Source organism: Prionailurus bengalensis, chromosome B3 (assembly GCF_016509475.1).
Source record: "Prionailurus bengalensis isolate Pbe53 chromosome B3, Fcat_Pben_1.1_paternal_pri, whole genome shotgun sequence".
NCBI lineage: Eukaryota > Metazoa > Chordata > Mammalia > Carnivora > Felidae > Prionailurus > Prionailurus bengalensis.
In genome coordinates, this window is record NC_057355.1 from 57216665 (window position 1) to 57360843 (window position 144179).

Sequence of the window (144179 nt, forward strand, 5' to 3'; positions counted from 1 at the left end):
AGTGTGCCATTCAAAACCATTCTTTACTTGATTTTCTGTTTAGATGATCTGTCCATTGATGTAAGGGGGTGGAAAAGCCCCTTACTATTATTGTATCATTATCAATTAGTTACTTCATGTTTGTTATTAACTGTTTTATATATTTGGATGCTCCAATATTGAGTGCATAAATACTTACAATTGCCATGTCTTCTTGTTGGATTGTTCCCTTTATTATGAGTGCCCTTCTTTGTTTCCTGTTACAATCTGTTTTAAAATCTTTTTTTTTTCCAATATAAGTATTTGTGCTTGGACTTTTCTTTATTTTTTTACTTTTTGACATCCACTTGCATGATAGATGTTTCTCCATCCCTTTACTTTGAATCTACAAGTGCCTTTAGGGCTGAAATGAGTCTCTTGTAGTACCTTATAGATGGGTCTTGTTTTTTGTTTTTTGTTTTTTTTTTAATCTATTATGATTGATACCTTATGTCATTTTATTGGAGCATTGAATCCATTTACATTTGAGGTAATTGTTTATAGATATGTATTTATTATAATTTTATTATTGTTTATGAGGATTTTGTCTGATCCTTTCTTTTCTCTTTCAAGATTTGTTGATTTTATTTAGTGATATATTTAGATTACTTTCTCTTTATTCTTTGGATGTTCATTAGTGGATTTTGATGTATGGTTACCATTAGTTTTTTATATAACCTCTTCTGAGTATAGCAGTCTGTATTAAGTTGATGGTTAAGTTTGAACCTATTCTTTATTCCTCTCCTTTCCACATTTTAAGTGTTTGTTATATTTTATGTCCTTTTATTTTTTGAGTTCCTTGATAGGTTTTATAGAAATATTGATTTTTACTACTTTTGTGTTTCATACCATTATGCTGTCACTTTTGGTCTCTTGTTTCCACTCAGAGAATCTCTAATATTTCTTGTAGGGCTGGTTTAGTAAACACAAAGCACTTTAGTTTTTTATTTTTGTTTAATTGGAAATTCTTTCTCCTTCTATTCTGAAAGATAGCCTTGCTGGATAGAGTATTCTTGGCTGCAATTTTATCCCATTTATCACTTTGAATATATCATGCCACTTCCTTCTGGATTGGAAAGTTTCTATTGAAAAATCCACTGCTAGTTTTATGGGTTTTCCCTTATAAGTTACTGTCCTTTTTTTTTTTTTTTTAATCTTTCTGCTTAATTTTTTTTTTCTTTTTCACTGTATTTTGCGAGTTTCATTACAATATGTGTTGGTGTGGATATGCTTTGGTTCATTTTGATGGGAGTTCTCTGTGCCTCCTAGATATGGGTATCTGTTCCCTTCCCTAGGTTAGGGAAGTTTTCAGCTATAATTTTCTCAAATAAACCTTCTGTCCCCTTTTCACTTTTCTTCTTTTACTGGGACTCCTATAATATGTTATTTTGTTTGATGGAGTCACTGAATTTGCTATGTCTATTCTTGTTTTGAATAATTTTTTTTTCTCTCTTTTATTTGGCTTGATCAGTTTCCATTACTCTGTCTTCTGTGTCGTTAATTCGTTTCTCTGCTTCTTTCTGTCTGTTGTACATTCCATCAAATGTGTTTCTCATTTTGTTTATTGAGCCCTTTATCTCTATTATGTTATTTCTTATCTCTGTGTCAAGGGTCTCATTCATGACTTCCACTCTTTTTTCAAATCTAGTGAGTATCCTTATGATCATTACTTTAAATTTTCTGTCACACATATTATTTATACCTCTTTTGCTTAGATCTCTGGCCATAGCCTTGTCCTGTTCCTTCATTTGGGATAAATTTCTTCATCTTCTCATTTTGTCTGAGTCTCTGTCCCTGTTTCTGTGAGTCAGGAAAGTCAGCTATGTCTCCTCTTTTTGAAGGTAATGGCATTAGGAAGAAGAGGTCCTGTAGTGCCCTGCCATGTAGTGCCCCTGATCCTCAGAGCCTGGCACTTCTGGGAGTGCCTCCAATGTGTGCTGTGTATGCTATGCTGTTTTGTCTGGCCCCTTTATCCTTCAGGTTGCTTGTCTGCAAGACTCTCTTTGCCTGCTGTAGATAGTGTTTGATACCTGGCCTGAATGTAGTACATTTCAATTAAATGTTCTCTGGTCTGCTTGTTAAATGAGACCTGCCACCACTGCCAATGGAGCTGTGTTTCTGCAAAACTCTGGTGTCTGTAGACTCATTGTGAGCAGAGATTTGGGCTGGTCTTCTAGAGGAGGAGGCCAACTGCCCTGGACTAAAGCAAGCATAACTAGAAGGGGCAGTTTCAGTGAAGCATTGGGTGTTGGGGCTTGGTGTTAGCAAGTTAGGTAGAAGTGTTGGTGAACTCATTCTCACTGGTGTTCTAATGCTTATGCTAAGGGATGGGGTGGGGAACTGGCACTGGCTTGTTCCTTTGTTGCTGGAGGTGTCTATCCATGAACTCCATCTCTTTGGGACCTGCTGCAAGATAAGTGAATAACCTCCCCCACTGTGTATCACAGGCATTCTTTAGATCACTGTTTCCCTGTTGTATGTCCATGGGCTGTTTGCCTGCCTTCTCTCCAAGAGCAACCCCAATGTCCTCTGAGGTCTCCTAGAGCCAAGCCCACTGACCTTTAAAAGTCTAGGTTTTAAGCCCAGCTGGTTGCAAGAACTCATGAAATTCAGTCCCTCTTGCTTTCCAAGTCAATTGCTATGGAGATTTGTTTTCTCATTGTGTTCCCCTGTGTGTTAGTCCATCACTCACCCTTTTCTGTGACTGTGGCTCCCTCCCCACTCTAGGGGCCATGATCCATTTCTCTACCAAATCACATATTTGCACTTCCTACCTTCTTTGATGTGACCTGTTCTCTACCTTTAGTTGTAGAGTTTGTTCTGCCAGTGTTCAGGTAAATTTCTGGGATATTTAGGATGATTCGATAGTTATCTAGTTGTATACATAGGATGAGGCAAGCCTAAGGTCCCTCTACTCTACCGCCATCTTCTGACCAGGATATCTTTGTATATTTAAAGGTGCAGGCATGAAGTTGCTTAAGTTTCTCTTTAGGAAATCATTATATGCTCAAAGTAATAGGTAAAGCCAGCTTTCCATCTCATTGAGTACCTTTGGAAATCTGGAGGGACCCTAATCTAGTGAAGTAAGGGGTATCTGTTAAAACCATGATTTAATCTAGTTTCTTTTTCTTTCTCTCATGATAGGCTGATTGTATATGTGATCTCATGCAAAGGAGTGTTCATACAGTGGTGAACTCTCTGCTATGTGCTCAATTATTTATTCATTTGCTTCTTGAGCAAACATTTATTGAGTGTCTGCTGGGCCCTTAGCAATATTAGGCTCCAAGGATCTAATATTGCAGTAGCCAAATATCCAAACTTTATAATGCAAAGAGATGCATTTTATATGAATATAACAGACATCCTACCTTCATTTTTGGTATCATCTACCTTCTGTAAATGTTTGTCAATAAAGAAGCAACGTGTACATTTCAAGCAAATAGTTTCTTCCTCAAGGCTGATGTGAGAGGCAGAATACATCCAAGTAGCAGAAGTTCTCTTATTTATTAGAGGAATAAAGTCATTGGCCAGGATCTGAGTAGTAATTCCCAGCTATCTCTGTTAGCTCTGCAGGAGGATCTTTGCCTTTAGCACTGACAGATCAAAGAAAAGTGCAGCTTTAGCAAATCACCTAACCATTGTCTTGCAGCATCCTGATTTCATATTATAAGGGAAAAATCATCACTATATAGATAGCTTTGAATGATGAATATCAGTGCTTTTATTGTCCTATTAAAGTATCTAAGACTCAGACATGAAAACAAGAGTTAATACAGAAAAATAATACAAAATAGCAGTACTTGTTTAGCATTTTATACATTTTCATTCACCTAATTGTTTATGCATTCAGTGAGTATGGATGGGTTGAACATACTTATTTTATTAGACACACTGTATAGCAATAGAAACTGAGGCTCAGGGCTTAAAATTTAATTATCCTAAGTCACACAACTAATAGGTGGTGCAGCTTACATTTAAATTAGGTTTGACGAATCCAAGGCCTGTGATCAAAATCTACCCATTCTACTACTTTGAAGTGGAACTGAAAATAGTATAGCTACAGGTATAATTTTGAGATTTGCTATTATTTTATAGGTCGTGGTTTGAAAACTTAGATCTAGATTCAAAAATTCACATGTATAGGGCCAGTGGTGACACAGTGTATAAAGGAGGGCTGACAGAATCCCAGGCCCTCTTGAAATATCTTGTGGGTTAGAGACATGTATAAGAGAAACCTTTCACCTTCCCTTCAACTCTCTTGTAGGAAGAGCAACAAGGTAAATATAATGTTAAAGTGTCCCTGTCAAGGAGACAACAGAGAGGAAGGGACTGTGCTAAAATGGTTATGTGCAAGTGCTGTTGCAGAGGAGCAGATATTATGACAACATGAGGTGCTTTTGTCACCAGATCATCTCATTTTCCACAAGAGCCAAAAATAGATGTTGTAATGTGAAATTATGATTTCAGAGGCAGTATAGCACAGGGCATGTTCTAGAGCCTGAGACCCTGCATTTGAATAGTAGTCTGTGACTCTTTGGGGTTACTCTACTGCTCCATGTTTCAGTTTTCTCAATTGAAAATGGAGCTCAGAATAATGCTGTCTCAAAGTCTATGAAGACTGCATCATGGTTGTTATGATGACCGGCATAGTTGTGGCACTGTCTACCTTGTAGGACTGTGTGAGGACTAAATGAGTAACATTCATGTAAGGCCCTATATAGTAAGCCCTTAATTAATGTGCTTACTTAAATGTGTTACATTAATGTGTTACTTAAAGCTATCATTATTTGTACATTATTTGTAGGCCGAACAAAAAAATTTACCAGTTTGCAATCTTGATTAAATCTTATAGAAATTCTTTTATTTCCACTACTTTCCCCATAATTTATATAAATATCTACCAGGAAGTTTGTAGTTTCTGGATTAAGCTCTTATTCCTAAAAAAACCCCCTAGCTTTTTATAGGTATGATGCTTATACTTTCTATGATACATCACTTTTCCCACTTGAGCGTGTTTTCACTGTAAAAGTAGAATTCTTAATTTAAACAACATAACTCTTACTCAAGTAGCAGTATCCTTTGTTGGATTGTAAAGGAAATTGGACATAGATGGTAATGGAGAATCAAGAGAAGCTCACTCACATAAGAAGTAAGTTTTTGGAACAACATACACTAGGTTGTATTTGGGAAGCCAATGGGTATGTATGTAATTTGTAATAGCTTCTTGGCCCATCCATCTTTAGGTTCATATCTAAGTTTTATGAAAATTAGAGCGTTTGTAAGCAAAAAGGACTGAAAAATTATAAATTGTCAATCTTAAGCTACAGAATCAGAGTGTACTATAATGCAGCATAGACCAAAGGAGAGGGAAGCAGCCTTCTCCATTTTGCTAAAGAACACCATGGAGGTTTAGCATCTTAGTGGTGCCAATGACTCGACTGTAGAAGGAAATTACAGTGTCTGGTGGACTAGGAGGTACTCAGTGATAACTGACAAGAGATGATAGTTACTTGGCAAACATAGCAGAATCTGAATGATGCCAAGCAATTCAGCATCTGTGCATAATAAAAGAAGATCTTTTTCTGAGCATACATGATACCTCCTGAAATCTCCCAGAAGCAGTTGTGAAGGCTTTGCCATGGAACTGGAAGTCCTTTGAAAGAAGAGGAATAAGAACAATATGAAATCTATTGCTATTAATGTGATTTTACTCCTATTAAGAAGCTCTTTAAGCTTGAGGAAGCTTAGACTATGCTTGTAACATATTTTATAAGTTTTATTTCAAAGTAAATATATATTTAAATTACAGAAAATCAGGGCATGAAAAGACAAACAACTCTGTACAATTAGATACATCTTTTGCAAGCAGTTAATGTTTATACATTTTGATCACTTCCTACATTTTAAACTCTTTCTATAATTTGTGGTACATTATCTTAAGCTCTAGATTGATATTACATGACTTAATGTTTGTATTTACTATTTCAAAGTAAGTTTTTTTTTACATAGTACCTATGTGATACTTAAGTTTTCCATTCTTTTTTTTAAAGTAATTTTTTTTTCAACGTTTATTTATTTTTGGGACAGAGAGAGACAGAGCATGAACGGGGGAGGGGCAGAGAGAGAGGGAGACACAGAATCGGAAACAGGCTCCAGGCTCCGAGCCATCAGCCCAGAGCCCGACGCGGGGCTCGAACTCACGGACCGCGAGATCGTGACCTAGCTGAAGTCGGACGCTTAACCGACTGCGCCACCCAGGCGCCCCAAGTCTTCCATTCTTAAAGCCAGTAGAGTCAGTTCAATAAAGTTTATTTCATTTTTTTTTTCCTAAAAGAGTTCTACATGTTCATTTCTCAATTTGTGTAGAACAATTGTCCGGTGTAATTTCCCTTCACTGCACTTGTTTTTTAAAATTGTTTTAATGTTTATTAATTTTTGAGAGAGAGAGAGAGAGAGAGAGTGAACAGGGGAGGAGCAGAGAGACAGGGAGACAGAATCAGAAGCAGGCTCCAGGCTCTGAGCTGTCAGCAACAGATCCCGATGCAGGGCTTAAACTCACAAGCTGTGAGATGAGCTGAAGTCGGACGCTTAACTGACTGAGCCACCCTTGTGCCCCCACTACACTTGTTAAATGATGAGATTTTTATTGTTTACAGCTAACCACTTCTATACTTTGGAGCAGCTTTCTGTACTGTAAAGCCAGAACTAGTTAAGTTTTAAATTATGGATAACTGTTGGTTATACACATTGGCTACCACCTGTCTTTGCTTCCTTTGGCAATTGTATGCTCTTTCTGGCAGTGTTTCTCCAAGTGTGGCACTCAGACCACCTGCATCAGAATCACTTAAGTTGCTTGTTAAAAACACAACTTTCTGAACTTATCACAGACTTCATAAAACAAGTTCCCTTTGGCTTTTCCCACTAAAGTTTTTGAACCACTGCTACTGGCTTTATTGAAGCTTCTCCTTCTATGTTTTAAAGGGATTTCTTGGAGCACTTGGGTGGCTCAATCTGTTAAGTGTCCAACTTTGGCTCAGGTCATGATCCCATGGTTCGTGAGTTCAAACCTCACAGTGGGCTCTGTGCTGACACCTCCGAGCCTGGAGCCTGCTTCAGATTCTATGTCACCCTCTCTCTCTGCTCCTCCCCTGCTAATGCTCTGTCTCTCTCTGTCTCTTCAAAAATAAGTAAACATTAAAAAATGTTTTTAAATCATGAAATAAAAAGGGATTTCTCCCCTTTTGAAAATATGCAATTTAAATTAGCCCATACATTTTTATCCCTAAGTACCAATGCTGAATTTAAGTCTTATAATTCAGTGGAAATTAGCAAGAGGCTCAAGATGGTAATATAAAAGCAAAAGACAAATTTGGAAAATGAAAAAAAATTAATAAAGTGTCCTAAGCGTTCATCAGAGAAAGAGGCATAAATATACATTGGGGAAGAATAACCAAGGATTCGTGAAGGTAGCATCTTATATGGGACTTGAGGTACTTGGAAATTTAGATGTGGACATAAGGATGGTCCACCAGGAGAGCAGTGGAGCAAAGGCACAAATGTGGACAGATGAGGAGGATAATCAATAGCAATTCATAACTCCACTCAGCTGAAGCAGAAAATACAACCATGAAAGTCGTGGGTGACAAGGCTAAAGATACAGGTTTAAATGTTATTGTGGAGAGTCTTGAAGGCCATGCTGAATAGTTGGCTTTTTTTTTTTTTGGCCCTTCTGAATTTCCACAACATTTTGTGAGGGCTGTAGATTTAAGGTTTGAAGCCACACATTTGTACATTGGAAGATAGGTTTTCTGATTTAATTAGCCATATTTACCAACTCAAATCAGAAGGGAGCCACACAGAGGAGAACATTTCAGCAAATTTCAGTGTAACTTCTTGGTCTCCAGGGAACCTAAGGAGGGCACACAGCATGCAGGTGACACTCTCTTTATAAGATAGGGCCTTGCAAGTCCTGACAAGTTGAGTTCTTACTATATTACAGTCATTTTAAACTTTGGTGTTGCAGCATCATTCATTAAGAGCTTACACAGTCTATGTGTTTTCATTGAATAGTGTGCTTGAGAAACAGCTTGGTCTTCTTTTGGGCTAAAGTCAGTGTCATTGTACTACATTTTCATCCTGGGCATGAGAAGATTGCTTTATAAGGAGAAAGCATCTAGGGCACAGAATGTCTTCTTCCAACATGCTAGAAAATCACTGTCTTTACAGCCTACTGCCTAGCACATTTAATATCTTCTTGAATTTCTGATCCTTTCATCAAAAATTTGTAATAAGCCAATTTCCCTGTAATATATTATCTTAGGAGGTATCTGGAACCTGTGGGACCTACATGGAGCAGTTAAGTAGGAAGAACAGAGAAGCCAGCCAGGTCAGCCTTCCCTGGATGACATTGCTGGCCTCCAGAGAGGCTGGTGTGAGGACTTCAGGATGTATGTTAAGGTTCTGAAAAGATAAACATTGGCCAGCAAAGAGAGAAGCATCCAAGGAAACCAAAAGCTGGCCATCACTCAGAGGTGTGGCCAGTCTTTGGGGGATACTACAGAATCCTACAGGAGTTGCTGGGACATGAAAATCATAAAGATAGCTCAAGTACAGGTGTCAGCATAAGAGCTAGAGGTTGAGTTCAGAGCAGAGAATCGTTTTTAAGCTTACCTGGAATTTGCACATACTGAAGTACTACTGTGCATTCCTGACCATGCTCATATATGTCAGAGATAACATGGGCCTGAGTTAGTTAAAAAATCATTTATAAAATGAGTCCACTTGGATGGATGGATGGATGGATGGATGGATGGATGGATGGATGGATGGATGATAAAAGTGATGGGCATTAAGGAGTACACTTGTGCTGAGCACCAGGTGTTGTATTAAGTGTTGAATCACTAAATTCTTTACCTGAAACAAATACTACATTGTATGTTAACTAACTTGAATTTAAATAAAAATTTTCAAGAAAAATGAGTCCATAAACTCATCTTCTAATTGAGTGTTTACGTATGTATATATGTATGTGTACATATATACATTGTATGTTAGCTAACTTGAGTTTAAATAAAAAACTTGCAAGAAAAATGAGTCCATAAACTCATCTTCTAATTGAGTGTGTGTGTATATATGTATGTGTACAAATACACACATATATATGTGTGTGTGTGTATATGCATGTGTATATATATGTATGTATATACATACACATATGTATATATATGTATGTATATATACATATGTATGTATATACACGTATGTGTATATATATTTATGTATATATACATATGTGCATATATGTGTGTGTGTATATATACACACACACACATATATATATATGGAAATGAGGGGAGAAGTGGAACTCAAAGTACATATTGATTTTGGATATTTTTAGGGAAATGGAGACTTGGAGGGAGATTTGGACTAGAGATATATACTTGTAATGAAAATCTTTAAATTAAGAAATACATTGAAACCTGCCATTTTCTGTTTTGGTAGTGTTTTTGGTAGCACTACAAGTAGAAACACCGTATCACCTCCTCCTAAATATAACCGCATCTGCAGCATGATTGTTCTATGGATAGTCTGGGCCATAGGACATTTGTCCTTTTTTCTAAAATTAAAGTCAATCCCCCTTGCTGGAATACTATACTATTGGAATGCACATCATTAATGCGAGAGATGTCGCCTTGGCCTGCACTCCTACATACAGTAAATTAATTTGGTATCTGTCTCTCAGCTACATCTCTTTGCATGATTCCCTCATAGGGTGAGAGAATGATGTGTAAACTTCCCTTGGCAGCCGACCTCTCATAGAATTCCTCACACACTGATGTATTTGACAGAATTAGCCACCTTAGTGAAGTTCACATACACAATCCACCCTTTTCCACAATCTGCCCATCACTACTCCTACTGCTGTCTACAGGGACTACTACACTGTAGGCTGTTCCCTGGCTGGCATGTAAATGCTCCTGCCTTGGTCTAAATGGGGAATTGACATAGATGACAATATTTTGCTGCAAGCTGTGTGTGAATTTGTCAGGTGATATTGGTTTTATGGAGAAAGTCCTTTTCAATCTACCTAGTCAACTCCTTAGGACACTCACAGCTGGGGTAGGCAAGAGGTTTCCTTCTAGAAACTGCTGAACATGAACTCTCCTCTTTCAGCAACATTTATCTGGCCATCAGGGCAAGAAGTGATTGAGTTGCCATAAACATGAGAACCAGGTAAGAAGAATGCATAGGCTATAAAGAAAGGGAGCATTCAAAGAAAGGCTGATCAACAGCTTGAAATGTCAAGCATTCCCAGGTCATAAAATATCCTTTAGGTTTAGCAATTATAAAGTCATTAAGTAATGTATGAGGAGTAAAAGGGAGGTAGGAGTTACCTTGAGGAATGACTGAGGAAAAGGTCATGAACGCAGTGACTACTTTCTAAAGGAAAAGAATAAGAGATAAGAGACAGAGTGAAACGGTAAAGGATGTGATTTTTTTTTGAAGCAGCAACTTGGGGGAAAGAGTAGTTCAAGAGTAATCTAGTGAATATTGAGTCTTTCATTGTTTTCATTCAGTTTCTATCTCATTACCTCCATCAACAAATATCTTTGAGCAAAGATCTGTCATATACTCTTAAATAGCAGAAAACTCTCTGTTCTTTATAGCCACAGAGTGTTATATTCAAACTTCTAAAAGCATTAAGTATTTTTTTTCTCCTATGACTCACAGGTTGGCCATGCCCTTAAGTTGCACCACTTACTAGAAATAATATCAAGCTCCTGAGTGTTCACAGCTCCTGAAGTTTCTGTACTTCTCTAAATTGAGGGCAGTGGTTCTCCCTCCCTTGCCAGTCCCTGCTCTTGGTTTTGACATATTCCTTCATTGGATGGTATGAGACACACAGTTTTAAAACAAACAACCAGAGACAGAACATTATTATGTTTTTTCTTATTCTGATGTTAAAAGGGTAAGGTCTTGATGCCTTGTTTAAAATGATTATATTTTTAAATTTTATTTATTTATTTTGAGAGAGAGAGAACCAGCGGGGAAGGGGCAGAGAGAGAGAAAACCAAGCAGACTCTGTGCTGACAGTACTTTATGCCATTGCGGGGCTAAAACTCACGAACTGTGAGATCGTGACCTGAGCTTAAATCAAGAGTTAGACACTTACCCAGCTGAGGCACCCAGGTACCTCTAAAATGATCATTTATCATTAACCTATTCCACTCCAGGCATTATGCTTTTGCATTTTTTTAAATCTCATTTAGTTCTCAAAATAACCCCATATGAGAGTAATTAGTATACCATTTTGATAGAAGGTGGTTGAGTCCCAAGGAATGTAAAAAAGTTGTTCAATTATACAAAACTAATAAATAGAAGAGCAAGAATTAAAATTCACTAAATATAACCACTTAAGCATAGTACCTGACATATAGTGAGCACTGAAGATCATGCTTTATTAATTCTATTTCTAATAGCTTTTATAATCCATATCCAGTGTTCTTCCATTATGACAATTTTATTCCATTCCTACACAACTGTTCAAAAAGATAAAGAATCACTTACATGATATCAAGACTTAATAAATGTTAGCCAATAATCTGAAGTTAACAGTTGAGCATCAGGAAGAATGTCTGAAATAGAATAAAACAATGAAATTGGGACATAGTGATAGATGCCCTTTCCACCAGTATCAGTACCAAAATTGAGGTAGAGGTTAGTTTCCAGGAGTAGATTTAATATAAAATCAATAACTTCTCACTTTTGTTTGATAGATGGTGTTGGATTTTGTGATAAGGTGTTTACAAAAACACTGAGGAAGACATGGACGTTTGAAATTTCTCTACTAGTCATTTCCTGAATGTGAGGGTTCTGAATTCAGTTGCTTTGAAAGTCCTTTGTTCACATGATTACTTCTAGGTGTTTTCTTTTTTGTTGTTGGTTTTTGTTTTTGTTTTTTTTTGTTTTGTTTTTGCATTGAAAGAATAGCTATGAGAACAAATGAAAGGAGGTGAAAGGAAAAAAGGTATAAAAATATGTTATAATATTGTACATTACAAATGGATGAAAAATGAGCTAGAAAGAGACTCTAGATTTTAAGGAATTTTGATTGTTACCTGGAGGAAATAATGTTGATCAATTTTGATAATGCTTTTAAAGACCATTACTAGAAAAAAAATAGAGAAGATAATAGTTTTAAGATTTCCCAGTTAATGAAAAGCACAAAGCTCTGTAATTGGAATCAAGGTTGTTTGAGTCTGAAGGTGGCTCTGAACCAATACACTGCCCTGAATTTTTAGTCCTTCAATAATCAATTCTCAGAGACTACAATCACCTTTTGGCTCCTATTAATTATCGTCTTAGCGGCCACAGACAGGAACAGTATGCCATTATGGTTTTCACAGCATGCATGATTGCCTTGATGCTTTCTAACCCAAGCAGTTCTTTACCCTTCAGCATATTCCTTTCTTCCATCTGTAGCTGAGTGGTTTCAGGAATCCCCATGAGAATTGTTGGCCCCTGAATTTGTAGGTGTCAGTAATTAAGCTATCTATTCCAGCTGCAAACAATTGGACAGTGTGGGTAGTAGAAGGGCATCATCCTTCTGCAAAGCATGGTCACAGTGAGAAGAGAAACGTCAATGCCTCCTGGGTTATTGGCCATGCACTGGGGAGCTTGCCTTATCCTAGGTTCACCCCATGATTTTCTCATCCATCTTGTATTGTTTTTTTATAAGAAGGTGGTATTTGCTGCAAGCCACCTGGCATATAAGTTGCTTTTGGATTTTTATAGTGTCTATACATAAAGAACAAGTGTTCTCTGTGTCTGTCATCAGTACTTTATGCTATAGAATTATACTGGGCACATGCTGATTCTGTTATAGCCTGCACTTTATTGTATAGGTTGTTGCTGACCTGGATTGGGGTGCTTTCATGTCACTCATAATTAATTATACATTTCCATGGTTTCTGTCAAAATTATTTCTGTCTGTAACCTTTGGAATAGAGAACATTTCTTACACATTTTTAAATTTTTACTCTGTTTAATCATTGAAGTGTAGCTGCAGAAGTGATAGTTTCTGCAAAGTATAATATGGGATTATTTCACAATGTTTGAGCCTTTGTGCATCCTGTTTGTTAGTTTTAGGCATTTTTGATAATGCACTCTTTTGTACTGATTGTGTCCCATTATCATTGTATCTCCAACATCTAGTATGTGTCTGCATATTTGCATATAGTAGGTACTAAACACTGTACACTGAATGAATGAATGAATGAATGAATGAGTTCATTGATCAAATGTCCTTGTTTTCATAATGCCTTTCCAAGTAGTGCCTGATTTCTGGTCTTTTCATTTTGATTTTGAGCTCCTTACTTTATTTAGTCAACACAAGATGTATTTTGTATTTACTGTGTGTCAGTCACTTCCCTCAAAGGAATCATATCTCTGGTAGATTGTGTGTGTGTGTGTGTGTGTGTGTGTGTGTGTGTGTGTGTGTGTGTGTAAGAGAAAGAGAAAGAAAGAGGGAGGAAAGGAGAGATTCAGAGATTGAGAATAAGTAGGACCATTGGGCAGTGCGTAAACAGACATGTAAAACAGTCACAACCAGTATGTAAATTAAGTACAGGTGCCATGCAGCACAGACAGGATATTAAACCCAAAACCAGAACTATGAATGACTTGAAAGAGGTGATTCCTTTTAAAAAGGTGAAGTGTCTAGGACAAGGCAATGTGGAGAGAAAAAAGGAATTACTGGCAGAGTCAACAACACATAGAGATGTGAGCAAAGCATACAAGTAGTGAAGTATGGATGCTCGAGGGAGGTGTTGGGTGAGGCCTGGGCATTGCTAATTCTTAAACACCTCTGAAACCACCGTGTGCCAATCCAGTATCATTTTCTTGCCTACAATAAATACCCCCCTACATGGTTTCCCTGATTGTATTCTTCTAATAGTCTCTTTGCACAACAGCTGCCTGATGGACCTTTTTAAAACGCAAATCATGTTACCACTTTGCACAAAACTGCGTGGCTGACCATCTCATTGGAATGAAATCAAAAGCCCTTAAAATGGCTTATTAATCTCTTGATGCTCTGGCTCCTGGCTTGCCTTCTCTTCTTGCCTCCTGTCAATCTTCTCATGCTCACTCCTTTCCTGTCACATGTGAGATTCCTACTATCTTGAGGGTATCAAACAGTCTCCCAACTCAGGATTTTTGTACTTGTTCTCTCTTCTTAGAACATTCTTTTTCCCAAATATTCCCAAGACTGTGTTTCTACTTAGATGTCACTCAGGGACATCACTCAGGAAGACTCCCTGGCCACACTATCTAAAATTATACCCACCTTCTATTTTCTTATTTGCCTTTGTTTTCTTTGAAAGCCTAACAGCATATCACTACCTCACATTGCACTGGATACATATTTGTTCATTGTCTGCTCCCACCCCATTGGGATGTGTTCAAAATGAGGATAGGTGTATTACCTGCTTTGCTCACCATTTTAACCCCAGTTCCTAGTGTAGTCTCTGACATATAGGATCCTCAAATCCTATTTGTTGAATTAATAAGCATCAGTAAATGAATGAATGAGAATTTGTCTTTTTAAAGAACCTCTTCTACTACATGATTATTATACACACTAAAGAAATTGGATTTTATCCTGAAGGTATTGAGGAATTATTGAAGAATTCTAAGCAGGAAGTTACATGACCAGACTTTTATGTTGGAAAGATCATTCTGTCATCAAAGAGGAGAATGGATAGAAGGTTTTTGGAGTAATCCAGGCAAGAAATTATAGAAATTTCTAGAAACTTCTATAGAAATTCTATAGAAATTATAGAAATTATGAAAAGAAAATGTGAAAGTGATGAAAGAGAGGAGGAGACACTTTAAGGAAAAATTCAATTGATGAAATTAGCTGGCCATTCTTAAATCATTTGGGTGCCCTGGTGAAAGAGTAGGAAATGTAGGGTGACTGGTTTGCCTGGGACTCTCAATTTTAATACTGAAAGTCTGGCATCCTGAGGAAACCCTCATTCCTGGGTAAGACATACTGGTTGATCACCCTAAAAAAGTCAAACATGCTTATAATACATAATCCTTTCCCTAGTCTGCATCTAAATAGTGGCCAAGATTCCCACATGAAATATTGTATTCTCTTAAGAATCACTTCAAATCCTGTGTTCGCCTAAATATTCTTCACCTTGACCTCCTCTTCCACTCCTCCCCCACTTCACCATGCCAAAGCCTTATCTCACCTTACTCTTATGAAGGACCACACTGTCTCTTCTTAATCTCCTAGAACAAGTGACCTAATTTGCTTTATATAATGTTGACCATTTTGCACATTTACCTTTTAGACTCAAAGCTCATGCAGGGTAATGGCCATGCTTTATTCATCCTGTTATCCTTACCCAGCCATGTAGTACAGCTCTGAGTTCATGTCTGTTCAAAGAATTGATACAGGCATGCTTGCACACCATGAGTTTGGGGAAATAGAAGGGAAGGCTGACAGTGTTGGTCTCCGCTTGGAAAAGGGAACTGATATGATCGCATTCAAGTGGCTACTTGGAAACATCAATCAAAGACATGTTGGCCACCATTTCTAAAGGAGGGAATAGAAAATAGAAGAGTTATCATTATTCACAGACATGATTCTTAGTATAGCCAGGGCCTGCACATCTGGTACACATGAATACTTACTTTGTGTGATATCTGTGGCACATCTACTCTTTTCTAAAGGGGTGGGAGGACAAATATTGTAAAATAGGTGTCAGAGTCTTCAGATAAACAAAGATACATATTTTAAGCCTATCCTCATATGGAGCAAAACATACCACATGGAATATAGGGGTTGACCATTGCCATGTTGGCCAACAACTTCTATTGGAATTTTGTAAAAATAAAGTCCCTAGAGAATTACTTTTCAGATAATGCTGCATCGTTGGCAAATGTCACATTAACACTAAATACTTCCTCATTCTAATGAATACATATAAACTTTTCAATTTCATATTTCTTCAAACCCTAGTTATTATGTTTAAGACCTGATATTATTCCCTTGTAATTAGATACATGCCTTTATACTTACATTTATTTATAAAGCATGGAAACTAATTGAGAATGTCAAAGTAAATGCAAGAGTGGCAGTAGCCATTTGTTATGACTTGAACAGTCTTGCCAAAATACCTCACACAGAGTAGGAATAACACAGGAACTTTAGATCCAACACCTGAAAATTCACAGGTAAAGAGTATAAATAGTATATTATTTTTGACTATTTTTCATCATGAGGACTACTTATTTTTTTTATTAGTTATTAAGATGTTTTGACACCAGGTGACCAGATACAGCTTCCTTAAGCACAGCCAAATGAGCTGCCTGCTTCAAGCAAAGCCAATATTCTCTTCTTTGATCCCAAATTCTCCCATAACTTCTCCTCTTATCTTTTCATGCTTTCCTCTTTTGTAATGAAAAAGAGTTATTTATTATACACAGTATTCATCTTGCATTGTGGTAACTCTCTGAACTGAGTGAAATCCCAGTGTCCCTACGGCTCCTGTTGACAGGCTATGAACATTAGATCTGCAGGAAAAAAAATTCCCAAGAATATCCTTCAGAGTTAGGATGAATATTGCCCTGACGTAGCAGTAGATTGGACTTGTTCAACAGGGGACTAAGTCCCAGGTGTTATAATGTTACATGATTTAGGATGCTCATATATATGGGATGATCCGTTGGGGCTATGCAAGTCCCAATTTATATCCTAAAAATAATTTAGTATTCAAGGAAACATCTTTAAGATTAAACCATGAAGACCAATGGTACCTCCTGATCCAGAAGGGTTTCATTCTGGAACATAGAAAATATTACTTTTCTCATTATGTTTCTTCAAAGTTTTTTATACGTTAGGATATTCTATTCACTATAGACATAATGGCATATGGATGTCATATGGATCTGTATGTGACAATGTGTTTTAATGCTATGTAGATAAAAATAGTAAATAGAAGAATGAGAATCCAGCACTGGACCACAGTCCTAGTGATTCTGTGCACTCACTCTTCATACTCATGCCAAAGCTAGAATATATAATTGTGATTTATAATCATATTTACTTAACACCTTTCTAAGCAGCCCTGCTTAGAAAGAGATGAATGCACTTAATGACCTTTGAGCCTAAGCATTCAATGATAAAATCAAAAAAATTCTTTAATTAAATCCTTTTGAAAAGATGATGTAGTGGCTTCAGCAAGAGGCTCTGCATGGCCAGGCAGACTGGCCTAGAGTTTGTACCACACTAGGGAAGGTACTGAAAGTCTGTTACTTTTGACTTAAGCATCCCCCTTTCCACAGGTGGGGCGTTGTTTTAGCTGTTTTGAGGGGCTCAAATATAAAGTAGTGGCACATGTTTTTCTGTTGTACTCACTGAAGATCTTTTTTTTTAATGCTTATTCATTTTCGGGGAGAGAGAGAGAAGGGGAAGGGCAGAGAGGGAGAGAGAGAATCTCAAGCAGGCCTGTGCTGCCAGTGCAGACCAATGTGAGGTTCTAACCCACGAACCATGACCTGAGCCAAAAGCAAGTCAGCAGCTTAAATGGCTGAGCCACCCTGGCACCCCTGAAGATCTTTCACAATGATGACAATTGCTTGCCTGCGTTGAGAGATTAAAATCTACAAAATTCTTTTGAAGTCCTTATATCCTTTGTACTCTTTTGTAGGGCTAGGTAGATACCTGCATTGCAGTTTTATAAATGAGAAACTGAATACCTGAATGGTGATCATAACCCAATACGGTAAATATCCAGTTATTTAGCATGAGTATGGAATATGTTGTACTATGTTCTGTATATATAGTAGGTCAGGCATTGCTTGCCCAATTTCAAAATATATTAATATATGTAGGAAAAGTGTAATGACCATAATTTAAATCTCATTGGTAAAAATGGGAGGCTAAATGTACAAATTTCAAAACAATAAAAAAAGAGTGTGTTGAGTAAGTGGACTCTGTAGGACCCTGCTAGACACAGTGTTCCATAAAGGCTTCTAAAGAGGTCTAGGCTGTGATAAAACAATGGCAAACTCTTCATTTTTTAGTTGTAATTTTATAAAATCGATTTCCCTCCAAATGTCAACAAGAGATTTTTCAAAATAATTGAAGGAATGCTTAAGGAAACTGGTGATTTCTTAAAAGCATCTGAGTAGAGAATGGTTTGAAAGGTTCAACTGCAAATGTTCCCTTCCCATGGAGAGCATCAGCTCTTCACACAGGACAGTCAGGTTGGGCAGTAGTTTAACAGAGAGCATGTACTCTCCAATGCTGTGTAGAAAAAGAGCTTGATAAAATGGATTATCTTCCAAATAAAATGTACTTGGCTGTGTACAGAATTCTCCGGTAGTGTTTTGCCTTCCTTGTCCCCAATCTAATTTCTTACAACTATAGACACATTTCTACCAAGATAGTGTCTCAAATTTCTAAATCGGCCAACACACACTTATTAAATACCACTGTGTGCAGAACACAGTACACAGATGTTGTCATGGTGTCTCAAAGGAAACTGTCACTTTTCTTTGCCATGTGTTCAATTTTTTTACATGAAAAATCTACTTACATAGCTCTAAGATATATAATACGTTCAATTACTAATTTTCAGTTTCCTCAGTGAAATGATCATATATTAAAGGCAAATATTAATTACATAGTAGCGGAATTTTTTATTTTGGCCTACAGGATCTGAAAAAAAATCAGAGAAATCCATCTACCATATACTGAAAATGTCAGTCCAATGTTTTAAAATATTTACAATCTTTCTCTAAGAAAACGATTAGGATGGAAATACCTGAGGCACTTTAAGAAGTTTTAGGATTGGAGGAAATATAGGAGACTACAAACAATGCTCTCTTGAAGGCAATGTGAGAATGTAGAATAATTTTTCTCTGGTTACCTAGATACATTTTACAACTTCTTCCCCCTTCCCCAATTGATCAAGTCTCTCTTGTTCTCAGACTGAAGGTCAATTAAAGGATTTGCCAAGAGAAGTTATTACATAAGATCCTTCCAGAAACACAAAGGGGTTGCTTGAGGAACCTGGGTGTGGTACAGAGAATCAACCCACTTAAAAATGAGCTTTCTTGGTGGTCCTCATGTCAGATTTCCTCCCCATTTGTAACTATCAAGATCAACTGCTTCTGCTTACTTGAAGCTGGCATGTTATTTTCAGGAGATACAAAAAAAAGATTATAATTTTCTTTCTATGTGTGTTTTTGCTGTGTGTGTGTTTTACTAACGGCCTTTATGAAAACTAAATGTTCTCAAAGACTCCCTTTCTCCTCTGAACACTTGGCAATATTTCCATCAATCCAAAATAGACATCAAATATTATCTCATCTGTGAAAATTTTCTGGAGTCTTCTCCAGTGTTCCATCAAGTCACTGGTTCCTCTAGGCTCCTGTAGCATTCCATATCCACCTCTACCATTGCTAACTCATTATAATGTGCATATAAGACTATCTCCTCTCACGGACTAGGAGATCCTAGAGGGCAAGGACCACTAGAGCATTTACCCGATCTATGTTGGCCGGACAAACAAAAGTGAACACATTTTCCAATTCATTACATATATGTTTTTATCTCTCCCTTAATTTGGACTTTCTCTCCAAAGGCCCTGCTTCTTGTGTTGCACATGGTTTATCACATGCATCAAGAGATTAGGAACATTAAGCAGGTGACAAATATCAACAATGAGCTGGGGATTTATTGTAATCAACCAATATGCTCAGCCTTGTAATTGCTCAGAGCTTTTTGCTCCATAATTATATGGTTGCCTCAGTGTAGCCATTCAATGATGTTATAATTAGTGGGTAATTAACGAAAGCATTTGCCAAGATGCTGCAGAGCATGAAACTTGTGTGCAGGTTGAAAACATGAGGATTGATAAACTACTTAGTCAACAGTTTTCTAAAAACACTTTAGCAGATCCTTTTCAAACCTCCGCAATTCTAAACCCCTTTCTAGCTTGCATATTCTGTACCCTGTTTCACAAGTTGTTTTGTTTGCTCTCCCAACCTGGAATGGGGCCGTCTAAGTCCTGGCTTACTACATCTTCTACCCCTCCTATATTACCCTACATGCCTTCTTCCACTTCACAACACAATATTTACAGCAATTTCCAGTTTACAAAGGGTTTCCCTATTTGTGACTTCAGTTGATATGTGAGATGGATTCTGCAAAGCATTGGCTCCAACTTAGAGATAGAAAAAAATGCTTAGAGGGCTGAAGCCACTTGCCTTAGTTTAAAAGGCTTTTGGTAAAAGCAGACCTATCTCAACACTGAGGCTCTTTAGACTCTATACTAAATGCTGTTCACAACTTACTTTGCATAAAATGGGGCATATTAGGAGTAGAAGAGGAGATTGAATTTGGGAGAGAAAGAAAAAAGGTAGAATGAAAAGTAAAAGTGAGAGTTAATGCTGAAGGAAGATGATAGAGAGTGCTGTTGATACCTAACAAAATACCCCAGAGCATTAATCAGTACATAACCACATGCTGGATGCTGGACATCCTCTTAGGCATCAGTTTCCTCATCTGTTAGAGAACAGTACTAGTAGTATCCGAGTCATAACACTGTTTGGAAAAATAGCTAATTGAGATGATCCATGTTAAGCACTTAGAGTGCCAGATGCATAGTAAACTCCAATTATTGGGGATTCTAAGAATGTGACAGAGAGAGGGGCAGAAGGGAGAGAGAAGAGAAAAAAAGGAATTTACGGGGTTTGTGAGGCAAAATGGGACCTGCCCACTCAGTGCTTCCTAAGGGAAATATGACTGGGCTCCTTGGTTCAGTGAATCAGGGTTTTGGGGCCAGAGCACATATTCTCCAGTATGGAGATGGTTGTTCCTGCTTACTAGGCCTGGACCCCTTGGGTGTTGGAATCCAGTGGTTTAGACTTCTTGTTCTGATTCCATTACTGAGCAATCTTCTCTTTATGATTTAGTTTCCCTCAGAGCCAGGGAGATAATGCTCTCCAAATGCCAACACATGCATCTCAGTCCAGGAGGCATCTATTTCTCCACTGTAAATTAAAAACAAAGTTTATTTTGTGGGTGCATCATCCACAGTGACAGCTGGTTGTGTAGCTCTCTTTTTATTGGCTTTTTTTCTTCCTTCTCACCTTTCCACTTTATTCTACTGGTATTTCTTTTACTTTCTTATTAAACTACTTTCCCTGCCATCCTTGTCTCAGGGTCTGCCCCTGGAGAACCCAAATTATAACATTCACAATACTACTCCCTATCTTTCTGCCTTTCATCTTGGCCTCCACCTCTTAGGTTGCTTCACAGAGTAGAGCATGGAGGCATGACCAACAGGAGGAATGATGTTATGTGCACAAGGGTCATGATGACATGGGAAGAAGAAAGCCATCCATTCAATTTTAATTCTGAAAAGTCCTGGGAAGAATTCTTGTCTGCCATGAAGTAGGTATCAAGGGAGGTGTAGTACTTTGCTTTTCTTGGCCTGAGTGACAAGCTCAGACAGGAGGGGCAAGTTACTATGACTAGCAGCCCTGTCAGAAATGTAGAGAGTGAATGAGGAGCAATCCCCAAAAGAAAGGGAAAGAGAATCACTGTTACCAAGAGAAGAGAGGAAGTGTACTAAGCAGGCAAAAACAATAGATGTCTGGTATAGATATATAAAAACAGAGTACCACTCACCAACTGTAAATCAGCAATAATGATACCTTGTCACCAACCAGAAACCAAGGGGAAGAACTGTCAAGACAGGATGTCTAGTTCCACTGTACCCCTTGATACATGCATCCCAAAGCCCTGCCTCCCGGTGACAGGGCATCAGAGTAAAACACAGCCAAGTAGTCTATCCTCATTATTGCCTAATTGTCAGGTGTTGCTGGTGAAAGAGCCGCTTGGACTTGGAGTCAATAAAACTGTTTTAAGCTCCTGTCCATTCTGAAGCCATGATGTCCTCTCTTTAAGCCTCAACTTCCCATGCATACAGGTGTTTGAACTGAATCTGTAAAATCCCAGCCCTAAAATGCTGAATTCCTGGGAACTCTGTAATGCCTGTGTTCCAGAATCAAAATTACACCAGTGGGTACCAGATAAGAAACAATTTTCTTTCTGTTGTGATTCTTATTAATATTGGATAATGTATATTGATACTGATTAAAAAGGTTTTTGATTTCTCATACTTAAATACAGAGTAAATCCTCAATTATAGCTTTATTTTATAATTGGTTTTACTATTGCCTATCTCTGTCTGCCTAACTCTGTCTTCCCTACTGTAGTCAGATCATTGGAAAACAAGAAGTGAAAGGCAATAAATCAGTTTTCTTACTGAAACGGACTTCCCCTATTTAGTTCCAATAGAAGATAATCATTTTATTTATTACTTAAAAATAATAATAATGATATAACTATAATAAAGTACATAATCTATCATAACTGCCTTGAATGTAAATAGACTGAACATTCCAATCAAAAGACCTAGGGTGGCAAAAAGGATAAAATGCAAGACCCATCTGTATGCTGCCCAAAAGAGACTCACATCAGATCTAAACACACCTGCAGATTGAAAGTGAAGGATAGAAAGCATTTATCATGCAAATGGAAGTGAAAACAAACCTGGGGTAACAATACTTATAGCAGACAAAGTAGACTTTAAAACAAAGACTGTAACAAGAGACAGAGACACTATGTAATCACAAAGGGAACAATCCAACAAGAAGCTACAATAATTATAAATATTTATGCACTCAACATAGGAACGCCCAAATACATAAAACCACTAATAACAAAGGAAATAATTGATAGGAATACAATAATACTACTTTGCTTTAACACCACACTTACATCAATTGATAGATCATTCAAACTGAAAATCAACAAGGAAACAGTGGCTTTGAATGATATAATGGACCGGATGGATTTAATAGATATATTCAGAACATTCCGTCCTAAAACAGCAGAATACCTATTCTTTTCAAGTGTACATGGATCATTCTCCAGAATAGGTTACATGTTAGCCCAGAAAATGAGTCCCAAACAAATTTTAAAAAATTGAAGTCATGCTATGCATTTTTTCTGACCACAACACTGTGAAACTGGATATCAATCACAAGAAAAAAACTGGAAAGAACAAAAATGCATGGAGGTTAAAGAGCATGCTGCTAAACGGTAAATGGGTCAACCAATAAATCAAAGTAGAAATTAAAAAATATGTAGAGACAAATGAAAATGAAAACAGTCTAAAATTTGGGGGTACAGCAAATGCTGCCCTAAGAGGGAAGCTTATAGCAATACAGGCTTACCTCAAGAAGAAATATATGAAACAGCCTAACCTTATACCTAAAGGAATTATTAAAAAAAACAAACAAACACACAAACAAACAAAAACCCAGAGCCAGTAGAATAAAGGAAATAATAAAGACTGGAGCACAAATAAATGAAATAGAAACTAAAAAAAAAAAAAAATACAAAAGAACAGATCAATGAAACCAGGAGTTTGATCCTTAAACAGATCAACAAGATTGATAAACCATTAGCCAAACTCATTAAAAAAAAATAGAGAAAGAAAAAATAAAGAGAAAGATAAACCGTTATCCAAATTCATTAAAAAAAATAGAAAATCAAAAGTGAAAGATGAGAAATAAAAAACTGACACTGCAGAAATATAAAGGATATAAGAAAATATTATGAAAAGTTATAAAAACAGAAGATACAGTAAGTCTTGGCAAGGATGTGGAGAAAAAGAAACCCTCATGAATTGTTGGTGGGAATTCAAATTGATGCAATCAAGGTGGAAAACAGTATGGAGATACCTCAAAAATAAAATATAGAATTACCGTATGATCCATTAATTCTACTAGTGACTATTTAGTCAAAGAATATGAAAACATTAATTTGAGAAGATAGATGCGCCCTCATGTTTATTGCAGCATTATTTACAATAGCCAAATTATGGAAGCAGCCCATGTCCACCAATAGATGAGTGGATGAAGAAAATCTGATATGTATATAATGGAATATTGGTCACAAAAATTAATGAAATCTTGCTATTTGCAGCAACATAGATATGTCCAGAGGGTATAATGCTAAGTGAAATAAGTCAGTCAGAGAAAGACAAATACCCTGTGATTTCACTCATATGTGGAATTTAGGAAACAAAACAAATGAAGAAAGAAAAAGACAAACCAAAAACAGACTCTTAACTATAGAAAACTATAGAGAACTATAGAGAACACACCAGAGGGGTGGTTGCTGGGGGTATGGGTGAAATAGGTGAAGGGAAATAAGAGTACATTTATCATGATGAGCACTCAGTAATGTATAGAATTGTTGAGTCATTATATTGTATACCTGAAAGTAATTTAATACTGTAGGTTAACTAAATTGGAATTTTATTTTATTTTTTTTATTTTTATTTATTTTATTTTATTTTTATTTATTTTATTTTTTTTTCTGAAATTTATTGACAAATTGGTTTCCATACAACACCCAGTGCTCATCCCAAAAGGTGCCCTCCTCAATACCCATCACCCACCCTCTCCTCCCTCCCACCCCCCATCAACCCTCAGTATGTTCTCAGTTTTTAACAGTCTCTTATGCTTTGGCTCTCTCCCATTCTAACCTCTTTTTTTTTTTCCTTCCCCTCCCCCATGGGTTCCTGTTAAGTTTCTCAGGATCCACATAAGAGTGAAACCATATGGTATCTGTCTTTCTCTGTATGGCTTATTTCACTCAGCATCACACTCTCCAGTTCCATCCACGTTGCTACAAAAGGCCATATTTCATTTTTTCTCATTGCCACGTAATATTCCATTGTGTATATAAACCAAAATTTCTTTATCCATTCATCAGTTGATGGACATTTAGGCTCTTTCCATAATTTGGCTATTGTTGAGAGTGCTGCTATGAACATTGGGGTACAAGTGGCCCTATGCATCAGTGCTCCTGTATCCCTTGGATAAATTCCTAGCAGTGCTATTGCTGGGTCATAGGGTAGGTCTATTTTTAATTTTCTGAGGAACCTCCACACTGCTTTCCAGAGCGGCTGCACCAATTTGCATTCCCACCAACAGTGCAAGAGGGTTCCCGTTTCTCCACATCCTCTCCAGCATCTATAGTCTCCTGATTTGTTCATTTTGGCCACTCTGACTGGCGTGAGGTGATATCTGAGTGTGGTTTTGATTTGTATTTCCCTGATAAGGAGTGACGCTGAACATCTTTTCATGTGCCTGTTGGCCATCCGGATGTCTTCTTTAGAGAAGTGTCTATTCATGTTTTCTGCCCATTTCTTCACTGGGTTATTTGTTTTTTGGGTGTGGAGTTTGGTGAGCTCTTTATAGATTTTGGATACTAGCCCTTTGTCCGATATGTCATTTGCGAATATCTTTTCCCATTCCGTTGGTTGCCTTTTAGTTTTGTTGGTTGTTTCCTTTGCTGTGCAGAAGCTTTTTATCTTCATAAGGTCCCAGTAATTCACTTTTGCTTTTAATTCCCTTGCCTTTGGGGATGTGTCGAGTAAGAGATTGCTACGGCTGAGGTCAGAGAGGTCTTTTCCTGCTTTCTCCTCTAAGGTTTTGATGGTTTCCTGTCTCACATTGAGGTCCTTTATCCATTTTGAGTTTATTTTTGTGAATGGTGTGAGAAAGTGGTCTAGTTTCAACCTTCTGCATGTTGCTGTCCAGTTCTCCCAGCACCATTTGTTAAAGAGGCTGTCTTTTTTCCATTGGATGTTCTTTCCTGCTTTGTCAAAGATGAGTTGGCCATACGTTTGTGGGTCTAGTTCTGGGGTTTCTATTCTATTCCATTGGTCTATGTGTCTGTTTTGGTGCCAATACCATGCTGTCTTGATGATGACAGCTTTGTAGTAGAGGCTAAAGTCTGGGATTGTGATGCCTCCTGCTTTGGTCTTCTTCTTCAAAATTCCTTTGGCTATTCGGGGCCTTTTGTGGTTCCATATGAATTTTAGGATTGCTTGTTCTAGTTTCGAGAAGAATGCTGGTGCAATTTTGATTGGGATTGCATTGAATGTGTAGATAGCTTTGGGTAGTATTGACATTTTGACAATATTTATTTTTCCAATCCATGAGCAGGGAATGTCTTTCCATTTCTTTAAATCTTCTTCAATTTCCTTCATAAGCTTTCTATAGTTTTCAGCATACAGATCCTTTACATCTTTGGTTAGATTTATTCCTAGGTATTTTATGCTTCTTGGTGCAATTGTGAATGGGATCAGTTTCTTTATTTGTCTTTCTGTTGCTTCATTGTTAGTGTATAAGAATGCAACTGATTTCTGTACATTGATTTTGTATCCTGCAACTTTGCTGAATTCCTGTATCAGTTCTAGCAGACTTTTGGTGGAGTCTATCGGATTTTCCATGTATAATATCATGTCATCTGCAAAAAGCGAAAGCTTGACTTCATCTTTGCCAATTTTGATGCCTTTGATTTCCTTTTGTTGTCTGATTGCTGATGCTAGAACTTCCAGCACTATGTTAAACAGCAGCGGTGAGAGTGGGCATCCTTGTCGTGTTCCTGATCTCAGGGAAAAAGCTTTCAGTTTTTCCCCGTTGAGGATGATGTTAGCTGTGGGCTTTTCATAAATGGCTTTTATGATCTTTAAGTATGTTCCTTCTATCCCGACTTTCTCAAGGGTTTTTATTAAGAAAGGGTGCTGGATTTTGTCGAAGGCCTTTTCTGCATCGATTGACAGGATCATATGGTTCTTCTCTCTTTTTTTGTTAATGTGATGTATCACGTTGATTGATTTGCGAATGTTGAACCAGCCCTGCATCCCAGGAATGAATCCCACTTGATCATGGTGAATAATTCTTTTTATATGCCGTTGAATTCGATTTGCTAGTATCTTATTGAGAATTTTTGCATCCATATTCATCAGGGATATTGGCCTGTAGTTCTCTTTTTTTACTGGGTCTCTGTCTGGTTTAGGAATCAAAGTAATACTGGCTTCATAGAATGAGTCTGGAAGTTTTCCTTCCCTTTCTATTTCTTGGAATAGCTTGAGAAGGATAGGTATTATCTCTGCTTTAAACGTCTGGTAGAACTCCCCTGGGAAGCCATCTGGTCCTGGACTCTTATTTGTTGGGAGATTTTTGATAACCGATTCAATTTCTTCGCTGGTTATGGGTCTGTTCAAGCTTTCTATTTCCTCCTGATTGAGTTTTGGAAGAGTGTGGGTGTTCAGGAATTTGTCCATTTCTTCCAGGTTGTCCAATTTGTTGGCATATAAGTTTTCATAGTATTCCCTGATAATTGTTTGTATCTCTGAGGGATTGGTTGTAATCATTCCATTTTCATTCATGATTTTATCTATTTGGGTCATCTCCCTTTTCTTTTTGAGAAGCCTGGCTAGAGGTTTGTCAATTTTGTTTATTTTTTCAAAAAACCAACTCTTGGTTTCGTTGATCTGCTCTACAGTTTTTTTAGATTCTATATTGTTTATTTCTGCTCTGATCTTTATTATTTCTCTTCTTCTGCTGGGTTTAGGCTGCCTTTGCTGTTCTGCTTCTAGTTCCTTTAGGTGTGCTGTTAGATTTTGTATTTGGGATTTTTCTTGTTTCTTGAGATAGGCCTGGATTGCAATGTATTTTCCTCTCAGGACTGCCTTTGCTGCGTCCCAAAGCGTTTGGATTGTTGTATTTTCATTTTCGTTTGTTTCCATATATTTTTTAATTTCTTCTCTAATTGCCTGGTTGACCCACTCATTCGTTAGTAGGGTGTTCTTTAACCTCCATGCTTTTGGAGGTTTTCCAGACTTTTTTCTGTGGTTGATTTCAAGCTTCATAGCATTGTGGTCTGAAAGTAAGCATGGTATAATTTCAATTCTTGTAAACTTATGAAGGGCTGTTTTGTGACCCAGTATATGATCTATCTTGGAGAATGTTCCATGTGCACTCGAGAAGAAAGTATATTCTGTTGCTTTGGGATGCAGAGTTCTAAATATATCTGTCAAGTCCATCTGATCCAATGTGTCATTCAGGGCCCTTGTTTCTTTATTGACCGTGTGTCTAGATGATCTATCCATTTCTGTAAGTGGTGTATTAAAGTCCCCTGCAATTACCACATTCTTATCAATAAGGTTGCTTATGTTTATGAGTAATTGTTTTATATATTTGGGGGCTCCGGTATTCGGTGCATAGACATTTATAATTGTTAGCTCTTCCTGATGGATAGACCCTGTAACTATTATATAATGTCCTTCTTCATCTCTTGTTACAGCCTTTAATTTAAAGTCTAGTTTGTCTGATATAAGTATGGCTACTCCAGCTTTCTTTTGGCTTCCAGTCGCATGATAAATAGTTCTCCATCCCCTCACTCTCAATCTAAAGGTGTCCTCAGGTCTAAAATGAGTCTCTTGTAGACAGCAAATAGATGGGTCTTGTTTTTTTATCCATTCTGATACCCTATGTCTTTTGGTTGGCGCATTTAATCCATTTACATTCAGTGTTATTATAGAAAGATACGGGTTTAGAGTCATTGTGATGTCTGTATGTTTTATGCTTATAGTGATGTCTCTGGAACTTTGTCTCACAGGGTCCCCCTTAGGATCTCTTGTAGGGCTGGTTTAGTGGTGACAAATTCCTTCAGTTTTTGTTTGTTTGGGAAGACCTTTATCTCTCCTTCTATTCTAAATGACAGACTTGCTGGATAAAGGATTCTTGGCTGCATATTTTTTCTGTCTAGCACCCTGAAAATCTCGTGCCAATTCTTTCTGGCCTGCCAAGTTTCAAAAGAGAGATCAGTCACGAGTCTTATAGGTCTCCCTTTATATGTGAGGGCACGTTTACCCCTTGCTGCTTTCAGAATTTTCTCTTTATCCTTGTATTTTGCCAGTTTCACTATGATATGTCGTGCAGAAGATCGATTCAAGTTACGTCTGAAGGGAGTTCTCTGTGCCTCTTGGATTTCAATGCCTTTTTCCTTCCCCAGTTCAGGGAAGTTCTCAGCTATTATTTCTTCAAGTACCCCTTCAGCACCTTTCCCTCTCTCTTCCTCCTCTGGGATACCAATTATGCGTATATTATTTCTTTTTAGTGTATCACTTAATTCTCTAATTTTCCCCTCATACTCCTGGATTTTTTTATCTTTTTCTCAGCTTCCTCTTTTTCCATAACTTTATCTTCTAGTTCACCTATTCTCTCCTCTGCCTCTTCAAGCCGAGCTGTGGTGGTTTCCATTTTGTTATGCATTTCATTTAAAGCGTTTTTCAGCTCCTCGTGACTGTTCCTTAGTCCCTTGATCTCTGTAGCAAGAGATTCTCTGCTGTCCTGTATACTGTTTTCAAGCCCAGCGATTAATTTTATGACTATTATTCTAAATTCACTTTCTGTTATATTATTTAAATCCTTTTTGATCAGCTCATTAGCTGTTGTTATTTCCTGGAGATTCTTCTGAGGGGAGTTCTTCCGCTTGGTCATTTTGGATAGTCCCTGACGTGGTGAGGACCTGCAGGGCACTTCCCCTGTGCTGTGGTGTATAACTGGAGTTGGTGGGCGGGGCCACAGTCAGACCTGATGTCTGCCCCCAGCCCACCGCTGGGGCCACAGTCAGGCTGGTGTGTGCCTTCTCTTCCCCTCTCCTAGGGGCGGGATTCACTGTGGGGTGGTGTGGCTCGTCTGGGCTACTTGCACCCTGCCAGGCTTGTGATGCTGGGGATCTGGCGTATTAGCTGGGGTGGGTAGGCAAGGTGCTCGGGGGCAGGAGGGGCAGGCTTAGATCGCTTCTCCTTAGGTGATCCACTTCAGGAGGGGCCCTGTGGCAGCGGGAGGGAGTCAGATCCACTGCCGGAGGTTTGGCTCTGCAGAAGGGCAGAGTTGGGTGTTTGCGCTGAGCGAGCAAGTTCCCTGGCAGGAACCGGTTCCCTTTGGGATTTCGGCTGGGGGATGGGCGGGGAGATGGCGCTGGTGAGCGCCTTTGTTCCCCACCAAACTGAGCTCTGTTGTCAGGGGGCTCAGCAGCTCTCCCTCCCTTTGTCCTCCAGCCTTCCCGCTTTCCGAGCAGAGCTGTTAACTTATGACCTCTCAGAGGCTAAGTCGTGCTTGCTGTCAGAACACAGTCCGCCAGGCCCCTCCGCTTTTGCAAGCCAGACTCGGGGGCTCTGCTTGGCCGGCGAGCCGCCCCTCCGCCCCGGCTCCCTCCCGCCAGTCTGTGGAGCGCTCACCGCCTCGCAGCCCTTCCTACCCTCTTCCGTGGGCCTCTCGTCTGCGTTTGGCTCTGGCGACTCTGTTCTGCTAATCCTCTGGCGGTTTCCTGGGTTATTTAGGCAGGTGTAGATGGAATCTAAGTGATCAGCAGGAAGTGCGGTGAGCCCAGCGTCCTCCTAAGCCGCCATCTTGCCGCAACAGCCGGAATTTTAAAATTAATAACAAATAATGAAATATCAAACTAATCCTAAACGACATCTACAGATTTTCACACATTTTTCATCTAGCTTTTACTAATGTTGACATCTTACATAGACATGATACATTTATCACAGCTAGGTATTTGTACAAATCTATAAACTACAGACTTTATTCACATTTTGCCAGTTTTTCCATTAATGTTCTTTTGTATTTAGGATCCAATCTAGGATAGCATATGTTGCATTTAATCATCCTATTTACATACTCCATTCTGAGAGTTTGATGGTCTTTCTTGGTATTTCATGACCATGACAGTTTAGGAGAGTACTAGAAAAGTACTAGAAAATATATATATGACATATATATATATGATGATATAATATATATTATATTATATTATTATCATATATATATGATGATATAATATATATTATATTCCTCTTTTGTCTGGGCAAAGTAAGGTTTTCCAAAGTTTTTTTAGGTTACCTCCTTTCCTCTTGCTTCCTTCAGTATGGTTATTTCACAAATTTATAGAACAGATGCATTTAAACATGTATCCTATCCTAGATTCTCCCAACATTTTAGGGAGATTTTTAAATAAATTACATACAGTAAAAGGCAGTAATGTGTGGTTCTATGGATTTTCATAATTGCACAGAGTCATGTATCTACCACCACAGTGCCATGTGGAATTGTTTCATCATCCTAAAAATTCCCTCTGGCAACAACTGATGTGCTTCCCATCCCTATAGTTTTGCCTTTTTCAGAATTTAATACAAATGGAATCATATAATATCTAGGCATTTAGGTCTAGCCTCTGTTAATCAGCAAAATGCACTTACAATTTACTCATTTTGGTGCATAAATCAATAGTTTCTTTTTTATTCTAAATAGTAATTCACTCAATGAGTGTATTACAGTTTGTTTATCCACTTACCATTTGAAGGATATTAGAGCTGTTTTTAGTTTTTGGAAAAATGAATGAAGGTGCTAGAAACATTGGCATACAAGTTTTTGAGCCGACCAAAGTTTTCAACTCATTTGGATAAATTCCAAGGACTAGTAATGCTCAGTCATATGGTAAATGTATGTTTAACTTTGTAAGAAATTGGTAAACTATTTTTTCAATTGGTGGCTATATTTTGCATTTCAAATATCAATGGATAGGAGTTCCTACAGTTCTATATCCTCACTATGACTTATAATTGTCAGTTTATTGACTTCAGCAATTTTAATAGGTGTGTAGAGGTATTTAATTATGTGTTCTATTTGTAATCTCTTAATAACTAATGATCTGTGCATCTTTTCATATGCTCATTTTCCAATTGTATATCTTCCTTGGTGGTGAGCAAATTCAGATTTACAACTTTTTATTGGTTTGCCTTCTGTTTTTGAATTTTACATATTTCTTTTACAAAAAAAGTAAAATTATATACCCTTTAGCAGATCTGTGATTTACAAATATTTTCTCAGTGTTTATGTTTTGTCTTTTTGTTCTCTTAAAATGTCTCTCACAGACTAAAAGCTTTGGTAAAGTCCAATTTGTTTTATGTTCTTTTATGAATCATGCTTTTGAAGTCATATCAAAAAACTAATCAGACTCAAGGTTGTATAGATTTTCTCCTGTTTTCTTGTTAAACAGTTTTTAGCATTACCTTTTACACTCAGGGCTATAATCTATATTGATTTAATATTGGTATAAGATGTAAGACATACATCAAGATTTATTGTTTTATAAATGGTATCCATTTTTTAGCACCATTTGGTGGGAAGATTATTCTTTCTCCATTAAATTGTCTTTGTACTTTTGTGAAAAATAAGTTCACCATATTTCTTTTGATCTGGTTTTGAGCTTTCTATCTTTTAAAATTTATCTCTTCCTTTATGTTCAGCATTACTGTGCTCAATTACTGCATATTTAGTAAGTCTTAAAATTGAATAGTGTGGGATCTCTTTGTTCTTCTTTATTTATAATTATTTTGGCTTTTGTAGTTACTTTCACATTCTCTAAAAAAATTATAAGCCATATCATATATATCTATAAAAAGCTAGTTGGAATTGTGATTGGAATTGTATTCAAACTATAGATAAACTTGAGGAATTTGACTTCTCAACAATATTGAGACTCCTAATCCATGAAAATGGTACATCTCTCTATTGAATATTTTCTTTATAAAAATGTATATTCAGGTCCTTCGCCAATTAAAAACAAATCAGACTATTTGTGTGTTTGCTATTGAGTTGTATGAGTTCCTTATATATTTTGAATATTAACCTATAATCAGACAAATGATTTGTAAATACTTTCTCCTATTCTCTAGTTTGCCTTTTAATTTTCTTGATTGTTTACTATACAAAAACTTTTTAGTGTGGTGTAGCCCTACTTGTTTATTTTTGCTTTTGTTGTGAATCCAAAAAATCATTGCTGAGACTAACATCAGGGAGCTTTTCTCCTATGTTTTGTTTGTTTGTTTATTTGTTTACCTAGGAGTTTTACAATTTCAGGTCTTATGTTAAAGTGCTTAATCTTTTTGAGTTGATTTTTGTGTATGATGTAAAATAAGGATCCAATTTCATTCTTTTACATATGGATACACAAATTTCCCAACATCCTCTATTGAAACAATTGATTCCCTGTTGTATAATTTTGGTGTCTTTGTCCAAGATAAGTTGACTGTATATGTGTGAGTTTATCTCAGAGTTTTCAATTCTGTTCCCTTGCTCTCTGTGTTTGTTTTGTGCCAGGACCATACTTTTGTTTGACTGTTATAGTATTGCAATATAATTTTTAATCAGGAAATGTGATGCCTCCAACTTTTTTCTTCTCTCTGAAGACTACTTTAGCTATTCTTTTGTGTTTGTATGCAGATTTTAGAATTGCCTTTTCTGCTTCTGGGAATAATGTATTGGAACTTGCCATTAGAAAAATGCCATTGATAGTGATCATATTGAATCTATAGATCACTTTGTTTATTATGGACATTTTAACAATATTATTTTTCCAACCCATTATTACAGGATATCTAATTTAGTTGTATCTTAAATTTCTTTGTTTTATATTATTTTATATTTTTCAGTATATTTATCTTTCACCCCCTTAGTTAAGTTTACTCCTAAGTATTTTATTCACTTTGATGCTTTTGTAAATGGAATTTTGTTCTTAATTTCTTTTCAAATCATTCATTGTTGGTGCATTTAAATACAACTGATTTTTATATGTTGACTTTGTATTATGCAACTTAACTGAATTCAGATATTCTAACAGTTTTTGTGGTGGAATCTTGTCACGTACAAAAAGATAATTTTACTTCTTCCTTTCTGATTTACATTTTTTCCCCTAATTGCTATGGCTAGTACTTCCACTACTTGGTTAAATAGAAATGGTAAGAATGGATATCCTTGTCTTATTCCTGATCTTAAGGGAAAAATTTTTAGCTTTTGCCATTTAGTACAATGCTAGCTGTGAGCTTGTCATACATGGCTTGTTATGTTAATGTGCATTTGTTCTATCACAATTTGTTTAGTTTTTATCATGAAAGAATGTTAAATTTTGTCAAATGCTTTTTCCATACCTACTGAGATAATTACAGGATTTTAGTATTTTATTCTGTTAATTTGATATACTACATTTATAGATATACATATATATGTGAAGCCATTCTTGCATCCCTGGGACAAACTTAACTTGTTCATGGAGTATAATCTTTTTAATGAGCTGTTGAATTTGTCTTACAAGTATTTTTAAGGCATTTTTGCATCTATGTTTGACTTGTAATTTTCTTTTTTTTTTTTTTTTTTTGTAGTATCCTTGTCTCACTTTGGTATCAGAGTAATGCTTGCCTCCTGACATTAGTTTGGAAGGGTTCTCTTTACCTCAGTTTTTTGGAAGAGTTTGAGAAGGATTGATATTAATTCCCCTTTAAGGGTTTGGTAGAATTCACCAATGAAGCCATCTAGTCCTGGGCCTTTTTTTGTTAGACTTTTCATTACTAATTCATTCTCCTTATTTTTTTATAGTTCTGTTTGGACTTTCTATTTAATTTTTCAGTCTTTGTAAATTGTATATTTTAAGAATTTTTCCATTCATCCAAGTTTATCCAATTATTAACGTATAATTGTTCATAATAGTCTATTATTCTTTTTATTTCTGTGGTATCTGTTGTAATGTCTCCTCTGTCAGATCTGAATTTCAGTTTTCTGTTTGTTACTCTAGCTAAAGTTTTGTCCATTTTCAAAAAAAACAAAAACAAAAACTTAGGGGTGCCTGGGTGGCTCAGTTAGCTGAGCGTCCGACTTTGGCTAAGGTCATGATCTTGCAGTTCGTGAGTTCTAGCCCCACATCTGGCTCTGTGCTGATAGCTCAGAGCCTGGAGCCTGCTTCGGATTCTGTGTTTCTGTCTCTCTCTGCCCCTCCCCCACTCGTGCTCTATCTCTCCCCCTCTCTCAAAAATAAATAAACATTAACAAAAAAACTCAGTTTTTAAAATCTCTATATATTTTTTTATTCTCTATTTGATTTGTTTCTTCTCTGATCTTTGTTAATTCTTTTTGCTCTGCTAACTTTAGCCTAAAGCAAACTTTAGGCTTTGTTGTAGTTTCCTTCGTTCTTTGAGGTGAAAGTTATTTATTTGAAGTATGTTTTTTTTTCTTAATAAAGGCATTTGTTTCTATAAACTTTCCTCTTAGACTTGTTCTTGCTTCATCTTATGTGTTTTGTTATATTGTGTTTCATTTTCATTTGTCTCAAGTTCCTCCCTTCCTCTTTGATTTCTTTATTTACTCACTGCTTGTTGAGAAATGTGTTCTCTGTCTCCCTTTTAAAATTGAGGTATAGTTGGTGAACGATATTATATTAGTTTAAGTATAAAACACAGTGATTCAAAAATTATATACATTATGAAGTGATAACCGTGATAAATCTAGCAACCATCTGTCTCAATATAATCTTTTCACTATATTATTAACTATATTCTATATACTGTATATTGTAACAGCTCTCAGTTTCTCCCCATGAAGATGACATTAGCTGTAGGATTTTCATAGATGGCCTTTGTTATGTTGAGCTAAGTTCCCTCTAACCCTACTTGGTTGAGAGTTTTTAATCATAAATGAATGCTGTACTTTCTCAAATACTTTTTCTGCATCTATTGAAATAATCATATAGTTCTTATCCTTTATTTTATTAATATGGTGCATCATATTGATTTCTGAATATTGAGCCATTCTTGAAAACCTGGAATAAATCCCACTTGATTGTGACATATCTTTGGATTCAGTTTGCTAGTATTTTATTGATAAATTTTGCCTCTATGTTCATCAGAGATATTTGCCTGTAGTTTTCTATTGTAGTCTTTATCTGGTTTTGGTATCAGGATAATGCTGGCCTCATAAAATGAATTGGAAAGCTTTTCTTCCCCCTTTCTATTTTTTGGAATAGTTTGAGAAGAATAGGTATTAACACCTCTTTAAATGTTTCATAAAATTCGCCTTTGAGGCCATCTGGCCCTGGACTTTTGTTTATTGGTAGTCTTTTGATTGATTCAATTTCTTTGCTTGTTATAAGTCTGTTCAAGTTTTCTATTTCTTCCTACTTAAGTTTTAGTAGTTTATATGTTTCTAGAAATTTATCTATTTCTTCCAGTTGCCAAGTTTGTTGGTATATAGTTTCTCAAAATATTCTCTTATAATTATTTGTATTTTTGTAAAGTTGGTTGTTATTTCCCCTCTCTCATTTATGCTTATATTTATTTTGGTCCTTTCTTTCTTCTTATTAATAAGTCTGTTAGATTTTTATCAGTTTTATTATTTTTTTCAAAGATACACCTCCTGGTTTCATTGATTTCTTCTATTTTTTTATTCTTAATTTCTTTATCATTTATTTCTGATCTAATATTTATTATTTCTTTCATTCTGCTGACTTTTGGTTTCATTTGTTGTTCCTATTCTAATTCCTTTACATATAAGATTAGGTAGTTTATTGGAGATTTTTATTGCTTCCTGAGGTAGGGCTGTATTACTGTATACTTCCCTTTTAGGACCACTTTTGCTGCATCCCAAAGGTTTTGGGACATCTTGTTTTCATTTTCAATTGTTTCCATGTTTTGTTTTATTCTTTGATTTCCTAATTGGCCCATTTATTGTTTACCAGCATGTTTTTTAACTTCTATGTAGTCCAGTTCTTGAATATTTTTGATGTAAATTTGATGTCATCTTTATCTTTGTCCCTGTGTGCATAAAGTGTCTCCCACCTCTCCCAGTCTGCTTTTAAGATTTTCTCTTTCTATATGGTTCTGAGAAGTTTGATTATTATGTGCTTTATGGTAGTGTTTTCTAGATCTTATATTTAGAGTTTGTTGACCTTCTTAGGTCTGTAGATATGAACATTACATGAAATTTTGAAAATATTTGGCTATTATTTCTTCAAATATTTCTTCTTTCCCTCTCTCCTCTACTTTGGAGACTCCGTGTAAATGTATATCAGATTGTTTGAAGTTGTTTCACAACTAAGTCACTGACGCTCTTCATGTTATTAGTTGGTTTTCCTTCGTATGTTTCATATCAGATAGTTCCTATACTATGCCTTAAAGCTTATTAACCTTTATTTATGCAATGTCTAATCTGGCAATGTTCAAGCTGGCATTAATTGTATCCAGTGGATTTTTCATCTTAAACATTGTAGTTCAAAGTTTCAAAAGTTTGAAACTCTTGATTTGATCTGAGTCTTTTTATTTTTTATTTTTTATTTTTTAACGTTTATTTATTTTTGAGACAGAGACAGAGCATGAACGGGGGAGGGGCAGAGAGAGAGGGAGACACAGAATCAGAAGCAGGCTCCAGGCTCTGAGCCATCAGCCCAGAGCTTGACGCGGGGCTCGAACTCACGGACTGCGAGATTGTGACCTGAGCTGAAGTCGGATGCTTAACCGAATAAGCCACCCAGGCGCCCCAATCTGAATCTTTTTAAATAACTTTGATTTCTCTAAGTTTTGAACATATTTAATACCACTATAGCAACTTTTAAAATGTCCTTCTTTACTAAAATTAATATCTGCTTTATCTACTGGTTGCTTTTTTTTTTTTTTAACTTTTTTTCAACGTTTATTTATTTTTGGGACAGAGAGAGACAGAGCATAAACGGGGGAGGGGCAGAGAGAGAGGGAGACACAGAATCAGAAACAGGCTCCAGGCTCTGAGCCATCAGCCCAGAGCCTGACGCGGGGCTCGAACTCACAGACCGCGAGATCGTGACCTGGCTGAAGTCAGAAGCCCAACCGACTGTGCCACCCAGGCGCCCCTCTACTGGTTGCTTTTGATTTGTTGATGATTTTCCTTATTGTGGGTTATGTTTGTTTGCCTGTCTGACATAACTAGTAATCTTTGATTGGTTTCTAGACATAATGAATTCTACTGTGCTCCGTTTTGAGTATTTTTGTATTTTTGTAAATTTTCTTGAACTTTCTTCCAGGTTGCAGCGAAGTTCTCTGGAAGAAGGTTTTTATTTGTTTATTTGTTTGTTTGTTTGTTTGTTTTTCTTTTGACTCTTGTGTGAAATTTTTTAGGAGAGACTGAAACATTGCTTATTCTTCAGATGATTACTTCTCACTGACTGAGACGAGATTTTTCTGTTTGTGTTATCTACTGCCCCATGAATCTTGGGTCATCCACTACGGCTAGTAAAAACAGGTGCTCTTCTTAGGCCTGTGTGAGTACCAGGTACTGTAACCTTTAATCTAACTGTGTGGCTCTTTTTCTATCCTTAAGTAACACACATCAGCTGATCAGTACTCTGCTGATAATTTGAGGCCACTTTTCTGTAGATCTCTGGAGTTTCCTTCCTGTGTAGCTCTCTCCTCTCTGGAACTGTATTCTATGAACTTTGGTGGTCTCCTGTTTTCCCCAGATCTCAACTCCATCTCCTCATGTCACATAATCTTTCAGCTCTACCTGGATTCCTCCTCCCTGTGCTGCAGCCTGGAAACTCTCTCAAGGCAGTAAGCTGTAGCAATCACAATTGTCAGACTTACTTAATTTGTGTCCAGTGTCTTACCAACCCTTACTTTTAACATTTCCTTCCTTGCTTCTTTTCTTCCTTCCCTTTCCTCCTTATTTTCATTATTTCTTTTGTAGTTCATGAGGGAATTACTTTATTGTTGTCAGAAGCAAACTTCTAAAAAACCACTTTTTAATTTCATTTTGAAATAAAAATTGAGTATATTGAAAAATTGTATATATTTAAGGTAAACAACATGATGATTTGATATTCATAGTAAAGTGATTGCTACAGTCAGATCATTATGCCAGTTGAAATAAACCAGAGACAAAAGGAAAAGACACTTCATGTTTTCATTTTATGTGGAATCCAGAAAAATCTAATACATAGAAGTAGAGAGGAGAACTAGGATTGTAACAGGGCAGGCAGGTGGGAGAACTAAGATCTTGGTCAAAATTTCAAAGTTCAAGTTATGTAGAATGAATAAGTCCAGAGATGTAATATACAGTATGATGATTATAATTCATACTGTATTAATATTGGAAATTTGCTAAGAGAGTAGATTTCAGGTGCTCTCATTACAAAGAACCATTATTCATTTTTTTTAACCTTCTCCATTGTTGCTCTGTTTTTAGGGAGTTGTTTTCTGCTTCTTTCTTTGTTCTCACTTTTGGTCAGTTTATTCTATTTTTATTTTTCTTGTGATATGGATACTTAGTTCATTAAGTTTTATTTTCTACTGTAGATATTCAATAACATTTTTCATTAGTTTGATACATCATGCTTTAAATACTGTTCAGTATCAAATATTTTCTAAATTATATTATGATTTCTTTGATCAATTATTTTGAACTTTATTTTTTAATGTTTTTATATGTGAGTTACTTACAGTTTTTTATTGGATTCTAATTTAAATATTTTTTAACAGGCAACACAGTCAACACTGTTGAATTTCCTTGGTAATAACTGAGACTATTTGTGATCTAGTCTTATTTTGAGTCCTTCACTGATCTTTCATAAACATTTTATTGATATAAATATTTGATGGTGAATCCTAACTTAAATATAACTGAAAACTGTAAACTTTAGATTGTTTTATTATGTTACTATGGGAACTCAAGAAATACTGAATAATCATATGCTAAGAGAAACAATAAAAAAGAGTACAATATAATTATTTTTTTAATGTTTATTTATTTCTTTTAAGAGAAAGACATAGCAAGTGGAAGAGGGGCAGAGAGAGAGGGAGACAGGGAATCTCAAGCAAGCTCCATGCTGTCAGTACAGCCTGAAGTGGGGCTCGAACCCACAAAATGCAAGATCATGACCTGAGCCAAAATATGTCAGTCACTCAACCGACTGAGCCACCTAGGTACCACCAATCTATATTAATAGCACACTTTGCTTATTCTGTTGAATCATTTTGAATTGTTATATTAGTTTTAATTAAAATAACAACAAGGTTGCCAGCAGATAAAAAAGAATCAGGATACAATTTTAAATGCTATAATAGAATGACTATTCTTACTGTATTTGTATATGTTGCATAAGGATTTTTCTTACAGGGAACAAGGCAAATTCTTTTGATGTAATGTTTTAAAGAAATTTAAATGTCCTTCAAAATATAGCAAATCAACTATTTAAGTTATAGGTCATATTTACTTTAGCCTACAGAGATCCTCCTTTTCTTTCCATCCCAGAAACCCTTGAAGAATTTGAATGAATTTTATATACTCACCTATGTTTAATGACATGAGATATTGGGCACGTCTCTGTGCTTAGAATTGGTTTTCTTTTAAGTAAAATAGTTTGAATTTTATAATTATAATGCCTGAAGTAGGTGTATTATAAACACTATGTGAAATATAGACTTTATTTGCACAGTGACTCTGTCAAGTTGAATTTGACAGGACCAGCCAGTTTAAGTTATGAGTTCCTCCAGCACTGGAAAATATTGCCTCTTTGAGAGGCTGTTAAAAATCTTGAAGAGCCAAAAATTGCATCCAAGCCTTCTAAATAAAGAGCTGTCTTTTTTTATTATTATTATTGGATGCAAATAGTGAATGCAGTGGTCTTATTGTAGTATGGAAGATAATAAAAACTCTTCTTTGTTTGGAGAGAGAAGTCAGAATAGAAGACTACATCTTACGTGGCCTTTATATTGGTACTCTCCTGTGTCTGAGTTGAATCAATCTCTCTCCCTGTCTCTTTTGCTTTGGGATACAGCTAAAAAATATGCACCAAAAATACCTTAGGTCCTGAGTCAGCAAAGTAAATAACCAGCATTTAGTACTTTGGTTCAGGAGTGGACACAAAGGGAAACAACAATTAAGAGGCTACAAGCTATTTTTATGAATCTTTTGAGAATAACATCCCAGGTAGTTAAATTCACTCTTCTATTGGGATTATATATAAATTTTATAGCTTTTCCTGGGTGGCTGGAAATAGAGTATCCAGGAATAGGTCAAAGAACATGAAAACAAGAGAGAAATGTGTAAATGTGGCCTGCTACTAAGGTCAAAAAGGATAATGAATTCAGCTTCTCAGAAGTAGACCGGAGGGCATAAAGTCTGCCAGTCTCTCAGATATACTTCTTCCTTCTTAGTATCTTTCATATAGATAGTTGAGGAAGTAAAACCAAAGATCTGTTAGGATGTTATATACTGTACCACTCTATAAATTTCTTGAATACAAAGATTGCTTATTTACCTTTGGACCTGCCATATTCCAAAATCATTCCAAGCAAAGATTAGGAATAATAACAATATAATGACAATATATATGTTTGTAAATTGAATAAGTATAGCAGCCACATACCAATTGCCCTAAATTTTTTTTTTGTTATTTAGATTTGCTGTTTCTGTTAAACTTCTCAGACAAATTGATTATGAGCACATGCCAAAGTGTTTTTCAAACTTTTCATGAGAAGAGAGACTCCTTTAAAAATATTTCTGTCCTGGAACAGACATTTTATAGGAAAGAAAAATTGTTATATAATTATTGATATGACAGTTTTAAAAAACATATTTCTGTTAAAATATTTTTAGGATTTTACTCAGCTTGATGGCAACCTTAGCTTCCAGAATTTTTTAATCTCATTTAGGGCTATCAAAAATTACTCAAGTGTTTTATGAGAAATCCTAATTACTTCCTAGATGGAGGTCATGAATTATATCAAACAAAAACATTATATATCAGGCCACGTTTGGGAAACAATTCTTTCTCATTTATTAAAAAGTGGATCAAAACCAAAGTAGGTTAAATAGCATTCTTTTATTAAAATGAATTTGGATATAAGTTGGTTGGTAGTTGGCTCCTCTCCTCTGGCCAGCCCTTTTTCTCGATGAGAACATACTATTATTATCTTTGCCAGAGAAGGAGAGAGGAGATATGGTGGGAAGATCATGGCTATGCAGAAATTGATAGTTAAGGAAGAGGAGCAGAAATATTTAGATCATCCATATTTACTTACTTCCCTTTTGTTAATTTTATAGCATATAGAATTCAGGGGAGGAGAGTGAGAATGGAAATGGGAATTAAAAAAATAAATGATTTATTTAAAAAAAAGAGTCTTGGAAGAGGAAATGGCAATAGTTTCATTATAACCATAACTTAACCTTCTACAGTGTGGTCCAGTGAAGAAAATTAAATAATCTGAGAGCCAAATTGTCTTTCCTTTGTAGATATTGTTTTTAATTCATGCTACTTTTAAGAACTCTGTCTTTGATTCTTTGCAGTTTCACTGTGGTATTTTTGCATTGACAGTTTTTTTAAAGCTTCCTCAATCTGAGAAGTGGTATCTTTTCAATTCTCAGCTGTATCTTCTCAAATTTTGTTCATTGCCCATTTCCCCTGATACAACAATTTGGACTTAATATATTGGAACATCTCAGCCTTTCCTTCATGTTTCTTATCTCATTTTTATATTTTCTATCTTTTCATATCTCTGGGTTACACTGTGAGCAATTTATTCAGCTCTATATTCTCGTTCATGAATTCTCTTGTCCGGTCTGCTACTTAACCCAGTTGTCACATCAATATTTCCTATTATTAACCTTTTTTTCCAAATGTGTTTGGTCAGTTTTTACAGTCCTTGGTGCCTTCATAATTTCTGCAATTCCTTTTGTATCTTGTTAAAAACATTAATAGAATTTCTTTATATTCTGAATCTGATGATTCTAATACTTTCAGTATTGAGAGGATATATGAATCCCTGTTCTTTATGCTGAATCATACTCATAGTTCTTGTGCCATTCTATGCCTAGTGTTTTGGTTTTAGGTTCACACTTTTGAAACATTATTGTAATTGTGTGTGTGTGTGTGTGTGTGTGTGTGTGTGTGTGTCGCCCAAGAGAGGATTTGTGTTTACCCATTACAAGAATGTAGTGTAAACCACAATTTGGGATGATTGAAAACAAAATCTCTAGCATAGGCTTTCTTGGAATGCATAGTTTCCATAAATTAATTTCCTAAATCCACATAACTGCACTTCTGATCAGCATTTTCAGGGGAGATTTTCTTTAAATCTTATCTAGAGCAAAGGCTAACACAATCATGTTTCTCATGTTTCTCTCTTTCTCTATTAAGTGTGTGTTGTGTGTTTTAGCTGATCTGCTAAGGGTGCTGCCTTTCAGGAATCTTGGCTTTATATAGAGGATTCCATTTTGACCTCTCATCTTCATTAAAGCTTAATCTTCATCTCCTATCTGTGACAGCAGCCATTAAAATGGAGGCTGTGGGCCACAACTATAACAGATGCCTCTAGTGCTCTGGTCCCTGTTTTGAGTTCATGCATCCTTAACATTTCTGAATAATTTTTTTGATTGTAATCAACTCAATCATATTCTAACACACACACACACACACACACACACACACACACACACATGCTTACGCTGTATTCATTTAACCAAGATTACTACTTTGGGGCATTTTCTCTGAGCATCTCATCAGCCTTATTGCTAGAAATAGAAATCTACAGTGATAACTCTGCTTTTATATATTTTCAAGCATCCTGAGATTTCCCTTTGAAGAACTATGCCTTCTTTGCTATTTCAGCACCATAATCATTCTGCATAATAGTCATAAAATAATTGATAGTTTGATGAATAAATTGATGAGTGAATAGATGAATAAAAAATAAAGAAAAATATTGTCCCATGGGCTTATGTAATTTTTGATGTATGATACCTGAAAAAATATTCATGAAAGATATTGAGGTTTGAAAAATAGTTTATATTTGTTCCTGATGAAGATGGTTGACAGACTTTTTATACCCTCATGTTTGCTCTATTGAAGTTTTCAGGCATAGGGCACTATGCCTAGTTAACTCTACAATTAATTCCTAGCAGAACAAAAACAAACACTCACTGTTTTATCTATGGAAAAAGATAAAAGAACTCACAATTTAAAAATGATTAGCAACTTGTTAAACTTAAATTTCCTACTTTATATAGAATATATAATAACAGTAACCACATTAATAACAAGTAAATTGATTAATTTCAAAATTTGTTATCACATAAACTGAGTATTTATTGCAATATGAGTATAATATTTTCATTAAATATTTCTGATATAAAATCAATTTTTAACAATTTAATTTGTTAGTTTATCACTGGAAATAGAAGTAGTACTTTATTTCTAAAAGTTTATTATAATTTATTGCTTTTTCCTTTCTTTAGCTTTTCTGCAGTCTTGTCATTTTCTATAATACATCTATCAAGTTTAAAAATATTTAAAATCAAACCTAGGTTAAGCCTGGCTGGGTAAATAATCCTGGACAACAGCAGATTTTGCATATAAATGTTAGTTTTATTAAAATTCTGGGTTGCATTACCATATTCCACAAACTACCTTGGGAATGTCTGAAAGCTGGAAGTATTTCAAAGATGTCATTGTTTTGATACATTAGTGCAAGCATAATTTGGGAAATGAAGCACCATTTGTGAGAGAGAATGATTTCTAGAAATGGAAGAAATGCTTTCTCTCATTTTACACATAGAGTGATTTTTAAAGGTTCTTGCTTCTCTAAAGAATGTAAAGTGCATGTAGTAGGGCACAATGAATCATCAGAGTTGTGGGTTCTTAAATAGTTACTTATACCTAAGGTTAGGGGCAGGGGTTTTGTTTTGACACAAATCTGGATTAAAATCTCAGTGTCTTCATCTTATATAGCTGTATGAATTGGATATATAACCATCCCTTAACCTACTTTTGCATGTCTGAAATGATCATACCATCCTTACAAGGTGAGCAGAGGGATCATGGTAAAAATGAAAGTAAAGTGCTTACCAATAGGTCTAGCACATATAAGACACTCAACTTTGTAACTTAAAGGGTTGCTATGAGGATAATGTGATATAAATCAAGTAAAGCTGTTTTGACAACACTGAATCACTATACAGATGTATCCGTGTCTTAATAATCATTAAATTAGGATGATAGATTACTTGCCTTAAAAATTATTTTTATACAAACTCAGTTTTTCAGAAAAAGCAAAACATTTTAGCATTTTGGTGAACCAAAAAATCCTTGTGCTATCTTCTTGTATATACCAAAATAATAGTTTATTGTTATTCTGTACATCAAGTTTTATCAAAAAAAATTAAAGAAAATTCTGTGTACCTGATAGTAGAGATTTAGAGAATAAATACATATCTAGGAGACACTATTTGCCTGAGGAAATCAGTAGGGAAGCAGAAAACCATTCTAAAGACAGGATAAAATATAAGCTCTAACAGGAATAGAAACAACGTGATGGAGAACCATAAAGGGAGGTAAAATACATTTTGATTCAGGCAATAGGGAAAGCTTCAGGGAAACTGCTGAATTTGAGCCAAGTCTTGAAATAAAAATAGCACGTCATATTGCCTGGGCAAGAGTGGAAACATGACAGGCTGTGTGCTCAGCTTAAGCGACGGCACCAAAGTTTGCATGCAGGCAGTGTGCTTGGCACAGGCCAGGCATCTGATGGAGTTGAAGAGTACTGTATATGAAAGGTAAAGCTGTCATTGAGGAGGCCCATCTACCGTTGGCTTGGAATTTGCCAATACCCTGAATTTGGCTGTTGTGAATTGGCGGCCTCTTTCCAAGGCACTTCTGGATCAGCTCTTCTTATTTCCAGAATGTCCCATGATTGCAGTGCAGTGCAAATTCTCTGTGGAAACTAGTCACTAATCTCACCATTATACAAATAAAACAAGAGAGAGTTTTTGGACCCAGCTCAGCCACTTTTTCCCACTTCATTTTAGCTGTACCCACAGTGGATTCTGTAGTCTCCTGAATAACCATGAAGTCTTCAGGTTGTTTAAAAGACTTTAAACATTAGCCACTTCTCAAGGAAAGGGCAGATCTAACACTCTAGAGATGAGACCAGTGGCTTTTGGCAGCATAATGTACAGGCAGGTATGGAGAGGACAGCTCAGAATCAACTGAGAGTCCTAGTCTGGATCAGAATTGGGCCCTGCCATTATTATTTTTTCTCTGCAAAGAATTGAATAATGAAATGAGCAGTGAATTGCCAAATTGAGTTATACAGAGGTAGAAATGTAAGGACAGCTTTGGGTTAGGGCTCCAGAATCAGAAGAATGTAGACTCACTAGAGATTACAATACAGATTAAATGTACACAGGAAAGAAGAGGCCACCTTTCAGTGACATTCAGCACTTACTTAAAGCTGTACTTCAGCTTTTGAAAAATATGCAAAACTGACAAATATGGAACATATATTTAATTATGCTTTAATTTAAATTTTTAAGGGGTGCCTGGGTGGCTCAGTTGGCTGAGCATCCAATTCTTTATTTTGGGTCAGGTCATGACCCCAGAGTCATGGGATAAAGCCCCACACTGGGTTCTGCTCTGGGTGTGGAGCCTGCTTGAGTGCTTGAGATTCTTTCTGTCTCTCTGTCCCTCTCTTCTTTCCCCATCTCCCGCATTCATTCTGTCTCTCTCTCAAAGTCTTTAAAAGATGTGTGTATAGATGCTTATTTTATTGTTTTTTTTAGTGTATAATTATTTTTATTAACATTCATAAATAATAGAAAATATTAAAGTTTAATGATTAAATCATTAATGATATATGTATGGCTGAAATAGCATACCACCATTTAATTAAATTTTTTTTTGTTAAAACTCACTTTAAATTTTGCCACTTTATTTTTTTTTTATTTATTTTTTTTTTTCTGAAATTTATTGACAAATTGGTTTCCATACAACACCCAGTGCTCATCCCAAAAGGTGCCCTCCTCAATACCCATCACCCACCCTCTCCTCCCTCCCACCCCCCATCAACCCTCAGTTTGTTCTCAGTTTTTAACAGTCTCTTGTGCTTTGGCTCTCTCCCATTCTAGCCTCTTTTTTTTTTTTTTTTTCCTTCCCCTCCCCCATGGGTTCCTGTTAAGTTTCTCAGGATCCACATAAGAGTGAAACCATATGGTATCTGTCTTTCTCTGTATGGCTTATTTCACTTAGCATCACACTCTCCAGTTCCATCCACATTGCTACAAAAGGCCATATTTCATTTTTTCTCATTGCCACGTAATATTCCATTGTGTATATAAACCACAATTTCTTTATCCATTCATCAGTTGATGGACATTTAGGCTCTTTCCATAATTTGGCTATTGTTGAGAGTGCTGCTATGAACATTGGGGTACAAGTGGCCCTATGCATCAGTGCTCCTGTATCCCTTGGATAAATTCCTAGCAGTGCTATTGCTGGGTCATAGGGTAGGTCTATTTTTAATTTTCTGAGGAACCTCCACACTGCTTTCCAGAGCGGCTGCACCAATTTGCATTCCCACCAACAGTGCAAGAGGGTTCCCGTTTCTCCACATCCTCTCCAGCATCTATAGTCTCCTGATTTGTTCATTTTGGCCACTCTGACTGGCGTGAGGTGATACCTGAGTGTGGTTTTGATTTGTATTTCCCTGATAAGGAGCGACGCTGAACATCTTTTCATGTGCCTGTTGGCCATCCGGATGTCTTCTTTAGAGAAGTGTCTATTCATGTTTTCTGCCCATTTCTTCACTGGGTTATTTGTTTTTTGGGTGTGGAGTTTGGTGAGCTCTTTATAGATTTTGGATACTAGCCCTTTGTCCGATATGTCATTTGCGAATATCTTTTCCCATTCCGTTGGTTGCCTTTTAGTTTTGTTGGTTGTTTCCTTTGCTGTGCAGAAGCTTTTTATCTTCATAAGGTCCCAGTAATTCACTTTTGCTTTTAATTCCCTTGCCTTTGGGGATGTGTCGAGTAAGAGATTGCTACGGCTGAGGTCAGAGAGGTCTTTTCCTGCTTTCTCCTCTAAGGTTTTGATGGTTTCCTGTCTCACATTTAGGTCCTTTATCCATTTTGAGTTTATTTTTGTGAATGGTGTGAGAAAGTGGTCTAGTTTCAACCTTCTGCATGTTGCTGTCCAGTTCTCCCAGCACCATTTGTTAAAGAGGCTGTCTTTTTTCCATTGGATGTTCTTTCCTGCTTTGTCAAAGATGAGTTGGCCATACGTTTGTGGGTCTAGTTCTGGGGTTTCTATTCTATTCCATTGGTCTATGTGTCTGTTTTGGTGCCAATACCATGCTGTCTTGATGATGACAGCTTTGTAGTAGAGGCTAAAGTCTGGGATTGTGATGCCTCCTGCTTTGGTCTTCTTCTTCAAAATTCCTTTGGCTATTCGGGGCCTTTTGTGGTTCCATATGAATTTTAGGATTGCTTGTTCTAGTTTCGAGAAGAATGCTGGTGCAATTTTGATTGGGATTGCATTGAATGTGTAGATAGCTTTGGGTAGTATTGACATTTTGACAATATTTATTTTTCCAATCCATGAGCAGGGAATGTCTTTCCATTTCTTTAAATCTTCTTCAATTTCCTTCAGAAGCTTTCTATAGTTTTCAGCATACAGATCCTTTACATCTTTGGTTAGATTTATTCCTAGGTATTTTATGCTTCTTGGTGCAATTGTGAATGGGATCAGTTTCTTTATTTGTCTTTCTGTTGCTTCATTGTTAGTGTATAAGAATGCAACTGATTTCTGTACATTGATTTTGTATCCTGCAACTTTGCTGAATTCCTGTATCAGTTCTAGCAGACTTTTGGTGGAGTCTATCGGATTTTCCATGTATAATATCATGTCATCTGCAAAAAGCGAAAGCTTGACTTCATCTTTGCCAATTTTGATGCCTTTGATTTCCTTTTGTTGTCTGATTGCTGATGCTAGAACTTCCAGCACTATGTTAAACAGCAGCGGTGAGAGTGGGCATCCTTGTGTTCCTGATCTCAGGGAAAAAGCTTTCAGTTTTTCCCCATTGAGGATGATGTTAGCTGTGGGCTTTTCATAAATGGCTTTTATGATCTTTAAGTATGTTCCTTCTATCCCGACTTTCTCAAGGGTTTTTATTAAGAAAGGGTGCTGGATTTTGTCAAAGGCCTTTTCTGCATCGATTGACAGGATCATATGGTTCTTCTCTCTTTTTTTGTTAATGTGATGTATCACGTTGATTGATTTGCGAATGTTGAACCAGCCCTGCATCCCAGGAATGAATCCCACTTGATCATGGTGAATAATTCTTTTTATATGCCGTTGAATTCGATTTGCTAGTATCTTATTGAGAATTTTTGCATCCATATTCATCAGGGATATTGGCCTGTAGTTCTCTTTTTTTACTGGGTCTCTGTCTGGTTTAGGAATCAAAGTAATACTGGCTTCATAGAATGAGTCTGGAAGTTTTCCTTCCCTTTCTATTTCTTGGAATAGCTTGAGAAGGATAGGTATTATCTCTGCTTTAAACGTCTGGTAGAACTCCCCTGGGAAGCCATCTGGTCCTGGACTCTTATTTGTTGGGAGATTTTTGATAACCGATTCAATTTCTTCGCTGGTTATGGGTCTGTTCAAGCTTTCTATTTCCTCCTGATTGAGTTTTGGAAGAGTGTGGGTGTTCAGGAATTTGTCCATTTCTTCCAGGTTGTCCAATTTGTTGGCATATAAGTTTTCATAGTATTCCCTGATAATTGTTTGTATCTCTGAGGGATTGGTTGTAATCATTCCATTTTCATTCATGATTTTATCTATTTGGGTCATCTCCCTTTTCTTTTTGAGAAGCCTGGCTAGAGGTTTGTCAATTTTGTTTATTTTTTCAAAAAACCAACTCTTGGTTTCGTTGATCTGCTCTACAGTTTTTTTAGATTCTATATTGTTTATTTCTGCTCTGATCTTTATTATTTCTCTTCTTCTGCTGGGCTTAGGCTGCCTTTGCTGTTCTGCTTCTAGTTCCTTTAGGTGTGCTGTTAGATTTTGTATTTGGGATTTTTCTTGTTTCTTGAGATAGGCCTGGATTGCAATGTATTTTCCTCTCAGGACTGCCTTCGCTGCGTCCCAAAGCGTTTGGATTGTTGTATTTTCATTTTCGTTTGTTTCCATATATTTTTTAATTTCTTCTCTAATTGCCTGGTTGACCCACTCATTCGTTAGTAGGGTGTTCTTTAACCTCCATGCTTTTGGAGGTTTTCCAGACTTTTTTCTGTGGTTGATTTCAAGCTTCATAGCATTGTGGTCTGAAAGTAAGCATGGTATAATTTCAATTCTTGTAAACTTATGAAGGGCTGTTTTGTGACCCAGTATATGATCTATCTTGGAGAATGTTCCATGTGCACTCGAGAAGAAAGTATATTCTGTTGCTTTGGGATGCAGAGTTCTAAATATATCTGTCAAGTCCATCTGATCCAATGTCTCATTCAGGGCCCTTGTTTCTTTATTGACCGTGTGTCTAGATGATCTATCCATTTCTGTAAGTGGTGTATTAAAGTCCCCTGCAATTACCACATTCTTATCAATAAGGTTGCTTATGTTTATGAGTAATTGTTTTATATATTTGGGGGCTCCGGTATTCGGTGCATAGACATTTATAATTGTTAGCTCTTCCTGATGGATAGACCCTGTAACTATTATATAATGTCCTTCTTCATCTCTTGTTACAGCCTTTAATTTAAAGTCTAGTTTGTCTGATATAAGTATGGCTACTCCAGCTTTCTTTTGGCTTCCAGTCGCATGATAAATAGTTCTCCATCCCCTCACTCTCAATCTAAAGGTGTCCTCAGGTCTAAAATGAGTCTCTTGTAGACAGCAAATAGATGGGTCTTGTTTTTTTATCCATTCTGATACCCTATGTCTTTTGGTTGGCGCATTTAATCCATTTACATTCAGTGTTATTATAGAAAGATACGGGTTTAGAGTCATTGTGATGTCTGTATGTTTTATGCTTATAGTGATGTCTCTGGGACTTTGTCTCACAGGGTCCCCCTTAGGATCTCTTGTAGGGCTGGTTTAGTGGTGACAAATTCCTTCAGTTTTTGTTTGTTTGGGAAGACCTTTATCTCTCCTTCTATTCTAAATGACAGACTTGCTGGATAAAGGATTCTTGGCTGCATATTTTTTCTGTCTAGCACCCTGAAAATCTCGTGCCAATTCTTTCTGGCCTGCCAAGTTTCAAAAGAGAGATCAGTCACGAGTCTTATAGGTCTCCCTTTATATGTGAGGGCACGTTTACCCCTTGCTGCTTTCAGAATTTTCTCTTTATCCTTGTATTTTGCCAGTTTCACTATGATATGTCGTGCAGAAGATCGATTCAAGTTACGTCTGAAGGGAGTTCTCTGTGCCTCTTGGATTTCAATGCCTTTTTCCTTCCCCAGTTCAGGGAAGTTCTCAGCTATTATTTCTTCAAGTACCCCTTCAGCACCTTTCCCTCTCTCTTCCTCCTCTGGGATACCAATTATGCGTATATTATTTCTTTTTAGTGTATCACTTAATTCTCTAATTTTCCCCTCATACTCCTGGATTTTTTTATCTCTCTTTTTCTCAGCTTCCTCTTTTTCCATAACTTTATCTTCTAGTTCACCTATTCTCTCCTCTGCCTCTTCAAGCCGAGCTGTGGTGGTTTCCATTTTGTTATGCATTTCGTTTAAAGCGTTTTTCAGCTCCTCGTGACTGTTCCTTAGTCCCTTGATCTCTGTAGCAAGAGATTCTCTGCTGTCCTGTATACTGTTTTCAAGCCCAGCGATTAATTTTATGACTATTATTCTAAATTCACTTTCTGTTATATTATTTAAATCCTTTTTGATCAGCTCATTAGCTGTTGTTATTTCCTGGAGATTCTTCTGAGGGGAATTCTTCCGCTTGGTCATTTTGGATAGTCCCTGGCGTGGTGAGGACCTGCAGGGCACTTCCCCTGTGCTGTGGTGTATAACTGGAGTTGGTGGGCGGGGCCGCAGTCAGACCTGATGTCTGCCCCCAGCCCACCGCTGGGGCCACAGTCAGACTGGTGTGTGCCTTCTCTTCCCCTCTCCTAGGGGTGGGATTCACTGTGGGGTGGTGTGGCTCGTCTGGGCTACTTGCACCCTGCCAGGCTTGTGATGCTGGGGATCTGGCGTATTAGCTGGGGTGGGTAGGCAAGGTGCTCGGGGGCAGGAGGGGCAGGCTTAGATCGCTTCTCCTTAGGTGATCCACTTCAGGAGGGGCCCTGTGGCAGCGGGAGGGAGTCAGATCCGCTGCCGGAGGTTTGGCTCCCCCGAAGCACAGTGTTGGGTGTTTGCTCGGAGCGAGCAAGTTCCCTGGCAGGAACCGGTTCCCTTTGGGATTTCGGCTGGGGGATGGGCGGGGGAAATGGCGCTGGCGAGCGCCTTTGTTCCCCACCAAACTGAGCTCTGTCCTCCGGGGGCTCAGCAGCTCTCCCTCCCTTTGTCCTCCAGCCTTCCCGCTTTCCGAGCAGAGCTGTTAACTTATGACCTCCCAGAGGCTAAGTCGCGCTTGTTGTGGGAACACAGTCCGCCCGGCCCCTCCGCTTTTGCAAGCCAGACTCGGGGGCTCTGCTTGGCCGGCGAGCCGCCCCTCTGCCCCGGCTCCCTCCCGCCAGTCCGTGGAGCGCGCACCGCCTTGCCGCCCTTCCTACCCTCTTCCGTGGGCCTCTCGTCTGCGTTTGGCTCCGGCGACTCTGTTCTGCTAATCCTCTGGCGGTTTTCTGGGTTATTTAGGCAGGTGTAGATGGAATCTAAGTGATCAGCAGGATGTGCGGTGAGCCCAGCGTCCTCCTAAGCCGCCATCTTGCCGCAACTCCTAATTAAAATTTTAAAGGTATCATACCCACGTAGATAAACGTGAAGTGAAAACAAAATAGAAATTGATATTACATTGAGATTACCAGGATGAATGCATACAGAAAATAATAAAAAGCATAGGAAATAAAATACAATGTGCTGTTTGATAGGCGATGGCATACTTCCTTATTTCCATTTATTTTATAATCCTATTTTTGTAATCAACATTGAAAAATCAATCCTTGTTTAAAATGAGAGAACATTTCTGAACTCAGTATAGGATGTCTGAAATACCATACAATATTTTTAATTAGATAAGAAGGTCTCTCCTCTACTTCAACTTCAATTCACTTCCACCTGAAAATAAATCTGCGTAAGTATTTGCAAAGGAATTAAGATACCAGGACAATAAAGAAAGTTTGGAAGTGCATGCTGGATAGAGGTGGAGAGATCTATGCAATACAAAAAAAATTCAAATAAGTATTTCAGACAGAGAACTTACACTATATTTAAAATTTTAATGTTATGGTCAACTAATCTTTGACAAAGCAGGAAAGACTATCCAATGGAAAAAAGACATTCTTTCAACAAATGGTGTTGAGAAACCGGGACAGCAACATAGAGAAGAATGAAACTGGACTGCTGTCTTACACCATACAAAATAAATTCAAAATGGATGAAAGACCTCAATGTGAGACAGGAAACCATTAAAATCCTGAAGGAAAACACAGGTAAAGAACTAGTAAGGAGGAGAACTTCTTACTAGAAATATTGTCGAAGACAAGGGAAACAAAAGCAGACATGAACTATTGGGACTTCACCAAGACAAAAAGCTTCTCACGGTGAAGGAAACAACAAAACTAAGAATCAGCCTACAGAATGGGGGAGGATATTTGCAAATGACATATCTGATAAAGGGTTAGTATCCAAAATCTAAAAAGAACTTATCAAACTCAACACCCAAAAAACAAATAACCCAGTTAAGAAATGGGGAGAAGACATGAAAATACACTTTTCCAAAGAAGACATCCAGATGGCTAACAGACACATGAAAAGATGCCCAACTTTGCTCATCATCAGGGAATACCTGAGATACCACTTCACACCTGTCAGAATGGCTAAAATTAACAACATAAAAAACAATAGGGGTTGGTGAAGATGTAGAGAAAGGGGAACCTCTTGCCCTGTTAGTGGGAATGAAAACTGGTGCAGCCACTCTGGAGAACAGTATGGATGTTCCTCATAAAACTAAAAATAGAACTATCCTTTGACCCACCAATTGCACTGTTAGGTATTTATCCAAAGGGATACAGAAATACAGATTTGAAGGGGTACAGGCACCCCAATGTTTATAGCACCATTATCAACACTAGCCAACTTATTGAGAGAGCCTAAATGTCCATCAATTTACAAATGGATAAAGAAGATGTGTGTGTGTGTGTGTATGTGTGTGTGTGTGTGTGTGTACATAATGGAATATTACTCAAACATCACAAAGAATGAAATATTGCCATTGGCAATGATGTGGATGGAGCTAGAATGTATTATGCTAAGTTAAATAAGTCAGAGAAAGACAAATAAAAATATTTAACTCATATATGTAATTTAAGAAACAAAACAGATGAACATGTGGGAAGGGGAGTAAGAGGAGAGAGGGAAACAAACCACAAGAGACTCTTAACAATAGAGAACAAACTGAGGGTTGATGGAGGGAAGTAGGTGGGGCATGGGCTAGATGGGTAATGGGTATTAAGGAGGGCACTTGACATCATGAGCACTGGGTGTTGTATGTAAGTGATGAATCACTGTATTCTACTCCTGAAACCAATATTGCACTGTATGATAAATAACAAAATTTTAAATTAAAAAAATATATAATACAATGTTAAATATGCTGGTTTACATATTTCAAGCATTGCAATGGAATTCTATGGGGTTATTTTTAAAATGTTGATGCATATCATGAAGCATTGAAAAAAAACCAACAAACCAGACCTCTAAGATAGAAGCAGGAAAAGGAGTTTTCCCTTCAATCAGATACTTGTGAGGTGGTGATAAACAAGTATCAACTTGTGAAAAAAAAGAGTATGGTGTTTTTTTCCTTTGTAAACAGAGAAAGGCCACTGTATTATCATATGACAGTGAGGTATGAAAGTACTGAAAGAGCAAGGGAGAAGAAGACATTGTCTCAAAAATTGAGGCCAGAAAGAAAATCGAGAAAAAACTGTAAAAGTCAGTAAGAAAGAAAATAAGGAGACATATAATTAGACAATAACATAATGAAGATGAAGAATTTATTACCTGTGATTCTTGGGTGAGAAAATAATGCCTACATCATAGACTAAAAAGTGAGAATAAACAGGGATCCCTAGTGGAGGAGAAGCATTACGTCATTGGGTATGGAAAGTAGCAACAAAAAAGTGTGTGTGTGTGTGTGTGTGTGTGTGTGTGTGTGTGTGTGTGTGTTGAGGTGTTAACCCAAAAGCAGATATGTAATTACATTTATATAGTTGATGTACACTGGAATAAGAAGAAAATCCTTCGTATTTGTATAGTACTTCACAAATGAGAAAATATCCTTCCAAGTCATAGGTAAATTTACTATGACTGACGTGGGGTAAAAAAATATAACAGTGGCTCCTTGAACACTGATGAAAGTAGTTACTGAGTCCAGTGGTCAAAGTAAAGATGAATTATAAGCAGTTGATTGACTTTTCAAATTTACAGTCTAGCTTTTAGAATGATGTAATAAACTATTGGAACCAGCGCCTGATGCCTTTAATCTGCTGTAGCTGCTTCTTCTAGCTTATGGATTGAACTTGAAATTGCACCTGGGGTAATAGCAAGCCAACTGTACCGACATTGATTCTCCACATGCTCTGCTTCAAAATGTTCCTCTCTTCTGATTACAGGGAGGTTGGTTGTTTTCCTTCTCACAGTGCTGTGTGAGACAGCTCTTACAAGGTGTAGCAGGTGACTTGGGTGCCCCTGCCAAATCCATTTAGTCCACTTGACATCAGCACAGATGTAGCAGGCAACTTCATCATGCTGCCAACCTCTCTCAAGCACGCCATCTTCCACATTTCTCAGGCCTCTCTCTGCTCTGCTCTGACCTCTAGTAACACCAAAATTGGCTATCCTACCACATCAAACTCCAAAACTGCCCTTAGCCATTAGTAAGCTATAAAGTAAGGTTTCAAAGCCACATCCAAAGAGACCTTGCCTCCAGACATTATAAAGATGATTGGAAATATGAACAATCAGAAAAATATCTGACCAGAATAATTGTACAGTATAAATGAAGCAGAGAAGAATTTATAAGGACTTCATTTTTGGCATAAATAAAACGTACGTAAAGCTCAAAAATTGTTACTAAAATGACTACAAATGAAGTTTTTATTCCCAAATTAAAAGAGAATTTAATATTTAAAAATAAGGAAGGTGATTGCCACAAAATGATTCTTATAATGATTTTAATCCTAAAATAATAGTTGGATTTATGCTGAGAAGTAGTATTAGAAAAATCAAAGACATGGGACACAGGGAAGAAGTGATCAGAAGAAAAATGTCAAAAGATAAAAATATTAGAGGGGGGATACTGAAGAAAAGACAGAAAACAAAACAGGACTAATAGCAAAAGAAAACACTTAAGGCTGGTAAAACTAAGATTTACATTAAAAAAAACACTAAAAGTTACCACATTGAAATATCAGCAAGCAGCAATATCTCACTGGTTTATTGATGTGGTGAACCTGAAGGTCTCATGCTAAAAGAAACGCTACCATTACCTACAGAACAAGTTCTGCTGACGTTTCTTCTGCACACTTGGATGAAATCAAGCAAATCCCACTTGGGATTGGTTCCCAGTCAGCATTGGTTCTCAGATGCTAGTCTGATTAAAATCACCCAGGTTTCTAGGCCCTTACCCTAGAGTCTCTCCTTCAGCAGGTCTGGAGTGGTCTGAAGACCACGTATTTCTTATTTTCTTTAATATTTATTTATTTGTTTTGAGACAGAGAGAGAGAGAGAGAGAGAGAGAGAGAGAGAGAGAGAGGAGAGAGAATGAGCAGGGGAAGGACAGAGAGAGAAGGAGAGAGAGAATCCCAAGCAGACTCCTCGCTGTCAACACAGAGCCTGACAAGGGGCTCAGACTCACGAACCGTGAGATCATGACCTGAACCAAAATGAAGAGTTATTGGCTTAACGAACTGAGCCACTCAGGTGCCCCAAGAGTGAGTATTTCTAACAAGATTCCACTGATCCTGGTGCTACTATAGAGGGTGGAGGGACCGCACTTTGAGAACTATTGTATTAGGGTTTCTGGTTATTTTCAAGTAATTAGTAGTTACATTTTTGAGGTGTTAAAACATAAAGAATTACCTATAATTATAGCTTTACTTCTTTATCTGATTCATAGCTTTTCATCCACCCCCACCAAACAACAGCAACAACAACAAACAGCCTTGGCTACAGTTTGGCTTGGAAGTGTGTAGTCAGAGTGAGTGGTATGTTAGGTTTCCTTGTCCCTTTTGGATACACCCTTATTCTACTCATTACATGCTGTTTTTGCCCCCTCAGGCTTACTAAGGGGAGGACAGGCATAGTCTTATGTGCTAATGCGTCATTAGTGGGGTTCACTGTATGTTGAATGTCAAATGTGGATGCTTTTTCACCTGGAAGACACAGGCAACTCCAAGAAGCATGTTCAGAATGGGGTGGTGTCACCTCAGTCTAGTCATATCAGCTTCCCCTCAGTTCCTGACTTCCTGCTCAAAGGTTCCATGACTCCCTCAGCTGGATCCAATTTCTTTCAGTCCCATTTTATAGCTGAGAGGTGAGGTGGGGTGGGAAATGAGCTAGGAGTCAAAAACCTGTCTCACAACTTTTTAGTCAGTCCTGTATTGTCTTCTAGCGTTTTCGGACTTTGGCAATGCTTCCAAAACTTCAACACATTCTGGAAAGATGAATTTTTTTTTCAATATATGAAATTTGTCAAATTGGTTTCTGTACAACACCCAGTGCTCATCCCAAAAGGTGCCCTCCTCAATACCCATCACACACCCTCCCCTCCCTCCCACTCCCCATCAACCCTCAATTTGTTCTCAGTTTTTAAGAGTCTCTTATGCTTTGGCTCTCTCCCACTCTAACCTCTTTTTTTATTCCTTCCCCTCCCCCATGGGTTTCTGTTAAGTTTCTCAGGATCCACATAAGAGTGAAACCATATGGTATCTGTCTTTCTTATTTCACTTATTTCACTTAGCATTTACACTCTCCAGTTCCATCCACGTTGCTACAAAGGGCCATATTTCGTTCCTTCTCATTGCCATGTAGTACTCCATTGTATATATAAACCACAATTTCTTTATCCATTCATCAGTTGGTGGACATTTAGGCTCTTTCCATAATTTGGCTATTGTTGAGAGTGCTGCTATAAACATTAGGGTAAAAGTGCCCCTATGCATCAGTACTCCTGTATCCCTTGGGTAAATTCCTAGCAGTGCTATTGCTGGGTCATAGGGTAGGTCTATTTTTAATTTTCTGAAGAACCTCCACACTGTTTTCCAGAGTGGCTGCACCAATATGCATTCCCACCAACAGTGCAAGAGGGTTCCCGTTTCTCCACATCCACTCCAGCATCTATAGTCTCCCGATTTGTTCATTTTGGCCACTCTGACTGGCGTGAGGTGATACCTGAGTGTGGTTTTGATTTGTATTTCCCTGATAAGGAGCGACGTTGAGCATCTTGTCATGTGCCTGTTGGCCATCCGGATGTCTTCTTTAGAGAAGTGTCTATTCATGTTTTCTGCCCATTTCTTCACTGGGTTATTTGTTTTTTGGGTGTGGAGTTTGGTGAGCTCTTTATAGATTTTGGATACTAGCCCTTTGTCCGATATGTCATTTGCAAATATCTTTTCCCATTCCGTTGGTTGCCTTTTAGTTTTGTTGGTTGTTTCCTTTGCTGTGCAGAAGCTTTTTATCTTCATAAGGTCCCAGTAGTTCATTTTTTCTTTTAATTCCCTTGCCTTTGGGGATGTGTTGAGTAAGACATTGCTACGGCTGAGGTCAGAGAGGTCTTTTCCTGCTTTCTCCTCTAGGGTTTTGATGGTTTCCTGTCTCACATTCAGGTCCTTTATCCATTTTGAGTTTATTTTTGTGAATGGTGTGAGAAAGTGGTCTAGTTTCAACCTTCTGCATGTTGCTGTCCAGTTCTCCCAGCACCATTTGTTAAAGAGGCTGTCTTTTTTCCATTGAATGTTCTTTCCTGCTTTGTCAAAGATGAGTTGGCCATACGTTTGTGGGTCTAGTTCTGGGGTTTCTATTCTATTCCATTGGTCTATGTGTCTGTTTTGGTGCCAATACCATGCTGTCTTGATGATGACAGCTTTGTAGTAGAGGCTAAAGTCTGGGATTGTGAGGCCTCCTGCTTTGGTCTTCTTCTTCAAAATTCCCTTGGCTATTCGGGGCCTTTTGTGGTTCCATATGAATTTTAGGATTGCTTGTTCTAGTTTCGAGAATGCTGGTGCAATTTTGATTGGGATTGCATTGAATGTGGAGATAGCTTTGGGTAGTATTGACATTTTGACAATATTTATTTTTCCAATCCATGAGCAGGGAATGTCTTTCCATTTCTTTAAATCTTCTTCAATTACCTTCATAAGCTTTCTATAGTTTTCAGCATACAGGTCTTTTACATTTTGGTTAGATTTATTCCTAGGTATTTTATGCTTCTTGGTGCAATTGTGAATGGGATCAGTTTCTTTATTTGTCTTTCTGTTGCTTCATTGTTGGTGTATAAGAATGCAACTGATTTCTGTACATTGATTTTGTATCCTGCGACTTTGCTGAATTCATGTATCAGTTCTAGCAGACTTTTGGTGGAGTCTGTCGGATTTTCCATATATAGTATTATGTCATCTGCAAAAAGTGAAAGCTTGACTTCCTCTTTGCCAATTTTGATTCCTTGATTTCCTTTTGTTGTCTGATTGCTGATGCTACAACTTCCAACGCTATGTTAAACAACAGCAGAGAGTGGGCATCCCTGTCGTGTTCTTGATCTCAGGGAAAAAGCTTTCAGTTTTTCCCCGTTGAGGATGATGTTAGCTGTGGGCTTTTCATAAATGGCTTTTATGTTGTTTAAGTATGTTCCTTCTATCCCGACTTTCTCTAGGGATTTTATTAAGAAAGTGTGCTGAATTTTGTCAAAGGCCTTTTCTGCATCGATTGATAGGATCTTATGGTTCTTATCTTTTCTTTTATTAATGTGATGCATCACGTTGATTGATTTGTGAATGTTGAACCAGCCCTGCATCCCAGGAATGAATCCCACTTGATCATGGTGAATAATTCTTTTTATATGCCGTTGAATTCGATTTGCTAGTATCTTATTGAGAATTTTTGCATCCATATTCATCAGGGATATTGGCCTGTAGTTCTCTTTTTTTACTGGGTCTCTGTCTGGTTTAGGAATCAAAGTAATACTGGCTTCATAGAATGAGTCTGGAAGTTTTCCTTCCCTTTCTATTTCTTGGAATAGCTTGAGAAGCATAGGTATTATCTCTGCTTTAAACGTCTGGTAGAACTCCCCTGGGAAGCCATCTGGTCTGGACTCTTATTTGTTGGGAGATTTTTGATAACCGATTCAATTTCTTCGCTGGTTATGGGTCTGTTCAAGCTTTCTATTTCCTCCTGATTGAGTTTTGGAAGAGTGTGGGTGTTCAGGAATTTGTCCATTTCTTCCAGGTTGTCCAATTTGTTGGCATATAAGTTTTCATAGTATTCCCTGATAATTGTTTGTATCTCTGAGGGATTGGTTGTAATCATTCCATTTTCATTCATGATTTTATCTATTTGGGTCATCTCCCTTTTCTGTTTGAGAAGCCTGGCTAGAGGTTTGTCAATTTTGTTTATTTTTTCAAAAAACCAACTCTTGGTTTCGTTGATCTGCTCTACAGTTTTTTTAGATTCTATATTGTTTATTTCTGCTCTGATCTTTATTATTTCTCTTCTTCTGCTGGGTTTAGGCTGCCTTTGCTGTCCTGCTTCTATTTCCTTTAGGTGTGCTGTTAGATTTTGTATTTGGGATTTTTCTTGTTTGTTGAGATAGGCCTGGATTGCAATGTATTTTCCTCTCAGGACTGCCTTCTCTGCATCCCAAAGTGTTTGGATTGTTGTATTTTCATTTTCATTTGTTTCCATATATTTTTTAATTTCTTCTCTAATTGCCGGGTTGACCCATTCATTCTTTAGTAGGGTGTTCTTTAACCTCCATGCTTTTGGAGGTTTTCCAGACTTTTTCCTGTGGTTGATTTCAAGCTTCATAGCATTGTGGTCTGAAAGTATGCATGGAATGATTTCAATTCTTTTATACTTATGAAGGCCTGTTTTGTGACCCAGTATATGATCTATCTTGGAGAATGTTCCATGTGCACTTGAGAATAAAGTATATTCTGTTGCTTTGGGATGCAGAGTTCTAAATAGATTTGTCAAGTCCATCTGATCCAATGTGTCATTCAGGGCCCTTGTTTCTTTATTGACCGTGTGTCTAGATGATCTATCCATTTCTGTAAGTGGAGTGTTAAAGTCCCCTGCAATTACCACATTCTTATCAATAAGGTTGCTTATGTTTATGAGTAATTGTTTTATATATTTGGGGGCTCTGGTATTCGGTGCATAGACATTTATAATTGTTGGCTTTTCCTTATGGATAGACCCTGTAATTATTATATAATGCCCTTCTTCATCTCTTGTTACAGCCTTTAATTTAAAGTCTAGTTTGTCTGATATAAGTATGGCTACTCCAGCTTTCTTTTGGCTTCCAGTGGCATCATAAATAGTTCTCCATCCCTCACTCTCAATCTAAAGGTGTCCTCAGATCTAAAATGAGTCTCTTGTAGACACCAAATAGACGGGTCTTTTTTTTTTATCCATTCTGATACCCTATGTCTTTTGGTTGGCTCATTTAATCCATTTACATTCAGTGTTATTATAGAAAGATACGGGTTTAGAGTCATTGTGATGTCTGTATGTTTTATGCTTGTAGCGATGTCTCTGGTATTTTGTCTCACAGGATCCCCCTTAGGATCTCTTGTAGGGCTGGTTTAGTGGTGGCGAATTCCTTCAGTTTTTGTTTGTTTGGGAAGACCTTTATCTCTCCTTCTATTCTAAATGACAGACTTGGTGGATAAAGGATTCTCGGCTGCATGTTTTTTCTGTTCAACACATTGAAGATCTCCTGCCAATCCCTTCTGGCCTGCCAAGTTTCAAAAGAGAGATCAGTCGTGAGTCTTATAGGTCTCCCTTTATATGTGAGGGCACGTTTATCCCTTGCTGCTTTCAGAATTTTCTCTTTATCCTTGTATTTTGCCAGTTTCACTATGATACGTCGTGCAGAAGATCGATTCAAGTTATGTCTGAAGGAGTTCTCTGTGCCTCTTGGATTTCAATGCCTTTTTCCTTCCCCAGATCAGGGAAGTTCTCAGCTATTATTTCTTCAAGTACACCTTCAGCACCTTTCTCTCTCTCTTCCTCCTCTGGGATACCTATTATGCGTATATTATTTCTTTTTAGTGTATCACTTAGTTCTCTAATTTTCCCTTCATACTCCTGGATTTTTTTTATCTCTCTTTTTCTCAGCTTCCTCTTTTTACATAATTTTATCTTCTAGTTCACCTATTCTCTCCTCTGCCTCTTCAATCCGAGCCGTGGTCGTTTCCATTTTATTTTGCATCTCGTTTAAAGCGTTTTCAGCTCCTCGTGACTGTTTCTTAGTCCCTTGATCTCTGTAACAATAGATTCTCTGCTGTCCTCTATACTGTTTTCAAGCCCAGTGATTAATTTTATGACTATTATTCTAAATTCACTTTCTGTTATATTATTTAAATCCTTTTTGGATTTAAATGAAATCCAGTTCATTAGCTGTTGTTATTTCCTGGAGATTCTTTTGAGGGGAATTCTTCTGTTTGGTCATTTTGGATAGTCCCTAGAGTGGTGCGGACGTGCAGGGCACTTCCCCTGTGCTGTGGTGTATAACTGGAGTTGGCGGGTGGGGCCACAGTCAGACCTGATGTCTGCCCTCAGCCCACTGATGGGGCCACAGTCAGGCTGGTGTGTGCCTTCTCTTCCCCTCCCATAGGGGCGGGAATCACTGTGGGATGGCGTGGCCCATCTGGGCTACTTGCACACTGCCAGGCTTGTGGTGCTGGGGATCTGGCATATTAGCTGGGGTGGGTAGGCAAGGTGCACGGGGGCCCGAGGGGCCCCCCCTGTGGGCCGCCCCTCCACCCCGGCGCCCTCCCGCCAGTCCATGGAGCGGGCACCGCCTCTCCGCCCTTCCTACCCTCTTCCGTGGGCCTCTTGTCTATGCTTGGCTCCGGAGACTCCGTTCTGCTAGTCTTCTGCTGGTTTTCTGGGTTATTTAGGCAGGTGTAGGTGGAATCTAAGTGATCAGCAGGATGCGTGGTGAGCCCAGTGTCCTCCTACGCCTCCATCTTCTCTGCCCTCTGGAAAGATGAATTTAACATCTTTTTAGTATAAAATATAAAATGCTTGGATATGTTGTGTATATTAACTTAAAACTATAGACTCTATAAAAAATATACAATACTATGTTATCTCCCATGAATTAAAATTAGACACCCAACCTCTATCTTGTAGTCGTTATAGGAATTACATTCCCTTTTGCAGTGTACCATGATGTAGGAAGAAAAATGAGAATAAAACTTTTAAAACGAGAACAGGATTTTGAATCTGTACTACATAATGATTGTCACTGTTACCCTAATTGTCCCAGCTCCCAGACATCCCTTTATTCTGGTAGCTTTTTGATTCTAAATGCCACACGTTGGACATTGAAGGGCTGTTTGATGATGTGAGAAACTTGGTGCAGCTGCTCCTTAGGAGTCTTAACACTTTCCCTAGGGTATTGGCACATAGGGGATAGAGGCACCTTGGGGATGGAGTGGCATCACAGTCAAGTAGTCACGCATGTTGGTATGGGATAACTTGCTAGTGGACAGTAAGGCATGGGGTGGTCAAAGGACATGGTGCTACGTTCATGCTTTACTTACAACAGTGATAATAAAGACTGTTAGCTTAGGTAATTTTGTGACTACCATGGAGAGTTCACAAAATGAAAACACTAAATTTAAAGACTTGTACTCCCCGACATAAGTCATGGGTGGAGAATCAGAAAGCTTCTAGATTATTTCTAAAGAAATCCCTTATCATTTTTAGCTACAAGCCAGACATGGCCAAGGGTCAGGTCCAGAACTTGACTGTGCAAGTTACAGTGTTGTCAAACCATTTGATCTCAATCTTGACAGGTCTTTTATGCTAAATTGAGGCAAACAGGAAATAGTGGAATCCCAAGGCTTGGGATGGGGACAAATTTGGGCCTACACAAGCATGTTGTGAATTGTTTTGTTTTTTTAATTCCAAGTTAACGTATAGTGTAATAATGGATTCAGGTGTATGACTGAGAATTTTTAACTGAAAATTACTGTGGGGTGCCTGGGTGGCTCAGTAGGTTGAGCATCCAATTTCAGTTCAGGTCATGATCTCGCAGTTCATGAGTTTGAGTTCCACGATGGGCTGTGTGCTGTGTCTCCATCTCACTGTACCCCTCATAGCTCATGCTCTGTCTCTCTCTTTCTTTCTCTCAAAAATAAATAAACATTAAAAAATTTAAAAAGACAATTACTATAAAATCTTTATTACCTTTGCAAGCAGCTCTGTTTCCATCTCAATGAGAGAACCAAGCTTTTCTAGCAAAGAAATTCTTCGGATTCTTTCATAGCGAGGTTCAGATTATCTTCAGGACCCACACTCAACATACATTATTGCCTCCAGATCCACAAATAGACATATTGCAGCATAGCCCCAGTGAGATATGTGGTCCATCCAAGGAGAAAATAGCATAGACACTGAAATAGTACAATATCTTGCCAATGTGTATCTGTAAGAACAGAGTGTGTATGGAAATGGTTTGGAAATGTGTATGGAGGTGGTTTCTAAGGCTATTGGTCCAAAGATGACAAAATGGAAAGTTGACTTAAACCTATTTTATTGGTGTATTACTCATCTGGAATTTGTGGTTTATTTTATTTGGCTCACACACGTGATTGTGGGCCTTGCCTAACAGGTGTCGTACAGGGAAGAGAGATGGTGGAATTTCGCAAGCATACTGTAGAGGAACTTTTTTGAAAACTCAAGGAAATGAGGATGTTGGGAGCAGAGCTTTCATGCATAATCTATTCAGCCACCTCCTAATCCTAGGAAAACCTAGGACATTCACTTCATGATGGCATTAGAGAACAAAAAATCAGCATCTATAAAATGTTCTTTAGAGCCTGTCCTCTTAAGGCCAGAGATGAGCATGGACAGGCCAGTATGTAATGAGGTTCCCCAGTTGTAATAAGAAAAACTGGTAGAGGTGGTAGCATTTCACAGGTGGGCCCAATTTTAAAAAGCAATTAACTGAGTTGATGTGTAGTGTTTTGTCTCTCAGGTTTCCATATTGGGTAAGTATCAGTTGACCAGGGGAGGGAACCCTATGAATGAAATAGGGGGCAGCCTCTACTTATGTAAACAGGTAAGTTCTAGGTTCAGTTAGAAGAAGCTGGACTCAAATCACGATAGTGGTGATTCATAGCTTCTTAATCAGTTTGCAGACCCAGACTTCCTTAATTAAGAAGGAGGCTGATCCTGGGGCGCCTGGGTGGCTCCGTCGGTTGAGCATCAGACTTTGGCTCAGGTCATGACCTCACAGTATGTGGGTTTGACATGTCAGCTGTGCTGAGAGCTCAGAGTCTGAAGCCTGCTTCAGATTCTGTGTCTCCTTCTCTCTCTCTGCCCCTCCCCCACTCATGCTCTGTCTCTGTCTCTCAAAAAAAAATGTTAAATTTTTTTTTTTTTTAAAGAAGGAGACTGATCCTTTTGCAGTATGACCACAAGTATATGGTGTAATTCTTCGTCCAAGCCTTTGTGACCTGTGGCTATTTAGCAGGGTGTGTGCATCTGAAAAAGGAAACATTTTCAGATTTCCTGGAGGTTATTCGGTACTGAATTCTAAATAAATCTAGTTCCTAACCACTCTCCTTTCCCATTTAACACCATGGCCACTGATGAATGTGTGGCTTATAGATATTAGAAGATGGAAAGTGTCTTGGCTAAAATCCATCTTAGTGTGCATCCAAATGGTATCAAAAAATATCTGGTTATTTTCCTAGTTTGAGTATATATAGTAATCTACCTATCTATCTCTATCTACCTTATAACTGGCAGAATTCCCACATTGGTTCCCTGATCCTTGAAATAAGGGCTGTTATGTAGGAAAGATCAAATTCACATTCCTGGTGCTCACCCTTTGCCATGATAGTAAATTAAGAACAACATTATTTCTGAAGGAAGTGCAGAAATTAGTGCCACTTGACAGTGACTTGAACTTTTTCCAAGTATTTACTCCTGTCTCACCTTTATTTAAATTGCCTATTTGACCAAGCCAGTGACATAGCGATCTTGGGGAGTGACTGTGTGTGGTCTTAAATCAGAGGACATGTTGATTTGACTTCTTGCAAAAGCCTGAGACAAGGATTTGAGTGTAAGAGTTTATAGGAGAGGTGATCTCAGGAAACACAGTATAGGAAAGTAGAAGTGAGATAGGGAACTTTATTATTTTAATGTGCATTAATGGGATGAGGTTACTGCTATGGACAACTGGGGCTTACTTCTTTCAGGAAACCTTTGAGGGACGATGTAACTTAGAATTGTCCAGCAAAGGATTAGGAAGCTGGAATGTTTATCACTAATCTCAGTCCTTCACTGGTTGAGATTTTTCTTTGGTGACCTTGCATCTGATATTTTGAGGCTGACTTGTGCTTGGGCTGAGCCAGCTCTTGTGATCCCAAGGAAAGCACTCAGGCCAAGAAACAGAAAAATACATGTGTTTGACTTGAAAGCCATTAGTGTACAAGAAACTGCAGTTACATGGAAACTGAAAAAGTGGATTAGGGGATACAATCTGGGGTATAAACAGCATCTGTTACAGGTAAGGATGTCAATAAGACACCCTCCACTGCTGGTATGCAGCATTAACACATTTTAATGTGCATTAACATGGCAGGTAGTTATTTTCTATTTCAACCACAGATACCCTGGACAAGACTAATATACTAGCTTTCAAGAATCTCTCCTCTTTCCTCCCTCTTTCTTTGCCTTTAATAACAATCCTCTAACTCCTTTTTCCCAGTTGGATATGTATAGTAATCTCTTCAATTTGTTTAAGCCTTTAAAAATCAAAGCAAAAACTAAAACCGCCTCTGATGTTTAGCATCTTTTGTTCTTCACCTTACAAAATAGATCAGCAAACAGTAAAACACCCAAATCTCTGAAGCAAGAAATTAATTACCTGGCTACCATTAATGAAAAAAAGTATATACACAGGTTAATATTTTAAATGTCATCCTATTCTACATTTTCTCCCGGTGTTCTACTAGTATCATTTTCACCATTCCCTCAAGATTTGGCTGGGCATGGTTTTCACATGATCAATAGTAAATGAATACAAAAGCCTCTAGTAAGAACAGGAAAACCTCATCCAGCTGAACCTTGGGAACATATTCAGGAGTTTTATGTGTACAGAATGTAATTTAAAAATATCTCACTTCTGGGGCATCTGGGTGGCTCAGTCAGTTAAGCATCGACTCTTGATTTCAGCTCAAGTCATGGTCTCATGACTGTAGTATTGAGCCCCGTGTTGGGCCTTGCATAAGGAGTAGAGCCTGCTTAAGATTCTCTTTCTGTCTCCCTATGCCCCTTCCCTTCTCACCTGCTCTCTCGATCTCTCAAAAAAAAAAAAAAATTCCTAAGTGTTTGCTCTGTTCCAGGCATTGTGCTAAATACTTTGCATGCAACTAGCTCTTTAATCCTCACAAAAATTCTATCACGTAAGTGCTATTGTACCCATTTTAGTGTCTAGGAAACTGATAATCAGAGGGGGTCAATAGTTTGTCTAAAGTCAGATAATTGGAAAGTGGCAGAAGAGGATCTCGGATCAAATTCTTGGTCTCTAGAGTCACCTTTTCTTATACTGTTACATATCTATGCAAATGCCTAGAGGTTGAAGAGATTAGCTTTTGGTACCAAAATTCAAGAGGCTCCTCATTAGAGTGTGTCATGGTGATGAGAAGTTTAGGGGAAGCTTAATGCAGTATATGGGTGGTACTCATTGTGTGTTTGTATGTATTCGTGTGTGCATGCATGTGTGTTTACATTTGTGAGAATCAGGGCATAGTCAGACCGTGAAAGTTGTCTGGGACATGGGCTAGAATTCAGGAATGGGATGGGCTCCTTCTTTACTTACTCTTTCCCCATCGCTGACATTAGGCATGCTGACAGTGTTGGCAGAACTGAGGCAGATTTCAGTCTTCTTCACTATGCCTCCAGAGGTGTTGGGATACTCTATTGTCTTCTAAATATTTATTAGTGAATGAGTGAGTGAGTGAGTGAGTGAGTGAGTGAGTGAGTGAGTGAGTGAGTGAGAAACCAAGCAGGGGAGGAGCAGAGAGAGAGGGAGACACAGAATCTGAAGCAGGCTCCAGGCTCCAAGCTGGCAGCACAGAGCCCAGTGTGGGGCTCAAACTCCAACTGTGATATCATGACCTCAGGGGAAGTCAGACAACTAACAGAGCCACTCAGGTGCCCCAAGGGATATGCTTTGAAAGAGCAGAAAGAATGGATCAGAGAGATACTGATATGGGTTAGTAGAAGCCAGGATTCTACAGGGAGTCATTAAACATCCTCCAAATTCATCTCATCCCAGCACATTTCAAATGAAGAAAGGAAAATATATTAGGGCTTTAGAAATACACAGAATATACATAAACTATATGCATTTTGGATGAATATTTTTGGATGACACATTAATGTTATAAAGAGGTTAAGTCTTCCAAAATGAACTTACAAATATAGTCCAGTGTGAATCAAAAGTGTTTGGTAGGAGAAGGACTTCTGGTTATGGTTGTAAGAGGTCAGTGGGTAATGCCAACTAAATAAGTAAACAAACAAACAAGCCATAATATTCAAAAGCATTTCAGGGCACAATAAATTGAGCATTAGCAGTAGAAAAAAAGAAAGAAAATGTTTGTTCTTGAAAAATCACAGAGACTTTGAGTCAGAACAGTGTGTGTGTGTGTGTGTGTGTGTGTGTGTGTGTGTGTGTGTGTGTATGTGCATGTGTATGTGTGGCCTTTTGAATGAAGCTACTCTTATCTATCTGACCCACACTCCACCCAATGTCTGCCCTCCCCCAAGTTTGGTTGGTGAGAATAGCAATTTTACCAGTATGTAGTTTACCATAAAACCCAGAAACTTTACTGTCAATAGAGTGGGCTAAAATTTGGAGGTGGAAAACAAAAATGCATGTTTTTTCTAGTTAAAAAAAATAGATTTGGAACAAACAATAAAAACCTGTATCTTTGCTATCCTAATGTTGTAGGCTCTGGTGAAGAGAGTAGCAAGCAGATAAGCCAGCTATTTTTAATAGGGAGATTCTAGAAATGAAAACGCCATGGTAAATCTGATATAAAGTCTCCACACATCAGGCCAAGTAGAAAATTATGCATGCACAAGAAAGAACCAAGTGATGGCAGTAAAAAGTGAAGGTCAAGGGAGATATGAAAAGTGGCTGCAACTTTGACTATACCCCCCAACCCATACACAGTTCACTTGGCAGAGTGTGGAAACCTTATGGGGTTACAGGTCGTTGAGCACAATCTTTGCCAAAGTTATTTGCTGATCACATATGCAGACACATAGGTAACCCTTAGGAACACTGGTTATACAGTAAAAGACTTTTTGTAAAAGTAACTGAGCAGAGACATCAGTGGTTATATACTATGGGAGTGATAGATTTCACAGTTAAGTCTAGGCAGTTACTAAAATAAAACCAAAATCTTCAGGAAAATAAAGTGTATTCAAGTGTGTCTATAATATAATGTACTCTAAAATGTCTATTTTCAGCAACAACAATATTAGTGTGCAAAAAAATAGGAAAGTGTGACCCATACTCCAGGGGAAAAAAAGTTAATAGAAACTGAATTAAAGGAAGATATGTAAAATATATATGTATGGTATATATTATATACATATATATACATATATATATACACACATATATATACATATATATATACCATACATATATGATATATGAAATCATATATGTATGATACATATGAAAATGACTTGATGAATAGGAAAGCTTAATAGGAAAATAGAAACTATAAGAAAGAATAATGTGGAAAATAGAGAGTTGAAAACCAAAACAACCAGAATGGAAAGTGTAGTAGTAGATGAACTCAGCAGAAAGTTTTAGATGTCATAACAAATAGTCAGTGAATTTGAAAATAGAACACTAGAGAATTTCCCACCCAGAAAATACAGAGAAACAATTGAAAGAAAATGAAGAGAATCTTAGAAACTTGTCAGATAGTCATAAGCATCCCAATATACATATGAAAGAAGACACAGAATGAGAAAAGTAATTAAATGGTGCTGGAAAAAACTGAAGATGGGTGAAACTTAAATTTCTAATTAAAAAAATTAAGCTATCCAAGAAGCTGGAAGAATATCTAGTAGGAAAAACACAAAGACACCTACTTCTAGACAAATTACAGCTATGGGTACTAAAAGACAAACATAAAGAAAACATTATTAACCTATGCTTCCATATCAAGGAATTACAAAAAGAAAAATCAAATTCAAGGGAGAATAAGGAAATAATGAAGATCATAACATAAATAAATGAAATAGAAACCAAAAAGTTTAAAGAAAATGAGTGGAAACAAAAGTCGTGTCCACAGAAAGATCACTAAAAAGAGTAATTTTTATCTAGTTAGACCAAGGGGAGGCGGAAAGAATGTACAAATTATCATCAGAACTAAACTGTATCCCAATTAAAAGATTTGCAACAAAAGTTATAAACAAATTAGTGGCAGCATGTTACATAAATGAAATAGATTCCTAGAAAGACACAAGTTAGCCAAATTAATTTTTAAAAATAGAAAAATTGAATAGACTTCTGTCAGGCAAAATTGGAGAATCTTTATTATAAGTCTGAATTAAAAGAAAAAAAAAACACCAAGCCAAATGACTTCATTGGTGAATATTTTCGAAGTAATTGGAAGTATTAATACCAATCCTGTGCAAACTTCTTCAGAATTAGAGCAGAAGGGACAATTTCCTAACTCACTTATGAGACCAATATTAGTCTAATAAAATAATTCACAAGAAAGTGACATCATATATATGCCATCAACACTGATGCAGAAATTTTAGAAAATATTAGCAAACTACATCAACAGCATTAAAAAAACCAAACCAAACCAAACCAAAACAAAACAAAAAACTATTCATCATGACCCAAGTGTGATTTATGTCAGGAATACAAGCTTGTTTTTTTTTTCAAATACCTGAAAATAAATTAACAAGATATACTATATTGGTGAAATGAAGATTAGAAGCCATATGATTATAATAGATATTGAGAAAGCATTTAATAAAATTCAACATTCCTTCATGGTAAAAACTCAACAAAACATGAATAGAAGGAAATGGTTGAAAGAACAATATCCGTAGGTCTCTGTGTTTTAGCAGCAGCTATCAATGTGAGTTAAAATAGTTTGTCTTTGATTCAAAAGTCTCATGCTTTCTGCCAGTATCAATTAACTTGTGGCAGGCTAATTTATTAGCTTGAAAACTTGCTAAAATCTTAGACCCTTTGCAATTCTTTAAGGGTATTTTCTCAATCTGTTAAAGTATGTCTAACATTAACCTACAAATAACATCATGCTTCCTGTTGAAAGACTTAATTCTTTTCACTAAGATCACCCAACGACCCAAAGCTATCCATCATGGCCACTTCTACTTGGTACTGTCCCTGAGGTTGTAGTCAGTACAGTAAGCAATGGGGGAAAAAAGGCATCAAGGTTAGAAAGGAAGAAGCAAAACTTTGCTTATTTCAAGATAATTTAATTTCTGTGTAGAATGGCCTACAGATTTAAGCCAGGGGGTAGTAGAGGGTTAGGAGCTACTAGAACTAATAAACACATTTAGAAAAGTTTAAAGATCTAAGACCAATACACACACAAAAATAAATTGTGTGATTATATACTAGTAATAAATAATTGGAAATTGAACATATGAAAATAATACCATTTAGAATAGCATCAAAAATATGAAGTACTATAGGACGCATGTGAGGAAAAGACAAGACAAATGCTGATTCAAGAGGGTCTAAATAAGTGAAGTGTTGTGCCATGCCAATCATTCAAAAGTTTCAATGTATTTAGATGTCAAATCTCCAAATTGATACATAGATGTAAGGCAATTCCAATCACAGTATCAGAAGGCTATTTTGAAGGTTGACAAGCTGATTCATAATTTTTGTTGAAATGGAAAAGACATATAATAGAACAACTTTGAAATAGAACAGTAAATTTCAAGGACTATTATTTCATCTCAAATCTTTCTATAGAGGTAAAATAATCAAGGATAGTGTTGGTGTAAAGACAAATTAATCAGTGAAACAAAAGAGAAAATCCAGAATTCCCAGTCTCCTTTTATTTTATGATCTTGACAATTTTTCCATGTTCTTATATCCACAGCTAAGATTTATGTGAAAGGATATTCAGCAAAATCAGTGAAGGGAAGAAGTGCATGGAGTAAAATCCAGAGGAATCCAGGCAGAGTCTTCCAAGAGTCCTCTTCCACTAGAGTCACACAGGATACACACAGTTCCTCAGGTATTTTGTAGAACTTTCAGTTGATATTTCTTCATGGCTGGACTGTATTTATGGGATTTGGGGAATAATACCAAAGAGATAATACCTTCTCATTGCATCATATCAGTGCGTATATCATAATGACATAACCATATGTTTTCTTCAGCGAAGTGTTTGAATTGACATTTTTAATATATTTACTCCTATCAAAGAATGTGCTAAATCTTGTCAATTATGCTAATATTATTTTCGATCTCTCCATAGCATTTGGAATATTTTTGATTTTGAGAATTTCCTCATATAAATAGAACAGATGTTTTAATAAGTTTATTCCTGTGTAATTTATTTTTATTACTTTTTCATACCATTTTATCTGTTAACAGACTATTATATGTCTAAAGAAAGAACACTAATTTTTGCATATTTATTCTTTATTCAGCTACTGGATTATCTTATAGCTTATAATCATTTTAATTGATTATTTCTAATATTACAAATATACATACAATAAATAGGTTATAGCATTACCACATGATGAAATATTATATTTCTTTAAAAAATTTTTGAATACTATGATAATGTATAAATAAACTGTTAATATGAAGTAAAGCAAAACAGAAAATGATGGGTTTCAAGTAGGGTTAAATTTACTTGGGGTGCTTACCAACAATGTAGACTACTGTCCTCACCATCCCAAAGCTACTGAGTAAAAAACTCAGAGGGACAAGACCCCGAATCCTGCATTATTAATAAAACTTCTGGTGATTCCGATATGCATAGACAATTCATAATAAAATGTGATTTAAATATAATAGGACATATATAAAAAAGAATATTTGTATAGTAGTGAATTCAATAATGATTTTCTACAAACTCTTTCAGTGTCTGATCTTCATGCTATCTCTAAATTTAAAATAAGATTTGGCAGGATCCCGTCAATAGTGTAAGGAATTAATCAAATAAATTATTTCTACTTCATTTTTAGCAGGAAATTAAAAGGTTTTTTAAATCTTTATTTTAAAAAGCTGAATAGAGCTGTGGTGTTTGGGAACATTTTTTAAATCCTTGTGGTTTTGAGAAAGGCACTGGCCCTGCGGAAATAGGGTCGTATTGCTGGCTTAGAGGAATCAATAATAACGCACCTGAAAAAAATCAGGATTATTTAAATGATGTGGGAGGTCCAGTGCAAAATGCAAATATGACTCCTTTAGTACAAAAATCATGAAGAATTTTAAGACCACAGAGCATTAAACCAAGTACAGGATTCTTCCAAGCATAGATTCCTTTGTGACTCTCCAGGTTGCATACTTGTAAAACTGGCTCTGCACTTAATATTCTAAGAGCAAGTTACAACTTAAAAAAAATTATAGTCTCAGCTTTTGTAGTCACAGCTTACTCACTATCATTTATTTTTTGAAACCATTATGCACAGAGTTCTGAACAAGATTGCAAATGGTAAGTCCTTACAACAGATATTCATTTTTCAAACATTCTTCCCTCAGGTGACCTAAATTACTGTATTTCTTTTTCAAATATAAAACATTTCTTGCATAGTGATTTAAACTCATCCCATGGAAATTTTATTGCTTCTCTAAATAATCTTCAGAAATACTTTAATGTATCTATATAGAAAAATCATGAAATAAACAAATGCACATGAGGGTGATGATAAATGTATATTTTAGAATGTTTGGAAAGAGAAAAGTCATTTTTAGTCCGTTGGTACTGCTTAAAAAAAAAATTCAGTTGTGCTAGGAGACAAAGACTATTTGATTCTCTCAAGAATATTCATCCTAAGGGGCACCTGGGTGGCTCAGTTGGTTGAGCGTCTGACTTCAGCTCGGGTCATGATCTCACGGTATGTGAGTTCTAGCCCCGCGTGGGGCTCTGCGCCAACAGCTCAGAGCCTGGAGCCTGTTTCAGATCCTGTGTCTCCCTCTCTCTGACCCTTCCCCATTCATGCTCTGTGTCTCTCTGTCTCAAAAAAATAAATAAACGTTAAAAATTCTTAAAAGAAAAGAATATTCATCCTAAGAGGTTAAAAGGTTTGAGCCTTAGAACAATTTTAAATCTCTCAAGTTCCCTTCACTATAGGATTCCTTCCAGTGGAGAGAGAAATTATTTCTTATTCACTATAATGTCATTAGTGAAGCTTTTTCATGTGAACTCTTTTACCACTAGTATTAAATCCTGGTGTCTTTTGAGTAATAGGGGAAAGGCTTTTTTAAATCTTAGAGTTAGGTCCTTTTGTAGTTCTGAATTTTGTGTCTTCAGAAAATTAGATAATGAGGCCTGGTTCACAAAAACTATACTCTCTCACACCCCCCACCCCCGCTCCCATGCACACTCAGTGTGAGACTAATATAGTTTGGTTTTTAACTATAATGGACATTATTATATCTGTGAATATTCAAGAACACTTTCATTTAATGGAAATGTGTGAGGGAGTAATTTATATTGTCTTAAGTCACATCTCTAAATCCTCACTGTTCACAAAATCCCTGTGGTCTTGGGGCAGTGTATTATAGCCCATTCTGGCTCTCCCTTAAAGATTTAATTCAGCAATAGGAGTATCCTTTGTGGGTTTGTTATTCTTTCTTTTGTTTTTCATTGAATGTAGTGAAAAATGAAGACATATACTGAACAAAAGTAATTTGTAAAATTGAATTCTACAATCATGCCATTTGTCTACATAGAGAACTCATGTTTATGTTATTAAATGTAGTAGTATTAAAACATCCCTGTAGTCATTCTATGAAATGAGTATCATTCCCATTATACTGAAGAGGAAACAGCCTCAGAGAGGACAACAGGACCTTAGGTAAAGCAGGAATACTTTCCTTGAACCTCGTTCTTCAGCCTCCAAATTCCAGGATTATTCTCCACCTACCAGCAGTTCAGCATATAGAAGAGTATATAATGTTTCCTCTTCACTACAGTTTTCCCAATATCTCCATGTATTTAGGTAGTTCTATCACAGCTCCTCATTTTCACATTTCTCCCCAAAGAGGAACTGGATAGTTTACCTTAGTTATGTTTGATCTAATGATCTTGCTGTTTAATTATGCCCATTAACTTTTCTTACTACATTCGAAACCCAAGTCACACTTTACTTCTAGAATTATTCTCTAAATCCAAACTACATGCAGTTCTTTTAACATGAAAGAACATGATTTGTATTAAGTGATGAGGTGGCAATCAGTTGTGTTGAAGAGGAAATGACTTTAGAAGCAAAGCAATTGGATTTATGACTTACAAATGGTGTGATGTTTTATAAGAGATACTATACTTCAGTTTTCTTAACCATTAATGGAGCTAATGCTTACCACATAGTTTTGTGAAGATTGAATAAAAAATGATGTCTAAAATGTTAAATAGTAATTGGGACATAGCGAGTCATTAGAAATATTATTTTCTTTTTAATTTTTTTGTTGTACATCGATGAAGTCTTACTAGCTAATATCAACACAGTACATTCACAGCACCTGCTATCTTAATCTAGCACTTTAACAACTGATGCTCGTCCAACGGATGTTTTAACAAATGATTATCGCCAATACCACGAGGTCCTGCAGTATATTTTAAATGAAAGGAAAACTCCCATGTGTGTTGTGCAACAACCTCTTCTAAAACTTCATATAAAGCAATGTCAGCCTTGTGGTCAAATCAGAACAACAGACATATTTTGTTGGGCTTTGACAGTGTTTGAAAATTTTTTTAAATCAGTGATCAACACTTTAAAATTAGGATATTTCTGATTTATTTTACTTAAATCATCTGAAAAATTTGAAATACGGATGCTGCCCCCCTTTTGGGCAAAAAACAGCCAGAATTCCTATGTAGCTGATCCACCTGTTTGGGACATGTCTTCTCCATGTCTCTGTGTTCCCACTTCTGCCTATTTTCCTGTACTCAGACGTGTTCATTCAGTTACTTGCTGGGTAATTAATTCTTCCCTCTGAGTCCATACTAACAGAATTGTTAACATTCATATGCCTGATTGTAGTCTCCATGCTGCATTGTAGATTGTTTTCTATTATGCTCTTAAATATTCTTTCAGCCTCTTTTATCTGTGCGATACCAAAGCCACTTTTATACTGTTAAGGGTTTGTTACGGTGGCACTCTACTCCCAGATACCAAAGTCTGCATTATTTTCCTGTTGCTGTTGTAACAAATTACCACAATTTTAGTGGATTGAAACTACACAAATTTATTATCTTTTGATTCTATACATCAGAAATCTGATAAATTTCACTAGGCTAAAATCATGTTGTCAAATGAATTGCATTCCTTCTGTGGCCTCTAGTGGAAAATCCATTTCCTTTCATTTTCCAGCCTCTACAACCTTCCCTTATTCTTTGGACCATTGCCCTCTTCATGGAATCAAATTATTTCAACCTCTGTTTCCTTTATCATATTCTCTATGACTTGTATCATTCTGCCTCCCTCTCAAAAGGATCCAGGATAATCTTCCCATCTCAAAACTCTTAATACAGTCACATCCCTTTTGCTATATAAGGTAACATATTCACAGGTTCTGGGGATTCATGTGTGTACCTCTTTGGGGTTTATTATTCTGCCTGCTATACTTTTTAAAAAGTGATTCAACCCTCAGTGCCTTACTGTTCATGGTAAGAGTCATATGCCCCTTCAAGAAGGCAAAGTGTGGTGGCCTACCCTTAAAACTGTATTGGTCACACAGACTGGGACTCCTTTTTGGAAAGTCTCTTCCTTCTGTGGCCCAACAATTTAGGGTTCGGTTCTTTGGGTATCCCTTGTCTGCCCCCATCATAATGCAGAGTATCTTCCTGAAGTTATTATAAATCATCACCTTTAACTTCATTTCTAGGAATCCTCTACTTTTCTCAGAAAGAATGAGAGGCAGAATTATAACTTGCTTATGTTTTTATCGTGCTCTTTGAAAGGAATTCTTATATGGAGATCCACTCATCTAGAGAGGGGAAATATAACCCAGCTCTAAAACCCACCTGTAAAAAATAAAATAGTCTTTAAAAATAAAACTCATGCACAACTCCATTAATGAAAGTATGTCCTTATAATGTGTTGCATTGACAAATATATCACTGACACCATTAAGGGTAACATATATTACAGGAGGCATGTATTGGAGGGTGGGAGAATGCATTGATGTTACACTTGCTAAAACCTCTTGAGAGAGGCATTGCCTGTGTCTCATTGATGTGGGGTGATCATTATCTTTCTGAATCTAAGAAGTCCATTGCATGAGACATTCTCTCTCAGCTTCACACTCTCGTCTTGGCCTATCCTCAAGGAGCGTACAATTAAGATAACATGATTGAACAAGTCTTCTTCAAAACCATTTATACTAACTCAGAGCTGAGAGAACCAAGACTACATACCACCTTTATACAAATCAGACTAACTTTAGTGTCTAGTAATTTTTAAATTGTATACAAGTTTTCAGAATCATTAATTTTTTCAGTCATCGTAATGAAAGGGTAATGAAGTATAGATTTCTTTGTCAGTATCAGAAGTTTTATATTTAGTAGCTAAGGACCAAATTAATAAGTAATTTACTTAAATTTAGCTTTTGGTGGATAAATAGAATATAAAATAGGAAAATGGTGACAGTACTGAAAACCACATTGTCATTTTTTTCGGTGCTATTGTATTTTATAATTACTCTGTTACCTCCCAGGAGTTTATCTCCCAAGTGCTCATTGATGCTTTTATTTACTTGTAGATACTGTAAAGTCCATGGAATTAGGTACTTATTCTTCTAGAATCTGAATTTCCAATCTTCATTCTTCCTAATGCAGGTCTCTTTACTGATCACCTTAATATCTAGCTAAGTAACTATAATAAACAATAAAAAAACAGATTTGGGGGAAGGAAATGTAACTTTGTCCAAATGTATAGTTTCCTTTCCAAAAATCTGAAGGTTTTTTTAATCACATTTTACACTGATTGTAAAATTGTTTTAATTATTATAACTACTTAGGAAATGTGAACATCAGGGACCTTCCCATTTTCTATTGTTTAATACAGATCTTGCAGTGTAACATCAGCTCATTAATATGGATGAGATAGAAAATAATTTTTTTATGCCAGCAGTTGAACATAACCCTCATTTGCTAGGACATACTATTATACATCAGAGAATATCAGAATATAAAACACTGATTTTACTACTAAAGAATTGGGTAAGATTCTAAAGATGAGAAAGATAAGTAAATCTAAGGCTGACGTACCTTACCCCTCAAAATATTTATGTAGGTACTTAGAAAAAATATATCCTTTCTTCTAAGGGAAAATAATTAACACAATCAATCATGTTCTTTTTATAGCCTATGGATACAGATTTCTAGTATAGACTGTGTTCATTTAAAACTTTTAAAGTTTTTAGTGTAAAATAATCCACTAATGTTAACTAGCAAAGGGAAAAAATAGAAACCTGTTTGGGATTATTTCAAGTGTGTGTCCCTACTAATATTTTAATATTATAAAATTATGGAAACAGTGAAATTATCCTTGATTTAGACATGGGATGAATCAAAAAGCAATGTATCTTTTATGGTGTAGAATGGACACAACTACCCAAAGTTCAAAACTGAAGGAAAAATAAAACCCTATCTTAAGACAATATGGAATAATGTCCAGAGTTCTTGTTATTTAGTCATATATTGAGGGGATGATTAACCTAAGGACACATACAGAACAACAATGACAACTAAAGAGGCTAGATATTTGATACAAATTAGTTAGTAAAGGAAACTTTAAAAACTTTTTTAATGACATGAAAGATATTATTAGCTTTCCATACAGTAAAACCAAAGGATATGTCTTTCTGCTTAAAGGAAAAATAATAATTTTGAGAGTATATTTACAATATTACTTTAAGCATAAAGACGGTCTTGTATTCTGGGCATCATTCCTTTGCATCTTCAGATCTCGTTTCTCTTCATTTTCATCCAGCCCAGGGCTGGCCTATAGGGATGGCATTAATAATTTTTTTTTCCTCTTGCTTCCAGATAGGTTTTGTCAAGGAGAATAGGGAAGGATCACATGCAGGAGATAAGAGAGAAAGAGTGATGTCAGCATATTTGTTCTTTTGGCTCCTTCCCTTCATAGTCTCCTTATGCTGGTTGTTATGTCCCTACCAAAATATCTCAGCCTGAGACTCTCTCATTCCAGCCCTCTCTACTGATATTGTAGTTACCCTCCTTCCCTTTACTTTTCAGGTCTAAGAGTGATATTGGTCTCTAATGTTGCTAGCCTACTAGCGCAAGTATGAGACTCTTTTTTCTTTATCTGTTCGCTATGACTACAAATACGTCTTGTATTAAACTGCCCTCATATTATCTTAACTTGACGCTCTATATATTTGCTTCTAAGACTCAATCTGAAATATCAAGTGTGTCATCATATGGCTTTAGACTCACTCAGACACTAAAAAATAAGGATGACATGGCTCACCTTAGTTGTCTCTGAGTCCCCGGATCAGAAATTTCCAAGAACAAGAATGAACTGATAAAAAAATTATTCCAATTTCTTTATGTAAATATTTTTACATGTTTATCATCTAAACAAGAATATTTGCATACATATAGTGTGATCTAGTTGCAAATGTTCCAAAACCCTTGTGAATGATGCATGCTTAATAGACGTGAAAATTAGTTGTTGTGGACAATTTGGAGTATCAGGATGGATGCACCCCAAACTGTGGTTTGAGTGTAGATACCATACATACACCAAGGGAGTAGTAAAAGGTTTATTTCTTACATAATTGAGACTTTTCTGGAAGAACACGGTAGGTGTCCCAAAAGGTCCAAAAATAGTTTAAGCAGGTAAGGAAAGGAGACTGGCTAGGGGTTTTTATTATGGTTGGGGGCTGAAGCCAGGGTTAGGATCCCCAGGTGGTCTGACAAAAGGCTTTCATGGTTCAATCTTTTCTAGTGCCAAAGCATCTATCAGCTTTGCCAATTGTATGGCAAAGGACAAGAAGGAAGGGAAAAGTTTAAAAGCTGTTATCAGTTAAATATTAACACTGGAGTCAAATTCAGTAGTATATTAGCTGGAAACTCTTTTAATCCAAATATATTTTGCTTCAGCATCATTTCCTTAGTCTACCTCATAATACCAAACCTACAAATCAAGATCTTTTGTTAAAAAATTTCTTTCAGAGAATGCCTTTTTTTAGACATGCATTAATTCTTTCAAAATTAATAGTTATATTTTAATAAGCATCTTCCTGATAAAATCAGGGAAGCAAGGGCCAATGCTTCCTTTGTTCAATATTTCATTCAAAAAATAGAACTTCCATTTGGAATGTTGAAAATTATCAAGAATATCACTCCCACACTAAAGCAAAAAAAAAATCCAGACAACTTGCAAATTTTCCATTTTCTTGATCCTGTCAGAGAACTGAGTAACAGGGCCATAAGCTAACCTGAAATCTAAGGATATATAGGGACTTTGAAGGAGAGATAGAACAGGAACATTTGTTTCTCTGGGTAAGATGCTTCTGCCCATCAGTAGAATCCAGGTAAAATTTTTAACAAATTGTTAGAGGCTAAGTGTGGGCTAGATAGATAATATAGAATATCTAAGGTACACAGACTTGAAGGAAATTCAGTATTTGCAGACCCACTTGTAAGCCATTCTTTGAATGTTCATGGGATAGCCTTTTTCATGATACAGCCCTGGGAGAGAAAGAGCAACAATTATAGGAAAGTCACAAAACTCCATCCTCTACCTCTTCTCCCCTACCTCTCCTACAGAAGAGTTTTAACTGCTCAAGGAAGTGCAAAAACATACAAAAAACGACAATAACAAAATATTTGTCACAGGGAACTAATGAAAACAAATAGCTGCTAATAAAAGGGGACAAAGTAAGACTTTCTATCCTGTGGAAAGGGTAGCAATGCATGCTGGTCCCAAACCAGTAGTCCTACTAGTGGAACAGAACCCCTGAGAACACCAACCCCTAGGGACCAGGGACCTAGTTAGTGCCCTCCTGAGATTTAGTCTAAATCAGAATAAAAGTGAACATCCCTTCTCTGCATTCCACTATCAGACTAAGAAACATGAAGTAATAAGAAACAGCAATTTTCTGTTGGGAAGAAGCCCAGAGCATATAGGGAGTATACAAAAGGAAAATGAAGATGAGCAGATACTGAGATAAAACCACTGACAACCAACTCTTACCCTAAAAGTGAGGTAATAGCAGTGGAATTTGAACCCTGTTCTAAACTGAAGTAAACCATAGTAACAACAAATCCCAAACAGACATCAGTTCCTGAATAAATTGACTCAATTTCCACACTAATAGCATAACAGTAGAAAAGTAAGCCCATTTTCAATTCAATAAAGTAAAACAAAACTATCTCAATCTATCTCAGTTTCTAGAGTTCTACACAAGATATCTGACTATCGAAAAATAATTGTAAGGCATACCAAAAAACAACATGCTGTCAAATGAGAACGACATCAATAGAACTAAACTCAAGATAAGACACAGATTTTGGAACAGTGAGACAATGACTTTAAAATGACAAAGTAAATATTCCAGTTAAAAAGATGTATAAAGTAAAATATCAGATAGGTATTGTGGTAGTTCTGTATGTCAGCTTGGCTAGGTTATATTCATTCAAATATCGACCTAGGTGTTACTATGAAGATATTTTGTAGGTGTAGATGTAGAAGCTCAGAGAACACCAAGCAGGATAAATAGAAAATAAAACACAATACCTAGGCATATCATAATGAAATTGCTGCAAATCAGAGGCAAGGAGAAAGTCTTAAAGAAAAGCAGAACAAAGAGAATATAGCTAACATTTCATCAGAAACCATACAAGTCAGATGATATTAGAGGGACTTACTCAAAATGCAGAAGGACCAAAAAAACTGTCAACTGAGTATTCTATACCCAGCAGAGAAGATCTTTCAAAACACAGAAGAAAATATTTACTTTTACCATTATTTACAGGATTTATTACCAACCTGCCAAAAAAAAAGTATTAAAGGGAGTTTTTCAGATAGAAGGAATATATTCAGACAAGAAAAATTACCAGGGATAAGGAAAAATATTACACAGTGATTAATGGGTCAATGTTTTAATGGAATATCTTTTACCATTTTTTTTTTTTACTTTTAACCTATGTACCTTGTAGTTAAAATAATTTCTTGTAGACAACATATAGTTTGTTGGGTCTTGTTTTTGTTTTTAAGTCCATTCACATAATCTGTCTTTTGATGTTATTAGATTACTTATATTTAATGTAATTACTGATATGTTCTTATTTAGGGATACCATATTATTTTTTTTTCTGTTTTCTTTCATGTTTGTTCCATTGTGCCCCTTTCCTGTCTTCTTTTATATTAAGTGAATGTTTTATTATCTCATTTTAGTATTCTATTTTACCTATTGTGATTTTGACTATATATATTTGTCTTATCTTTTTACTGGTTGCTCTAGAAATTAAACACACCTAAAATTTCACAATCTTCTTAGAATTAATATTTTACCACTTCAAGTGCAATGTAGCAATCTTACTACCATATAAGTGGTGATAGTGGTAATAATTTTTGCCCTATCTCCTTTATATTCTAGCTGTTTGTCTCTCTAAATATATGTATGGGGTTTTTTTTGTATATATATATATATATATATATATATATATATATATATGTAATATATATAATATATATTTAATTATAATATACACAAAACATATATATAATATATATAAAACATAAATGTTATATTTATTCACATATAACATATACATATATAACAAATTATAAACCTAACAAGACTGTTATAATTTTTTGTTTCCAACCATGACACATATTTTAACAAAATTAAGAAGAGAAAATAGTGTATTTTACTTTTCCACATAATTTGTGTTGTATTATCCCTAAAGCTCTACATTTCCTTCTAGATTCATTTTGCTTCCATCAAAAAAACTTCCTTTAGTATTCCTTAGGGCAGGTCTCCTAGAAACAAATTGTCTTAATTTTTCTCCATCTCCATCTGAAAATGTCTTTATTTCAGTTGCTTTCCTGGAGAATATTTTCACAGAATATGGAATTGTTTAATAACTTTTTTTCTCATTATTTACAAAATCGTTTCCCCTGTCACCTGACCACTGTGGTTTCTAAAAAGAAATATTCCATCCTCTGAATCATTTCCATATACATAATGTAGCATTTGTCTCTGAGTTCTCAATATTTTTCTTTGTTAGTTTTTAATATTTAGAATATAATATATCTAATAATTTTTTCTTTGTTTATCTCCTTTAGAGTTAACTGAGTTTTTTAAATCTGTAATATTATTTATATCTCTTTTACCAACTTTTAAGGAATATTTGGCTCTTCTTCATATATTTATTTGGTATTGTAGTCTTTCTTCTTACCTTCTAAGGCCCCAATAACATGTATGTTAGACATTTCCTCATTATCTTGTAGATCCCTTAGTTTCTATTCATTTTTCTACATTATCTACAATCTTTTCCTTTCTGTTCAGATCAGTTAATATCTACTAATCTATATTTAAGTTCAAGTTCACTGACTCTTCTGTCATCTTCATTTTGCTACTGAACCCACTTCAGTTGTTCAGTTTTTCAGTTAAATTTTATATTTGGTAATATAATTTATTTCCCTACTGAGACTTTCTCTCTTTCCATTGATTTCAAGGTTATTATTTTTTACTTCTTGAGCATGAATATAATAATTGCTTTTAAAGTCTTTCATAATTACAATAGCTGGGTTCTGTCAAGGAATGCCTCTATTGGTTGTCTTTTCCCTTGAGAATGATTAAGATTTAATCATTTCTTCATGCATAAGTTTGGATTGCATTCTGGATGTTTGAATACTGTGTTATAATATTCTTGATATCACTTAATTGCCAAGGAGAATGTTTGATTTTAGCTGGAAAGCAATGCAGTTAGGTTTGACCCACAAGTTTTCCACCCATATTGTGGCAATTCAGTTTTCTAAGTGTTTGCCATATTATTTATATCTGTATCACATGTACCTCATTCAGTAGGTGATCTGGGATGTGGATGGTCCTGTGCCTGTTCATACCTTCCTCAAAGCCTTTGATAGTGCTGTTAAAGTCAGAAACATGAATGTCAAACTTAAAGGTGATCCCAGGTATTTGTATACAGCATTATAGTATCTCTTTCCTGAGATCCTTTCTTCTCTGTGATTTCTCTGATACTTTCTAGCTTCTACGTCCTCTTTCTTGGTCTTCTGGCCATAAACTGGACCTTTAGTTTCCCCACTCATTGATGCAGTTACTACCACTGTCTCTGCCTCTAGCAAAGGCATATTGGGGGAAAAGCAGTGTAGATTCTCTCCACACTCTCAGGAAACAGTTCCTGTGGTCATAGAAAACAATATCCCCTCTCAGAGTTGCATGTGGTTGCCCAGTTGCACTGCAATAATTTTGTTGCTGCTTCTGCTGCTGTTGCTGCTATTGCTGTCTTGAAATACCCTGAAGGTGGAAGTAAGAGAGAACAACAACATCAACAACAAAATCCAGTTTCCCCTCCATTTTTTCTGGCCCTTAAGGTGCCCTCTTTCTTGTTATTGAGAGCAGAGATATTGCTTTCTTTTGGAACTCTTCCTGTCTGCATCCTTGAAAGAGTTCTGGGTTGCGTGTTGACTTTGAATACAGAATGCAAGAAACTGGAGGAAAAAATGAGAATCACTTCCAGTTTGTTTTAACTTCAAGTTCTGGTTTCCTTTTCCCAATATACAATGGAACATATATTTTTCAAACACTATCCAGAGATAGCTACTTTATGCATGAGGTCTAGGGTTTGGGAGGCATTCATGGGAGAGACAGAGCAGAATGTGTTTACTTCACCTTGAGTAGAACTGCAGCCTTCGATTATATACTTAAAAGAAATTCATGGCAATCAAGTTTACTTAGTATATACTTATGTGACAAAAATTTTTGTTTTATATGCTTAATAAATTGTAGTCTGGTAATCATCACCATTGGGATAATCAAAATTCCTGGCATTTATGTACTAGTTTAAAAAGAGTTCACATGTACACCATATCATTTTGATTCTTTTCAACAACTCTGGACAATATTACTAAGGAAGAAAATCTAGTTGAGATATTGTTCCTTCTCAAAGTTCACCCAGCTAGTAAACTATTAAAGTCACAAATCAGGTTTTCCTGACCAGATGTTTAATGTCTTCCCTCTACTATACACACATGAATGTTTTCTGAAATGTCAAAGGAGTTAGAAAGCATCAATACTAATGAAGATATCAGCTATAGTGAATCAAAAGCTTATGTTAATTTAGTTATAAGTTATGTTGCTTATGTTACACATAAGCATACACTGATCCATTATTTTAAAATTCAGATCTTTTTTAGGAGCTAGACATTAAAAAATGCATCAAAATTATTGGGGAGAGTTAATATAGGCTTTTGACTGATAGGTAGGAATACTACTGTATGATAAGTAAGAACTACATGAATTATCTAAACTTCCTATTCAGGGGCACCTGGGTGGCTCAGTCGGTTAAGCATCCGACTTCGGCTCAGGTCATGATCTCAGGCTCGTGAGTTCAAACCCCGCATTGGGCTCTGTGCTGACAGCTCAGAGTCTGGAGCCTGCTTCGGATTCTGTGTCTCCCTCTCTCTCTCTCTGACCCTCCCCCGTTCATGCTCTGTCTCTCTCTGTCTCAAAAGTAAATAAACATTAAAAAATTTTTAAAAAACCTTCCTATTCATATACTGAGTTCTGTTTAATACTTTGCAAAAGAAATGACCAATGTTAGCAATTAGCCTGTCACATCCCTTAGAGTACATGAAATACTCTATAGTAAAAAAGGAAAGGTTTGTGTTGTGTCACATTTAAATCACAAGTCTGAAAATATATTTAATTGCCTTATATGAGACAATGAAAATTATATATTTAAATTTAAAATTATTTACATGATCATATATAATTTGTAATTATATATAAATACATATACATATCTATCTATCTATCTATATATATTCCAACTTATTAATGACTTTTTAAGTGTAAAATTCTCACCAAAGTATCTAGGAGAATACAGAAAGCCTTTTTTCTGTATCTAGAGATAACCATTCTCTTCCTAATATCACCCCTGTGTGAATTAAAAGACTGAAACTTACTAGAAAAAAAGTAGGACAGTAAAAAACACCGAACTGTCACATACTGCATGCTGGAAGGGGTACTACTAGCATTTCAGGAGTTGCAAGAAAAGGTACAGGAAGGGCTGTGCAAATAGTGCTTTCTGGAGTGAATAGTCATGTCTGTATTCTATCAGTTCAGGGATTAAAAGGCTGGGAAAAACACCTTAATCAAGAGAGGCTGCACTAGACAAATGTCTACCAGGTGTGAAAATCAGGCTAGGAACAAGATATACTCATGAACTTGTTCTCCAGGCAAATACTTGGAAAATGCTAGCAATCATCAAACAATGGAGTTATTCACTGCAGTATTTTAAATGGGCAAGTTCATTGTATAAGGTGTTTGAACAATAAAACATGTTATAATACAACATATACATAAATTTCCCTATTTATTGGCTTATTATGTTGTATGGAATTTTTCACTGATTTGCTGCATACATGAAAGAACATGAGCTTAGTATTTTGGTGTTTTTTTTTAATTTAATTTAATTTAATTTAATTTAATTTAATTTAATTTAATTTTTCTTTAAGAGAGAGAGAGCACAAGCATGGGAGGGGCAGAAGGAGAGGGAGAGAAAGAATCTTAAGCCCCTAGGAAGGGCTCTGTCTCACAAGCATGAAATCATGACTTGAGCCAAAATCAAGTCACACTTTTAACCTACTGAGCAACCCAGGTGTTTTGTTTATATTGATACTATCTGGTACCCATTCCAAGTGACCTGTGACTAACTCCAAGGACATATTAACTTAGCCTATCTATTCACACAACCATATATGGATAAAAATTACCTTATTTAAAAGTCAGTATGGGTTGAATTGTGTCTCCCTAAAAAGATACATTGAAGCCTTAACTAGCAGAATGTTAAGTGTATTTATAAATAGTGTCATTGCAGATGTTAAGATGAAGTCATACTGGAATAGTGTGGGCCCCTAATCCAATATGACTGTGTCCTTATAAGAAGACAATATGAAAATAGACAAAGGCACATGAAGAGAACTTCATGTGATAACAAAGGAGATTGAAATGATACATCTGCAAAACAAGGATTGCCACCCCTACCGGAGGCTAAGAAGAGGCAAGAAAAGATTCTACCCAGTCTCAGAAAGAGCATGTTTCTGCTGATACTTGATTTTGGACTTCTAACCTCCATAATTGTGAGGGAAATTTTTCTGTTGCTTAAGTGACCCAGTTTGTGGTGCTTTGTTACAGCAGCCCTAGGAAGCAAACCCAGAAGTGGAGCAAGGATAGCACAAAGTGCAATGTGGCAGGTGAAAATAGCTTCAACGCTGGTCAAAGGAAACCCTTTAAAACCTCACAGGGAAAGTATGCTTTAAATAGTATTTAGGGGCGCCTGGGTGGCTCAGTCGGTTAAGCATCTGACTCTGGATTTTGGCACAGGTCATGGTCCCAGCGTGGTGGGACTGAGCCTGCATCAGGTTCCACAAAGAGCATGGAACACATAGCCTGCTTAAGATTCTCTCTCTCTCCCTCTGGCCCATTGCCCCTAGTCAGGCACTCTCTCTCTAAAAATAAATAATAAACTAAACTAAACTAAACTAAACTAAACTAAAATAAAATAAAATAAAATATAAAAAGATAAAATGCATCTAAAGTATTTAAATAGTATTTAATTTAGGACTAATTAGAATAGTTGTTTTCTTTTATCATTTACATCTTCAATTGATTTCAAGAAGAAGTGGCTTATAAAAAGTAGGGTGCACATTTACAACAGAAAAACCTAACATGAAGGCAAAGACATAAAAGAAGAAAATTGTTAAGAATACAGTGGTATAAGAAAACCCAAATTTCAAAGCAAAATTAAAATTTATCGTGGACTAAGGTAGCAAAGGAATTGATACTCCTGAAATAGAGATCAGTGGAATGTTTGGTCACTAAAACATGCCCCAAGATTTAAGAAGTAATGAGGCAGGATAACAGGGAAAATACTAGAAGAGAACAAACATAAAAATTGTGGTTCTTCACACACATAAAACAAGGTTGAATAATTTAACAGAATCTGTAATACCAGATATATTTAAAGAAAATATTAAAGATTTGAATAAATATTAAAATAAATCAATGCATACAGAGAAACATTAACATATATTTTTCAGTATTAAGTTCAGGTAAAATAGAATTTGAAGGGAGAACACTACCAAATAATGCAAAGAAAGACTTTTTATATAGATATTACGATTTAAAAAAAACCACAAAACAATTATCACAATAATACGCAAAATAATGTTGCATTAAAATGTAAAGAAAGGAAATTAAGAGTCCAGCCATCATTGGTATTAAACTTACCCTCATAGTATATACAGGTATGAAACCAGATAAAGTATATGGCACTACTTTTTTCAGGTATTCCATAGCACAAAGATCAGAACTGATATTCATGGGAGAAGGGGAAGCCTAAAATTGTGGTGTACATTCGACCTTGCCTTTTGCATGAAAGTGACTGCTAAACCTTGGAATAGAGAGGTAGAGTTCAAGGAAAGAATGTTGGTTACAATTTGCAAAAGAAGTATAGCTTAGCCAGAGGAAGAACCTGAAATTAGGCCTGGAAAATGCAACTGGAATTTGCAGGTTGAAGTTACTAGAAAGGTAGTAGTTCCTAAAATCTGTGTTGGGGTTTTCCTCAGTTCTCTGCCCAGGTAGGTACTAGTAGGGCAAGGCTCTCAGAGTTCAAGGAAATGAAAACTTCTGGAGTGCTTAAAATGGAAGTTTGAAAGGATGCACACTGCTGGAGAGCTGTTGGAATTTAAGTCCAGCTAGAGAAAAATTAATTTTTGAACAACCCTGACATTCAGTTTAGGATTCTGAAAGACCATGCGTTAGAGTAAGGACAGTACTCTAGAGTAAGGGCTATTGGGAAGAACAAAGAGAAAACCCAAAATATTCCTAAAACTAAGCCTCAACAAGATCAGGATAGATCCTCTAGTAATATAGCTGCCTTCCAGAACAAAAGTCAGCACATTGTAGAACAAGATAAGGTAATCAAGAAGAAACTCTACAATGCATCTTTCCTACTGTCCAAGATAAAATTAGAATTTTGAAGATAGGCAAATAAATAAAAAATGTGAATCTTAGCAAGATAAAAGGTAACACAAATAGTACTGCAAGTGAGTCATGTTAGACTTAGAATTTTAAAGGACTTTAAATCGTGTCTATGTAAATTAAATATATAAGAGGAAAAAGTATACAGAATATAAACAGATGCATTTAGAGAAAAACAGGAGCTTTTCAAAGAAACAAATGAAATTCTAGAACTAAAACGTTAAAAATCTGAAAGAATTTATTGAAAGCACTTAGATATAGACTGGCACAGTAGAAAACATCAACATATCGGTGAACTCAAACTATATAAACTGAAGCACATGAGAAAAAGAAATAAAAAACAGAAAATCACCCAGAACCTTTGGAAAAACAATAGTATGATTCATGTTTAATTTAATTAATGTCCAAGAAAGAGACAAAATGATGGAGAATGGAGAAAAATGCTCAAAAATAATACAAAACTTTTTCATAATTGATGAAATATATCAACCCACAGATGCAAGAAACACAGCAAACTCCAAACATCATAAATACTAAAAGGACAATAATGGTCCCAGGGCTAAACTAATTTTTAGGCAAAATTAATAAAGACTGTTGATTCATAAACTTACAGCAGGAGAATACATGTACCATCATTTTCATTTCAGCAGGGATTCAGAATTTTTAGAATGGAGAATAGGTTTTATAGAATAAAAAAAGAAATAATGAGATGGTAATGAATTGGCAAGACCTCTGTTAAGGTGGGATTTGGAAATAAGGAGACTTTCGAACTGGTCTTAGCAACATTTGTTGATCCCTGATGGCTACAAAAAGGCAGGTGAGCAGTTTGGGAGCATTTCAAAAGAGGAAGGAGTGTTAAATATTGGGGTAGATTTTTTTCTGTGGGTATTCATGTCCTGCAACAAGTGGGTATTGAGATGCTTTGTGTGTGTGTGTGTGTGTGTGTGTGTGTGTGTGTGTGTGTGTGATCAGACTGTCATTACAGTTCTTATGCATCAATGGCTACTATGGCAGGCAGTTTCTTAATTGAACACTGGTGAAATCTGAAGTCTGACATTTTGTTTGTAGGAATGTACCAATGTCAGTGTCTTATTTTTGACAAATGTACCATGTTAATATAAAATGTTCACAACAGAGGAAAGTGGATGAGGGATATGCAGGAACTTTATATCATCTCTGCAAATCTGTGAATCTATAATCATGACAAAATAAAAAGTTCATTTTTAAAAATGTCGTTGTTTTAGGGCACCTGGGTGGCTCAGTCAGTTGAGCGTCCAACTCTTGATTTTGGCTTAGGTCATGATCTCAGGGTGGTGGGTTGTGCCCCGCATTGGACTCTGCATTGAGTGTGGAGTCTGCTTACGACTCTCTCTTCCAGCAGGTGGGGTGCCTGGGTGGCTCAGTTAGGTGTCCAACTTCAGATTCGGTCATGATCTCTCGGTTCATGAGTTCAAACCCCACGCCGGGCTCTGTGCTGACAACTCTGAGCCTGGAGCCTGCTTTTGGATTCTGTGTATCCCTCTCTCTCTGCCCCTTCCCCACTCATGCTCTGTCTCTCCTTCTCTCAAAAATAAATAAATAAACATTAAAAAAAATCTCTCTCCCTCTGCCCCTCTTCCTACCCCCTCTCTCTAAAACAAAATAAAAATACATACATACATACATACATACATACATACTTATGCTTGCTTTAGGCAAGCAAAGTGAAAGAGGTACATCTAATTACTCATTGCTCCTATATACTCTTTTTCTTACATCATAAAAGGCATTTATAGGAATTAGGAGTGTGAAAGACAAATGGCATCAAGCAATTAAGAGGATGAGTTTATTGCAGCCACTGCAGTCAGGAAAATATTCATCAGTGCAAAGGATTCTCTGAAGAAAAGGAGTGTGGGATTTTGTAGGGGCAGGTAAATAGAGAGTCATGAGGGAGAGTGGATACTGAGTCTTAGCTGAAAGGTGAATATGTGAAGGCAAGGTGGTCCTTTGGGTTAGCTGTTTCTCAGAACACTACAGGTTGGGGGAAGGATTTCTCAGCCCTAAAGGCTTTCTTCTCAGACCCAAGTTTTTGTAGAGGGACTGAACTGGAATCACAGTATTTCATCTGAAAACTGCAAGCCTCTTTAGAGGCCACTGGGAAGGAGATGCTCGATAGGACTGACTCTCAATGGAAGGGCTTTGGTAGGTAACAGAATTACTTATTCTAACTCTTGAGGGGAAAGGCTTAAAGAGTGACCAAATGCTTGAGGAAACACTGGCAATGGCAATACAGGATTGTTACAGTTGTCTATTACTGTCATTCACCAAACTAATCCTGGAATTGCCAGCCTGGCTTCTCCCATTTTGCAACACCCCCCCCCCCCCACCTCCTCAAAAGAGGAAGGGTTCCTTTTTGCTGGTTTTGTCAATCTACATAATAAATACTAAGCAGAAGGAAGTGGTGAGGAATCAAAATGAAAGAGGCAGGAAAAAAATAAATAGACAGAAGAGCTAATGGTAGAAGGACCGATTTTGTTGTGTTTGAAAATCCAGCTGAAAAAGTTTTAGAGTGTGAGGGAATACATAGGAGAGTAAGTTGTCTTCCTGGCTATTGATTTGTTTTTCTTGAACACAGTATCATCTTGAGACTGAACTATATGAATTTGGGTTTCTTAAGGTTCACATAAGAAAATATGTTCACATTGGTGCTGCTGACAACTGGGGTTTGTCTCAGTGGTTCTGTCTTGGCTGCTCATTGGAATGATTTCAAGGGCCCCAAAATACTTATTTCCAGATTCCACTCTCAGAGATTCTGACTGAATTGCTCTCAGGGTAGTCTGGGACTCAGTTTTTTCAAAATACCACCCCCCCAATTCCTCCCAAAATTCTAACGTGTAGCCAAGATTGAGAATCACTGAGTTTGCATCCAGTGATGCAAAGCCAACAGTAGCAGATAACCTGTTTCTACTTATAAAATTACTGGTCATTTTTACTTCTAGTTAAGAGCAGTTCTCTGGCACCTTAATGAACTGCCTGCCATCCTTGTAAACATGTGATAAGCAAGAGCTAACAGAGCACCTTTCAGATTGTCTTTCCTCAGTCTAGTAGCCATGTCTGCCCACTCACACACTAACCCCAGTTTCCCACCATGAGGGTCATGATGAGTAGTACTTGTGAAAAGGATGCAGCAGTGAGTGGCAGACAGCATGGAATCCAGGAATGTGAGGAGTGCCTAAATAAAGCTGTGTTTTTACCCAACTGTACAAATATTAACTTTTCAAGATGGTAGCTAACTTATAAAACAAGGTGGAAGCATAAATCATAATTACATAGTATTTATTTTATTCCTTTAATATGGACTGGAAATATCCAATAGCTTTTATGTGATCTTTTTCGACTCCGTTTAAAGAGAAGCTATGAAAAACAGATGGATGTCCTGCTGACAACCACCCAGGAGGCTAGCTTCTGAGAGAGATGTGCAAAGCTGAAAGCAGTTTCAAAGTGATGAGGGGGAGTAGCGAAATCTTATTAGCAAATAATGGAATTTGTACATCCCCTGCACCTCTAAAGAGGAACTCGCCTGCATGCCTTTTCTTACTATTTGTTTTCACTTAAAAGGCTATTAAAGCCTTCTCTACCCTTGGAATAGAGCACATCTTCTTATTGTGCCCATTATCGGCCACAATAAATAGATTTGAGCTCAGAGACTCAGGCACTTTAATTGCCACTATGCACTTTTCTCAAGTAATAAAAAGAAAATACCAACTTTTATGTGTCCCCTTTGATATGGTCTATCTATAGTACCAGCTCTTTATTCCTCCAAAGACTGAGCTTTTGGAAAAGAAAAACTGGTCTGATGTTATTGTTTGCCTTTAAAGAAAATCAATAGTCAAACTTAAAAAGTGATCCCACTTGAAGTAAAACATAGAAGCTATTCAACATATTAAAGAGATACACATGGGTGCAGTTTATTTCCTTTGGTTATAAATGACCTAAAAAGGAAGTTACTGAAACAAGATGGAGAACGGCCTAACTGTAAGTGTTGAGTGACTTTATCAGCGTGCTGTAGACATAACCAATCTTAGGGTTTGGCTGTAGTTCACAGTGTAAAGAGCCTATGTTGCAATATAAAGGAAATATGGACCTACGTCTTGACTTCATTTACAGGTTGCATAACATTGGGCAAATTACCTAATTTGCTTGTGCCCTGTTTCCACAGGCATCAAATAAGAATAACAGTATCTCTTGTATAATATCTCTTGATAAGAGACATTGTGGGGGCGCCTGGGTGGCGCAGTCGGTTAGGCGTCCGACTTCAGCCAGGTCACGATCTCGCGGTCCCGCAGTTCGAGCCCCGCGTCAGGCTCTGGGCTGATGGCTCAGAGCCTGGAGCCTGTTTCTGATTCTGTGTCTCCCTCTCTCTCTGCCCCTCCCCCGTTCATGCTCTGTCTCTCTCTGTCCCAAAAATAAATAAACGTTGAAAAAAAAATTAAAAAAAAAAAAAAGAGACATTGTGTAACGCCTAACCTAGCATATTGTAGGCATTCAGTCGCACAGCTACTCTTCTGTCCTGTAAATCCCACACCAGGCATTATTCAGAAACTACCCTGGGTGCTGTTCCTAGGGAAGTCATGAGGATTGAGTAAGAGGTCAAGAGGTCACATGGTCAATAGAAGTGGTTTCCCATAGTGTTTTCCCTGATTCAAGAGGAAGGGGCAGGCTGATGATTTCCCTAGGACATGGTGTTTGGCATAGGATTTGTTATATCCTGTATGGTAGAATTTGGAAGCTTATAATTAAAAGAATGACAGAAGTGTCACTTGATTGACTGGCTTTCAGAATGAGACCATTTTGGCAGGAATATGTTCTTAGTTGATCAATATCTTACATTGCAGGTATTTTTTTTATATCTATTGCTGTGGCTAACATCTTGATTTTTGTGTCATAATATTCATTTGCCAGAATTATACAATAATAAAATTAAAAGCAATGGGCTAATTATTTGGTCCATAAAAGGCAAGAAGAACCAACAAACAAAAATAAGAGATAATAGATGTACATTATAGTTTTTTGGTTGGTATTGTTTGAGAAAAGGACATTTTCAATTTTACTTCCCTCATAACCATAGGGACAGGTGGGAACAAGCAACGGTATGCTAAGGCTGGAATGGAATTCTGTGGACTTATGTCTTGTTCAGTTACTGCTCTTCTACTACAATACTGTTTTTTTTAACATGGTATTGAATTCAGTATAGTATTATGTGAGAAATCTACTTGATATTGACTAAAAGCATGGGAAATCGACTTGGTATTGACTAAAATTATAAGCCAACCTTCATCTAATTACCTAAAACTTGACAACTTCTATACTTGTCTAGTGCCATATCTGGCCAGTCTTGCCTCATCTGTGTAATGACATTAGGAATACTTCTTTCTATAGGATAAGCTTCTATTAATGATATAAGGGAGAGGTCAAAGATCTCCCCATTACCTTTCACATCTGATTATAAATATATTATCATTTTCTGTTATATTAACATAGTTTAGGAGTACATATTTATTGGAGTGCCTGGGTGGCTCAGCCAGTTAAGCATCCAACTCTTGGTTTCAGCTGAAATAATGATCTCTTGAGTTCTAACCCTGCATGGGGCTATACACTGCCAGCCCAGAGCCTACTTGGGATTCTCTCTCTGTCTCTCCCTCTGCCCCTCTTCTGCTTGTGCGCGCTCTCTCTCTCTCTCTCTCTCTCTCTCTCTCTCAAAGTAAACAAATAAAAAAATAGAGTACATGTTTATTGATTTACTTGGTCCTTGAGCAAACAGAAACTGAGCTAAATAGAAAGGAGTTCCATGGTTTGCTTTTAAGAAGCCCTCAAATGGGGCACCTGGGTGGCTCAGTCAGTTAAGTGTCCAATTTGGGCTTAGGTCATGATCTCACAACTTGGGAGTTTGAGCCCCGCATCCAGCTGTGTGCTAACAGCTTAGAGCCTGGAGCCTGCTTCAGATTCTGTGTCTCCTTCTTTCTCTGCCCCTCCCCTGCTCACCCTCTGTCTCTCTCTGTCTTTCTCAAAAATAAACATTTAAACAGTAATAAAAAAAATAAAAGGCCCTGAAGCTAGTAGAAGATAATTTATATGTTAAATAAAATTAATTAAAATAATATGTTTATAAACATAAATTAAATAAATATATAAAATATACTAATATCAATATCATTATAGTAAATCGTGGTTTGTCCAATGTGCTAGGATGCTCTGATTATTTTCTCCTCTGATTTCATCATGATTTCTGAATCATTGCTTGTCTAAAATCAAAATACTATTTTATAACAAAAAGTATATTGCGTCAAATTATGTTTCCAAGGGTACTAATTTGAGAAATTTTTTCAAGCATTTAAAACACAGGTATAGATTAAGGGAAGCATTCTTGAGGTCACACACTCTTTAGCAAATATTTGAAATGAAGTGAGCACTATACCAAAGAAGATCAGTTTCTTCCTCTTTATTACCTCTTTCTGGCTCTCTAAAACATAGCTTAACAAGTCTGCTAGTAGACTCAGTTTGCCTTTGTGGGATAAATTCCTTTTCCTGTTTCTAACCAGTCATTAGAAGTACATATCAGACCACTCTTCATCATGTCTGCTACTCTATATCTTTCATTAATAAAAACTGACATTTCAAATTTCATCTGTTATGTATCTGAATAGATACAGATTATATAAACAAAAGAGCACTGTAGAAATTTCCTGTATCTATTCTGCCATGTAGGACCACCTAAAAATGTTCTATTTATATTAGGTTAAAAAAAAGGTTTTATTTAGGTTTATTTATTTTAGTTGGCTTCTGAGATATGATTGTGCCAATTTTTTTCTCATGTTCTCTCAAGAATATTTAATAGCAAGAAGATGGTAATTATCTATAGATGTAAATTCTAGAGAAACATCAGTAGATACTGTAATCAGTAATGTGTGATCAGTGTCTCACCTTTCGCCTTCCCTGTGGAATTTCATTAATTCTGACATAGATTGGAAGAAAAATTTTTGTTTGCAAAAATTCCCACAACTCAGTGGAATTACATTCTTATGGGATGTGACTTACTACGTGGAGGTAGGTGATAGTTGTGACAGTAGGTTCATTTCACAAGTAACAAATTCAAAGTAAAATAAATACAAAATGGGTACATAAATTGCTAGGGGAGTTCGAATGAAGAAGATATAAAAGTCAAATGTGGGGTTAAAATGATTTAATATTCATCATGCATTAAGTCATTCCACAAATATGGATTGCCTAGAATGTGCCAGGTAATGAGGGAGCTAGGTGTGGTGTTCAATGATGAATTCACATCTTGTCTAGTATAGAGGGGGCTACTAGTAAGTACATAGAAACAGTGTGGTACAGTCTTTAAGGGTAAAGAACCAAGATCTGGGAGAATATAGAAGGAGCATGTAATTTATAATTTACTTTGGAAGAACAGGAAAAAGAGCTGAGGAAGGAGATATAAACATTTCCCAAGGGAAGGGAGCTATCAGAGAATTCAGTAATTAAGAGACCTGAAAGGACAGGGCATGTCCAAAAAGTAGAAATATTCAGGTCAGGATGGTAAGAGCAATGGTATGAATAAGAAGCATGGTGAAAGATGACACCCAAATGTTTTGAGGGTCTTGAATTCCATATTAGAATTTATCTTAAGGCTCCGGAAACCATCAAGAGGTTTTAAGCAGAGGAGGACTGTGATCAGATTAACACTTTAGAGAAATCACTTTGTACACAGTATGGAGGATCAATGATGGGGCAAAAGGAAACAACATTACCAGTTAAGCCATTACAGAAATCTGGGAAAGAATAATGTGGAATACAATTATGGTAATGATATGATGAATGGAATGGATGAATCAAGATATAAAAGATATAAAAGGATATAAAAGTTGGTGGCTTATGAAATATACAGGATGAGGTGGAAAGAAATGTTAATGCCTATATTTTGGCTAGGTAATGGGGTAGTTGCTGAAATGATTCAATGAGATAGGGAAAGGAGAAAGTAAGCATGAAGGGGAAATAATAAATTGCTATTTTACTAGCAATGTTATAATCAAGAAGTGATATCTAGTGACAATTAGATATTAGGGTCAGGGTCTCAGAAAGAGAATTAGGCTGGAAATATAATTTTGAGAACCGGGAACATGGAAATGGATATGATTCTCCTGAGATAAAATGTGCAGTGAGAAGGATGAAACTGTTAAGATACAAGGTTTAAGAGAGTGACCTAAGAAGAATGACCCATAAAGGAAACTCAGAAATAAGTGAAATCACAAAAGCCAAGGAAATAGCAGTAGAGAAAATCAATAATGCTCAATTCTTATTAGAAGTTCTGTAACATTAGGACCAAAGTTGCCATTTTCAATGGCGGTTATTATGAGAGCACTTTCAGTGCAGAGAAGTAAATGGAAAATGGAGAAAATTATGGTCATGGGTGACATCAAGAAAGGAGAGAGTAGAGAATGATGGGGTAAATATCTGGAGGTATTAGAGGATGCCTTCATTTAAAGGGTAAGGTGAAGCAAAATAGGACTCAAGAAAAATATAGTAAGCAATATAGGGAGGATAAATTGTGCCCAACCAAAAGAGGACAGTGTCTGAGGATAGATAAATGTTTAAAGGTACAAATTAAATATAGTCATTCAAAGGATGAGGGTTTTCATTTGGGTCTTGAGAAGTTATTGGTGACCTTAGAGAATATTTTCGTTGAAAGAACACTAAATTAGAACACTAGTGAAGGATTGGATTAACAGGTGTCTAAGTCCAGGTCCTCCAAGAAGTAGACACAAGACAGAATTAAAGACCCAAAAATGTTATTAGAGAAAATGTCTGTGAAAGAAAACAGGGATAGGGTAGGAGAAAGCTGGGAGCATTATGAAGCAGTGATACAAGTTCGACTCTAAGTAAAGGAGAAAGGGAGGTAACCTAAGTAGAATCTCTTGGGTTCATGTACAATTTAATGAGTCTTCGGCAAGATCATCAGGGATTCCTTGAGTCAAGGTAGGCCATCGGAGAAATCCTGTATCTCCCAGAAATGAGCCTATCTTAGTATCTCTGTTGCAGCTAATCATTACCTAAAAGCAACTCATGGGAAACTTGATCTCTGAGCCATTGTGGCAATGCATTTCAGAGCACAGCAACTGGGGACCTTGATCTGTTTTTATCCATGTAGTCAGAGCCCTGTGAGGCAAGTTTTCATGGACAGCACAGCATAGGTGAATAAGGACATGGTGAGAAATTGGCAGTAAAGCATGTCTAAAATTAGAGCAAAGAGTACAGATGAGAAGGTTAAGAAGATTTAGCAGGCAAAGTTTTTGTAATATGAGATGATATGGTATCACACACCTATGTTATTTATTAGGATACCAAGGATGTGGGAATGTTTACAGGTATTTACATATTGTCTGCAGTGTACTATTTGCAAATATATAACTGCTAGCAGATAATAAAAAAATAGTCCCGCAATTGATGGTAGGGCTTGAAGCCAAAGGTACAGATAGAGGGCTTAATCTGGGCAAGGAAGAGAGATAGTTTAACCTCAGAAACCAAAATGAGAAAAATATAGAAGGGGAAATACCGAGAGCTTTTAAAAGGAGAGGAGGGAAAACAAATGGACTTGTGTAAATTAGGAAGCAAGATCATCTGGTGGAAGAAAAGCAAGGATGCAATCAAGTTAGGGTTGAGCCAAGAGAATTAAATTTTCTCCTCACGATGTTGAGGCCATCTGCTTGGTACAAGCACTGGGTTAATGCAGGGGTTTCTAGGAAGCCATGTGAATGAATACAGCCAGAAAATGTCCTTCAAACGATACGTGATTCTCCATCAAATGGTGTGTGATTCTCCAGCATTTGTCAGCCTGGGATCTCAAGGATGAAGATTAAAATTTGAGAAGAGCAGATAAGTAAAGAAGTTATTCTAAAAAGTTATTGAGAATAGACATGAAAAGATTCTAAATGTGAGAAGGCAGGTGAAAGTACAGAGTGGCAGACTCTCATAGTATAAATTTTAAAGTTTATAATTATTCAGAATTAAAAAAATTTTTTTCTAGAGTAGTCTTTAACATCTTATTTTTCTTAGATTTAATCTATTTTTATATCTCTAGATCATAGCAAAATTAGTAATAAATCAATAAAATTTGATCACAATAAAAATTGAGATCCTTAGTATCATTTACTACGAATATAGAATGCTATTTCTCTTAAGGGAATTGGAATTGATGGATGTTATGATTCATGAATCTAAGAGAAACACACATGTCATCCATCCACCTTCTTCTGTCCCTTCATTAGCTTATCCACAAATCTCTTGTGTGTGGTTGAGAAGAAAATATGGCTACTTGGGTCCAGAAAAGCATTTTGTGATGTATCATACAGTTGGATTTATATAGGCAGTAGGCATTATCTGAGTAGCAGAACCAAAAATTCATATACATCACAAAGTAGAATAGATTTTACTCAAATAGCCACGATCAGGACATAGCTCATGAATAAATATTGATCCTTGATTTCTTTTTTAGAAGCCAGTGTTCTAAAGAGCATGAATCATGTCTTCATGAATTCTCTGTGGATATAGGCTATTCCTTCCTAAACAGCTGCTCTGTGCAAGCTGCTGTGCTAGACAGCGGTGCTACAAGGAAGATCAAGACAGCCTCAGTTTCTACCTTAGTGAATTTCGCCTTTTGTTAGGGTCTTTCTGCTCCAGATGTGGTCCACAGACTTGCATTACCTGAGACTAGTTGTTGAAATGAAGAATCCATGGCCCTGCCCAGACCCACTGAATCCAAATCTGGGTTTTAAGGAAAGTTCTGAGTGATTCAAATTCAGAGAAGTGTTTGATAAGCACTGTTTAGTGAATGCCAGCAGTTTAAAACAACATTGCAGTGCTATGAATATGCTCATAGGAATACAGAGGTACCATCGACACACCCAGAAAAACCACCTGACTGAGACTAGGGTGCCAGGGAAAGGTAGTCATGGACCCTTTACTCTGTGAAACTCCTTCAAAGTGAGAAGACTGACTATTCAAAAGACACTACAGCAAGAAGGTCCTGACTGGAAAATGCTCCCAATTCCCCATTCCAATGTGGCTCTCTCCTAACTCTTTGGCAAATTATTAGACATATACTACAATGTTGAAAACGTTAAATATTTCTATTAATCCCTTCCCTGTTTTTTTGTTTTAAATATATTTAACTCACTGTTATATAATTCTGTCACTTTTTTCACTTCATGCATCCTATTAGAAGATACATTTTTAGTGGGTCTTTTTACCATTGTCTTCAGAAAGTCTCTATAGCTACTAGTATTACTCAAAACATACAGACCAGTAAGTGTTTTCGAGAAGGTCAACTTTCAAGTTCCGCCCTGTACCCATTTTACTTAATCCCTGTCTACATTAAGGTCTAGAAACCATTATGACTCACCTCTGACAATCATCAGTTTTATATTTGCTTTTCTTCAGATCCTTTGAACGCTCTACTAAAGGATCCCACTTAAAATGGTTTGATGCAATAGTGCTCGGATAAAAGTCACTGCTACTAGTGATAGTGATAGTAATAGTTATTATTATTTATATTTGTAGAGCATGTTTGATGTGCCAGACCATGCATTTCCCCATCCCGTCTCATGACCCCATTAGGTATTTACAATTACCAGTCTGATTTTATCACTAAAAACACTGTTCAGAGAGAGGTTAAATACCTTGCTTAACCCTTTATAACTGGCAGAGCCAGAAATCACATCCAGATATGTTGAATCTCATCATCTGAACTTGATGCCCCAACTGTCCTGAGGAGGACATTAAAAAATAAATAAGTTGGGGCGCCTGGGTGGCACAGTCGGTTAAGCGTTTGACTTCAGCCAGGTCACGATTTCGCAGTCCTTGAGTTCGAGCCCTGCGTCAGGCTCTGGGCTGATGGCTCGGAGCCTGGAGCCTGTTTCCGATTCTGTGTCTCCCTCTCTCTCTGCCCCTCCCCCGTTCGTGCTGTCTCTCTCTCTGTCCCAAAAATAAATAAATGCTGAAATAAATAAATAAATAAATAAATAAATAAATAAATAAGCAAGCAAGCAAGCAAGCAAGCAAGCAAGTAGTGGTAAAGATGTTGCCAGGCATCTTGTATTGGGAGGAAATCACTCAAGAAATAACATCTTTCACATACCTATGCAAATAATCTGTTTTTTTGAAATATTAGAACTTGGGGGTTCTAATAAAATTTTGTATTTCTGAATGGAAGGAATATATTTTGGGAAGAAATGATTCTTACTGGTCAAGTCAGTGACCCTAGTAAAGAGAGGTTTCCTCGCTTCTGTGTTTTAGTTTCTTGGTGTTCCAGCAAACCTGAGTGTTTTTCTACTGCAGTGATATCTCTTTCAGCCCTCCCCCCACCCCAAACTGCCTGTATTTATTTAGAAAATATACTACCGTAACTATCCCACTTGTCTGAATTTTTAGCTATGGGAACACTGCGTGTGCTTTTCTGCATCTCTTCAAGCACTTCATGTAGAGAATCATGCATTGATTGCAAATGATAAATGGCACAGTATGCCTAAGCCAAGTATAGTTTTGTTGAGTTACTTGGCTGTTGATTTTTCAAATCTTTTTCAATCTTCAGTCTATCTATTTAAAGTTTGATAAAGTGGTGGTGAGTGTGACTCTCAGGAAACAGCAAGGATTTCTGGAAAAAATAAGAAGTCAGGGAAGTTTTACCCCCCAAGGTGAGCCACAATCACTTTGCTATACAGAATAGAGGAACTCATAATTATAGAACAGAATTCATACAAACCAAAGTGGCCAGTAAAAAAAGAGGCTTGGCTGGGTTCCATCGAGGTGACCCTGATATCCCAGTGGGACCAAACTAAAGATCTATTTTTTAACCCACATGCTCAATTGAATGTGCCACAATCCTTTAAAAATTCTAACTAATGAAACCACTCTATGTGGTAAATTTTCTACAAATACTGAAAATGATGCTTGTTTTATTTTTGGCATTCACTAATGTTTTCATAACATTAATAACAGAATGAAAGAGAGGAAGACCCTTCTGTGCTTTGTTCTTTCTCAAATATTTGCCAGTTCTACATGAATATATCTTGTCTGTGTCCACGATTAAGTATCTAATGCCTAGAGTCTGGAAAGAAACAAGAGGATGGAAATAGGGTCATAAAAGAAAGCCAATATTGACCTTGAACTATTTTCAAAAATCCTTTTCTTCCAGAAGTTTTTATGTAATCTGTCTGTTGTTGAGGAAACTTGAAAAACCTTCTGCTTCAAATCTATGATTAGAATTAATGTGTATGCATTTCACAAATCTAGAATTTTGTAGAGTTCATCTCATAGCAGGGATTAGCCTCAGCAGGTCTATGGTCTTAGCTCCAACAGAACCATAGCAAATTAACATAGAACTTCACATATAGTTTTCAAATTTAGCTTTGAAAATAGAGATATAAGTAGATCCACAACTCATGAGTTAACTATCTCATCCTGAGGATTCAGTTTGAATACCTTAATGTCAATATCAAAATCAGGAATAAACTATGAAAAACCATTTTAATATTAAAATAATTAAGAACCATGTATTTTTCATGTAGTATGGCCATTTTTTAGAAACGTGTTTAGTAAGTATTTGGTAATTTTTTTTGCACAGTTTTGAAGTACAAAATAATGGATACAAGAAATTTTCTTTCAAGAAGAGTAGCTTCAAAGTCATATAAAGTTGTTTACTTTTAATAGGAGATCTGGAGGGAGGATGAGAGAGACTGAGGTTTAACTACTGTAAAGGAGTTGGTAAGGTTGTGGCCCCATTTTTTCTGACTTGTCTTATTTGGGGGTCTTCTAGATCCCAAGCACCCAAAAGGTGCCTCTTTGTCTTTTCAAGGACTCCATAGTTTAGCTGTTTGGGGAAAGAAGGGAGGAAAGGAGGAAGAAAAAAGGAGGACGTCTTTTTGATTTGAATCTCTTCAGAATTTATTTTGCATTTAGAAACTCAGTAGAAGCAACATTGTAACTAGCTTGGTTGGTGTTCTTTGTTCTGGCTTGAAGTACTCATGCATTTAACAAAAATAGTATCTATTTTTACCAAAGCACTGCTGTGAATTTGGTAGCAACTATAGAGACCAGTGAGAAATTGACATAGTCCTTGCCCTATAGAAACCTAGAGCAGAATAGGGAAAGGCACAAACAAGTACATAGTAACACATAATAATAAGTAGAAAATGCCATAAAAGAGTACCCAAAATGTATTTTGAGTGTTAAGAGATTAAGATAAATGGATTAAGAGTTTATAAATTATATCATAGGATTGAATACAATGAAATCACTAAAAAGAATACTGTGCACCATGAATGTATGTCTACAACTGAAGTATTTCCATGATATGTTGTCAAATAAAATAAAGCTTCAAAAATAAGAATTTATTAATGATTTGTTTCATTAACATATATATATTTATATTTGTATACACTAGGTATCCAGTGTGAATTTAGCTACAAAAATGGTTTAGGTCTAGAAGAATATTCTCCAAAAGTTTAGTAGTAGATCTGTCCATATAGTGCAGCTTGACCAAGATGGCCTTAACATTCCATTCAGCTTGACTGAATTTTAGCCGGGTATCTTCCTGACTATAGGCCCCAGAATTCCCTTTTCTTGGAGCATTTATTTTAGAAATTTGCAATTACAAGTTCTTTTTCTGCCTTTTGAGGAATGTAAGTCTCCCGGCACCTGGGTGGTTCAGTAGGTTAAACATCCGACTTTTGGTGTCAGCTCAGGTCATGATCTAACGTTTCTTGAGTTTGAGCCCCCACATCAGGCTCTGTGCTGACGGCATGGAGCCTAGTTAGGATTCTGTCTCCCTCTGTCTCTGCCCCTCTCCTGCTTGTTCTCTCTCCCTCTCTCAAAATAAAATAAACATTTAAAAAAGGGGGGGATGTAAATCTCCTGGCTTCTTGTAAATTTTATGACCTAGGAATATCTTTCTCAAGAACTTGGAAATTACCCCTTTGAAATGTAGTAATCAAGGAAGGTAGATTCTGTGGGAGGGCAGGATCCTAGCTTCTGTAATGTCCAATTAGCAGACCCAGATGGCCTTTTCACACTGATGAACCTCCCCTTTAACACATCCAGTACTTTCCTACAGCTCACCTCACTGCTTAAAAACTCTCTTGACTTTTTTTTCAACAAAGTTTAATACAAATTCCTGGTTACTGGAATAGTCTTGACCCCTATTGCAAGTCTTGAATAGTTTTCCTTATTTAATTCTGTATTATGCAGTTTTTTTTCTTTGACAGACTTCAGATATATATAGATCTATCTATACATCTATCTAGATCTATATATAGGTATATGACTACTGTAATTTTAAAAATGTTATAAATATTATATAGTATCATTTGGAGCAACCAAAAAGTCTCAAAACAGAAAGAAGAAGCATAAAAACTCTCATTATTGGTGACATTGCTGTTGGAATTCACCAGAAAACATTTATTTGCCTTTTAACATGTTTGTTTCATTCTTCCATTGGTGTAGCATTTGTGCACGTAGAAAATACATGTTTTCTCTTACAGATTCCTCTAGTATTTACTCTCCAAACTCCTCCTAGCAATTACTCCCCCTCTCAGCATCCCCTTTTTCTTGTGTTTTTGTTTCATCTTGCAATTGAAATTGTCCCTTGACAAACATGATAAATCATAATGCCTTGCCTATGTGATATTTAACTTGACAAAAAAAAATCTAGTCTTGTGATACATATCCTAAAAAGGATGAATGATAGTAAGTTTTGTGCATTCTTTTACTAGAATTCTAACCTTTAAATCTAACCCCCAATCTCAATTGCTTCATACAGATTCTTTTTCCTAAACAATGAAATCTTTATATCTCCCACCAGTCATAAAAACATCTTCCAATTATCGCTTTTCTTCCCTGGTCCATGTCGCTCACTTTGTGGTTGATAATACTGCAAATCAAACAGCAATCAGAATAATGATCTGCCACCGGTCGGAGTCATAGTTGGTGCTACGTATTGTCAAAGATTGTTCACACTAATCAACTAATAATGACATTGCTGCTTCCATCATGCTAAACAAAATTCCCTCAGTTGTGCAACACAATTACTACTAATAACCTCTGAAACCTTTGCGTGCTTAAGAAGACTGTTTTAGAGATCATCTGGAGACTTATCAGAGAATAAACCAGGGAAGACAGAATCTACCAGATGGAGATTACTCTTTAGTAATTAACTAGACATTGCTCCTTTGGGTCCATAACATTTTCTAACATCATGAGGCATTTCCTTTAGCATAATGATGCGTCTATATTAATATATTAGACCGGGAGCAGCTAGGAGGTAGTGTTAAATATTAAACATTTCGTACATGAATTATATTATTAATAACCTTTCTTTAGTTTAAAAAAAAAGTATGCTAACGTGACAGTCAATAAAAAAATTTAGAGGCATTAATATTAAAGGAGAACCAATGAATTCAAACTCATGACAAAATAGGTATTTGTTCATTTCTCAAGAGAGGCATACCTTCATGATTATTAATATAGTGGTTAGAGATTTACTTTGAAATGGAAAAGCTGAAAATACCTTGAGCAGAGTTAAAACAATGAGTCACATGTTCAAAGCATTGGAATTCACCACCTTAGGGAACTGTTCTCTTCCCATGTGGGTACCAGGCTGCTCGGAGGTATGCAGTTAGATGACAAATGAGCCGTGACATCTTCTATGACACAGACATTGTACATCTTGTTTCAGGAAACATTTAAGAGGAGGAGGGGGACTCTTTCAGAGGTGGTGAGATTTTCATTAGGTTAAAGAAGCCATCCTTCCATTTGTCACTGTTAAAATTTGTGGTGAAAAGCGTAAAAACACATTTAGGTTCAAGCTGAATGATTTCTGACAGGCTGACAGACAGCTGCGTTTTGCTGGTTTTGAAATGCAGATTTAGGGCAGTACAGTGTGGTGTCATTATTTCAGACCTTCTAAGGCATTTTGTCTAAGTGACAGCTGGTTGCTTCAAGGTCATTTTACTAATAGCCTAAGGTTAGGGCCTCAGTAACACATAAAGCTTTGCAGTATTAATTAACCCTTTAATACTGGCAAGGAATTTGCATATATCCTAATCACAATTACTTGGAATATTTTATAGGAATTTCTGATTTAATTGTCAAAAGTATTCCACAAGGGGATAATTAAGACTTAAGCAAAACTGCCACAAAGAAAACCACATGAGGGATGATGGAAAAGTGTTTGAAACATACCTGTTTCAGCAAAAGTATTCACCGGACACCAGACACTAGTAATTGAATTGCTGCATTTCACTTCTTTACAGGAACTATAAAGGGACTCATGATATATTCCCTAGAGACTAGAAACTGAGCCTTGGCAATTTTATGTGGTTTGTCCTAGGACCTTGCAGGTGTGAGGGTGGTCCTTGGGCCAGAGGCATGAGCATCACCTGATAGCTTGTTGGAAGTGCAGAATCTCAGGAAACCCCCACAAATCTCCTGAGGCAAACTCATTTGAACAAGATTACCAAGTGATTGGTATTGACAGGCACTCCCCTGGGACACAAAGCTGGTAAGTGATGGATCCAGTTTGTTTTAGAACATCAGAATCCCATTCTCTTTACAGTAAGTCAGCATGCCATTTGTCACATGTTTTATTGTTCTTGTTTTTTTTTTTATTTGTTTCATTTTTATGAAATTGTTATAAAGTGAGGCATGAACTGGAATTGAAGCCCTTATGCAGGGTGAAGACTAGTTCAATTTTAGATCTTTTCAGGTCCTTTTCCTTTCTCCACTCCCAAATGTTGATGCTAGAGGTCTATGCAATTAGTGAAAAACAGAGTTAGACTAGGGAACTAGAGGTTTAAAATATAGCTGTACCAAGTGATTTGCATGTTAAGTTTGTTATATACAGGTTTGAGCCTGTGTGGAGCAGGGCCACAATTATAAAGGAATAGAGATTAAATGCTGGTGTTGATTCTTTAATGTACCATTGAATGGGATGCAGGAGATATTTGGGATTTGAAACCATTGAAAAATTTCTTAAAATTCCACAGATCTTACTGTGTGCTTCTTTTTTCTTACCAGTCATGGTATCTTTCTTTTTCTTCTTCCTTCCCCTTCCCTCTCTCTCCCTAATTCTGGTTTATTTGCTTATAAATTTGAGAAACATTCTCCATTCCTATTTACATACAGGCCCTGAGAGTTTAGCTCTCCAACACGGAGAGATGTTAACAGCTGTTAAGAGTCAGCCTTATGGAAGTTAGGTACTTTTAAATTGTGACTATCACATAAAAAAATACATAAAGCAATGAAACACTTTGCACAATATCATTTTTAGAAAATGTTATTCATTATACATAAGTGTGAGTTAAAAAATACCTGGAGCGAGGCACCTGGATGGCTCAGTCACTTAGGTGTCCAACTTTGGCTTAGGTCATGATCTCATAGTTCATGGGTTCGAGCCCTGTGTTGGGCTCTGTGCTGACAGCTCAGAGCCTGGAGCCTGCTTCGGATTCTGTGTCTTCCTTTCTCTCTCTGCCCCTCCCCCCGCTTACATTCCGTCTCTATCTCTGAAAAATGAATAAGTGTTAAAAAAAAAAATACCTGGACAGGGGCACCTGGGTGACTCAGTTGGTTAAGTGTCCAACTCTTGATTTTGGCTCAGGTCATGATCTCACAGTCATGAGATAGATTTCCACATCTCTCTACACTGGGTGTAGAGCCTGTTTAAAATTCTCTCTCTCCCCTTTCCTCTGCCCCTCTCCCACTCTGTCTCTCGGTCTCAAAAAATAAAAGAAAAAAGAAAAAGAAAAAAGAAAAAAATCTGGACAGCCATTATTCCCAACATTCTAATTATTTGACTCTCAATATATTTTTAACAACAAAAAAAACCCCTTATTTTTCTTGGGGAACCTAGGTAGTTCAGTCAGTCGAGCATCACAGTTTTGCTCAGGTCATGATCTCATGGTTCGTGAGTTCAAGTACCACATCAGGCTTGCTGCTCTCAGCACAGATCCTCTGTCTACCTCTCTCTCTGTCCCTCCCCTGCTTGTGCTCTTACTGTCAAAAATAAGTAAACATTAAAAAATATATATTTTTCTTGGGGGACCTGGGTGGCTTGGTTGGTGAAGCATCCAACTTCAGCTCAGGCCATGATCTCACGGTTCATGGGTTCAAGCCCCACGTTGGGCTCTGTGCTGACATCTGGAAGCCTGGAGCCTACTTTGAGTTCTGTGACTCCCACTCTCTCTGCCTCTCCCCCACTCACACTCTGTTTCTTTCTCTCTCTCTGTCTTAAAAATAAATAAACATTAAAAACATAATAAAAATCAAAAAAATTAAAAAATTATTTTTCTTAAATGGAGTAAATGACCTGTCACTTTGTGTTGCAGCCAAAACATGATTAGGTGCTACATCTGTATTATTTTTTAAAAACACAATTCAGCTATTCTTTTTTTTTAAAAGTTCCCATTTTTATGATGTTGTGGACTGAATATTTGTTTCTCCCCCTACCTCAATTCACAGTTGAAATCCTAACTCCCAAGGTTCTGGTGTGAAGAGGTTAGGCCTTTGAGAGGTGATTAGGTCACAGGATAGAGCTCTCATGAATGGGATTAGTGCCCTTATAGAAGATACAGCATAAAGATGGTCATCCATGAAGAAGGAGGCAGGTTCTTACCAGCCAATGAGTCTGCCCTCATCTTGCTCTTAGATTTCCCAGGCTCCAAACTATAAGAAATTACATTTCTGTTATTTATACGCCTATGGTATTTTTGCTGTAGCAGAGCCCAAAGGGACTAGGCAGAAGTCAAGTGTCTTATCCTGTTATCTGAATAACTCCATGGAATGATTATTTTTATAATTAAACCATATTGGATTCCTAGCTCAGGTACATTCAGAAGGACAAAACAGCCGTCACAAATTTAAACCCAAAGTATATCTGATATCTTTTCCATTTTTCTCATCTGTACAAGCTTCCTGGCTTTTCTCTCTCTGAAGACTGCCCGTTTCCTCAGGCCCACCTCAAATCCACCTGGTCTTTCCCACTGAAACTGTCCTTCATGCAAGTGCTTAGTTGACCTTTCTTTACAATTTGCTGCTTTCTAACACTGTTTTTTTTTAACACTTGATTATGTTTTACTTATTTTTTTTTTCCTAAGGCACTAAATCCTTTAAGAGCAGAAACCTCATACCTCTTTTGGTCACTCACATTACTGTGTATGGGGCTGGAAACTCAGAGCCTACAGGTGCTTATTGAAAAGGAACATTTCTCTAAGCCATAAGAGGTTTATACAGAGAAAGTAAGTTCTTTCATCATTTGATTATTCAGAAAACAGTGACATCTGTCTTGTTGTCCTTTGTTACCAGGGACTTAGAACATCCATTAAAAATGGTTATTAACAGCTTGAGATATTGGGAAAATGTCCTGATCAGGTAATATAGAGAAAAGGAATAGAATTGTGGCTTTACTTCTTACCAGCTCCATGGCTTGAACGAGTTTCTTAATGTTTCCAAGTCTCAAATGCATTATATACAATGGTGCTACCTATATGTGGGCTTTTCTGATGTAAAATGAAAAGATACATGAAAAATTGCTTAGTGTAATGTGAAAAGTGGGCACTCAATGAATATTTTTGTCAAACTGTGTGAATGAATTATCTGTATTCAAGTCCAGTGAATACTGTAAAATATACCTTAATCATAAGTGAAATGTCCAGGTGAGGTTGGAAAAACCTAGTAGGTGCTGTTTATTTAATTGCATGAGTCAGGCAGTGTTAGATAATTTAAATAATAATGCTTCTTTTAACTTAAAAAAATATTTGAGTCTTCATAGCAATATTATGAAGTACTAATAGTTAACTTAATTTTACAGATGAGGAATTGAGAATTTAAATAACTTGCTCAAGGCCACAAACCTAATGGATTTAATCATGCAAGACTTATGGTGTTTAAACATAAAAGCAATTTTATTTCTGTTTCCCCCTGTCCCTTTAAACTATCTTGGTGGACATAGCTCTCCCACGGCCCCAGGAGAAAAACCTGGACAGAAATGAGACTTTTTTTTTTTTTTTTTTTTTTTTTTTTTTTTGTCGCTGGTGGTTAGTAGATACTCCAGGTCAATTTGTTTCACAAACAATTAGGTTTATTAATTAAAAATGCCCTCTTTCATATAATCATCAAAGCTTCCAACTTGACCAAAGGTAAAGCTTCTTTCTACCGTCTCTGGCTACAGCCAGTTACCATGAAAAAGGGGCTGTGGTCATCTCCATCTCCCTTGTTCACTTCCTTTACTATCATTTAGGTGCAACTTTGAATCCCTTCAGGATTGTAAGAAATGAATTAAGGAAAGAACATTAAAGGGTAGAGGAGAATTATTTTTTGACCGGCACTGTTGTAAATTGGCTTTCTGCTCTCTAGCCTGTGCAGTGTTGAAAGTTCCTTTTTTGGTCTGATACTTTCATGGAGCCTTTGGAGATCACCTCTACCACGCCCATATGTCATTGTCGAGGTTTTGTTCCCTACAGTTTCCTAAATCTGGTCAAATACATTCTGTTCTGGAGTCACTGATTGTTTTCTCATCCCCTAGGAATCTAGTCACTTAACTCATTATGAGCTGTGCCAGCTGTATGTTGTGTAGGCTCATCCTAGCACATCAGCAACTCTCCTTCACATGATCATCAAAGCTGCTAGCTAGCCCATTCCTATGCTGCAGGCTCCCTAGGCAGGAGGAAGACCCTAATTTAATGTTTACTACAAGTACTTGGATATTTATCAAACTCTTGGAATAATTCTGTTAAAGACTTTTCTCACTATGCTTACGGTGAAAGACAGGTACCTATTCCCACCTCTTCCGTGTGTGTGTGTGTGTGTGTGCGTGTGTGCGCATGTTTATGTGTATGTATGTATGAGGTGATTTAGGGGGAGGGGGGATTTAACAGTATATCAGCAGCTTTATCCAAAATTATCTTGACAAACATCCCTCATACTACATCCGGTCTACCACATCCGGTCTACAACATCACAACACTTTTGTAATCTTAAAAGCTTCATAAAAGCAGCTAACCTATTTTAGGCTAAATCTTTGCAAAATGTATGTATGGTTGATCACTTCCTTTGAAAAGGAAAACGTAAGGCATGGAGTTTAAATTGAACCCATATGTGTCCGTGGCCATGCACTTTCCACTTTATAGAGGAAATTAGGTCAAAGGATAGTTTGAGTTAATTACTCAGTTAAGTTTCAAAGTATTTCTGAAATATATGTATCATTTAACCAGTTGGAGAAGGCAATAATGATTCCTTTTTGTATCTTCTTTTGTCAAATCCAATTACACTTACTTATTTTCAGCCTCATTATACAACTAAAAACAATACATTTTTCAACGAGATTAATGACAGGAATTGCAGAAATGGTATCTCCCAAAACACAAGATTTCAGAAGTGTGAGAACATCAAAAGACAAAACCCATAGGACTAGTAAATTAGATAATAACAGAAAAATGGGCAGCATTCTTGAGAATGTGCTATGGATAAATCCACAGCTATGTCAGAAAGAAAATAGAGGAAGAAAAAAAGTAAAAGAAAATATACAGTGATGCACTTAGGATAGATTTTTAAACTGTTAAGAAAAGGTTTCTTTCATTCTTATGTAATCTAATATGGCAGATGCCAGGGGCATTAAGAATGAATAATGATATAACAATTTCACTAGAACTTCTGAAAGCTGCCAGTTCACAAAGACAGAAGGTAGAAGAATGGATAAAAGAAATAAGGAGTATTGGAAGAAGAGGAAGAGAGACTGACATTTTTGTACACTTGTGCATAATCAAGAAGGAATAATGGCACCACTTAAACTTCAGAAATTCCGAGAATTGGATCCCATTGAGTCCAGGACCTCTTCGGTAGTTCTACTCCTCCATTTCCTTTGGCATGCTTAAATCATTCAGTGTCTGGAACTAAGCAAATGAAGAAAGCTCCGTTTATATTTCTATTACAGTTTTGGAATCATGGCATTGAACATTTCTTCAAGAGGTATTTTTTAAAATTCTTTTCCACCCATCATCTTTATTATGCTAGTTACAAGAGATTTATATATAAGACCTACCCTCCATTTTCATATTTGAGATCACATTTTAAAATTATTCATATAGAGCAGATTCATATTTTTATAGTTCTTCATTTACAAAATTATATTTATTTTTTAAATAATTTTTGAGTATAGTTGATATACAATGTAACATTAGTTTCAGGTGTGCAACATACTGATTCAACAAGGTTATACATTGTGTATGCTATGCTCCCCACAAGTGTAGCTGCATTTGTTACCATACAGTGGCTTTAACACATCCTTGACTATATTCCCTATGCAGTGTCTTTTATTCCCATGACTTATTCATTTCATAGCTGGAAGCCTGTATACCCCATTCCTCTTCACCCATTTTACCCATCCTCTCATGCCTTTCCCTCAGGCAACCATCAGTTTGTTCTTTGATTCTGTTTTCTGATGGTTTTTTTTTTTCTGGTTCCACATATTATTGAAATTATATGGTACTTGTCTTTCTCAATCTGATTTATTTCACTTAGCATAATACCCTCTAGGTCCATCCATATTGTTGCAAATAACATGGTCTCATCCTTTTTATGGCTCGTTCTTTGTGTGTGTGTATATATATATAATATATTAATATATATTATATCATATACAATAATATAATGTATTACATATGATATAATAATATAATATATATGTTATATATAATTTATAAATATATAAATATATTAATTTCTACAATGTTCTTCACACTGCCAACCATAATTTTTGTTTATAATCAGTGGCTTCTAATAAAATATGGGCAGGGAAAGCAGATTAACAAATAGCTGATATTTTATAGCTTTTTTTTTGTTTACTTTTTAACATTTTCCTGGTACAGTGTCTCTTGGGTTTTTCAAATCTTTTTTTAAAAATTAGTAGACTTTAGGTTTCAGAGGTCTTAGGTTTAGAAAAAAACTGAGCAGATAATAATATTTCCCATGTACCTTCTCTCTTTGTGCTGAGAATTTCCCCTATTATTAATGCCTTGCATTAATATGTTGTATTTGTTAGAATTGATGAGCCAATATTTGTACATTATTATTAACTAAAGTCTGTAGTTTACATTAGGATTTACTTTTCATGGTGTACAGTACCATGAGTTTTGGCAAATGCCTAATATCTTGTAGCCACCATTATAAAGAATATAGATGGGGGCGCCTGGGTGGCTCAGTCGGTTAAGCGGCCGACTTCAGCTCAGGTCATGATTTTGCGGTCCTTGAGTTCCAGCCCCGCGTCGGGCTCTGTGCTGACAGCTCAGAGCCTGGAGCCTGTTTCAGATTCTGTGTCTCCCTCTCTCTGACCCTCCCCCATTCATGCTCTGTCTCTCTCTGTCTCAAAAATAAATAAATGTTAAAAAAAAATAAAAAAAAGAATATAGATGGTGTCATATAGAATAGTTTCACTGTCCTAAAAATACCCCTTACTCCACTATTAATCCCTCTCCTCATACCATAGAACCCTGTAAACCACTTATCTTTATATCTCTACAGTTTTAGCATTTAGCATTTTCCAGAATTCTACACAGTTGAACTCATACAGTGTGTATCTTTTTCTGACTAGCTTCTTTCACTTAGTACAATGGATTGAAGTTTTCTCTACCTCTTTTGGTAGACTGATAGCTTATTTCCTTTTATTCCTGAATAATATTTTATTTCATGGATTCAACGGTGTGTTTATCCATTTAACTTTTAAAGAACGTCTTGGTTGTTTACAGCATTGAGCAATTAGGAATATATCTACTATAAAAAATTGTGTGCAGGTATTTTTATAGACATAAGGTTTCAACTCATTTGGATAAATATTTAGGAACACAATTACTAGAGTGTACAGTAAGCCTATTTAGCTTTGCAAGAAAATGCCAAACTTCATTCAACATGGCTATACCATTTTGTGTGTCCACCATCAATGGATGAAAGTTCCTGTTGCTACACATCCTCTACAGCATATAAAGTTGTCAGTGTTTTGCTTTTTATCTATCCTAAAATGTGTGTAATAGTATCACATTATTGTTTTAATTTTTGATTTCCTAATGACATATGATATTAAACAATTTTTTTTGTATTCTTATTTGCCATTTGTTAGTTTCTTTGATGAAGTATCTGTTCAGAATTTTTGCTCATTTTGTAAAACCACTTTATTGGGGTTTGATGTCAGTGCATGGCTTTACTGGTGAAGTCTACCAAACAATTAAAGAAGAATGAATACTAATACTTCCCAAACTCTTCCAAAAAAATTCTTTTAAATTCATTTTACCAGGCCAGCATTACCCTAATACCAAAATCAGACAAGGATGCCAGAAGAAAAGAAATGACAAGCCAATATCCCTGAAGAACACAAATTTAATGATCCACAAAAAAAATTTAGCAAACTGAATTCAACACCGCATTAAAAGGATCATACACCTTTATCAAGTGGGATTTATTCCACACATGCAAGGATGGTTTAATAGCCAAAAATCAATCAATGAGATACATGACTTCAACAAAATGAAGGGTAAAAACTATATGATCATCTCATTAGAGATGCACAAAAAGCATTTGACAAAGTTTAACATACATCAACAATAAAAATTCTCAACAAAATAAAGGCCGAGAGAAGCCCACAGCTAACATCAGATTTGGTGGTTAAAAGTTGAAGTTCTTCCTTCAAGATCAGAAACAAGACAAGGATGCCCACTCACCATTTTTATTCAACTTGTATTTCAATCCTAGATGAACCAATCAGGCAAGAAAAAGTAATAAAAAAATCCAAATCAAAAAAGAAAGAGTAAAACTATCAACTATTTTCAGCTGATATGATATTATATATTATATAGAAAACACTAAAGGCTCCACCAAAAAACTGTTAGAAGTAATCAATAAATTCAGTTAAATTGTAGGATACAAAGTCAATATTCAAAATTCTATGTTTCTAAAAAAATATGTTTCTATATAATAATAAACTATGAAAGAAAGAAATTAAGAAAACAATCACATTGACAAGTACATCAAAAAGAATAAAATACCTTGGAATAAATGTAAGTAAAAAGGTGAAAGAGCTATACCCTGAAGAACATAAGACATTAATGAAAGAAGCTTAAAAAACATAAATGAATGGAAAGATATTCACTGCTTACAAATTGGAAGAACAAATATTGTTAAAATATTCATACTATACAAAGCAATGCACAGATTCAGTAAATCCCTATCAAAATACCAATGTCATTTTGCACAGAAATGGAATAAAAAATAATAAAATTTGTATGGAATCAAAAATGACCCCAAATAGCCAAAGTGATCTTGAAAATCACAGTTCTGATTTTCAACTATACTACAAAGCTATGGTAATCAGAACAATATGGTACCAACACACATAGATGAATGGAACCAAAGAGAGAGCCCACAAATAAACGTGTGTTCATATAGTCTACAACAAATGAGGTAAGAACATACAATGAGAAAAAGTCCAGTCCCTTCAATACGTGGTGTTGGGAAAACTGGGACACTACATGCAAAAGAATGAAACCAAACCAGTATCTTATACTATTAACAAAAATAAACTCAAAATGGCTGAAATATTTGAATATAAGACCTGAAACCATAAATCTCTTAGAAGAAAACATAGGTGGTAAGCCCCTTGACATTGATCTTGGCAATGATTTTTTTTTTTGCAATTGACATCCAAAGCCAAGGTGTCAAAAGCAAAACTAAATAAGTGAGATTACATCAAACTAAAATGCTTCTGCACAGCAAAGGAAGCCATCATCAACATCAACAGCACACAACAACAAAAAAGAAACCATAAACAAAATGAAAAGGCAGCCCATGAAATGGGAGAATTATAAACCATCTATATGATAAGGAGTTAATATCTAAAAATATAAAGAACTCATATGTTCATCTATTCTGTTTCTTAAATTCCACATGAGTGAAATCATTTGGTATTTGTCTTTTTCCGACTGACTTATTTTGCTTAGTATAATACACTGTAGCTCTATCCACATTATGGCACATGGCAAAACTTCATTTTTCTGATGGCTGAATACTAGTCCATTGTGTATGTGTGTGTGTGTGTATACATATGTATATATACATGTATATGTATATATATATATATATATACACATATATATGTGTATATATATATATATATATGTTTATATACACACACATCTTCTTTATTCACTCATCAGTCAATGGACATTGGGCTCTGTACATAGTATGGGTATTGTTGATTATACTTCTATAAACATGTGTCCCTTTGAATCTGTATTTTTGTATTCTTTCTGTAAACATCTAGAAGTGCAATTGCTAAATCATAGAGTGGTTCTATTTTTTACTTTTAAGGAAACTCCATACTGTTTTCCACAGTGGCTATACCAGTTTGCATTCCCACCAACAGTGTAAGAGGGTTCTGCTTTCTCCACATCCCATTCTTGCCAACACCTGTTGTTAATTTTAGCTATTATGAATGAATATCTCAGTGTAGTTTTGATTTGTATTTTCTTGATGATTTGTATTTTCTTTCAAGTACTGAGTTTTATATGTTCTTTATAGATTTTGTATACTAACTTTATCAGATCTGTCATTTGCAAATATCTTCTCCCATTCCATAGGCTGCCTTTTAGTTTTGTTGATTTTTTTCTTTGCTATGCAGAAGACTTTTATCATGATGAAGTCCCAATAGTTTATTTTTGCTTTTGTTTCCCTTGCTTATTATACTGTATGTTAACCAATGGAATTTATATAAAAACTTGAAAAAATAAAAGAGTATCACTTAAATCTATACAATATCATTATATACCACACTAATCTTTAAGAACTTCAAGAAAATTGTAAGATGATATGACTTAAAATAAAACATGGAAATTATTTCTACAATATTGAGTATGCCAGATTAGAATTTTCTGGAATGACTAAGCTGAATAAAATTTTTTCCATGTTCTCAAATAAAATAAAATAAAATAAAATAAAATAATAAAATAAAATACTCATACAAATCAATAGCATAAAAGCAACCCATCTGATTAAAAAATGGGCAGAGGAACTGAACATATATTATTCTGAAACAGGCATACAGATTGCCAACAGGTACATGAAAAGGTGCTCACATATATAATCATCATGGAAATGTATATCAAAACCACAATGAGATATCACTATACAACTGTTAAAATGACTATTATCAAGAAGACAAGAGATAACAAGTATTGGCATGGATATAAAGAAAAAGAAAACCTTGTGTACTGTTGGTGGGATTGTAAATGGGTTCACTCACGATGAAAACAGTATATAGTTTCTAAAAAGTATAAAAATTAGAACTACAATATGATCCACCATTTCCACCTACGGGTATTTATCTGAAAATAACAAAAACACTGATTTGAAAAGATGTATGCACTCTCATGTTCATTGCATCATTATTTACAATAGTGAAGAGATGGAAGCAACTTTAGTATCCACTGATGGAAGAATAGATAAATAAAATGGATAGGGGAAAATATAAACACACACACACACACACACACACATACATACACACACACACACACAGTGCAGTATTATTCAGCCATAATAAAAAATGAAATCTTGCCATTCGTAACAACATAATGACTTTGAGGACACTATGTTTAGTGAAATAAGTCAGAGAAAGACAAATATCATATGATCTGACTTACATGTAGAATCTAAAAAAGAAAAAATGATAAGCTCATAGACACAGAGAACAGAATGTGCTGACAGCGCAGAGCCTGCTTGGTATTCTCTCTCTCCCTCTCTCTCTGCCCCTCCCCTGCCCATGCTCTCTGTCACTCTCAAAATAAATAAATAAATAAATTTAAACAAGTGGATGAAGGGGGTCAAAAGTATAAACTTCTGGTTATAAAATAAAGAAGTCACAGGTATATAATATGTAGCATGGTGACTACAGTTAATAATACTGTGTTGTATATTTGAAAGTTGCTAAGAGATTGGATCTTGTAAGTTCTTATCACAAGAAAAAATATTTTATAACTATGTATGGTAACAGATGCCAAATAGACTTATTGTGATCATTTCACAGTATACATAAATATGCAATCATTGTACCTGAAACTAATATAATGTTATATGTCAATTATATCTCAATAAAAATAAACAATGAGATATCAACTCATACTGTCAGAATGACTAAAATAAAAAAGACAAGATATAACAAGTGTTGGTGAGAATGTGGAGAAAAAGGAATCCTCATGCAGTACTGGTGGGAATGCAAATTGGTATAGCCATCGTGGAAAACACTCTGGAGTTTCCTCAAAAATTTAAAAAATACCGTATGATTCAATAATTCCATGAGTGGGTATTTACCCAAAGGAAGTAAAAACACTAATTTGAAAAGATATATGCACCCTATGCTTATTGCAGCATTATTTACAATAGCCAAAATATGGAAGTCCATCAGTAGGTGACTGGATAAGGAAGATGTGATGTGTGTATCTCTCCTTCTCTCTCTATAGATACAGATATAGATATAGATATATGACCAAGTTGCACACCTGGAACTAATATTGTATGACAACTATACTCAAAATCTTTTAAAAATACATTTATACCACTATATAAATATTTATACAGTTACATACACACACACATACATATACACATATACATACAGTGTTACTATACCCTGCAGTAATTAATATTTTAAATATCAGTCCTCAGAGATCAAACAAAGTGGCTTTTCTTGATAACTTGCTTCTTTATTTAGAAAATTTACCTCTGTGGAACTCTTCATTCCTTGATGAAAAATAAATCAATATTCATATATGTATATATATCTGATATAACAGATAGCAGCCTAGAACAGTGAAGTGTAGAACAATTAACCCTATGTGCTTTTGATAGCTTTTATTAGAGTGTGTCATTAGGATAATTTTATTTGTAAGCCAAATTTGTGTAAAGTTGATGATAAGCTTTTACCTCACGTAAAAAATACTTATGGAGGATACCTTTACGTCTGGCTTAGTCAGTGGAATATTAGTTGGAAATGCTTTTCTCTCTAATGATAGAAACACCAAAACATAATGGCTTCAGCAAGATAAAGGTTGTATTTTATTCCCATTATGATGTTTCTTGCTGTAAAATGGCTTCTCTATCTCAAGTATTGCATAACTTATCCAGTCAGGAAAAGGAACAAGTCAAAATAAAAGGGTACATTTCATGTGAATCTGTTTCCCTGTTAAAAAGTTTTCCTGGATGCCTCACCCATTCAACCCTTCTACTTACACCTCACTTGCCACAAAATATAGCACAGTCTCACATCTGTAAGGAATGCTGGGAAATGTAGGATTTTTTTTAGTTCATTACACTGATGATTCCAATGAAATCAGAGTCCTATTAGTAGGGAAGAATGGATATTATGCATACAACTAGAGGTTTCCAGCACAAGATGCTTCTGTCCCTACTCTGTTACCCTCAGTGTCTCAGCTTGTCCTTGACCTGACTCCCTTCGTTTTTGCTAATTCACTCTAACACTACCAAAAATTCATTACATCCAGACTTAAGAATATTCAGAGACTGAAAGAACTGTTTTCTTTGGTCATATGTTCTTTGGTGCGAAGAGCAATTTCCCAGATGCCCCTACCCTTACAGGTCTTTGATTCATTGACTAGACTAGGCCATAAACACACTCTTAAACTAATCTCCTCCAAGGGTTGTGTTATTGTCATAATTTCTCTAGAATTATCATGATTCACAAAATCTAAATTCCTATATCAAATAAGAATTGAGGAATATTTTCTGGATATGTATCCAAAAATATTTGCGACAGCGTTACTGTACCATGCAGTAAATAATATTCTAAATATCAGCCATCAGAGATCAAACAAATTGAGTTTTCCTTGATAACTTGCTTCTTTATTTAGAAAATTTATCTTGTGGAACTCTTCATTCCCTGATGAAAAATAAATCAATCACTCCCATATGCTGATCATAAAACTCTTTCATATTTTCTCGCAAGGTTGTATTTGTGGATATGGCAAATGGGACATTTGGTTTTGTCTCCTCATGAGGGTCATCTTGAGAAGGAAGCACGATTACTCATCCTGAATGGCTGCCTTTGCTGTTACAGATTGTGCTACTCATTCTGAGCATTTAGGTTATTGAAATATGGATAATAATTGGTTTTTTGCCAGAATAACAATAATATTATATATCATTGAGCACTTAGTAACAATCTTACATACATTATTACATTTAATTTGCATTATAGGCATATGAGATATAAAATGCTTTTTACTACTTCAGAAAATTTAAGTAACTTGGCCTAAGTCAATCACACAGGAGGCAGCAAGTCGATATTTGAATCCAGTCTTTTTATTTATTTATTTATTTATTTACTTATTTATTTATTTATTTTTATTTTTTTAATATGAAATTTATTGTCAAATTGGTTTCCATACAACACCCAGTGCTCATCCCAACAGGTGCCCTCCTCAATGCCCATCACCCACTGTCCCCTCCCTCCCACCCCCCATCAACCCTCAGTTTATTCTCACTTTTCAAGAATCTCTTATGGTTTGGCTCCCTCCATCTCTAACTTTTTTTTTTCCTTCCCCTCCCCCATGGTCTTCTGTTAAGTTTCTCAGGATCCACATCAGAGTGAAACGTATGGTATCTGTCTTTCTCTCTATGACTTATTTCACTTAGCATAACACTCTCCAGTTCCATCCACGTTGCTACAAAAGGCCATATTTCATTCTTTCTCATTGCCAAGTAGTATTCCATTGTGTATATAAACCACACTTTCTTTAGCTATTCATCCAGTCTTGATGCCATATGTTTTTGTGTTCTTTACAAGCTTGATATACTCCTCCTTCCTTTATGAAAGATGTTTTTTGATGCTCAATAAGGAAGCCAGACTGCACTACATTTATCCAAGCAACAGAGTTCTCATTTAGAGAGAGATGTTACTTAGTACAAAGCAGCAAACACTAGGTTTTGATTGATGGCAATTATGTACTAATCTTATTTTGCTTCTTCTAATCTGTTCCCTCTCTTTTGATGATGATGTGCTTAAAATAAAAACTCCTTGTAGGTAAACTTAGTAGAAGACAACTTACACCTCCAGTAGTGTGGACTTGGAAAGACATATCAAAGAAATAACTTTTCTAGTGCAGAATCAGACTTTGGGTAGAATAAGGATATCAAAAGCTCAGCTACTCTTGAGAGTGACTGGTGAAACTATCATCCACCAAAAGGCAATCTGTGGGTCTTTTCTCAGTTCAAGACCATGAATATCACTTTAGGCAAGAATTAGAAATTGATGTCAAGGTATGGGGAACAGAGGCTGGTTAGAGGTTAGATGTTGGAGTTTAAGGAAAGTTTCCAGTCATAAACACAAACCAACCCAAATGGTTATGAGCACAAACCAAATCGCTAGAAAATTCAGAGGTCTAAATAATAAATACAGAGTAATAGCAAGAAACCATAGGTATTAAAATCATTGATAGAAAGGCAATTTCCTCACTACAAGATACTTTTGTCTTTTATTTTAAGCTTCAGGATAGTCCTGTGGTGTGAACGGGTTAAGTTCCCAGCATATCTCACTAGAGATGGGATATGAGACAATATGGAGGTGGACTGGAGAACAGGTTTCCAAGTTTCATATTTTTGGTCATTTAATAAGCTCCTTTAAATATCCTTTTGGTTAAGATGAAATGTCTAGCAATCATTCTCTATTGTAGCTTTGTCAACATATGAATTTTAAGATCTTTAAAAAATTTAATATTACACATTCATAGCAATTTTCAGAATATAAAAAAATCACTGATCATGTTAGAATATCAAAATGATACTGACATTCTCCTGAAGAATGTTATATTCAGATGGGAGTTTCAAGCACTATAATAAAAATTTTAAAGTCCTCTTTGCTTTTTTTTTTTTTGGCATTTTCTTAGTCTGCATTTGGAATTGATACCATAACTTGAAATTTCCAGCCTAAGTAGGAAGAAATATGGGAAATATGTTTCTCTGTTTTAAAAACAGTATTACTATATTTAAATAAGGTGTATTAGTGTTCAGACTTTTGGAAAATTTATAAAGTTAGAATATGATTCAGTAAAATTTATGTATTTATGCCCAAATATGCTAAGCAAGTAAACAAAAAATAAACCACTATCATGCATTGAAATATTCTGACTTCATTTGGTGAAATTAAACTGAATATACACTCTATCTTATTTTCTGAAAATTGTAAAATACACATTATTTTATCCATTACCTAAAAATGAATGTGAATCTACAGTTTCATCCAATATATAACAAAGAATAAAGGTCCTCTACTCCTAATTATCCCCAAGTAAATGGAATATAATGGTAGAAATGAGAATGAGAACAAAAGGAAAAAAAAAAACCACAACAGTGAAGGGATTGAGACATATAATGGTCAAATAGGAGCTGTTTAGCAATACTCTTCATTACATGTTTCAAAGTATAACTTTCAAAACTTAAAGGATGTGAATCTTGTAAAATTATAGAAACATGTGAAATAAGTTATTAAAGTCATTAATTTATCAGGGAATTAGCCAATTAACCTGGTTTGAGTAGCATGTGGGGAATACAGGTTTATGTAGTCCTTTACAAATATTGTTTAATAAAAGTGGGTGTTAGCTACTGCATAAATTCCCTCATGGAAATAGATGGACCTCATGGAAGAGGATCAAGTTGGGCCATCTTACAGGGAACAAAGGAGAGATACTCCAGCAACAAGAGGCTGTGAAGATATGCTTGCTCAGAGAGTGAGGCAGAGTGGCAAGTGGAATATTTAGAATGGACCTTCACTAGAATCTTAGCTTCTTCCGGGAATCCCAGAAACACAGCATCCTCTCCTCAGAACCAATACTTGAAGGCCTAGAACATGGAAAGCACTGACAGAGTGTTGGTTTAAGAAAAGAGGAAGAAGGAGAAGGAGGAGGAGCAGGAGGGGAAAGAAGAAGAAGAGGGAGGGGGAGGAGGAATGTTAGGATAAATTTTCAGAGGTTGCAAGTTAGATAAAAATTGATTAAAGTCATAGAAATAAAACTGTAACATTTGGGGTTATCTTTTACACTCAGATGAAATCTACAAGTAAGTATAACTTCACAATTTCTCAGCTATAATGAATTAACATATAGCAAAGTTGAATAGATATATTCTCCTAGAAAATTAAATAATACTTAGGTGGACTTGGTAAACCATATCCTAGGATGATCAAAAAAATCATGCTGCCCACTTTTTAAAAGATTATTTTCTGGCTTTAAATAATTATTATCACACTTAGATACAATCAGAGTTTTAAAATGTTAAGTTTTAATTCTTTATTAACAGGGGACATATTCTTGGAAATCTTTTCAGTTGTGGAAAGTGTGGAGTTTCACGTGGCAAAAGACTATGTTTCTGAGAGAATGCCTTTATTTTACAACTTTCAGAATCTCATCTCTACTAATTTTCAAATCCATAATTATAGTTATGCCTAACACTAAGTCCTAAAGCTGAAGAGAACTAAGCTAAAACGGATTCTGCCTTTGTACTACACCGATTGTCAATAGAGAAGGTCTGGATTCTTAGACATGAAAGAAAGTCTTGGAGAACAAAAGGTCAGATATTCTAAACTGTGAAATTATTGAAATTAAATTACCCAACTTTGGGGGTATTTTGAGACTTAGCAGAATCTGTGTTAGGGAATTGCTAACGGCCTTAGGATGTAAGATACAAATGCCGTAACAGCAAACTTTTTGAAGGGAGGACCTGTATCACATTTATTAGTTTTTAAAATGTTTAATTTGAAAAGAATTGAATACCTTAGGATTAAAGTAAAAAAGACTTTGAGCTGCCAAACAAACGGCAGGCCAATGTGAATATTGCTAGACAAATAGATTGCTCTAGATTAGTATTGAAAATTATTTGTAGGGGCGCCTGGGTGGCTCAGTCGGTTAAGCGGCCGACTTCGGCTTGGGTCATGATCTTGCGGTCTGTGAGTTCGAGCCCCGCGTCGGGCTCTGTGCTGACAGCTCAGAGCCTGGAGCCTGTTTCAGATTCTGTGTCTCCCTCTCTGACCCTCCCCTGTTCATGCTCTGTTTCTCTCTGTCTCAAAAATAAACGTTAAACAAAATTAAAAAAAAACATTATTTGTAGATCTCACTAAACCACAGTAAATCCCATGGCTACCCATGGGAAGTCAAGGGAGACAGTGTGTGAGAAGGACAAAGGACAAGAAAATTTTTCAGATCCAGTACAATTGGCTACAGGACTGTAGAAGATGTGTCCTCTTGTTTAGCCCTGAGTTCTGTCATTACCTGAAAAAGAAGAGGTGGCTGTGGAATAGATGTCACCATTTGAAGGCTGGGTGGTATTATAATCTATGTATAATATAAAATCAAGTGGACATGTCCAGTTTCAGCTCTAGCAGATAGAGTTTGGAAGTTGTCATCCCTCTCCTTACAATAAGGAAAAACTAAAAACACTGAAAATCAATCATTTTTGACTCATCAGGAAGTATAGGAGATGAGGCAAAACTTCATGCTGAAATCTGGAAAGACAGGCAAATCCAGAGTCACAACCAAGATCTACTTTCCTGGAGTACAAGCCACTGGAGTCACAAACTGATATGAACACTTAAATGTTTATTTTGAAATTTTGCTGAAAATGAAGTGTGAATTTCATGAGACAGAAATTTTTGGAGGGTACAGAATTAAGGGGAGCCCATGTTTTCATGGCCCTTAACTTTAGGAGAACTATTAAATTCTCATGGTAGATTTCTTCCTGGCTTCAACAGGGTAAGGGAAAGGGTGACCATTATGAAATATGCCCATAGTAGTCTCTATAACTCTCTGGGGAAAAATACTTTATGCGAGATTTATCCCACCTGGGAGAAGGACATTTCTGTAACTTCAGCAACAACCCCCCCAAACTTGCTGTTTCATTTAAAGGTAAAAAGAGCTATATTAATGGAGAAACACTTGTGAAACTGGGACAAAAACAGGAGCCCAAGGGGAATTTGAATCACTAGTACATGCAACTATAAGTAATAAACACAACCCATCTCTTAGATTATAAATCCTCATACTAAAGGCCTGTTTAGCTCACTTCTTGTTACCCAATACAGCATGGCTAGTTTTCAACAAAAAGTTACAAAACATACCAGAAACCAAGGTAAGAACACAGTCTGAATGAACAAAGCAAACATCAGAATCAGACTGAAATAAGAGAAAGATAATGGAGTTCTAAAACAGGAAAACTTTTGAAAAACTGTAACATTTGTTATGGAAACTAATGAAAAAGTAGATAATATGTCAGAACAAATTAGTAATATAAGCCAAGAGATTGAAATTCTGTGAAAAACATTGAAAGGAAATGCTAGAAATTAAAAAGTTTAGCAGTGTGGCATCTGGGTGGCTTAGTTGGTTGAGCATCTGACTCTTGATTTAGGCTCAGGTCATGATCCCAGGGTCATGGGATCAAGCCCCACATCAGACTGCATACTGAACAGAGTCTGGTTGGGATTCTCTCTCTCCTTCTCTCTCTGCCCCTCGCCCCTCTAAAAATAAAAAAAAAATTAAAAATAAATTAAAAATAAAAAGTTTGTAAGGGAATTGCAGGCAAAAGAACTGCAAGCCTCAGACCCAATTTAAGAAGGAGTCTCTAGAGAAACCCAAAGACAAAAGGAGAGACCAAAACCAGATACTAGAGGAAATTTTAGCCTCTGACACCAGAACTACAGTGACCAGTAAACAGAGCCTAACTCCTAGTCTGATAAACATAAACTCCATGCTTAATATATGTCTACCTCAGCTTCTTTTTGCCCAATACGTCATGTCTGAATCTCAATGAAATATTACAAGGCATGCTAAAATGCAACACAAGCAACAAATACAGTCTAAAAAAGACAAAACAGGGGTGCCGGGGTGACTGAGTCAGTTGAGCATTGGACTTCGTCTCAGGTAATGACCTCATGGTTTGTGAGTTTGAGCCCTGCATGGTTTGCAGAGCCTGGAGGCTGCTTCACATTCTGTGTCTCTCCCTCTGCCCCTCCCCTACTTGCACGCATGCTCTCTCTCTTTCTGAAAAATAAACAAACGTAAAAAAATATTTTAAAAAAAGGAAGATGATATAGGTCAGAAAATTGTATCTACATAAAGAAAGGAAGAGTATTAGGCAATAAATAAAGGTCAAATCAATGTTTTTAAAGTTTTTTTATTTGCAAATGATATAACATTTGAACAAAATGATATTACCAGCAATCAGGTGATTATCACTTATTATGTTTAAGTGAAATGAATCACGAATGTAATAAGGGTTAGAGGGAAGATTTGGGAATACTTTGTTACAAGGACCCTATGCTACCAGGAAGTGTTAGTTTTATTTGAAAGTGGACTTTTCAAAATAAAGAGCTTTTGCACAATGAAAGAAACCATCAACCAAACAAAAAGGCTGCCTACTGAATGTGGGGGAAGCTACTTGCCAAGGACATATCTTATAAGGAGTTAATATCCAAAATCCATAAAGAGCTTATATAACTCAATACCAAAATAAATAAATAAAAAGTAATCTGAGTAAAAAATGGGCAAAGGGGCTGAATACTTTTTTTTCAAAGAAGACATACCAATGGCAAACAGACACACAAAAAGATGCTCAAAATCACTAATCATCAGGGACGGACAAATCAGAACTACAATGGGATAATTACCTCATACTTGTCACAATGGCTAAAATCAAAAACACAAGAAATAACAAGGGTTGGAGAGGCTATGGAGAGAAAGGAACCCTCATGAATTGTTGGTGGGAAAGTAAATTGCTCCACACACTGTGGAAAATAGTATGGAGATTCCTGAAAAGATTAAAAATGGAAATACCATATTATGCTTATAATTCCACTATTGGGTATTTACACAAAGAAAATGAAAACACGAATTCAAAAAGTTATATGCCCTATGTTTACTGTGACCTTGTTTACAATAGACAAAATATGGAAACAGCCCAAGTGCCCCTTGATTGATGAATGGATAAAAAAGATTTAATATATATATATATATATATATATATATATATATATATATATACACACACACACATATATATATACACATATATATATATATATACACATATATATGTGTATATATATATATATATGATGGAATATTATAAACCCATAAAAAGAATGAGATCTTGCTTTTGCAACAACATGGAAGGCCTCAGAGGGTATTATATCAGAGAAAGACAAATAGTATAAGATTTCACTTACATGGGGAATCTAAAAAACAAAACAAAAAGCAGAATCAAACCTGTAAATACAGAGAACAAACAAACTGATGGTTGCCAGGGGGTGGGGGGATTGGGCAAAATGGGTGAAGAGGAGAGGGAGATACAGGCTTCTAGTTATGGAATAAACAAGTCATAGGAACAAAAGGCATAGCATAGGGAATATAGTTAATGATACTGTAATAGCGTTGTATGGTAGGAATAGCGTTGTATGGTATACTACAGGTGGTAGTATACTTGTGATGACTGTAGACTAATGTATAGAGTTTTTGAATTTTGAATTACTATGTTGTACACTTGAAACTAATGTAACATTGTGTGTCACCTGTGCTCAGATTACAAAAAAAAAAAAAAAGCCAAATGCATAATCTCATATTGAAAAAAAATGGACTTAAGTTTGTCCTAAATGTATATTTCAAACTTTAGAACACTCAGCAAAAATATTTGAAAGAGAAGTACAATTGATATGCTAAAAGAGGAGAGAGAATGGAATTAGACAAAATTTTCGGTTAAAATTAGAGAAAGCAGAAAAGAAAAAAGAGGCCAAAAAAATCGCAGACGCTATAGAAAATCTAGAGAATTAAGATACCAAAAGGAGTTGATATAAAATTAGGATCAAAAAATTTTTTTTCTGAGTATGACACAAAGGCAGAAGCTACTGGGAAAAAAAGAAAAATAGATTTTAGCACAAATTTATTTATGATTTTAACAATGGTATAAATAAAAATTTTGAAGGGGGCAGTGTTTATGAGAAACATGATACAGAATTGTCTCAATAGACGATCATTTGCAGATCAATGTGAAAATAATGCAAACTTCATCCTGTTTACCTCCCTCCTGTCTTCCCTCCTGGGATGTGGGCAAAAGGAATAAACAGTTGTTTTGAAAATGAATAAATTCAAGTAGACAATCTATAATGAATTTGCTTGGTTTTTGCATAATGAAATAATTTTAAATTTAAATACGACATATCCCCTGCTCAGAAATTCTGTAAAGAGAGAAAACAACAATGATCTCTAGTGTTGGCAAGGATCAAGAGAAATAATTATCACCATTCCTTGTTTCAAAAGATAGTTCCAAAATTTGCCAAATTAGTCTGTTGACCCCAAGTATTCCATTACTAGGAGTTTAACTTAAAAAGTAATCACACAAGGTGCACCTGGGTGGCTCAGTTGGTTAAGCGGCTGACTTTGGCTCCGGTCATGATCTCAGAGTTCGTGAGTTCGAGCCCTGTGTCAGGCTCTGTGCTGACAGCTCAGAGCCTGGAGCCTGCTTTGGATTCTGTGTCTCCCTCTCTATCTGTTCCTCCCCTGCTCCCACTCTCTGTTTCTTTCTGTCAAAAGTAAAGATTAAAACAATTTTTTAATAAAAAAAAATCATGCAAATACACAAAAAAACATGTTAACAGTTCATAGTAATGAGGGAGCATTAAGGCAAACTGGGGGCAAACCACAAGCTAGCAACCCCCCCCAACACACACCTAGATGGATTATGTGTTCCTCAAGCATTCCTAGCTGCCCTAAAGCTGAGAGAAGGAGAAAACAAATGGTTAACTGATTAGAGAACAAAGTCATGCAGGACTTGAGTCTCCATCAGGTTACAAATATTAGTAAATTATAAGAAATAGACATTCTTATCAGTAGCCTAATCTCCAGAAACCTGTAGAGTCAGTTTCCTGGAGATCCAATATCACCCTCTCCTCCATAGTGATGTGGGGAACTAAGACAAGAAGGAAATGGCAGGTAAAATTAAATTTCTTTATAACCTGTTGCCCATTGACAAATACTTGAGGCAAATACAGACTATAATATTTCTCCAGGAACTCCATATTGTCTTAATGTTAATGCCTTACTAGAGGGAAAACAACCTTAGCTTGACTATAACAAGTCCTCCAGTAGCTTAGGAATCCTCTTTAGCATATGAAAGTCCTTTTGGAGGCCTCCCTTTTTCCTTTACCTCCGCCAACTCCATAGTATATAATCAGTCACTTCTGCTGAAACCCGGGGCAGCTCTTCTTGCCTAAGGTCCTTGCCCCTGTACCTGTACTTCAATAAAGTCACCTTTTTTTGCAGCAAAGGTGTCTCAAGAATTCTTTCTAGGCTGTCAGTTCCGGACTCCACCATTCTAAAACCCCATCAGCAGCACAGTTTCTTGTAATATTAACATTTGGGGGAAACCTATATCCTGATAATATGGCATATCTAAAAGAATCATTATATATTCAGAAACAAGAATACAACCAATAAAAACAGCTCTAGATTCTCTCTAGGTGATATGGAAAGATTTTTATAATATATTGTTAAGTGACAATTAACATATTTCTTTAGACTAGCTATTGTGTCTGTTGTAATGGGTGATAACATTTACAAGCTTTTCTTTCTTAAATCTCTTGTCAACCAATTTTTATTTATATTATTGCCTTTTTTAGTATTCACCTTGGTACTATAAATTATGTGTAAACTTCTTTTATATGATTTATTATTCCACTCTCTTCATTCTAATTTTCACATTTATTTTACAATTTATTCTAAAGTTTAATAGAATTTATGCATACTGCTAATCCTTTTCTGGTAATTTTCAAAGTCATTTATTAGTTTTATGAAGTTCATTTTTCAATAATGTTCCTCAAGGAAGAACTCCTAAGAACAACATTCCCTGACTTGCAGCAAAGTGAACCAGTTTTTCTTTAGCTTTTCTGCTTGAATGTTGGGTTGTCTGAATGCCAAATCCTTGGTTCAGACTTTCTTTATTCAGGTATCTTATAGTTATCTCCCTATTATATTCTGGGATTGAATGTTGCTGTGGGGAAATCTGAAGCCTGTTTGATATTTTTTCCCCTACGAAGTGACTTGAACTCTTTACTTAATTAACTGAAGATTTCTTTTTATTCCTTTACATTCATTAAGTTTACTAGGATATGTCTTGTTGTTAAATGTTTTGTGTTGATTTTTCCTGACATGGCCTTTTATGTTCCTCACTTTCCATTTAATGGTCAATCTTTTTTTTTTTTCAGAAAAGCTTTAAAAATATTATCTTTAAATATTTATATTGTTACTTTGCTTTTTTTTAAGTTTATTTATTTATTTTGCGAGAGAGGGAGAAAGCACCAACAGGGGAGGGGCAGAGAGAGAGGGAGACGGAGAGAGAATCCCAAGCAGGCTCTGTGCTGTCAATGCAGAGCCCAACGTGGAACTCCATCTCTTGAACTATGAGATCATGACCTGAGCCACAATCAAGAGTCGGATGCTTAACTGACTGAGCCACCGAGGCACCCCTGTATTGTTACATTGTTTTGATTTTCTTTTTTAGTGTTACACTGTTTATTTATAGGTTATGAAAAAAGAGCCGTATTTGAAGGAAGCTTTTTTTGTTCTTGTGGTAGTAAAGAAGGAATAATCCTTTTGGAGGTAAAGTCTGAAAGACTATAAAAGTATAACCTCCTGTGTAAACTTTCTTTTGAATTCTGTTTTGCTGTTACATCCTTTTTCCTTACAGTATCTTTGTGTTAATGTTATCCCAGTTTACTTTTTATTACTCATCATTGAACAAATTATGTATTTCTCGAACAGTAATATATAGGAAGATTCTATGTAAACTCTCTCCCTCAACTCTTGGGAAAATGAATACATCATAAGATGGCCCACAGAACTAAAACATGCTCTGGTCTCTGGCTTAGAAACCCCTCTTCCCTGTTTGCCCTGTTCTTCTTGCCCTGTTTGCCACTTACAAAACCCGCCCCCTGCCCCAAACACAAATATGGAGGGTGAAACCTATAAATTACTCCTCTCACTTGCATTCGGTGCTCAGATCTTTGGAGAAATGGTCTCCTCTGAGCCCGCCAATGTTAAATAAATCTTTGATCCACCAAGATCTCCAAGTGCCGCTTGGTTTTTTTGCCAGCCTTCCAGCTTGGTTCCCTAACACAACCTTTCTCACTGAAATGAAATTCCTGTCAGCTTCTCAAATCTGGTTCTTGCCTTTATTATTATAATGAAGGGATAAACTTCTGCAATACAAAGTAAGTCCCTCACTTTAAAGAAATGAAAATTTTTTCTGTTGTTTTCTGAGGCATTCTACCACAGGATTAACCTGTGCTCATCATCTCTTAATTTCTTCATGATGGCTTTTGTGCATTGTTTATTCTTCTATGTATTAATAGTCTATAGATGATACATAGTCAGATACGTATTTATAGTATATAGATAGCTATGTTTCAAAGTTTCCCTGAAAAATGGAGTTTTCTGATTCTCTGTCCCTGGGTGAATTTTTATACGATTTCTAGGAGTGGAGAAAAGGTGCTAACTTACACAGAAGCATTTGTACCATAATTCCCTGATACCTTTCTGCTTTACAAAGATTTACCAGCTACCTACTTAAATTTGCATTCATTGGATTTAGTGCAGTTGATCCACAAAAGAGCAATTAGATACAGATTAATATTAAATTCCATGAGAGAAAAATTGAAAATTTTGAAGTTCAGACATTGTAAGTGGAACTGCTAGCAATGTAACCTAGCAAAAACATTTATGGCTGTAAGATACAGATGTTATAATATGCAGAGGAGACACAAATCCGATAAAAGTGTTCTTCATTTAACATAGTTTATGATTATTTCTGTATTGTCTCCGAGTCAATCTTGTCTAAAAATCCCCACCTTTTATTTTTATCTAATCTTCTAAATGACTGAGCAGCTTTAAATCACGTGTTCTTATAGCCCACATGTACTTCCAAAAGATGCTACTAACAATTGATGAGTAGAAGATTACAGTCTTGATTCCATCATGATTTGACTAAAGGGGAGAATATGTACTTTTCAGATATAGTTTTAGACCTGAACCAAAAACTATAGCGCTTAAAATTTTACAGTAAAGAATTACATTTTTTTTTCACCTTGGGATCAAAACCAGTAATGAATGTGAAGGCTTACTATGAGTCCAGCACAAAGAAAGAACATTGTAATTGTTCCTTTTTTATTATATATCCATCATCACCATTATTGTTATCTACTAGGGAATAAATATGAAGCCTTTTTTTTCAAATAAGTTTACTGAAAATATAAACATAGGAAAAAATAAATGAATGAATACCAAATATTCACAGTATTTTATTTAAAAAAGAAAGCAAAACATGATCAGGGCAACTTTTTTGTGTTTGCTTTTTACCACCAAAATTGATAAAATGGTAGAACTTGATAAAGAGAGGATATTGGCTAAATGGAATCAGGATCTGAGTCACTACAGATTTTTTGGCTCTTTATTAATTTCCAGCATATATGACATAAATAATGTAAAAACCACCATTAGCAAACATAAGTAAATTTAAAATACAAATATTTTCTCAGAGCAGCCAAAGCACATGGAGAAATGAAATGTGTATGATTATTTCGGGGAGGAAAGTTTTGATGATTTTTCTCAGAAGCAAGTTGGTGAATTATGTTGAGAACCCTTGAAATGGCATTGTCATTTCAACTAGTAATGTTGCTTACATTAAATAAATATTTAAAAATTATAAAGAAGATAATAGAAAACATTTATAATAAAAAAGTTGCCAAATAATAGAGAAATTTTTAAAAATATATAGTGTATCCATGTAATAGAATGTTACATACTCATTGGTAAAAATAATTTCAAAGATTTTTTGGAATCATGGATAATGTTTCACATTAAAATTTTAAGTAAAAATGCAGGATCTATAATTACAGTACATTATCAATTATGTAAAATTTATATATGTAAAAAGAAAACATACTAATGGAAATCCAGTAAAATTTAAATGATAGGTGGAATATTGGTGATATTTGTTTTCTTCCTATGTAATTTCTCTAACTTTATACAGTCAATATGTGTTTTAAATTATAATTTTATTTTTATGAATGTATAATAATAAGTATAATTTAAAGTATTTCAGACATGGAGAAAGGAAATTTGTCACTGTTAAGTGTCCTTTCTCAGTAAATATCAGGATATTTTAATATTATCAAATGTTTCATATATGGAATTGTATTTTTCAAATGGTTCATTTAACTCTGAGAAGCAAATATCTCCCATTCTCTGAATTATCAAACTAAAATTACTATGATCAGATTCTGAGCATTCAAAAGCTATTAAAGCTATGGTATAACTTCCTCTCCTGTGATATTTAAACAGATCCTTCCCATTATCTCAAGGTATATGAATATATATATATATACACACACACACACATATATATATTCCCATTATCTCAAGGTGTGTGTGTGCGTGTGTGTGTGTGTATATATATATATTTGCGTGTGTGTGTGGCAGAGAGAGAGAGAGAGAGCGCACATGTACACATGCCAGGGGAATGGGCAGAGGGAGAGAGAGAGAATCTTAACAAGGCTCCATGCTTAGCACAGAACCTCACGCAGAGCTCAGTCCCACAACCCCGGGATCATGACCTCAGCCAAAATGAAGAGTCAGATGTTCAAGTGACTGAGCCACTCATGCACCCCAAAGTTCTGTGATTTTAAAAGATTAACTGGGCCTTATTTCTATAAGCAGCAAGAATCTCCTAACTAATAACCCCCAAAGTTCCAAGTGCTTAAATTCCTTCTCTTAAAGGGATATCAATATTATTAGTCACTTATATTTTTTAATTGATTACCTACAATGTGTAAGCACTGGTAGATTCTGTGGAGGGTGCAAAGATGAGTAAGACAGGAGTAGATTTTCAAAAGCACATAATCAGGGAGAAACATACAATTAGTTCAAATATGAGGCAGCCTGTGATGAGGGCTAAAATAAATCAGTGAGTTGGTTTGCAAACCCAGGGATGGGTAAGGCTATTTCTAACTGAGTGGATGGATACATGCAGACTTCTTCAGTATCCAAGATGCCTCATTAAAAGGTAGGGATTTCTCATAACTTGAAAAAAAAGTGAAGGTAATTATGAAACAGTGGGAACAGGATTTATACTAGAGAATAATCTGTGGATAGACCAGTTAATTTTGCTCTGTTCAGCAGTCTTGTTTATTCCTAGCAATCTCTTTGGCAAAAGATGGATCTGGTCACACTGAAAGGGCACAAAGCTATCTCCACTACTAGAAACTAACACACATCATCTTCTGGTGATTTGGGGATAGTAGTTTCAGCTCTGTATATGATTGATGCACGTTTATTCACTGGTTGATGGCTCCATTTGTCATGCTATATTGGCAATATTGCATTGACCTAATTACAGTCATCTAGAGTTACATGATTCACGATGTCATCATGACTTCATTGGCATTTTCTAAAGTTGAAGGAAACAATATTCAGTCATCAATAATAACATATCTAATTAAATAACCCTTGATGAATAGAGGATGTTTTTGAACTGATTAGGTCATTTCTGAAGTCAAATTCCTCAGATAACCGTTACACTAACACTGAGCAAGGAGACCTGAGGCTGATGGTTCTTTTTGCTAAGTTGCTGGAATTCATTGGCTAATGATATGATCTCAAGTGTACATATTAGTTTTTCTTTTATTCTGCTTCACAGTTAGCTCCAGTAAGGGCTATGTACATAAGGGTATAGCTCTTGTCTCCAAACATTGCTATAATCAGTTAATATAATCTGGCCAGAGCCAGCTAAATGAAAGTTCAAGAAAAATGGAAAAATGAGTTTTGGAAAATAGCTGACTCCAGGAAAGCTAAGGTTAAAGGAAATGCATTTATTCTGAAAAGCATCTATTAATCAGGACTCTGTCTATTTGATTAAAAGCTCTTTCAGTAAAAAGCAACAGAAATCCATTTAAACTAACTTATGTATAAAAGGGAATTTATTATAAGAACAAGGATGTATGCCCTAGGACCCAAGGGAAATGTCATCAGGACTGATACCAGGAAATGTGAAAATCAGGCACCAAGGCAGGTATTCTCAATGCCTATGTCTCCTTGTATCTCTTCCTAATTATCTCTTGCTTTAGCCTCTTGTACTCAGATACAGTCTGCTCTCTTTCTGTGTGTGTGATTTGATGTGCACACAATGAAAGTTGACCACACTTCATGGACAACATTGGTTATAAATGTGTTTTTCCTCCAAGTTCAAGCATTATTAGACACTGACATGTGTGACCTAATCTCAAATTCCTGCAAGAAAGGTCTTAATTGACACAGTGTAAATCAGGTATTCACCCCATGTGCTTTCAGATATGGCCAGTTGAACAGGCTCACATAATATAAGCATGGCTGCACATGTGGGGAGTTTATACAAAAGCATCCCCTACTTGAGAAACTATATAGAAAGTTTCTACCATACTATTGTAGTAAAGAGTTTTCTTGAGCAAATTGAGAGTTTACATGAGTTGTTTAATATCATTCAGTATGTAAGTGGCAAAACTGGGATCAGCTTTAGGTCTAACTCCAAAGATCCTTTCCACTAACAAAGTCACTGATAAAAGAAATGTACTAAAGTTTGTTTTTCTCTAATTTTAAGAGTAGACAGTTCACAAAGGTACAATAATAAAGTGTGCCACCCAAAATTCTACTGAAGAGAGTATATAGGTGACCAGGGCCTACCATTAAGGCCTCCCTGAATCCACCTCTGAGTTTTCACAGGGGCTGGGCTTTTCTCTTAACTGTTCCCAGTCAGTTACTGAGCCTAGGAGGCAGGGAAGCATTGATGTCCATTCCTGCAAGAGTGGGGGAGGCATCCTCTAATGGACAACATTGGCTGACACACCTACTCTAGCAGCTAGAATGTCCTTAAAACTGGGCTCCAGTCTTCAACTGTTCCCACTTGGTATAAATGTTGCTACTTGGTTAGTACCCCTTCCTGTTCTCTCCTTTCTTAGTTGTCAAACCTTCCTCTCATTCGGGAGGCTCTCCCTGGCTACCCTGTTCATTCTTTGCAGGTGTTTCTTTCAGTTAATCTATTATATGTCTAATCTTATCTTGGCATATGCTTATTAGGGGAAATAATGATCCCAAAATGTTAGAGGAATTAAACAACAACAACAACAAAAGAAAGATGAGAGAAATGCATTAAAAGTAAATATAGAAGCTGTGGGAAAGGAATTAAAATAGATTTCTTTTTATATTGTTTGTGGGAAGTTATACAACTTTCTCCTGATTTAATTTGAATTTTAGAATAGCATTTATTGTATTTCCCTCTTGACTAAAACACATATATAGCATATATAGCACATATGCTAAAAGAATAAAAATGTGGATCTTTAAAGCTACAAAATTAAGTCATAAATTACTGTCATTAAATTTTAATATATTTTTCAGCCTTTTGGTTATGAGTTTTAACTTTTTCTAAATTAGGTTTAAATTAGGGGTGCCTGGGTGGCTCAGTTGTTAAGTGTCTGCCTCTTGATTTAGGCTTAGGTCGTGATCTCACAGTTCATGAGTTTGAGGTCCATGTTGGGTTCTACACTGACAGTGCAGAGCCTGCTTGGGATTCTGTCTCCCTCTGTCTACCCCTTTCCCACTTGTATTCTCTCTCTCTCTCTCTCTCTCTCTCTCTCAAAATAAACAAACTTAAAAAAATAAACATTAAACAATTTAGGATTCAACTAAATAAACTCTTTGGATCTTTTTATTTTCACTTATGTTGTCAACATGTCTTGGTGTCATTAAATGTGTGTGTATGTATATATATAATGTGTGTATGTATATATATATATATATAATGTGTATATCTATAATGTATATCTATAATGTATCTCTCTCTATATATATGTACATATATATATATTTTAGAGAGGGAGCATGTGTGTGTGTGTGTGTGTGTGTGTGCGCGCGCATGTGTTAGCTGGGGAGAGGGAGAGAGGGAGAGAGAGAGAGAGAGAGAGAGAGAATCTTAAGCAGGCTCCATGCTCATTGCAGAGCCCAGCACAGGGCTCAAACCCACAACCCTGTAAGCTGAAATCAAGAGTCAGGCATGACTGAACCACCCAGGCATGCCTATTTTCTTTTCTAATTGATAACATAGACTTATACTTAGGATCTTCTAACAATTTTTCATTATATCCCTCTTTTCATTCTTAGTGACCCTTTTGGGTAACAACAGGTACAAGTAGGGCGTGATTGTCGAAAAGGTGAAGATACAGCTACTAGAATAGGACTTGCCCATTTTTGGTGTTGGAGGAAAAGAAACAACCCAGCACCATGAGGGGAGGTGGAGTGAGGCTGTTGTAAGGAACACTGGAAGCAAGAGAGAAGGAGAGGCATTAATAATATTTCTCTTTCAGAACTTCCCAAAAGTTTTCTCCTTCAAGGAAATTTCCTGGTGAGGCAATTGCCCCAAGTGCCTGCACTATAACTGCTGTGTCTGCCATCCCCCAGGAGATAGCGCCAACCATGCTTTGATCACCATTTCTCTTAACCTTCCTGAGAAGTCTGTTGGAAATAGCAGAGAAGGTCCCATTTTCTTCACCACCCACACAAAACACTTCCACATGATTTTCCCAACCTCAAATGTAGTCATTGTGTCAGGCAAACAACTGTCAGCTCCCTGGTAGGATGAACTGACAGTGCAGATTAGATTGATTACCCTCAAGTGGTCCCTGTAAAGTAAGGACTAAATTCTTGTGTTGGAACCAGTTTGAGAATGCTAAGGCCTACCAGCCAGTCAGGAGGCCACATTGGAAGTAGTGTCAACCTGTAAATCTCTTCACTGATGTAGGAACCACTTTGGTTGGGGTAATTATAAGCAACACTCCAACACTCTCTTTTCAGGAACAGCACATATGCCTGTAGAATTTTACTTTCTCTGAGGAACAGGCGGTATCTTGCCTTTCTCTGGAAAACAGAATGATTTGTACCTTCTTTGACCCTGGAAGGCATCCAGATCAGCCTCATTGATTGGACTTATAATAGGCGATAGCATTACCTTAGTTTTCTTCCTTGCAGGTCAAGATGGCTTATGTGTAATTCTTAATACATCCTACTGTAGCTAGATTACTGTGCAAGCCAAGTGGAAAATTCAATACAGAAATTTAACGGGAAAGCCCCTTGATTTTCTAAGATGGACACTATTGGTTGATGGGCTCTGTTCAGCTGGGACACTGGGAGGTACAGCTGAAGTCAATACTTGTCCACTACTTATTATAAGTAGTTATTCTCAAATATTAAACTATTGGCTTGATGCAAATTTATACAGGCAGTTTAGGGTGCAACAGTTTAAGGATCTTGATAGGTAAGTTAGACATCATCTTTGTGGTCATTTGGGTTGTGGGGTTTTAGTTTTCTTCAATGGAGATACTCCTATGACAGAGCTAGCTGGATTGGTACCCATCTGTGTGGTATAAATTCTGAACTGGTTAATTAAATCGTTGTGTCTAGATTTCTTCCTGATACTGGTGCCCACTTGTCAAGAAAATCCCCATTACCTCACGAAGATGACAATTTTTTTTTTCTTGGGATAGTGACTCTTCAAACTCAGGAACCTCCCAGATAAATAGGTACTCTTAAATGATACTAATCTCCAGCTGTCAAAGTGTTTGTAAATGACGAATTGTGCTTTCAAGCTTTTCAGGCCTTGGAAATGAGGCCTTGTCATTGGGGTCTGCCAATATGCTGCTGAGCTGATTTTTCAAGGGCAAATTTGGGGGCCTTCACACATTTCTTCATTTTTCTCAATCCCTTTATCATTTGTATGGGGTTCTAGAAATGAGAAAGAGATTGTGAAGTTGTCCATTATCAAGGTGCCATTTTAACCAGAACTATGGTGTTACCCTGTGAATCATACCATGTTGCTGAATATTGCAGTGAATGTGAGAAGCAGGTGGAATGTAATGTCCTGCAAAGTGGTATCATATGTGTAGAAAGGCCCCTGCCAACATAACCGCTCCTTGTGTAGTCTGTTAATGACATGCCCTTCAGGGCCTCTAGAGAGCTCCTGATGTAAACCTTATCAGAGCTGTGACCAGATTCAGTGAACCAAAAATTGCAACACATGCTCTGTTGAAGGGGTGGTGGTGGTGGTGATTGTGGTGTACTTCTCCCAGGTGTTGATACCTTTCATGATAACTACTATTTGCTGAGTAGCTTTTCCTTGCTTGTTTCTCTAATAATTAAATCACACATTACCCCTTTTCATTCCCCATAACACTTATTGTAATCCCTGCTTTTCACATAAGGAGAGAGGCTCAGAAATAAGTCATTTATCTACTCAAATCATACAGCCTGGAAGTGGTAGACCCAAGATTTGAATAAGAAACTTTTGGGTCTTGATTCCATGCTATTTCTACAGAATAATGTGATAAAATTATATAAGCTGTGAATAATGTAGCCAAAGATCTCACTTGAAATAATTTGTGCCCATTATGGCAAGCGTCTTTAATATGAATAAGAAAACTACATATACACACTCATGCCCTCAAAACAAAGGCAGTACAGCAAATGGAGAAAATGGATGGGAAAATTTCACATCATTGGATATATATGCACTGATCTACATATCTGGAAACTGAGTACTCTAGAGGGTCCAAGGGCAGATCAAAAATGGGAAGTGATGGTTACAGTAGTTGTTTTTGTAGTTTGGAAAAATTTTGAAGTCACGATCCATAATAGGTGACTTTTATGTCAAATACTTAGAAATACTAAACTAAATTAGGTTTCTGACTAAAAGTTAACAAAGGTCAAGGGTAGAACTAGTAGAATTAGCAAATAGTATTTAAAACAGCAAAAAAAACCCACAAAAAAACCCAAAAAAACTTTAGGGTGTTTTATAGTCTTGGATCTTCAACTAAATACTATAATTAAATTAATCCTATTTTGTTAACTTTTTAGGTTTCAGTTCTCAGAGAGTGAACACTCAGTTGTAGTGTGCATGGAAATGTCTGCTGCTTATGGTTTATGAATATTGGCATTCTGAAATGAAGAAAAAACTAGTTCATTAATTTTATATGACAGATTTTCAAGACTAGACTCCAGCAATTTCTCTTTGATTTAAAGGTAAAAGAATCTTTTATAAAACAATGAAAATTATTTATAATATATAAAACAAAGTTTTAATGGCCAAACAGCACAAAACCCAAAGGATTCCTCTAGAGATGTAAATTAACAATTTGTATCTCCTGAAATTATGAATATTACCAAGAATTGATCAAACAAAAACCAAAGTAAGTAACAATGTTAGTTGAATACTATTTAAGTTGTGCATAACAATAAGAGTTGTCCATAACAACTCTTGGAATTGATTCCAACTTGATTTGGAATTCTAGGCTTTTAGGGGGAGAAAGGTATATAAATGTATTCTTTCATTTGGTACTACTGTAACTACCTGAAACCATAATATTTGGGTACATTTACAACCAAATTCATACAGGAAAAAATAATTTATGTCTCAAACCAACTTTTATAAAAATATTATTTTATTAAAATAGCCAATTTATGGAAAGAGCTCAAATGTCTATTGACTAATGAATGCATAAAGAAGATGTGGTGTATACATATACGATGGAATATTAGTCACAAAAATGGATGAAAATTTGCCATTTGCAATGATATGGATGGAGCAAGAGAGTAATATTGTAAGTGAAATAAGTCAGGCAGAGACAGACATATAACACATGATTTCACCCACATGTAGAACTTAAGAAACAAAACATGAATATAGGGGGAAAAAAGAGAGAGGCAAACCATAAAATAGGCTCTTAACTATAGAGAGCAAACTGATAGCTATTGAAGGGAGGGGTGATGGGTTAAATGGATGATGGGTATTAAGGAGGGCAAATGTCATGATGATCACTGGAATCACTGAATTCTATACCTGAAAGTAATATATAAATACACACACACACACATACACACACACACATGCACATATTGGGCAAAGAAAATGTGGCCTTTCAAGAAGAAAATGAAGGATGTTGTGTTCAGAACAAATACTGAGTCATATATGCTATGCCTCAATTACATCATTTATATCTATAAAATCATAATATACCCATTTTCTTTCATTTTTCACTAGTAACTGAGACTAATCTAAAGAGAATAATCTAAATAAAATTTGAATATGTTTGTGATGAACTACATGGACCATCTAGATTACTTTGCATGATATATTGCTCAAATACATATATTACTAGAAATTGGCTTGCTCAGTCTGAACATAGATATAAACAGAATTGGATCCTGCATTCTTTTTGAAAAATTTGCCTCATTGAAAGAAAATATTGTGAATCCAGTAGGGAAGGAGTTTCATTTCTTGATGATTATTCTGTGTCACTTTAATTTATTAAAAGCTTGGTGTTGGTTGGTATGCAGCAATTCATAGGCTGCTTATGAACAGAATTTCCTAGCAGAGCTCATCATTCTCCTTTAAGGTATTTTTAATTTTTATCTTAAAATTGTCAGAAAGTAAAATTGACCTTATCTTTGGTGTATCAGTTTATGAATTTTGACACACATGTAGATTTATGCTATCATCAACACAATCAGGATACATATTAGTTACATCCCTCAAAAAAAAAATTCCCTGTACTCTTCCGTTATGGTTACATTCATCCCCACCTGTACTCCCCCATGTTGTGCAGTACATGTGGCTTGTGGTTGCTTATTAAAAACAGAACTGATAAGCTAGTTATACCATGAGCAGCAAATCTCTATGATTATGTGTGTGATGTAATTGGGAAGCAGGAATGGAGTATGTTTCATCTACTTAGGGAAGGGGCATTTCATAATTGCATGAAGAGGATTTCTTTTTTAAGTTTATTTGTTTATTTTGAGAGAGTGAGAAAGCACGAGCAGGGTAGGGGCAGAGAGAGAGGGAAGGAGAGAGAGAGTCCCAAGCAGGCTCTGCACTGGCAGTTATGCAGAGCCTGATGTGGGGCTCAAACTAACGAACAATGAGATCACCACCTGAGCCAAAGTCAGATGCTTAACTGAACAGAGCCACCTAGGTGCTCCATCAAGAGGTTTTTGTTTTGTTTTGTTTTGTTTTGTTTTGTTTTGTTTTGTTTTTAACTAAATCTCCTCCCATGATCCTGATAAATACCCCTCTCTCTCTTTGGGAAAAGAAAATTTTCCTTTCCTACTTGAAAATCACTATTATTTATAAGAATAATCACTAGTACTTATAATATTATAAATTAATTAATCACTAGTATTTATAAGAATATATTATAGGGAGCCTGGGTGGCGCAGTCGGTTAAGCGTCCGACTTCAGCCAGGTCGCGATCTCGCGGTCCGTGAGTTCGAGCCCCGCATCGGGCTCTGGGCTGATGGCTCAGAGCCTGGAGCATGTTTCCGATTCTGTGTCTCCCTCTCTCTCTGCCCGTCCCCCGTTCATGCTCTGTCTCTCTCTGTCCCAAAAATAAATAAACGTTGAAAAAAAAAGAATATATTATACCCCATAGGTATATTTGGGAAGATGGAAAAGTAGAGGTTTAAGAACAATGGCTTTGAAGAAAGTATTTTTTTATTGTGTTAAAGACCCCTCTTTAATGTCTGGTTATCTACCATTAAAAAAAGTATTCTAAAGTCTTTATAATAGTTTCCTAGGTTAAAACTCTTTGGGGATATGACCTGAGTCTTGTATACTGTTAAATTCTCAAGGCCTGAACATTTCTTAGAAATTTATAGGTAATCAATAAGAAAGTGATGACTGATGAATACCTTTTCTGAGCTTCAATCTACCTTTAAAGTTAAAATGATAAAACTCAGAGATTTCTGCTGCTTACCACAATGTGATAACAGGAACTAGATTTATCCTCCCTCCTCAAACAATTAGAAAGCCAGTAAAAAAAGCATATAGGACAGTAGTTTTCAGACTTTGGGCAGCAGACAGAAAAGGATTGTGATTTCTAAGTGAAGAAACACAAATAAACAAGTTGAACCCTGTATTTGCCCAAGCTAATAGTCTGAATGCAGATCCCTGGAGGAAGTACAGAGCAGAGGAACTCAAACAAAGTTTAGTGTCCTCGCTGACTAGAAAAGAAAGAGATTAGAAGTTAGGCAAAGTTCCAGCTCATGCATAGAGCAATGTACTGGAGGGATGGGAACACAGAAAGCAATGGACTTCTGCAGAGGAGTCCTCTTATATCTTTGGCTGAGTATAAATTTGTGCATTCATGGGAAGAAATTACCCAAAGTTCCTGAAAAGAACCATGGAAAGACAAGTGCTCAAACAATTTTTGGAGCTCCTAAAGATGAAGCATGTTCATTGTTCAAACAGAAGGACCTCATAAAATATGTGACATTGGGGGGCGCCTGGGTGGCGCAGTCGGTTAAGCGTCCAGCTTCAGCCAGGTCACGATCTCGCGGTCCGTGAGTTCAAGCCCCGCGTTGGGCTCTGGGCTGATGACTCAGAGCCTGGAGCCTGTTTCCGATTCTGTGTCTCCCTCTCTCTCTGACCCTCCCCCGTTCATGCTCAGTCTCTC